Below are 142,596 nucleotides of genomic sequence, written 5' to 3'. Positions count from 1 at the left end.
ATAAATTGGACTTAAACAAATTTAACACTTTTGTGTTTCAAAGGATGCCGTCAAGAAAGGCAACCCATGGAATGGGAGAAGATATTTGCAAATTATATATTTGATAAGGGACTAGTGTCTGGAGTATGTATATATGTGTGTATGTGTGTGTGTGTGTATATATATATATATATCTTACAACTCAACAATAAAAAGACAAATAACCCCATTTTTAAATGGGCAAAGGGGAAACAAGAGGCTGAAAATGAGCTCGAATTTATTTATTGTTTTCAGACAGGGTCTTTCTCTGTCATCCAAGGCTGGAGTACAGTAGCACAATCATGGCTCACTACAGCCTCAACCTCCCAGGCTAAAGTGATCCTCCCACCTCAGCCTCCCAAGTAGCTGGAACTACAGGTGTGTGCCACTATATCTGGTATTCCTGGGCTCAAGCAGTCCTCCTGCTTCAGCCTTCCAAAGTGCTGAAGGATTATAGGCATAAGCCACTGCACCTGGTTTTAAACGTATGAAAGAAGATGAGTAAAAAACAGTAAAGTCCTGGGTTGTGAAGATGTAATAATACAAAAAGTAGAAGGCAGGATATTTGACTCCCGACTGTTCCATCAAGGACTGTAGTCTGGAAAATAAGTATTTTGAAGGTGAAAAATTAAAGCTCATATTAGGATAAAAGACTATCAGAGAGCACTGAGTTGTCTGAAATTAAGTCAAGCCTCCTAACCCGGATAAAACACATCATAGTGCCAAATAAAGTTAAAAATCCAGCCAGGCGTGGTGGCTCATGCCTGTAATCCTAGCACTTTGGGAGGCCGAGGCGGGTGGATCTCTTTGAGCTCAAGAGTTCAAGACCGGCCTGGGCAGCATGGTGAAATTCCATCTCTACAAAAAATACCAAAATGAGCTGGGTGTGGTGGCTCATACCTGTGGTTCCAGCCTGTAATCCCAGCTAGTCGGGAGGCTGAGGCTGGAGGGTTGCTTGAAATGGGTGGCGGAGGTTGCAGTGAGCTGAGACACATCACTGCGCCCCAGCCTGGGCAACAGAGTGAGACATTGTCTGAAAAACAAATACATACATAAATATATAAATAAAATAAAAATCTGAAAAAATAAAATGGGTAAATTATTTCCATCAGTATTTCTCTAAGGAATATATACAAGTGGCCAATATGCACATGAAAATATTCTCAACATCATTAGTCATCGAAGAAATGCAAATCAAACCAATGATGTGATACTGCTGCTTCTCAACTGCTAAGATGGCTAACATTAAAAAGACAGATAAATGTTGGCAAGGATGTGGAAAATTAAAACCTTCATATATTCTTGATGGGAATGTAAAATAGAGCAACTACTTTGGAAAACAGTTTGGCAGTTTTGACACTTCCTCAAAAAGTCAAACACAGAGTTACCATAAGCCATTCCTAGATACCAACCCAAGAGAATTGAAAATGTATGTTCACACAAAAACTTCTACACAAATGTTCATTATAGCATTATTATTTTTACTATTTTGAAATGGAGTTTTGCTCTTGTCACCCAGGCTGGAGTGCAATGGCACGATCTCGGCTCACTGCAACCTCCGCCTCCCAGGTTCAAGCGATTCTTCTGCCTCAGCCTCCCGACTAGCTTGGATTACAGGCACCCGCCACCATGCCCAGCTAATCTTTGTATTTTTAGTAGAGATGGGATTTCATCATGTTGGCTGGGCTGGTCTCAAACTCCTGACCTCAGGTGATCCACCAACCTGAGCCTCCCAAAGTGCTGGGATTACAGGTGTGAGCCACTGCACCCAGCTTTTTTAATTACACACTTTAAATGGGTTAATTTTATAGTATGTGCATTATATCTCAATACATTTGCTATTTTAAAAAGAGGGGCCAACCACAGGGGCTCCAACTGTAATCCCAACACTTTGGAAGGTGAGGTGGAGGATCGCTTGAGCCCAGGAGTTTGAGACTAGCCTGGGCAACACAGGGAGACCTCATCTCTACCTAAATAAATAAATAAATAAATAAATAAATAAATAAAGGAGGAAAGATATGTATCACTTTTAAGTTTTCAACTAGCAGCATACTGAGTTCAGGTTTATATATACAATTTTTAATTAAGCTAGCTTCTACCTTTTCACTGCATTAAAAAAAATCCCTATCATTCATCCAATAAAGTGATTTATTGGCTGGGTGAGGTGGTTCGTACCTGTAATCCCAGCACTTTGGGAGGCTGATGCAGGCGGATCATTTGAGGCCAGGAGCTGGAGACCAGCCTGGCCAACATTGCAAAACCCGTCTTTACTAAAAACACAAGAAAATTAGCCAGGTGAGGTGGCACACACCTGTAATCCCAGCTACTGGGGAGGTTAAGGTATGAGAATTGCTTAAACTCAGGAGGCAGAGGTTGCAGTGAGCCAACATCATGCCATTGCACTCCAGTCTGGGTGACAGAGCAAGACACTATCTCAAAATAAATACATACATACATATATATAATCTATCTATATATATATGAGACTATATATGACTGTATGCCAAGCACTATTACAGATACATGCTATGGGATAAGTAAGGTTTCTGCCAGCCTCATGGGGCTTGCAGTCAGTGACAAGAAGTGGGAGAGAGGAGATTTCAGATGCTTCAACAAGAGAAGTAACTTGCCCAAAGTCACACAGTATGTAGTAGTCATTATGGAAAGCAAGATCAATCCCATGGGACCCTAGTGGTCATTTAACCTAATGCCCTCTTTTCACATAAGAATCTGAGGCTCGGGGAGGCTAAATTGCTCAGTGACACCTGGCTTGTTACACACTGCCACAAATATACAAGCGTCTGAAGTGTGGGAGCGCAAGGGGATCCTAGGTTCTCAGGGTCAATCCTCTAAGACCTCTTTCAACTAGCCTAATGGGCCTTGGCAGCTTAAGGTGCTCTCAGAAATATTAAAAGACCTCCAAGATGCATTAACAACTGTTTGTCGCTCTTTGCCACCTGCTAGGCATTGTGCCGTGCACTGAGAACCCGGCAATTACCAAGACAGTTGCAGTTCATGCCCCGTGGGTGCATGGAATCTGGTCATGCACAAGTGCAGGTTTGATAGCTATTCCAGTGGCTACCTGAGACTCATCTTTGGAGACAAAGATACCTACAGATTTCTGGGCTGCTCCACACTGCTGTGATTTTGTTGATCTGGAGTCAGCCTGGAATCTGTGATTATTCCAGTTTGTGAATTATCCAGGACTTTTGCTCCCCTAGAAACTCTTTGCAGGTGTTTCTAGTGTACCAGTGATTTGAGGAACCACTGACCTGCTATACCCCACAACTTGGCTTTATTTTTTTTCTTTTTATTATTTATTTAAATATTTATTTATTTTCACAACTTGACTTTTAGAACTGAGAGACTTACGCAATCCCACAACCAGATCAAATATGTTTAATGCCCAAACCCCAGGGCAAAGCATTCATTCATTCACTGAACAAACATTGAGCTCCTACCATGTACCATGCAGTATGTTGGGCGCTAGAACCACAACAAAGAATAAGAGCACAGGTCCTGCTCTCATGGGGCTTCCATTTGGTGGGGGTGGGAGTAGGAGGCAGAGAGAAAGACAGAAAAGAAAAAAACTCTTATTCTAGTGATGGAAAGTACTACAAAATGAGACTGAGCGCTGAGTCAGGAGAAGGTATACTAGGTTGAACCTCATAAAATAGCCAGTATTTCACCATTTTTGATCTACAGAAACAACAATTTCTTGTGGTTCAGCTTTATAAATAGGAGTTCAAAGGAGATTGAGTCCTTTCTCTCCAGGATAAAAAGGGAAGGTGGCTGGCCAGACACAGTGGCTCATGCCTGTAATCCCAACACTTTGGGAGGCTGAGGCTGCAGATCACTTTGAGTTCGGACATTCGAGACCAGCCTGGCCAACATGGCGAAACCCCGTCTCTAATAAAAATACAAAAATTAGCCAGGCATGGTGACACATGCCTATAATCCCAGCTACTCGGGAGGCTGATGCAGGAGAATCCCTTGAACCCAGGAGGTGGAGTTTGCAGTGAACCGAAATCGTGCTACTGCACTCCAGCCTGGGCGACAGAGCGAGACCCTGTCTCAAAAAAAAAGCGGGGGGGGAAGGTGGCCTCACAAGATGGATATGATTTGAACATGTGAAGGATAAATAAAAGCCTAGAGGAAGGATGTGGTTAGAGCAGTGTCTCTGAGGAGAAATTGTGGACAAGAAATGGGAAAGCAGGACAGAATGAGACATTGATTCCATGGATATAGAGGGAATACTGTGCTGGGAGCTGCACAGCTCATGAAAGAAGTATAATGCATACTTGCTGTTCTTAACAAGCCTACGAGACTGGGCTCAGTGGCTTATGCCTGTAATCCCAACACTTTGGAAGACCGAGGCAGGCGGATCACCTGAGGTCGGGAGTTTCAGACCAGCCTGACCAACATGGAGAATCCCTGTCTCTACTAAAAATACAAAATTAGCCGGGTGTGGTGGCAGATGCCTGTAATCCCAGCTACTCGGGAGACTGAGGCAGGAGAATCGCTTGAACCCAGGAGGCTGAGGTTGCAGTGAGATCGCGCCATTACACTACAGTCTGGGCAACAAGAGTGAAACTCCTGTCTCCAAAAAAAAAAAAAAAAAAAAAGCCTACACTTCGGTTAAAGACATGGTAAAACCCATGAATAATAAAAAATCAAATACCCACTTCCACACAAAGATTCATGCCCTAAACACCCTTCCTGCCATTGGTCGGTCGCCCTGCCGAAAGCTACCTGTCTGCACTCCCTGACCCCAATGCTACTTCCTCTATGATGTTATTCTCTTCTCCACAGTTAGGAGAGATGGCTCCCACCCCTGATTCCATGGCTCACTCTTTCTAGTTCTTCTCTTTTTCTTTATTATTATTATTATTATTTTCTGTTGAGACAGGGTCTTGCTCTGCTGCTCATACTAGAGTGCAGCAGCACAATCACGGCTCACTGCAGCCTTAACTGTCTGAGCTCAAGTGATCCTCCTGTCTCAGCCCCCTGAGTAGCTGGGACTACAGTTTGGCGCCACCATGTTGGCTAATTTTTTTTTTTTTTTTTTTTTTTTTTGAGATAGAGTCTTGCTCTGTCACCCAGGCTGGAGTGCAGTGGCATGATCTTGGCTCAGTGCAACCTCCGCCTCCCGGGTTCAAGCGATTCTCCTGCCTCAACCTCCCAAGTAGCTGGGATTACAGGTGCCTGCCACCATGCCTGGCTAATGTTTTTTATATTTTTACTAGAGATTGGGTTTCGCCATGTTGCCCAGGCTGGTCTCGAACTCCTTATCTTCAGTAACCCACCCGCCTCTGCCTCCTAAAGTGTGGGATTATAGGCATGAGCCACCACGCCCAGCCTAATTATTTTTTTTTTATTTTTTGTAGAGACAGAGTCTTGTTATGTTGCCCTGACTGGTCTCGAACCCCTAGCCTCAAGCCATCCCCCTGCCTTGGCCTTCCATTCCTCTACTTTATACCACAGTTATTCACTAAGCTTGTCTTTGTTCAGTGTACTTCCTCATGGAAAAACTGAGGTGATATTCATCCTGGTTTTTCTACCAGTGTGTAAGTGTCACTAGCCCAGAAGATAAGAAATGAATGAATGAGTAATGACTATCACTATGTTGCCCAGGCTGGGCTTGAACCCCTGGCCTCCAGTGATCCTCTCACCTCAGCCTCCCAAGTAGTTGGGATTATAGAAGTGCCCCACCATGCCTAGTTCAGAATTTTGCTGTATATTTAGGGTTATGTAAGGCTGTAGTAAATTGTTATAAGGAACAAATTTAGTAATTAAAGTACAGTTTAGTTCTGGGGTGAGCTACCTGCCAAAGTAAGGTCCCTGTCCTGGGGCATCTTTTAGCTCCATCTCACAAAGACAAAACTTTCACTGTGAGGGGCCAGCCTGTTTATTCAACATGACCAAACTCCGTGCTGCTGTCTCCCCTGCTCTGCTCCGCCTGCCGGGGGCTCTCAGCTGAGTACATGACCAGCTCATAGCAGCTCTAGAGCCAGCTTTGGCCTGCTTCATTGCTGTATGGTACAGAAAACTCCCACTCTGTCCATCCAAACAAATCCTCACCAGACACCTGTCAGCCCCTTCTCTTTGGAAATGGTGCGCATCTGCTGGCCACATTTCCCAAGGCTGCCTGTGTGTACCTGGAAAGCGCGGGTTCCTTCTCATCTATCTTTTCTGTAGAAGAAACAGCCCCTTCAACTTTTCCTGCTAGGCCTCATTTTCCAGCCACTGCAGTTGCTACCAGAGCTCTACATTGGACCCAGGTTGGCTGAGTCTATATGATTCAGGAGTTGATTATTCCAGTGTGTGAATTATCCAGGCCTTTTGCTCCCCAACCTCCGCCACGCCTCTCCCCCCACCCGCCCCCACCAATTCTCTCTACTTCTGCTGTTTACGTGTCAGGAAATTTTAGTGCTCAGTAACATCTCCCTCAGTGTCTGGGAAGAATACCAATACTTACATTTGTTTGGTGCTTTGCAGTCTACAAAATGACATTTCATGCACAAGCTTACTTTAGCCTCCTAAAAGTCCTGCAGAGTAGATTGCATTATTCTCTTCTCCAGCTAAGCAGTGATAAATGACTTGTCTGTGACCACACAATCAGAAAGTACAATTGGGCCTTGAACTCAGCTCACAATTCTCTATCCAGTGTTGTCACTATCAAACCCACAGGGAATGCAAATTTTCCAATTTTGCTATCCATTAGAAGTCATGGAAAGAGCTGCTTGGGAGACAGATTTCCTGATACTTACAATGAGGTTGATTTAATTCTGACTGCCTCAGTGGCTGGAACATTTCGCTTTGGCAGCCAGGCTGGAGTGCAGTGGACCCCTTGAGGGGTCCACAGATTCAACAACCATATGCACCGACCCTAAATGGATACACTTTCTGAGAAGTGTATTTTTTAAAATTGTCACTCTTGGGGTAATAGTGTGTATCCGTTGGCATTCTGTCCACTGGATCATGTAATAATCATCCAAACAAACAAAAATCAACATCTACATCATGTTTTACAACTTCTGAAGCATTCTGCAATAACTCTCTAATCTATACATGGAAGGAAAATAACTGTATGAATATCCCCACTTTACAGATGAGAAAAATAAGTCTGAGAGAGCAACTCTGAGTAACTTTCCCAAGGTCACACAATTAGGGACCATTGGGGAAGAGTGGATATTTGACTCCTAATCTTTGGACTAGTTATCCATAATATCTATATTCCATATACTGATGCTAATTAACATGTGTATAGGCCTTTAAAGTTTGTGGGTTTTTTTGTTTTTTGTTTTTTGTTTTGAGACAGAGGGGTCTTTTGCCAGGCTGGAGCGCAGTGCACAATCTCGGCTCACTACAACTTCTGTTCCGCCTTCTCTGTTCAAGCAATTCTCCTGCCTCAGCCTCCCAAGTAGCTAGGACTACAGGCACGCGCCAGCACGCCCAGCTAGTTTTTGTATTTTTAGTAGAGACGGGGTTTCACCATGTTGGCCAGGATGGTCTCGATCTCTTGACTTCACGATCCACTCACCTTGGCCTCCCAAAGTGCTGGGATTACAGGCATGAGCCACTGCACCCGGCCAGGGCTCTAAAGTTTTACTGGACATTTTCACAATATTAGTCCATTCCATCTTCAGCAACACCTGTGAGTAGATACTGTTATTAATTATCCCAATAGTGTATTTATTTATTTATTTATTTATTTATTTATTTATTTATTTCGAGACGGAGTTTCGCTCTTATTGCCCAGGCTGGAGTGCAGTGGTGCAATCTCAGCTCACCACACCTCCTCCTCCGGGTTGAAGCAATTCTCCTGCCACAGCCTCTCGAGTAGCTGGGTTTACAGGCATGCGCCACCACGCCCAGCTAATTTTGTATTTTTAGTAGAGACGGGGTTTCACCATGTTGGTCAGGCTGGACTCAACTCCTGACCTCAAGTGATCCTCCCGCCTCAGCCTCCCAACGTGCTGGAATTACATGCGTGAGCCACCACACCGGTCCCAATATTGCTTTTAAATTCTGTCAGATTATCACTATACCCTTTCACCTTGGTGTAGGAAAGACAATTCTCAAAAACATGTATTTATTCATTCAGCAGATGTTTTGAGTACCTCATATGTAAAACTCTACACTCACTACTTTGGTCAGAGCCTATGACTTCTGTATTCCTGATTTTCCTTGGTATTTAGCAGAATCAGAACATCATACTTGTGATTAGCTAGAAACAAGGGCAGACAGACTAACCTAGTATTTTGTAATCAGAAATAGATGATGAGTTTTGCAGAAGGGAAGTGACTAGGCAAAATAGGCGGGTGCACAAATGGCACCAGATGCTTTAATGAGTGGTTGTTTCCACAGACTAGAAATCGGTTTTATGACCGGGCGTAGTGGTTCATGCCTGTAATCCCAGCACTTTGGGAGGCCGAGGTGGACGGATCACGAGGTCAGGAGATCAAGACCATCCTGGCCAACATGGTGAAACCCCGTCTCTACTAAAAATATAAAAATTAGCTGGGTGTGGTGGCATGTGCCTGTAATCCCAGCTACTAGGGAGACTGAGGCAGGAGAATCGCTTGAACCAGGGAGTCAGAAGTTGCAGTGAGCCGAGATCACACCACTGTACTCCAGCCTGGCGACAGAGTGAGACTCCATCTCAAAAAAAAAAAAAAAAAAAATTTGGTTTTATATGTGCAGTCTATACAGGACCATTAGCCTAGCCTTGGTCTTTCAGCCATGTTCACGCAGAGATACCAATCATTATGAGTAATGTCATTGTCAAATGTTGAGAATAATATTACAGAACATGGTTATTGAATCAACCAATGATTAAAGGTTGGCTCTGGCACCTACCTTGAACTAGCTCAAGTTCTGGAGTTCCCATGCATAGGGAAATCAGTGGTGTATTATTTCAGTGATTAAGAGAAGAGGAAAAGGTCACACACCTTTTCTTTATCTTTTATTCACTTCTTCCTTCTCTTTCTCTTTTTACCCTCTTTTCTCTATAGCTACCCAATGAGGGAAGGTCAGTGATTAAATGGAGACCCAGGATTGGAAGAAGGTTATCAAAAGACAAAGTTACAACAAATGTAGTTTTAGATTTTTTTTTTTTTTTTTTTGAGACAGTTTTGGTCTTGTCACCCAGGCTGGAGTGCAATGGTGCAATCTCAGCTCACTGCAACCTCCACCTTCTGGGTTCAAGCGATTCTCCTGTCTCAGCCTCCCAAGTAGCTGGGACTACAGACGCCCACCACCACGCCTGGCTAATTTTTGTATTTTTAGTAGACACAGGGTTTCACCATATTGGCCAGGCTGTCTCAGACTCCGACCTTGTGATTCGCCCACCTCGGCATCCCAAAGTCCCAAAGTGCTGGGATTACAGGTGCGAGCTACCACGACTGGCCTCAGTTGCCTCTTTTTTTTTTTTTTTTTTTTTTTGAGATGGAGTTTCGCTCTTGTTGCCCAGGCTGGAGTGCAATGGTGTGATCTTGGCTCACCGCAACCTCCACCTCCCGAGTTCCAGTGATTCTCCTGCCTCAGCCTCCTGGAATTACAGGCATGCGCCACCATGCCCAGCCAATTTTATATTTTTAGTAGAGACAGGGTTTCTTCACGTTGGTCAACCTGGTCTCAAACTCCTGAACTCAAGCAATCCACCCGCCTCGACCTCCCCAAGTGCTGGGATTATGGGCGTGAGCCACCACGCCCAGCCCAGATGGCACTCTTAAAAGAGGTAACTGAGCCAGGTGCCATGGCTCATGCCTGTAATCCCAGAACTTTGGGAGGCCAAGGTGGGCAGATTGTCTGAGCTCAGGAGTTCGCGACCAGCCTGGGCAACACGGTGAAACCCCATCTCTACTACAATACAAAAAATTAGCCAGGCATGGCAGCGGGCACCTGTATTCCCGACTACTTGGAGGCCGAGGCAGGAGAACTGCTTTAACCCGGGAGGTGGAGGCTGCAGTGAGCCGAGATCGTGCCACTGCACTCCAGCCTGGGTGACAGAGTGGAATGAGACTCCATGTCAAAAATGTGTGCCATGATTCCAGGCAGGTCCCTAACTTTTTTTTTTTTTTTTTTTGAGACAGAGTCTCACTCTGTGGCCCAGGCTGGACTGCATGATCTTGGCTCACTGCAACCCCTGCCTCCCAGGTTCAAGCAATTCTCCTGCCTCAGCCTCCCAAGTAGCTGGGACTACGGGCGTGCAGCATCATGACCAACTAATTTTTGTATTTCTAGTAGAGACAGGGTTTCCTTATGTTTGCCAGGCTGGTCTCAAACTCCTGACTTCAGGTGATCCTCTCACCTCAGCCTCCCAAAGTGCTGGGATTATAGGCATGAGCCACTGTGCCCTACCAGGTCCCTAACTCTTATACATCCCAAAGCTTCAACCTGTCTGTGTCCACCTTCCGCCCCTTTCCTGAGATCCTCTCTCATTTTCCTCCTGCTTTCCTCTGTTTCTCATTTTACAAAAATCAAAGCTCATCTTTTTCCTTGTCAGTTCCTTTAGCACTAAGCTGGGTCATTTCAGTTGATCTATACTAAATGAAGGCAATGTTTCTTGACCCTAACAACAAGAAAATCCCCTTTAACAGAATTATCAGGCCCACTTTTGAAGTGAATTTCATCCAAAACAAATGTAAAGCAAATCAAATCAATACGTTAAAGGCAGCCTTGTAAAGTAGGCCCTCCTCTCATTTTAATAAGCCCAATAAAAGGGGTTGTCTCCCCCAGTGCCTGGGAATCTCTAAAATATGGGTGAGATTTCATGTCAATAAGGGTCATTTGCATTAGGTCTTGCTCTGTTGCTCAGGGTGGAGTGCAATGATGCGATCCCGGGTCACTGCAGCCTCAACCTCCTGGATTTAAGTGATTCTCCCACCTCAGCCCCCTGGATAGCTGGGACCACAGGTGGGCACCACCACACACAGCTAATCTTGTTTTTTTGTTTTTTTTGTTTTTTTTTTAATAGAAATGAGGTCTCACGATAATGCCCAGGCTGGTCTCAAACTCCTGGGCTCAAGTGATCCTCCTGCCTCAGCCTTTCAGGATGTTGGAATTACAGGCATGAGTCACCACCTGGCTGAAATTGTTTTTTAAATTCTAAATGAACTTGCAAAAGTGAGAATAAAAGGAGACTTTGAAGCTGTCCTCACCGGATTAACAAAAATTCTGTGACTCACGCCTGTAATCCTAGCACTTTGGGAGGCTGAGGCAGGCGAATTGCTTGAGTCCAGGAAATCGAGACCAGCCTGGGCAACATGGTGAAACCCCATCTCCACAAAAATATACAAAAATTAGCTGGGCATGGTGGCACACGCCTGTAGTTCCAGCTACTCAGGAGGCTGAGACGGGAGGATTGCTTGTGCCTGAGAGGATGAGGTTGCAGTGAGCCGAGACTGTGCCACTGCACTGCAACCTGGGCAACAGAGACAGTCCTTGTCTCAAAAAAATAGAATAAAATAAACACACACGCACACGCGCGCACACACACACACACACACACACACAAACCTCTCGATATAATTAAGCATGAATCAGGGTGCACTAATACTGCGCATTTGCATCCTGATTGTTCCTACGCATAGTATCTCTGACCTTAGAATCATAAGGCTTTAAATAATTGCTTAAGATGTTTTTCAGATCCTGAATTCCAGCCAAACAACTGACATCAACCAGTTTGAAGACCCCCATAGAAGAATGAAATCAGCATGAGAACACAGTTTCTTCATCCCTGTCCCATGACTTCACCTTGCCCTCTTTGGCCCACTCCCAAACTCTTAAAAACTCTAGCACCAAACGCTCGGGCCTGGTGGCTCACACCTGTAATCCCAGCACTTTGAGAGGATGAGGTGGGCAGATCACAAGGTCAGGAGATCGAGACCATCCTGACTAACACAGTGAAACCCCGTCTTTACTAAAAACACAAAAAATTAGCCAGGCGTGGTGGCACGTGCCAGTAGTCCAGCTACATGGGAGGCTGAGGCAGGAGAATGGCATGAACCCGGGAGGCGGATCTTGCAGTGAGCCGAGATCACGCCACTGCACACCAGCCTGGGTGACAGAGCGAGACTCCGTCTGAAAAACAAAAAAAACTCTAGCCCCAAACTTCTTGGGGAGATGGATTTGAGGTTTCCCCTTGTTGCCTTGTTCGGTGGCCCTATGATGAACCCTCTTTCTCTGCGTGTAACATGGTGTCTCCACGTATTGACATGTTGAGTGCATCCGGCAATAGACCTATTATGGTTGCATTTTGGGGTGTTTTCCCTGGAATGTATTCCCTGGGGTGACTTCTGGTACTTTACAATTAACAGTAAGTGGAAGAAAGTATTTAATCCAGGAGATCTGTGATGAGATTTATTGTGTAGGAAGGATGCCAACCAAATTTGGAACTCTTATCCATATTCTAGACAGGGGAGTCTTTGTTCTGAAAAATTCAAAGACTCCCGCATCTTGAATATGGAGAAATACAAAAAAAAAAAGAAGAAGAAGAAGAAGAAGGAAGACTAGAACTGCATGAATTTCCATTTCTAGAACTACTAGGGGGATAACATAAAAATCTTGCAGCCAAACATGGTGGCTCAGGCCTATAATCCAAGCGATTGGGAGGCCAAGCGGGTGGATCACTTGAGGTCAGGAGTTGGAGACCAACTTGGCCAACATGGGCGTGGTGGGCGTGGCGGTGGGTGCCTGTAATCCCAGCTACTTAGGAGGCTGAGGCAGAAGAATCACTTGGACCTGGGAGGTGGAGGTTGCAGTGAGCCAAGATCGCGCCACTGCACTCCAGCCTGGGCGACAGGGTGAGACTCCATCTCAAAAAAAAAAAAAAAAATCTTCCTGCTACAAACTTCTTTAAATGCTGGATAAAACACAACAAACATCCCTTTAAATGTGTAGCTGAGCCCCTGAGAAAGCAAGGGAAATCTCCAAAGGCCAAAATCAAAGCTGAAACTGGAAACTAGAGAGAAGGGCTAAGGCTGCCGCTGCAGCAGCTTGGCTGCGGGTATTGGCCTCCATCTAGGTCATCAGGGCACTTGGTTTTTCATGACCACAAGGGGACAGTAGAGTAGGCATAGAGTTGGAACTGAGACCCCTGCTTGTAGCTAAAAACTTTGAATGGTTATGCCCTTAGGGAAGGGAAGAACTAGAAAACATCCACTCACTAACACAGGGAAATAATAAGGAAGCTTGTCTGTTTCAGCTTAGACTTTAAATAGGGATTAAAAAAAAGTCACGTCTGATCATTTCACACTATGGCTTGCCCTAACATGAGTTTGGGGCTCGGTTTATTCCACTTCCGTGATTCGCACATCTTCAAGCTATGACATTAATATAGAATGTGGAGCTGAGCGTGGTGGGTGTGCACTTGTAATCCCAGCTATACAAGAGGCTCAGGCAGGAGAATCATTTGAGCCTAGGAGTTCGAGACAAGCCACCAGCAGCCTGGGCAACACAGGAAATTCATGATTCAAACAAAACAAAGCAGGACTCTGGCAGAAGCAAACACACACACACACACACACACACACTTCTGAAAAACAAACCTTCAACTCAGGTTGCACAGAGGCTGTCCTGGTAAAAGCCTGCTTAAGCTGAAGATGAAATTACAATAGAAATTTAGTATTCACACAAAGTTCCAAGCAGAATACATTTTTTTTTTCTTCTGAGATGGAGTCTCACTCTGTTGCCCAGGCTGGAGTGCAGTGGTGCAATCTTGACTCACTAAAACCTCCACCTCCCGGACTCAAGCAATTCTCCTGCCGCAGACTCCTGAGTAGCTGGGGTTACAGGTGCATAGAGATGGGGTTTCACCATGTTAGCCAGGCTGGTCTCGAACTTCCGACCTCGAATAATCCACCTGCTTCAGCCTCCCAAAGTGTTGGGATTACAGGTGTGAGCCACTGTGCCCGGCCCATAATAAATAAAATTAACTCTACACCTTGACATGTTGTAGAAAATTTCAAAACATCAAAAAGTATGAGCTGGAGAACAATTTACCTACAGAGGCTGACAAGAAAAGCAACAATAAAAACCAAAAACTAATGGAATAATATCTTCAAAGTGCTGAGAAAAAATAACTGCCATCCTAGTTTACCTATCATGGTGGAGAAATAGTGAAGTATAGACATTTCAAGCATATGAGAGCGTTCACCATCAAGAGAACCTCACCGTAGGGACTACTCACAGAGATATATTCAGAAGAAGGACACTGAACTCAGGAGAGAGCAACACTCAAGAATCAGTGATGAACAAACAAATCAGGAAACACCTGGGCAAATTCAACAAGTGTTGATTATAGGAAAAACAGTGAAAACAACGTAACAAGAAAAAGCGAGACTAAACTATGAAACAATATGGAAGTGAGGGGGAATAATCCAAGTGAAGTCACTCTACAGTCTAGTATAGTTTCAGAGAGGAGGAAAGCTATGGCAATGATGATTAACTTAGACATTGTCAAGTTACATGTGCTTACTTAAAAATTTAAGGGTAACCACAAAAGTAATAGAAATTCAGTGAATGGCTTCTAAACCAGAAGAGATGAAAATAGATGGTGGTTTCAAAGAGGAGTAAAAGAATTTTACCAGAATAGTTGGGAAGGAATTTTCCACACCCAGACTGGCCAGTGCACGTGGAGGAGTCCAGGCTGTGAAGAGGGGAAACTCATTCTTAAATGACAATGAATCCAGATTGGGTCTTCCAAGAGACCAGTCAATGGAATTCCAGGAAAGTCAAGAAGCCTCAGTAGGGACACAAATGTCAAAGCTCAGGAGTTAAGCATGGGATGAATGAACACTTAGTGGCTAAGGTTGTCCAGGAAAGCTGTTCATCCAAGCTGTTTGCAGACCAGTTAGTGTTTGAAATGTATGTGCTATCTACTATTTTCTATTACACTTCAAAAGTAGCATTTAATTCTGACTTTAAAATAATATATATCAAATGTCGAACATTCTAGACATTCAGAAAGTATAAAGAATAATTCAACTTCTAAATGCAACTATATGGTTAGAGCATCTCTACTATATTTTAAGTGTTACACCAACTCAGCAATATGTCCTGAAAACTACCTCCTGTGGAACTTTGCATTCAAATGCAGTGAGAGAGGAAATTCCTGCAGTAACTCCACCTTATCCCAGGAGGTGCCTCCCAATCTCCATTGTGAGTAGAAAAGCAGAAAAACAAAGGGTCAAAACTCAGACGAAGAGCTTAGCCATCTCAGTAAAATCTGAGGGTTTTGAACTGGAAATCAAGTTCACAAATGCAGAGACCCTTTCCACGTCTAAATCACACAAGGAAAATAAAAATAATGTAAAAAATAATGTAAATAAAATTTACATTACATTGTTCATGTAGTCTTCTCTCAGTGTGTGTTCTCTTAAATACAGTATTCTGCTTTCATACTGATTTTTCCGCCTATTATAGTTAACAGATCTGTGCTAGGTCATTTGTGGTCCATTTATCACTTGATTTGTTTAATTGTCTTATGAGACATTTTGCTACCTGTAGAAGTGATTATCAATGCTATCCTAACCTCTCTAAGCTGCAGTTTCCTCATTGTGTTATAGACATGGTTGTACCTAGTACACTGAGTTACTTGAAATATAAATAAACTTATTTTATGTATATAACCTGGCATTTAATTAATGTAAATGTCATCCTTCTTCTGGTAATCTAGAGATGATCGGCAAGCTGAATCCAGGCAGTATAGGTTTTGCTGGATTCACGGGTTTTTTTTTTTTTTCGTTTATTTATTTAATTTAATATTTATTTATTTAGTTAGTTAGTTAGAGACAGAGTCGTGCTCTGTCACCTAGGCTGGAATGCAGGGGCACAATCTCAGGTCACTGCGACCTCCACCTCCTGGGTTCAAGAGATTCTTCTGCCTCAGTCTCCTGAGTAGCTGGGATTATAGGAGCCCGCCACCACACCCAGCTAATTTTTGTATTTTTTAGTAGAGACAGGGTTTCACCATATTGGCCAGGCTGGTCTGGAACTCCTGACCTTGTGATCCTCCTGCCTCAGGCTTCCAAAGTGCTGGGATTGCAGGTGTGAGTCACTGCGCCCAGCCAGCTAATTTTATTTTTTAACTCCACAAGTGCTAACTGCCAGGTTTTGTTTTGTTTTGTTTTGTTTCTTTGAGACAGAGTTTCACTCTGTCACCTAGGCTGGAGTGCAATGGCGTGATCTTGGCTAACTGCAGCCTCCACCTCCTGGGTTCAAGCAATTCTCCTGCCTCAGCCTCCCAAGTAGCTAGGATTACAGGCACACACCACCACGCCCGGTCAATTTTTTATATTTTTAGTAGAGATGGGTTTCACCATGTTGGCCAGGCTGGTCTCGAATTCCTGACCTCAAGTGATCCACTCTCCTCGGCCTCCCAAAGTGTTGGAATTACAGGCGTGAGCCACCACGCCTGGCAAGTTTTTGCTTTAAATTGAAATATTTGCTAAATTAAAAATCAGGAGATGCCACACAAAAATCCCTATATCCAAAATCACTTAAAATTTTTGGAGATCATGTCACCCACCTTCCCATCTGTCAACAGCTGTCCCTTTCTAATCAAATTTACACTCCCAGTTGGTCCCTGTCTCTGTGCTCTCATACCAGGCCACCCTCATTTACTGTGTCCTGTACCTGGCCATTGTGGTCATATGACTTTGACACTAATCTTGTATTTCCTGTCCTGGATTATTGCCTAAAATAATCACTCAAAAACTCAATATTTATGGCAAAACAGTCTTCTTTAAGTACACATAAGTTATAAAATGTCAAAAACTAAAGTCCCCTACTATGTGTTACATTTCAATTTATCTAGTTACTTAAGGTTACAATATAAAATATTTTTACCTTTAATATTAACAACCCATTAATTATACAAGTTGTAACTGATTTGCAGTTATTCTAAGTTTTATATCTAGATGCTGCTGCCTGTTTCCTATTAGTGACAAACCGCCTCCTAATCACGTCCTGCTTCAAACAAGGTAACATCACAAAGCAGCCTCCGAAATTGTAACTGTTTGAATATCCTTAATCTTCAGCAACTTCAATAACTCCCCAAAACATACGTAATCAGAGAATTAACTTTTACACCTTTTGGTTATTGTTTGCTTGAACCATAAAACAGAGCTCTTTCTGGGTGTTTGGTTCTGATGCGTTTTAGTTAGTTTTTAATTTCTTATTACTACAACTCTAATTTTCTTACACAATTATCTACTTCTAATAGGTTTCATTAAAAAAGGCATGTAACTGATGCCTAATTTTATACTGCTTGTCTATTTGTTTTGTTTTAGCCAGAGTTTGGCAGACTTTGTAGACAAAATGAAACCTTTGTCTAAAACTTTTAACACTTAAATAATCATAATACACTCAATTTTTGCTCTGCCGAAAATCTTCACACTAATGCTCTAATGCAATTGAGTGGTGGAAAACAATAGACACAGTTTTTTCTCAAAGGGATTTGGAAGTCACTCAAAATTAATTCCTCACTGATGAGCAGAGAAGAATCTCTCAAGAAGAATTTCTCAAAAGCACGTGGAAAATTTCCATGACCTCTGCAGCGTATAAGACAGTATTTAAAAAGTCACTGAGGGCCGGGTGTGGTGGCTCACACCTGTAATCCTGGCAATTTGGGAGGCCAAGGCAGGCGCATTACTTGAGGTCACAAGCTCGAGACCAGCCTGGCCAACATGGTGAAACCCCATCTCTACTAAAAAATTTAGCTGGGCATGGTGGTGGGTACCTGTAATCTCAGCTACTCAGGAGGTTTAGGTAGGAGAATCGCTTGAACCTGGGGGGTGGAGGTTGCAGTGAACCGAGATGACGGCACTGCACTCCAGCCTGGGCAACAGAGCAAGACTCCATCTGAAAAAAAAAAAAAAAAAGTAATTGAATGTCATTGAACTTACTTTGAAACAGACTGTGTACCCATAATCTAGAAAACTACATTTTCTGAGTCACAAAGGCCGTGTTTGTACTGCCTCTCAAAATTTTTATTTTGCTCTTCTTTATTTTTCAGTTCTGTCTTCTTCAACTTCCCAATTTCTTTTTCCTTTTTTGAGAGAGTCTCTCTCTGTTGCCAAGGCTGGAGTACAGTGTTGCAATCTTGGCTCACTGCAACCACCACCTCCCAGGCTTAAGCAGTTCTCCTACCTCAGCCTCCCCAGTAGCTGGGATTACATGCGCCCACCACCACACCCAGCTAAATTTTGTATTTTTAGTAAGACAGGGTTTCACCATGTTGGCCAGGCTGGTCTCAAACTCCTGACCTCAGGTGATCTGCACGCCTCGGCCTTCCAAAATCCTGGGATTACAGGCATAAGCCACTGCACCCAGGCCCTTTGTCCTGCTTTTCTCATGTGGGTTACCTACTTTGCCCCTAAAGCATTTCAGTTTCCAGCCCCTGAAACAGTAACAACCTGAGACGCTGCAGACAGGAATGTATCAGCTCAGTAATTCAGGGACTTCTATGCAGTGGGGAGACTGTTTCAGATCCTACCCCACCTGGAAGTGCAAAATTTCTGTGAAAATTCATGGCAACTGCCAGGGCACGGTGGCTCACGCCTGTAATCCCAGCACTTTGGGAGGCCGAGGCGGGCAGATCACCTGAGGTCCGGAGTTCAAGACCAGTCTGGCTAACATCGTGAAACCCCGTCTCCACTAAAAATACAAAAATTAGCCGGGTGTGGTGGTGCATGCCTGTAATTCCAACTACTCGAGAGGCTGAGGCAGGAGAATTACTTGAACCTGGGAGGCGGAGGTTGCAGTGAGCCGAGATCATGCCACTGCAATCCAGCCTGGGTTACAGAGCGAGACTCTGCCTCAAAAAAACAAAAAACAAAAAACAAAAAACAAAAAAAAACATCGTGGCAACCAATTACACCTCCTCACAGGTATAACATAGAGAGCTATAACTGGAGAGCTGCAGGTCAGCATGGTAAGGAAAGCTCCCCCACCATGATAGGCACCTTTCCACTGAGTGCACAAAGTGAAAGACCCCACTCTCGCAAGCCTGAGACAACAGGCGTTTAGAGGTTTTGAAAAGCATTTGATGATTCACTATTTTACGGGAAAAGCTCTCTTTCCAGAGGCAATCAAGATGGATAGTTTGCCTGATAATCAAAAGACTTGCTTACAAAATCAAGTTTTTTGGGGAAAAAAAAACAAAAACAAAAGACACATAGATACATTTTATTTTAATTCAAAACATAAAAGCATGTGTAACATATAAACACCAGTCTTTAAATGTAGAGCGAAATCTTTTCTTTTAGCATGGATCAATAGGTTGCAATTCTGAGTTGTCTTTCCTGCGTAAGCCAGACCCATGATGCCCTTGATAAGGCAATCAGATGGCAGGCATTCCTCTTCCTCAACCTTTTTGTTCTATTCAGGCCATCAACTGATTGGATGAGACTCACACATACTGGGGAGGGTAATCGGCTTTACCCAGTCTACCAACTCAAATGTCAATCTCCACCAGAAACATCCTCACAGACATACCCAGAATGATGTTTGATCAAATATCTAAACACCCTATGTCCAAGTCAACTGGCACATGAAATTAACCGTCACAGTTACTCATTAAAAACAGAGACACCTATGTTGAATTCAAAGAAAGATGTTTATATAAAAGATGCATTTAAAACAGAAAGAGAAGTTAGAAATAGAAAGATAAAAACAGATACATACCAGGCAATCATAAGAAATTAAGTGGCCGGGCATGGTGGCTCACGCCTGTTATCCCACCCCTTTGGGAGGCTGAGGCGGGCGGATCACGAGGTTAGGAGATCAAGACCACCCTGGCTAACACGGTGAAACCCCTTCTCTACTAAAAAATGCAAAAACATTAGCTGGGCGTGGTGGTGGGCGCCTGTTGTCCCAGCTACTCGGGAGGCTGAGGCAGGAGAATCCCTTCAACCCAGGAGGCTGAGATCATGCCACTGAACTCTGGCCTGGGCGACAGAGTGAGACTCTGTCTCAAAAAAAAAGAAAAGAAAATAAATTAAAAGAAAGCCAAGGGAGCAATCTCTTTTTTTGTTGTTGTTGTTTTTTTTTTGAGATGGAGTCTCACTGTGTTGCCCAGGCTCGTGTGATCTTGGCACACTGCAACCTCCACCTCCTGGGTTCCAGTGATTCTCCTGCCTCAGCCTCACAAGTAGCTGTCCGCCCCCACACCTGGCTAATTTGTTGTATTTTTAGTAGAGACAAGGTTTCACCACGTTGGCCAGGCTGGTCTCAAACTCCTGACCTCAAGTGATCCACCCACCCCAGCCTCCCAATGTACTGGGATTACAGGCTTGAGCCACTACGCCTGGCCTGGGAGCAATCTTAATATCTGACAAAATATAATTTAAGTAAAAAATAGCATAAGAGTTAGTACAGGATAGTCTATGTTAATAAATACAAGATGGTATAACCACCATGTACATATAAGCAATAAATCAGCTTCAAATACATATTAAATGAAGAATGATAGAAATAGATGAATCAACAATTATAGTTGGATTTTTAAAAATTTTTTAAGAGAAAGGGTCTCACTATGTTGCCCAGGCTGGAATGCAGTGAGCTAGTCACAGGCATGATCATAGCTCACTGCAGCCTTGAACTCCTGGGCTCAAGCAATCCTCCAGCCTCAGCTTCCCAAATAGCTGAGACTACAAGTACACACCTTTTTTTTTAGTTGTAGTAATGGAAGTGTCCCTATGTTCCCCAGGCTTGTCTTGAACTCCTGGGCTCAATGATCCTCCCACCTCAGCCTCCCAGAGTGTTGGGATTATAGGTGTGAGCTACTGTGCATGAGCTGCTACTGTGCATGAGCTACTACTGTGCCCGGCCTGAAAAATGTAATTAATAAGCTTGAGCTGATTGAAAAAAAAATAAAAAGGTGACTAAGATCTTTAGCACAATTTCATTTGTGTAGATTAAAAATAAGTTTACAAAGAATAATGATGCCTGTTTTATTTGGATGCATACAAACAGACAAATTTAAAAAAATGAAAGGCTTTGGATGAACCCATAATTACAGAAATAATAACTCAGGTCTTAGAAAATAATGATAGAGGCTGGGTGCAGTGGCTCATGCCTGTAATCCCAACAATCTGGGAGGCTGAGGAGGGTGGATCACCTGAGGTTGGGAGTTCGAGACCAGCCTGACCGACATGAAGAAACCCCACCCCTACTAAAAATATGAAAATTAGCCAGGTGTGGTGGTGCATTCCTGTAAACCCAGCTACTAGTGAGGCTGAGGCAGGAGAATCACATGAACCTGGGAGGTGGAGGTTGTGGTGAGCCAAGATTGTGCCATTGTACTCCAGCCTGGGCAACAAGAGTAAAACTCCATCTCAAAAGATAAATAGGCCAGGCGCAGTGGCTCACGCCTGTAATCCCAGCATTTTGGAAGACAGAGGTGGGTGGATCACCTGAGGTCGGGAGTTCAAGACCAGCCTGACCAACATGGAGGAACTCCGTATCTACTAAAAATAAAAAATTAGCCGGGCGTGGTGGCGCATGCTTGTAATCCCAGCTACCTGGGAGGCTGAGGCAGGAGAATTGCTTGAACCCGGAAGGCAGAGGTTGTGGTGAGCTGAGATCATGCCATTGCACTCCAGCCTGGGCAACAAGAGTGAAACTCTATCTCAAAAAAAAAAAAAAAAAAAAGATAAATAAATAAATAAAATAATGACAGCAACACCTCCCTGTCCATAACTCTTCTTATCCCCTCCCAAAAGAGATATTCCTCTGTATGAAGAGTAAATCTCAAATAATGTTAAACATGAGTTGAGGCTGGGCACAGTAGCTTACCCCTGTAATACCACAGTATTTTAGGAGACTGAAGCAGAAGGGTTGCTTGAGGCCAGGAGTTCGAGACCAGTCTGGGCAACATAGTGAGACCCTGTCTCTACAAAAAAATTAGCTGGGCATAGTGGTGCACACCTGTAGTTCCAGCTGCTCGGGAGGCTGAGACGGGAGGATCATTTGAGCTTGGGAGGTTGAGACTGCAGTGAGCCATGATTGTGCCACTGCACTCCAGCCTGGGTGACAGTGAGCTGATGAGAGAGGTCATCCATGTTTCTGGAGACAGAAAGCAGAAAATGGAGCGGTAGCTGACAAAGCACAGGGCTGGAAACTGTATCGTGAATATTTCAGGTGTGGTTTTCACTGAGGAAGGGGCTGATTTCCCTGTGGAAACTCAGAGACATTCAAGACTCAAAGACCCAAAAATGGCAAGTATAACAGAGGGCAGATGTGAAGTGTGAAACAGACTCCTGAAAACAGGAGTCTGCCTGTGGAGCAGTTGCCTTTCCTTCCCCTGCTTACAGAATGTCAGGCTGCCTAGTGTTTACCCTTGAGGCTAAAATAAATAGGAAGATCTTTCTCTAAGAAAACTGACCAGCCTGTCTGGAGAGAACTAGATGACAGTGTAGGAACTCTGCATTTTAGTATTTTGGGGTCCCAAAGCAAATTGGCTGACTCCCAACTACTCATCTGTGATCAAAGCCTTCCATTCCGGCCGGGTGCAGTGGCTCAGGCCTGTAATCCCAGCACTTTGGGAGGCTGAGACGGGCGGATCACGAGGTCGGGAGATCGAGACCACGCTGGCTAACACGGTGAAATCCCGTCTCTACTAAAAAAATCCAAAAAAAAAAAAACTAGCCGGGCAAGGTGGCGGGTGCCTGTAGTCCCAGCTACTCGGCTGAGGCAGGAGAATGGCGTAAACCCGGGAGGCGGAGCTTGCAGTGAGCCGAGATCCAGCCGCTGCACTCCAGCCTGGGCGACAGAGCGAGACTCCGTCTCAAAAAAAAAAAAAAAAGCCTTCCATTCCACAAGCTCATCCACATAGTCAAGTTCCCAATAAATAAGCTTTCCAATTGCTTCATTTTTAATATCAATGAGCAACCCAGGATCACTAGACAGTCAAGAAAAGGCTGCAGCAAGAAAGAGAAAAACCAAATTAAACAGAGAAATCGGCCCTAGAAGAGACAAATGATTCAGAGAACGTTGGATAACTTAAAAATAATACCCTATTATATATTCAGAAACAGTTGGGAAATAAAAATTGCACCCTAAAAACTAGAAAAATATAAAAACCATTGAATCAGAGAACAAGAGAGAAATTTAGGGAATTTTATTTTTATTTATTTTTGAGATGGAGTCTCACTCTGCCACCTAAGCTGAAGTGCAGTGGCATGATCTCGGCTCACTGCAACCTCCATTGCCTGGGTTCAAGTGATTCTCCTGCCTCATCCTCTCAAGTAGCTGGGATTACAGGTGCCCACCACCATGCCAGTCTAATTTTTTTATATTTAGTAGAGACAGGTTTTGACCATGTTGGCCAGGCTGGTCTTGAACTCCTGACCTCAAGTGATCCACCTGCCTTGGCTTTAAATGATTGTTAAATTTTAAGAGTTTAATAGAAGGCTTGGGAGATAAAGTTGAAGAAATCTCTTAGAAAGTAGAACAAATAAACAGAGGAAGGAAATGTGAGAGTACGGTAATGAAGTCTTTCTCTCATTAATTAGAATTACAGGAAAGAGAACAGAAACAAAGGGGTAGAAATAAAGTCATGCAGAAGAATTGATTTTTGCCAACTCCTTGTATCCTCAGACAACCTAAGGTTGCAACTAATTCCAAATTAAATATTTGTTTTTTCTTTTCTTTTTTTTTTTTTTTTTTTTTGAGATGGAGTCTCGCTCTGTCGCCCAGGCTGGAGTGCAGTGGCACCATCTCTGCTCACTGCAAGCTCCGCCTCCCAGGTTCACGCCATTCTCCTGCCTCAGCCTCCTGAGTAGCTGGGACTACAGGCACCCGCCACCACGCCCGGCTAATTTTTTGTATTTTTAGTACAGGCGGGGTTTCACCGTGGTCTCGATCTCCTGACCTCGTGATCCGCCTGCCTCGGCCTCCCAAAGTGCTGAGATTACAGGCATGAGCCACCGCGCCTGGCCCCACTGCCCCCTTTTCTCAACTATAGGATAATAAAATACTTTAGCTTTTAGAAAAATATCATATGCTAAAAACCAGGCTTATGCCTAAGTGGTTATTTGGTTTCTGGAAGAACTGTATGGTGTCAATGTAGGGAGGGGCATGAGCTAGTGGTAGAGATTGGGGAGGCATTGCCATGGGCCTGCTATGCATCCCAGAAGCATAACAATAATTATACCTCTCAAACAAGCTATGCAAATTATAAAATATAAGTCATGGTTCTCTTTGCCTTGAGAAAACATAAAAATATCCCATTTTTCATCTAGACAAAATTTTAAAACAAAGTAAAACTAGGGACATTACTGAGCATCTCACCTAAAATGATAGCGAACCTGGCATTGTTCTACAGTTGGTGTTTTGCCTGCTCCCCACGTGGTCTAATTTGTTTTTGCCAACAACTGCACAGTTTTGCAAGGCTTGGTGCACACAGGTTTTTGTTATTGTTCTCCTTTTGTGTCTGATTTTTCTCAGCTGTTGTCAGTTGTGTATACCTATGTGAGTTTTGTTTGTTTTGGAACTGTCACTATTTTAAAACATTGTCAAAACAAAAGTCTTTTATTATCTTTTACAAAATGTGCTAATATTTCATTGTATATCAAGGAATGATGCCAATGATGGTAATGTGCAGTGAAGAGCTTTATCATTATTAATAATTAATCAGAGTTCATCTATTGGCCAGAGAATGATTCAGCTTCCACTAGAATGATTCAGCTTCCACTTGGGAAGTTATAGAAAGCTTGAAGTTCATAAAATTATGTGATAGGCAGTATCAATGCAAACTTACCTGCAAATTACAAAACATCTTAGGTAAATTGCAAAGCTTTAAGGATACAATTTTGGTGGGATATGGACTTCAAAGAATGCAATATTCTGTTACTTATTGTTCTCTCCCACTTAAAAAAAAAATCAGTCATGAAGAACTTCTGATGGAAAATTGCTTTGACAATTTTTAGGAAGCATTGAAATTTTTCAGAAAGCATGAAACAGTTGAAGTTTATTTTAAAACATTGCAACTTGAGAGTACACACTTATTTATTATTTTATTATTATTATTTTTTGAGATAGAGTCTTGCTCTGTTGCCAGGCTGGAGTAGAGTGGCACGATCTCGGCTCACTGCAACCTCCGCTTCCCGGGTTCAAGTGATTCTCCTGCCTCAGTCTCCCGAGTAGCTGGGACTCGGGAGAGCTCCACTATGCTTAGCTAATTTTTGTATTTTTAGTAGAGACAGGGTTTCACCATGTTGGTCAGGTTGGTCTCAATCTCTTGACCTCATGATCCACCCACCTCGGCCTTTCAAAGTGCTGGGATTACAGGTGTGAGTCACCATGCCCTGCCTGATATTTGTGGTAAAACCACTGCAAATAGATTACCTTTACTCATTCCAGACAAGTTGAAAAGAGTAAGACATTCTTAGGTGAAAATATTTCATGTTTCTTGGAAAACAGTTTTTTTTTTTTTTTTTTTTTTAAACAGGGTCTCTCTCTTTTGCCCAGGCTGGAGTGCAGTGGCACAATCTTAGCTCACTACACTCTCAACCTCCTGGCTCAAGAGATCCTCCCTCCTCAGCCTCTTGAGTAGCTGGGACTACAGGTGCACACCACCACACCTGGCTAATTTTTAAATATTTTTTTGTAGAGACAGGTTTTCACTATGTTGCTCAGGCTGGTCTGGAACTCCTGGGCTCAAGTGATCTACCCACCTCAGCCTCCCAAAGTGCTGGGATTGCAAGTGTGAGCCACCGTGGCCAGCCAGCACTTGCTTTTAAGAGTTTATTTCATCTGATAATAAAAATTATTTTTTGGTGTCCATGAATTGATTTCTATAAATATATAAATTCACAATCATTGAAATGATAAAGACAGGATAGTTGCAGGACATCATATATATGATTATTTTTCTCAGCATATTCAATACTGTATTATAAGACTGATAGTACAAAGAAAAAACTATTGGTTTATGCAAGATGACCACAGAAAATATCAAAGACTACTTTTTTTTGAGAGGTTACAAGATGTTTTCTTATCATGTAATCTAATCGATACTGACATCAATGCTACAAGATAGGTCGGGCAAGCATTTAGCATCCTTCATTATTTCGTTTTCCTTTTAGTTGATACATAATAACTGTACAAATTTATGGGTTCAGAGTAATATTGCGATACATGTATATAATGTGTAACAATCAAATCAGGGGAATTAGCATATAGATCACCTCAGATATTTATCATTTGTTTGTGTTGGGAATATTCAAAATCTTCTCTTCTAGCTTTTTGAACATATACATGAAATTATTGTTAACCAGCCAGGTGTGGTGGTGCGTGCCATAGTTCTAGCTACTCAGGAGGCTGAGGCGGAAGACTAGCTTCAGCCCAAGAGTTGCTGGGCAACACAGAGCATCTCCCTTTAAAGAAAAAAAATTGGCAGGTTGTGGTAGTTCATGCCCGTAATCCCAGTACTTTGGGAGGCTGAGGCTGGTGTATGGCTTGAGCTCAGGAGTTCGAGACCAGCCTGGACAACATGGTGAAACCCTGTTTCTACAAAAAATACAAAAAAAAAAAAAAAATTAGCTGGGCATATCTGTGAGTGCCTGTAGTCCCAGCACTCAGGAGGCTGAGGCAAGAGGATCACTTGAGTCCAGGAGGTTGGTGCTGCAATAAGCCATGATCGCGCCACTGCACTCCAGCCTAGGTGACCGAACGAGACCCTGTCTCAAACAAAATAAAATAAAATAAATTTTTTTTTAATTTAAATTATTGGAGATCTCTACTTGCAGGGCAATGTGAGAGCAGAGTACTATCGGTGGCAGCGGGAGCACTTAGAAGTTCTTTCCACTCTTTAACAAAGTATTGGTTGAAAGAAGTGTCACTGAAGCTGTAACCAAAGGGGGCATTGTGCTTCCAGAAAAATCTCAAGGAAAGGTATGGCAGTGGTTGTTGGATCAGGCTCTAAAGGAAAGGGCGAAGAAATTCAACCAGTTAGTGTGAAAGTTGAAGATAAAGTTCTCCCACAATATGAAGGCACCGAAGTAGTTCTAGATGACAAGGATTTTTCCTTCCTTCCTTCCTTCCTTCCTCCCTCCCTCCCTCCCTCCCTCCCTCCCTCCCTCCCTCCCTCCCTCCCTTCCTTCCTTCCTTCCTTCCTTCCTTCCTTCCTTCCTTCCTTCCTTCCTTCCTTCCTTCCTGGCAGGGTCTCACTGTGTCACCCAGGCAGGAAGGAGTACAGTGGCACAATCACAGCTCACTGCAGCCTCAACCTCTCAGGCTTAAGCAATCCTCCCACCTCAGCCTCTCGAGCAGCTGGAACTACAGGTGCACGCCACCACACCCAGCAGATTTTTGTATTTTTTGTAGAGATGGGGTTTCACCATGTTGCCCAGGCTGGTCTTGAACTCCTGGGCTCAAGCCACCCCCTTGGCTTCCCAGAGTGCTGGGATTATAGGTATCAGCCACCATGCTGGACCCTGCCAGGAATTATTTCTTATTCAGAGATGGTGACATTCTTGGAAAATATGTAGACTGAAATAAATCACTATTAAAATGCATCAACATGAAGCTGCCCATTCCACTGAACTTCTGAAACCTTTCATCACGTAAGTAGTTTCCATGTCTCTCTTTTATAATAAACTAATGATAGCTAATGTGAATAAATAAAATAAATTCTTGTTAACCATACTCACCCTACAATGCTATAGATCACTAGAACTTACTCCTTCTCTTTATCTGGAATTTTGTACTTGTTAACCAATCTCTCCCTACCTTACCCTCCCCTTTACCCTTCCCATCCTCTAAGAACAACAGTTCTGCTCTCTATTTCTATGGGCTCTTTTATTTTTTTTTAACTCTCACATATGAGTGAGAATGCATGGTATTTATCTTTCTGTGTCTGACTTATTTCACTTAACATAGTGTCCTCCAGGCTCATCCATGTTGTTGCAAATGACAGAATTTCTTTCTTTCTTTCTTTCTTTCTTTCTTTCTTTCTTTCTTTCTTTCTTTCTTTCTTTCTTTCTTTCTTTCTTTCTTTCTCTTTCTCTTCTCTCTCTCTCTCTCTCTCTCTCTCTCTCTCTCTCTCTCTCTCTCTCTCTCTCTCTCTCTCTCTCTCTCTCTCTCTCTCTTTCTTTCTTTCTTTCTTTCTTTCTTTCTTTCTTTCTTTCTTTCTTTCTTTCTTTCTTTCTTTCTTTCTTTCTTTCTTTCTTTCTTTCTTTCTTTCTTTCTTTCTTTCTTTCTTTCTTTCTTTCTTTCTTTCTTTCTTTCTTTCTTTCTTGAGATGGAGTCACGTTCTGTTGCCCAGGCTGGAGTGCACAGGCGCGATCTCTGCTCACTGCAACCTCTGCCTCCTAGGTTCAAGCAATTCTCCTGCCTCAGCCTCCTGAGTAGCTGAGATTACAGGCACGCACCACCACGCCTGGCTAAGTTTTGTATTTTTAGTAGAGATGGGGTTTCATCATGTGGGTCAGGCTGGTCTTGAACTCCTGACTGCATGATCCGCCCGCCTCAGCCTCCCAAAGTGCTGGGATTACAGGCATGAACCACTGCGCCTGGCCAAATTTCATTCTTTTTTTTATGGCTGAATGGTATTCCATTGTGTATATATGCCACATTTTCTTTATCCATTTATCTGTTGATGGACATTTTTAGGTGGATTCCATATCTTGGCTATTGCGATAATGCTGCAATAAACATGGGGGTGGATGGTGCAGATATCTCTTCAATAAACTGATATCTCTTCAATAAACTGATTTCCTTTCCTCAAAGAGTTTTTTGTTTTTTTTTTTTTTGAGACAGGGTATTGCTCTGTTGCCTAGGCTGGAGTGCAGTGGTGTGATCTCAGCTTACTGCAGCCTTGACCTCCTGGGCTTAAGGGGTTGTCCTGCCTTAGCCTCCTGAGTAGCTGGGACCACAGGTATGTACCAACACACCTGGTTAATTTTTGTATTTTTAGTAGAGACTGGGTTTTATTATGTTGCCCAGGCTGGTCTTGAATTCCTGGGCTCAAGCTATTTACCCACCTCGGTCTCCCGAAGTCCTGGGATTACAGGCATGAGCCACCACACCTGACCAAGACACTCTTTGAATGTAGTCTTTTGCTGGGTATAGTGGTTCACGCCTGAAATTCTAGCACTTCAGGAGGCTGAGGTTCGCAGATCACTTGAAGTCAGAAGTTCAAGACCAGCCTGACCAACAGGGTGAAACCCTGTCTCTACTAAAAATACAAAAATTAGACAGGTGTTGTGGTGTGTGCCTGTAATCGCAGCTACTTGGGAGGCTGAGGCAGGAGAATCACTTGAACGTGGGAGGCAGAGGTGAGTGAATATCAATATCAGTGAGCCAATATCATGCCACTGCACTCCAGCCTGGGGGACAGAGTGAGACTCTGTCTCAAACAAAAAAAAAAGAAGGCCGGGCGCGGTGGCTCAAGCCTGTAATCCCAGCACTTAGGGAGGCCGAGACGGGCGGATCACAAGGTCAGGAGATCGAGACCATCCTGGCTAACACGGTGAAACCCCGTCTCTACTAAAAAAAAATACAAAAACCTAGCCGGGCGAGGTGGCGGGCGCCTGTAGTCCCAGCTACTCAGGAGGCTGAGGCAGGAGAATGGCGTGAACCCGGGAGGCGGAGCTTGCAGTGAGCTGAGATCCGGCCACTGCACTCCAGGCTGGGCAACAAAGCAAGACTCTGTCTCAACAAAAAAAAAAAAAAAAAAAAAAAAAAAGGAAAGAAAAACAGAAAAAAAGAGAGTGTCTTATTGATGATGAAGACATGGCCAAGACTAGCTCTCCAGGGTTATATAATTATTTGCAGGAAATCAGAGTCAATATGAATAAGACACAAGATTATGCCTAAGATACTGCTGCTAACATGAGTGAAAAGTTAACAGAGTGTTGTAGTCAAGTGTATGTAAGAAAAGTCAAGACTGTTATTCCAGGTGGTCTTGTCACACTCATCCTCTAAATTAGTCATATGAGGTCTAGAAGGAAATGAAAGAACATCACAATTTTCTAGTTTCAATTTTTTATATTCTACTTCTCCTGTATCTGTGAAGATACTGGCAGCATAAAATAGTTTATAAGCCTGGGCGAGATGGTGAAACCCCGTCTCTACAAAACCTTTAAAAAAATTAGCTGCAGTGGTGGTATGCACCTGTAGTCCCAGACATTCAGGAGGCTGAGGCAAGAGGATAGCTTGAGCCTGGAAGGTGGAGGCTGCAGTGAGCTGAGACTGCACCACTGCACTCCAGTCTGGGCAACAGAGCAAGACTCTGTCTCAAAAAATAAAATAAAATAGAATAGAATAAAATAGTTTATAAATGTAGTTGAAAGTGTAACATGCTAGACGATGTGTAATTCTTTCTAAACCTATAGAATTGGTCATCATAGTTCATTATATAGTTCACTACTGTGGGGAACTTCTAGAGATTATTCAAAGACTTCCAAGCTGTTGCAATCAGCTCTTTAATTACACAGGTAACTAGTGAATTGAGCAGTTTGCTGGAATAGATTTTCAAATTTGACTTTCTGCTTGCTTCAATTGTCTTTATCACATGAAAAGTAAGTATGTGGTTGGATAATACACAATTGTTACTGTTGCTACTTTAAGACTTCTGAAATAGTTTACCATTGATGAAAATGAAATAAAGTATACCCTATTATTTTGAATAAAAATGTCTGTCTTTGCTTTTGTTGGGTCTAACTTAATTTTTAAAATGTTGAAAAAAAAAGAAAGTACAGTGTGGCTAAATTTTCATGCCCCGTGATCTTTCATTGCTAATGCAATCTGATACCAACTCTCGGTGCTTCTAATGAGGGAAGATTGTGCCAATGAGAACCTGACTCCGACAAAGCTGAAAAAACAGCTGACATCTCCATATCCTGAAATATATCTCGGAAAGTGTGGATTCATGAGAAGGATCCTGTCTGGGGAAGACTAGAATCTTGTCAAATGGATTCATCTCAAATTAAGAACCTTATTTGGAAGCATCTTATAAGATTTTTTTTTTTTTTTTTTTTTGAGAAGAGTTTTTCTCTTATCACTCAGGCTGGAGTGTCACTCAGGCAATGGCGTGATCTCGGCTTAGTGCAACCTCCACCTCCAGGGTTCAAGCAATTCTCCTACCTCAGCCTCCTGAGCAGCTGGGACTACAGGCACACGCCACCACACCCTGCTAATTTTGTATTTTTAGCAGAGACCAGGTTTCGCCATGTTGGCCAGGCTAGTCTCAAACTCCTGACCTCAGATGATCCGCCTGCCTTGGCTTCCCAAAGTGCTGGGATTACAGGCATGAACCACCACGCCCAGCTGCAACTTTTTTTTGAGACGGGGTCTAGCTCCATCCCCAGGCTGGAGTGCAGTGGTGCGATCTTGGCTCACTGCAAACACCGCCTCCCAGGTTCACGCCATCTCCTGCCTCAGCCTCCTGAGTAGGTGGGACTACAGGCGCCCACCACCACGCCCGGCTAATTTTTTTTTTTTTTTTTTTGTATTTTTAATAGAGACGGGGTTTCACCATGTTAGCCAGGATGGTCTTGATCTCCTGACCTTGTGATCCTCCCGCCTCAGCCTCCCAAAGTGCTAGGATTACAGGCGTGAGCCACCGCACCCGGCCTCCGGCTGCATCTTGTAAGATTTCTTATCCCATTACCAAGCCAAACAATCTTTGTGTGATTGGAGAGATGTTGGTGAAGGCACATGTCTTGAAATTGGTCTCTTTGAGGGCTTGAAGCTGAGGCAGAATATTTCCATTGGTGTCACCCACTCCAAAATGTGTAATATTCCTTTCTTACATTTTATATGTATAATATTTCTTATGTTTTAAAGCAGATCTTTGAATAATTGAAAGTGATACTCTTTCTCTGCAGCATGGAAAAGAACAAAACTACAAACATTTGTTTATGACTTTCTGGGTCTTGTGCATTATTTGTATACTGACCAATGCCTTCTAAACAAAAACAAAAATGAAAACAAAAACCATGTTTTCCAGGCCGTTTTGGAAAATATAGATACTACTAACTTCTTCAAAACTGTGAAAAGCCTTCGCCAAGTACACATTGATGGAAAGAAAACTCCAGCTCGGGTCCTGGGAGGGACCCTTTTGAGGTGTGGCAGCCCATCCAGTCACACTGCCTTTTTATTTTTATTTTATTTATTTATTTATTTATTTATTTATTGAGACAAAGCCTAGCTCTGCCACCCAGGCTGGAGTGTAGTGGCGTGATCTCAGCTCACTGCAACCTCCGCCTCCCTGGTTCAAGTGATTCTCCTGCCTCAACCTCCCGAGTAACTGGGATTACAGGTATGTGCCACCATGCCCGGCTAATTTTTTTTTGTATTTTTAGTAGAGACAGAGTTTCACCATGTTGGCCAGGCTGGTCTCAAACTCCTGGCCTCAAGTGATCCACCCACCACAGCCTTTCAAAGTGCTGGGATTACAGGCGTGAACCACCACGCCAGGCCTCACACTGCCTTTTAGAGGAAAGCAGCTCTGCATGTTGGTCAGCGAGCATTGGTGTCAAAGACCCTGTCAACAGCCTCAACCACATTGTCTACTGCTGTGGATATCTTCAACTTCCTCCAAGCCAAATCCCCAAATCACCATCTTTTCAAGAGGTTTTGTCAAGTAATAGTAGCACAATATCATCAACCACAGGTGCTGAAGTAAGGGTAAGGCAGGTGATGAAGTCCTTATTGAACTTGAAGAGAAGCTCGTGTGTGTACTTAAGAAAAAAAAAGGAACGCCAATTTTCCAAACAATTCTACAGGGAGGAGTTCACTTACCGCTTGGCTTGTTAGTCAGATAGTTTGGTTGTACTGAAAGAAGAAAATCTTCCAGTTCAGGTCCTGGAATCACAAACATATTTCTGGTGGAAAAAAAACACAAAAAAAAACAAAAAAACAGAACTACAGGCTTTTGGCCAAGCCTATATAGTTGGAAGAATAACTTGGAAGGACAAAGCTTCAAACTTTTCATCACTGAAGCAGATTCTTCCGCAGGCTGGAATTGAGTGTGACAAAGACACTTTCTTGATTTCTCTGCAGTCAGGAAACTGTGGTAACCTGAAAACCCTCAGAACACTTTGGAGTGTTACTTCTGTTTCAACAATCTTCAAGTGGAAAGTGAATCCGTAATCCCTTCCCTGCTGACAAAGACAGCAGTAATGAGGCCAGTACTGCCAAAAATGACTTCATTGACTTGAGAACAAAGGAAATGAAATAACAGGAATTGAACTCAAAGAGTTGTAGAGGATCCTGGTGTTCTAATTTTTTTTTTTTTTTTTTTTTGAGACGGAGTCTCGCTGTGTCACCCAGCCTGGAGTGCAGTGACGTGATCTCGTGATCTCATGATCTCGGCTCACTGCAACCTCCACCTCCCAGGTTCAAGCAATTCTCCTGTCTCAGCTTCCCACGTAACTGGGATTACAGCCTCACGCCACCACACCCGGCTAATTTTCATATTTTTAGTAAAGATGGGGGTTTCACCATATTGGTCACGCTGATCTCAAATACACCTGCCTTGTGATACACCTGCCTCAGCCTTGACCTCGTGATACACCTGCCTCAGCCTCCAAAGTGCTGGGATTACAGGCATGAGCCACCGCGCCCAGCCTTTTCTTTCTTTTCTTTTTTTTGAGACGGAGTCTCGCTCTTGTTGCCCAGGCTGGAGTGCAGTGGTACGATCTCAGCTCACTGCAATCTCTGCCTCCCAGGTTCAAGTGATTCTCTTGCCTCAGCTTCCTAAGCAGCTGGGATTACAGACACCCACCACCATGCCCAGCTAATTTTTGTACTTTTAGTACAAAATTGGCCAGGCTGGTCTTGAACTCCTGACCTCAGGTGATCTGCCCGCCTTGGCCTCCCAAAGTGCTGGGATTACAGGCGTGAACCACTGCACCCAGCCTCCTGGCCTTTTCTTTTTTTTTTTTTTTTTGAGATGGAGTCTTGCTCTGTCACCCAGGCTGGAGTGCAGTGGTGCCATCTCGTCTTGCTGCAACCTCCACCTCCCCGGTTCAAGCAGTTCTCCCACTTAGCCTCCTGAGTAGCCGGGATTACAGGTGCCTGTCACCACGCCCTGCTAAGTTTTGTATTTTTTAGTAGAGATGGGTTTTTACCATGTTGGCCAGGCTGGTCTTGAACTTCTGACCTCAGGTGATCTGCCTGCCTCGGTCTCTCAAAGTGTTGGGATTACAGGCGTGAGCCACCATGCCTGGCCAATCCTGGTGTTCTTGATCCCAGCCCATCCTCAACTGGTCACTGGACCACGGATTCCATTTACTAACACAGACCTTCATGAGGCAGGGTTTCAACACTCATTTCCATCAAAGCAAGACTTAAAGTCAATTCTATGGTAATGAACATATTTGTCTTTTTTTTTTTTTTTTTTTTTTTGCGACGGAGTCTTGCTTTGTCACCCAGGCTAGAGTGCAGTGGCCGGATCTCAGCTCACTGCAAGCTCCGCCTCCCAGGTTCACGCCATTCTCCTGGCTCAGCCTCCCGCGTAGCTGGGACTACAGGCGCCCGCCACCTCGCCCGGCTAGTTTTTTGTATGTTTTAGTAGAGACGGCGTTTCACCATGTTAGCCAGGATGGTCTCGATCTCCTGACCTCGTGATCCGCCCGTCTTGGCCTCCCAAAGTGCTGGGATTACAGGCTTGAGCCACCGCGCCCGGCCATTTGTCTTATTTTTTAAAAGATCACACAACTTATTAAGCCAAAGGGGCAGCATTGTTTTTGTTGAAATTTCTTTTGAGCAGAATTAAAATTTACTTTTTGTTCTGTTTTTCTCTATGTGCACAACTTGTATTTATTTTAATTTAATTAATATTAAAATTAATGTATTTTACTTTATTTACATTCATTTAATTTTTAAATTTATTTTAATTTTCAAAAAGTGGTCATTAGTTTTTACTTGAAAAACCAAATTAGAAAAGCAAAACTTTTTAAATAATTTTCTAAGAGAAGGAAAAACATTTCCAAGGCAATACAATTAATTATATGCGAAGTTTTATGTGTGTATTTATATGCGTTTTTCTGGGAGTAAAATCTATAGCTTTCATTAGACTCTCAGAGTGGTTTATAACTCAAGAAATGTTCATAACTCAAGAACCACAGACATAATTGGAAATTACATCTTAGTTTTCATAATGTAAGTAAGAATCAAGATTGATGTTTGGAAATCTTTGGGTGTGAACACATGCACCCATTGATATCTACTATCACCAATGCCAAACATCCTTCATTTCCTCTCCTACCGTCTAGGTTTTAGTACGTTTGATTTTGTTTTTTATTAGTGATTAGGGAATTTAAGCCCGTTTTGTTTAGATGATCTTAGGTTGCTTTCATGTTTTTTAATTTAAATGAGTGAGTAGCAGTAAGGATAACTTTTAGGCCGGCTCATGCCTGCAATCCCAGCACTTTGGGAAGCCAAGGTGGGAGGATTACTTGAGCCCAGGAGTTCAAGACTAGTCTGGGCAACACAGTGTGATCTCTCTTAAAAAAAAAAAAAACACAAGCCAAGCATGGTGGTGTGTGCCTTTAGTAGTAGAGGCCTAGGTGGGAGGATCTCTCTTTTTTTTTTTTTTGAGACAGAGTCTCACTCTGTCGCCAGGCTGGAATGCAGTGGCACGATCTCGGCTCACTGCAACCTCAGCTTCCCAGATTCTCCTGCCTCAGTCTCCTGAGTAGCTGGGATTATAGGCGTGCACCACCAGGCCCAGCTAATTTTTGTATTTTTAGTAGAGACGGGGTTTCATCATGTTGGCCAGGATGGTCTAATTCCTGACCTCGTGATCTGCCCACCTCTGCCTTCCAAAATGCTGGAATTACAGGTGTGAGCCACCGCGCCTGGCTTGAGGTGGGAGGATCTCTTGAGCCAGGAGTTCAAGGCTGCTGTGAGCTGTTTGCACCACAGCACTCCAGCCTGGGTGACAGAGCTATTTCCTGTCTCTAAATAAACAAATAAAAATGAAATATAAATTTTTTGAAGACCCTGTCTTATTAAAAACAAAAAGATAAGTGGAAGCAAAACACAGATATGATGTCCAGTTCTATTCATTTTGTGATGTATTTTTAATGGAGAGTGATGGACAGAGAGACTTCCAAAAAAGCATACGGTAAAGCTTATTCATTATACAGAAAATGACCAAACAATTTTGAAGCAAGCTCAATAAAAAATTACTTGACTCATCTATTAAAAACAACTTTATTATACAAAACAGTCTTTCATAGATGAAGGCACCACTACCCACGTACTATCAAGACATGTGCTTTGAGATATTATTTTAATTGTAGGAGAGACTATTTAGTGCTGATCTAGCAACAGCTATCAGTCTGTGGTCTGCATAGGCAGCATTTATCCTTGGCTTAAAATACGAAAACCCACTGGTGCACATGAAGATTTCATCCACAATCACAGCATTATTAGCATAGCCTTGTCCAACTGAGAAAAAGAATTAGAAACTACTATTAATGACAATAATAAGATTTAATGTTTTTCTTATTTATTTATTTATTTATTTGAGACAGAGTCTTGCTCTTGTCACCCAGGCTGGAGTGCAGTGGCATAATCTTGGCTCACTGCAACCTCCGCCTCCCGGGTTCAAGCGATTCTCCTGCCTCAGTCTCCTGAGTAACTGGGATTACAAGTGCCCAACACCATGCCCAGCTAATTTTTATATTTTTAGTAGAGATGGGGTTTTGCCATGTTGGCCAGGCTGGTCTCAAACTCCTGACTTCAGATGATCTGCCCACCTCGGCCTCCCAAAGTGCTGGGATTGCAGGCATGAGCCACCATGCCCAGCCAAAATGTAATGTTTCTAATTCTCCGATTTCCTTAGTTGTCTGTCCCCAGCAGCCTATCTCTGACACCACTTTTTATAACATTGCATTTCACAGACATATCACTTCCAACAAGGAAGACTTCAAGGCTCCTTCTGTCTTGTGGTTCTGCTGCCTTTTAGAGCCTGGGAGAGCTCCACTGCACTGTTTGCATCTGGTGGCAGGAGATGATTGCACCAGAGGTTTTAGGGGTCATGCCTGATATAGTTAGGATATTTATTCCCTCCAAATCTTATGTTGAAATTTGATCCTCAAGGTTGGAGCTAGGGCTTGGCAGGAAGTGTTTGGGTCATTGGGCAGATCCCTCATAAATAACTTGGTGCTGTCCTCGAGATAATGAGTGAGTCCTTGCTTTATTCGTTCACAGGAGATCTGGTTGTTAAAAAGAGTCTGGGGGTCGGGCGCGGTGGCTCACGCCTGTAATCCTAGCACTTTGGGAGGCAGAGACGGGCGGATCACGAGGTCAGGAGATCGAGACCACCCTGGCTAACACGGTGAAACCCCGTCTCTACTAAAAATACAAAAAACTAGCCAGGCGAGGTGGTGGGCGCCTGTAGTCCCAGCTACTCCGGAGGCTGAGGCAGGAGAATGGCGTAAACCCGGAAGGCAGAGCTTGCAGTGAGCTGAGATCGGGCCACTGCACTCCAGCCCGGGCGACAGAGCAAGATTCCATCTCAAAAAACAAAAAACAAAAAACAAAAATTAGCCCTGCGTGGTGGTGGGCACCTGTAGTCCCGGCTACTCGGGAGGCTGAGGCAGGAGAATGGCGTGAACCTGGGAGGCGGAGCTTGCAGTGAGTGGAGATTGCGCCACTGCACTCCAGCCTGGGCGACAGAGCGAGACTCCATCTCAAAAAAAAAAAAAAAAAAAAAGAGTCTGGGGCCAGGCATGGTGGCTCATGACTGTAATCCCAGCACTTTGGGAGGCCAAGGCGCAGGAGGATCAGAGCCCAGGAATTCGAGACTAGCCTAGGCAACGTAGTGCGACCCATCGAGACTAGCCTAGGCAAGGTAGTTCGACCCATCTCATATATATTATATGTATTATGTATATATAGGCCCGGTGCGGTGGCTCACGCCTATAATTCCAGCACTTTGGGAGGCCAAGGCGGGTAGATCACCTGAGGTCAGGAGTTTGAGACCAACCTGGCCAACAGAGTGAAATCCCGTCTCTACTGAAAATACAAAAACTTAGCTGAGCGTGGTGACATATGCCTGTAATCCCAGCTACAGGGATTGGGAGGCTGAGGCAGGAGAATTGCTTGAACCCGGGAGGCGGAGGTTTCAGTGAGCCAAGACTGCACCACTGCACTCCAGCCCGAGTGACAGAGTGAGACTCTGCCTCAAAAAAACAAACATATATATGTGTGTGTGTGTATGTAGCCAGGTGTGGTGACATGCACCTGTAGATCCAATTACTTGGGAGGCTGGGATGGGAGGATTGCTTGACCCCAGAAGGTGGAGGCTGAAGTGAGCCATGATTGTGCCATTGCACTCTAGCCAGGATGACAAAGCGAGGCTCTGTCTCTAACAAACAAAATAAAACAAAAAAGAGTCTGGGACCTCCTTCCCATTGCTCTTTCTCCCTCTCTTGCCATGTGACCCACCTATTCCTCCTTTGCCTTCCACTATGATTGAAAGCTTCTTGAGGCCCTTGCCAGAAGTTGATGCTGGTGCCATGCTGCTTGTATAGACTGCAGAACCATGAGTCAAATAATCCTTCTTTCTTTATAAACTGCCAAGCCTCGGATATTCCTTTATAGCAATGCAAAATGGACTAACACAAGGCCTAAAGTTGCATACTATTCTGTTGGACAGCATACATTCTACTGGACAGGACACAGTCACATTGCTCCACTTGGATGCAAAGGAACAAGGAAACATGGCCTACTGGTGTGCCAAGGAAGTGAAAGCATAGGTGTTGGGGAACAGCCAATATTTGCTTCTGCTAACCAAATATTTGTTTCATCTTTCCTTCTACACATAGAATACTGCCCCTTCCACCTGCGAAGATGAACAGTTCAAAGTCCCAGCCAGTTACTACCTTCAGCTCAAAAAGGGAGACCTACAAGGTAGGTGTTGATGTGCGTCACCTACTGTCAGGTGTGGATGTGGCTCCTTCTGTGCCAAATCAGCACTTACACCAGCCTGAGAATGAACACCCCCTTACATTTTGTGCCCGAGCCATCTCACTTGCCTCGTTCTAGTACTGGCCCTGCCTCTTGCCATGCTAATATAAAATGATGGAACACAGAATTGCTGCCTTTATCACTCACGTTTGGAAGAGAAAATAGAAGACACACAGCAGTCATTGGTCAAGAGAAAATGTGAAATCCTCTAGGTGTTCATGCCTTCAATTAGGTTCTAATTTTTCTCTCTGGGAGGAACTTTCTATTGCTTTCTGTGGCTCCTGCAGCCACCCTCTAGCTTGGTTTTCATTCATTGCACATCATCTTCCCCCGCCACAACTGAAGTGTATATCTGGGGAATGCCCTTCTTGAGCAAGATTGGGGGCTTAAAACTTTGAACAGTCAAAAGCAAAAAACTTGGGATCCTGGATTCAAAAACTTTGTAGGCTTCCCATCTCTTTACCTCCAGTCAGTTCCATGTGCCAGTAACCCAAAGTTTCTTCCTAGACATAGTTTTTAAGCCTGCCTTATTTTCTTTAGTTCCCTTCTGCCTCCCTCTTCCCCCACACCTCTTCCAACTTAATGGTTGCCACCTCACACTACCATACCTGGCTTAGAAGGCCACTCCCTTAATTTGATCTTTGGCACAAAGCTCATCCACTTTGTTCAACTCATAAATTTTCTTGGAACTTTGTTACTCAAAGCCTTGTTTGTTCTCATATCTTCCAGTTCAGAGTCTAAAAAATGTTGGGGTTTCCAACTCAGCAGGACACTGAATTTCTGGACTCTATTCCTTTTTTACTTCTGCTTGTAAATTGGCCAGTTTTTCTGGTGATCATCACTTTCTTGTAATAGTCTGTCCAGTGCAGTCAAAACAACCAACACACAGTACTAATGTGCTGTTTTCTAATTTCTTCCTACAGAGCTACAGGTTCAATAGGCACAGGTGACAATTTTATCAAATTTTTTGCCAGTCTTTTTTTTTAATATTTATTTTTATTTTTGACACAGAGTCTCACTTTGTCAACTAGGCTGGAGTGCCATGGCACGATCTCAGCTCACTGCAACCTCCGCCTCCCAGGCTCAAACAATTCTCCTGCCTCAGCCTCTTGGGTAGCTGGGATTACAGGCGCCCACCACCATGCCCAGCTAATTTTTTGCATTTTTCTTTTTTTTTTTTTTTTGAGATGGAGTCCCACTCTGTCACCCAGGCTAGAAGGCAGTGGTGCGATCTCGGCTTACTGCAACCTCCGTCTCCCGGGTTCAAGCATTTCTTCTGCCTCAACCTCCCGAGTAGCTGGGATTACAAGTGCACGCCACCATGCCCGGCTAATTTTTTGTATTTTTAGTAGAGATGGGGTTTCACCATGCTGGCCAGGCTGGTCTTGAATTCCTGACCTTGTGATCCACCCACCTCGACCTCCTAAAGTGCTGGGATTACAGGCGTGAGCCACCGCACCTGGCCTTTTGTTTTTGAAAGAGAGTCTCACTCCTTCACCCAGGCTGCAGTACAGTTGCATGATCTCTGCTCACTGCAACCTCCACCTCCTGGTGCAAGCAATTCTCATGTCTCACCCTCCCAAGTATCTGGGATTACAGATGTGTGCCACCACACCCGGCTAATTTTTTATTTTAGTAGAGACGGGGGTCTCACCATGTTGGCCAGGCTGGTCTCAAACTCCTGACCTCAGATCATCCACCCACCTCGGCCTCCCAAAGTGCTGGGATTACAGGAGTGAGGTACCGCCCACAGCTTGCCACTTTATAAAACAGATCTCCAGTCATCCACTCTGCCAAATCTGTTCCCTTGCTGCCTACTAACTGAGGCACAAGTGTGTGTGTGTGTGTGTGTGTGTGTATGTGTTTTAACAGCACTTTTGGTACTAATTTCTGTATAAGTTGGGATGAGGAATTCTGGCTACTGTTTCAAACAACCCTGAAACCTCTCTACTTTAACCCAACAAAGTATTTCTTGCTGGCTTCACAGTCCAGGCTGGGGCTGCAGAAGTGCTCTGGCCGGGCGCGGTGGCTCACGCCTGTAATCCCAGCACTTTGGGAGGCTGAGGCGGGCGGATCACGAGGTCAGGAGATCGAGACCATCCTGGCTAACACGGTGAAACCCCGTCTCTACTAAAAATACAAAAAATTAGCCGGGCATGGCAGCGGGCGCCTGTAGTCCCAGCTACTCCGGAGGCTGAGGCAGGAGAATGGTGTGAACCCGGGAGGCGGAGCTTGCAGTGAGCTGAGATCGCGCCACTGCACTCCAGCCTGGGCGACAGAGCGAGACTCCGTCTCAAAAAATAAAAAAAAGAAGAAGTGCTCTGCACCCCGCCCCGCAGTCACTCAGGGACCAGCCTGCTATCTGGGCCTCCGGTATGTTCCAGGGCTTCAGACTCCATCTCAGAATCCTCTGGATTTGGGGACATGTGAGAGAGACAGAATGAAGTATTTTACAAGAAATTTTAAAGACCGTATCTGAATGCGGCACATTTTGTCTACATTCTGTTGGCCAGAATCCTAATACGCTTGGAAATTGGAAGCTGGGTAACATGCTTATAGAACTGTGTGCAGTACAAGATTACATGGGCTGTGAGTCAGGATCCAGTGGGTATGCTTGGCTTCTTTAGGGAAAAAATGCACAGATGCTTATAAAATCACAGGCATCCCTCAGAGATATTGCAGGTTCAGTTCCGGACCACCACAATAAAGCAAATATTGTAGTAAAGTGAGTCATACAAATTTTTTTGTTTCCGAGTGCATATAAAAGTTATGTTTACGCTATACTGTAACCTATTAAATGTGCAATAGCATTATGTTTAAAAAACAGGCCAAGCGTGATGGCTCATGCCTGTAATTCCAGCACTTTGGGAGGCTGAAGTAGGTGGATTGCTTGAGCTCAAGACTTTGAGACCAACCTGGGCAACATGGTGATACCCAAAATACGAAAATTAGCTGAGCATGGTGGCATGCGTCTGTGGTCCCAGCTACTCAAGAAGCTGAAATGGGAGGATCATCGGAGCCAGGGAAGTCGAGGTTGCAGTGAACTGTGATCACACCACTGCCCTCCAGCCTGGGTGACAGAATGAGACCCTGTCTCAAAAAAATAAAAATAAAAATAAACAGAAAATTTAAAAATGCTGTATTTAAAAAACTCCAATGTACATAATTTAAAATATTTTATTTTATTTTTTTGAGACAAAGTCTCACTCTTGTTCCCCAGGCTGGAGTGCAATGGTGCGATCTCGGCTCACTGCAACCTCCACCTCCCGGGGTTCAAGCGATTCTCCTGCCTCAGCCCTACAGAGTAGCTGGGATTACGGGCGCCTGCCACCATGCCCGGCTAATTTTTGTATTTTTAGGAGAGACAGGGTTTCACCATGTTGGCCAGGCTGGTCTCGAACTCCTGACCTCAGGTGATCCACCCAATTACAGGTGTGAGCCACTGCACCCAGCCTAAAATATTTTATTGTTAAAAATGCTAATGATCATCTGAGCCTTCAGTGAGTTGCAATCTTTTCGTTGGTGAAGGGTCTTGCCTTGATGTTGATGGCTGCTGACAGATTAGGGTGGTGGTTGCTGAAGTTTGGGGTGGCTGGGGCAATTTCTTAAAATAAGACAATAATGAAGTCTGCCACATTGACTCTTCCTTTCACAAAGGATTTCTCTGTATCATGCAACACTGTTAGATAGCATTTTACCCACAGTAGAACTTCTTTCAAAATTGGAGTCAGTTGACTCTGGGCACACTGCCTGGGAGTTAGCCGTGCTCTGTAAGGAGCAGCCAAAAAAGAAAAATAAAAAAAATGGAAGCAATCCTCTCAAACCCTGCCCGTCCTTTATCAGCTCAGAAGATGGAATATTCTAAATCCTTTGTTGCTATTTCAACAATGTTCATAGCATCTTCACACCAGGAGTAGCTTCCATCTCAAGAAACCATTTTTTTTTTTTTCCTTTTGAGACAGACTCTTGCTCTGTCGCCCAGGCTGGAGCTCAGTGGCGCGATCTCGGCTCACTGCAAGCTCCGCCTCCCGGGTTCACGCCATTCTCCTGCCTCAGCTTCCTGAGTAGCCGGGACTACAGACGCCCACCACCATGCCCGGCTAATTTTTTGTATTTTTAGTAGAGACGGGGTTTCGCCGTGTTAGCCAGGATGGTCTCGATCTCCCAACCTTGTGATCCACCCGCCTCGGCCTCCCAAAGTGCTGGGATTACAGGCGTGAGCCACGGCGCCTGGCCCCGTTTCAGAAGGTTTTCAATTTACTTTCCCAGAGGAATCACTCTATGGCAACTATAGCCTTATGAAATGTATTCCTTAAAGAGTAAGACTTGAAAGTCAAAATTACTCCTTGACCCATGGACTCTCAGAATGGACGTTATGCTAGCAGGCATGGAGACAACATTGATTTCCTTGTACATCTTCACTAGAGTTCTTGAGCAGCAACATTTTGAAAGGAATTTTTTTTTTTTCCCCTGAACAGTACGTCTCAACAGTGGGCTTAAAATATTCAATAAACCATGCTGTAAACAGATATGCCGTCATGCAGGTTTTGTTGTTCCATTTATACAGCATAAGCAAAGTAGATTTAGCATAATTCTGAGGGGCCCTGGGATTTTTAGAACAGTCAATGAGCACCAGCTTCAAATTAAAGTCACCAGTGGCATTAGCCCTTAATAAGAGAGTAAACCTGTCCTTTGAAGCTTTGAAGCCAGGCATTGCCTACTCTTCTCTAGCTATGAAAGTCCTAGATTGCCTCTTCTTCTAATAGAAGGCTGTTTTGCCTGCACTGAAAATCTGTTGTTTAGTGTAGCCATCTTCATTAATGAGCTTAGCTAGATCTTCTGGATAACTTGCTGCAGTTTCTCCATCAGCACTTGCTGCTTCACCTTGTACTTTTAGGTTATGGAGATGGCTTCTTTCTTTAAACCTCAAGGACCAACCTCTGCTAGCTTCAAACATTTCTTTTACAGAGTCCTCACCTCTCAGCCTTCATAGGACTGAAGTGAGTTAAGGCCTTTATCCGGATTAGGTTTTGGCTTAAGGGAGTGTTGTGGCAAATTTGATCTTTTTTTTTTATTTTTGAGACAGTTTCACTCTGTCACCCAGGCTGGAGTGCAGTGGCACTATCTTGGCTCACTGCAGCTTCTACCTCCCGGGTTGAAGTGATTCTCCTGTCTCAGCCTCCTGAATAGCTGGGATTACAGGCATGAGCCACTGTGCCTGGCTAGTTTTTTTATTTTTAGTAGAGACAGGGTTTTACCATGTTGGCCAGGCTTGTCTCGAACTCCTGATCTCAAGTGATCTACCTGCCTCAGCCTCCCAAAGTACTGGGATTATAGGCATGAGACACTGCACCCGGCCTGGATTTGTTCTTCCATTCAGACCACTCTTTCTCCATATCAGCAATAAGTCTGTTTAGTTTTCATGCCACTCATGTGTTCACTGGAGTAGCACTTTTAATTTCCTTCAAGAACTTTGCCTGTGCATTCACAACTTGGTCAACTGTTTGGTATAAGAGACTCGGCTTTCATCCTACCTCGGCTTTCAACGTGGCTTCTTCACTAAGCCTAATCATTTCCAGCTTTTGATTTAAAATGAGAGATATGCAATTCTTCCTTTTACTTCAACACTTACAGGCCATTGTAGGATTATTCATTGACCTAATTTCAATATTGCTTTGTCTCAGTGAATAGGGAAGCCTAAGAAAAAAGACAGAGGTGGGGAATGGCAGGTCAGTGGAGCAGTCAGAACACACATGTTATTAAGTTTTTCATCTTATATGGGCACAGTTTGTAGTGCCCCAAAACAATTATTTAGGTTGGTGAAAAAATAATTGCAGTTCTTGCTATTACTTTTAATGTCAAAAACTGCAATTACTTTTGCACCAACCTAATACAATTGTAACATTAAAGATCACTGATCCCAAATCACCATAACAGATATAATAATGAGAAAATCTGAAATATGAGAATTGCCAAAATGTGACACAGACATGAAGTGAGCACTTCTTGTTGGACAAATGGCGCTGATAGACGTGCTTAAAGCAGGTTGGGAGGCTAAGGTGGGCAGATCACCAGACGTCAGGAGTTCGAGACTAGTCTGGCCAACATGGTGAAATCCCGTCTCTACAAAACATGAACAAACATTAGCCAGGCGACGTGGTGTGCACCTGTAATCCCAGCTACTCGTGAGAAGTGCAGTAAAGTGGCATGCAATAAAATGATTTTCTCATAGACATGTGTGGTTCAGTTTTTTTTTCTTAGCTGTGTTCCTGAGCAGCTGCAGATTGCTGAGCCTAGAGAAGTGAGAGGTTGCGAACTGGTAAACTTTTACTTTATTTTATTTTGAGACAGGTTCTTGCTCTTTTGCCCAGGCTGAAGTTCAGTGGTGCAATCATAGCTTACTGCAACCTCAAACTCCTGGGCTCAAGAGACCCTTCGGCCTCAGCCTCTGGAGTAGCTGGCTTTACAGGTGTGTGCCACCACACCTGGATAATATTTTTAAAATCTTTTTTAGCGATGGGGTCTTGCTAGATTGCCCAGGCTGGAGTAAACTTTTATTTTAAAGCAGAGAAGCCTCAGCAGACAATTTTTTATTTTGGTAAACTTAAGAGACAGCTACTTAGTTCTTAGTCCCTGGTGCCATGGCAAGTGGGTATTTGAAAATTCTGAACCTTTTAATGTTGTTTTTTTCAGGTGGGTTATCACATTGTATGCTTACAACTGACCCAGACTTTTTTTTTTTGAGACAGAGTCTTGCTCTGTCGCCCAGGCTGGAGTGCAGTGGTGCTATCTTGGCTCACTGTAACCTCCACCTCTCGGGTTCAAGTGATCCTTGTGCCTCAGCCTCCTGAGTAGCTGGGATCACAGGTGTGTACCACCATCCCTGTATAATTATTTGTATTTTTAGTAGAGACAGGGTTTCACTATGTTGGCCAGGCTGGTCTCAAACTCCTGACCTCAAGTGATCAGCCTGCCTTGGCCTCCCAAAGTGCTGGGATAACAGGATTGAGCCACTGTGCCTGGCCCTGACTTAGATTTAAAATAAATCATCCTGTATTCATGGATTTATTTTTCCAATTTTGGAGGGAAATTATAAGAAGGGTGGATTAGTCACTCAAATCTCTGCTAAATTCAAGGAGACTGGAGCTTCCTACAGTTTAGATCTGGCTCCCTGGCAGATTGCCTGTGATTTGCTTTAACATTTATATTTCTCCTGCCAAGGGCATGCTATTTTCCTGGAATTGTGGTCTCTTTGCCATGATATTTATTCTGTATTTATCCCACAGACTCCATGGCCGAGTTAATCACTGATGTAGCCTGAACTGAACCCAAAGCCTGCCAGTGATTCTGATCACACACTTGAAGCCGCTAGAGAAGAAAAGCCATCCTTATGGGCTCTACTCTTATAGACAGATACAGTCATCAAATGGAAAAATCCTCAATGTCCTTGTTAACGGCAGCATGTGAAGGTAAATCAGGGGTTGGTCACCCATAGACTTCATTATGAATTCTTATTATTGTTAATCTCTGAGACAGAAATTATTTGCCTCCAGGCCAAGCACAGTGGCTCATGCCTGTAATCCCAGCATTTTGGGAGGCCAAAGTGGGAGGATTGCTTCAGGCCAGGAGTTCAAAATCAGCCTGGGCAATATAGTGAGAGCCTATTTCTACAAAATAATTTTTAAAATTAAAAAAAAAAAAAAAAAAAAAAAAGGCCAGGTGCAGTGACTCACTCCTGTAATCCCAGCACTTTGGGAGGCCAAGGTGGGTGGATCACCTGAGTTCAGGAGTTCGAAACCAGCCTGGGCACATGGTGAAACCCCATCTCTACTAAAAATTAAAAAAAATTTAGCTGGGCATGGTGACACATGTCTGTGATCCCAGCTACTTGGGAGGCTAAAAGCAAGAAATTTGGAAGGGGTCTGGGTCCCCGATGAATCCAGAGCTCCCATTCCAGTTCTGGACTGCCCTTCCAGATTTTTATGTAATAGAGAAATGAATTACTATCCTGTTTAAGCCATCCTGTTTAAGCCACTGTCACTGTGATCTTCCTGTCACTTGCAGCTGAGTGGAATCCTAAATGACAAAGGCCTCCATCTTTAGAATGAATATTCTGGATCAAGTAATCTTTTCTCTTTCTCTTCGCTTCTTTTCTTTGTCTTTCTAAGTCTGAATGCACATGTGATTGGAATGAGGAGGTCAGGTCTTTCGATTGCTGACCTTTTGCTGGCTGAGATCTCCTTAAAACTCTGACTTCTTCTCTCACCACTTAGCCATTGTTGAGAATCAAAAATCAGTTCTACCCGTAAAATGTCCTGGCAAACCTGGTAGACATTCTCCAAATATCTGTGTGGACAAAGCTTGAGGATGTGACTAAAATACCATCAAAATTAAAGTTAATTATACATTTCCCATCACCTAAGAAAAGTAGGAATTATAAATCCCAGTTGGTGGATGTGAATTTGGCTGCTAGCAATAGTGATGAGTGTAGATTCTGGGGATAGTTAGTGAAGACATAAAACTTGGCAACTAAAGTCGTGGAGACAAAGCTCCTGCTTGAGACATGGGCGACCCGCACTGTTCAAAACAACAGCGACCACTCAGATCTTCCTCTGACTGGAAACTGGTAATTATCCCTTATTTTAAATAGTTGATTTAAAAAACATCAAGCAGCCAGGCGTGGTGGCTCACGCCTGTAATCCCAGCACTTTGGGAGGCCAATGCAGGTGGATCCCTTGAGGTCAGGAGTTCAAGACCAGCCTGGCCAACATGGTGAAACCCTGTCTCTACTAAAATACAAAAATTAGCCAGGCATGGTATTGCATGCCTGTAATCTCAGCTACTTGGGAGGCCGAGGCAGGAGAATCGCTTGAACCTGGGACGCGGAGGTTACAGTGAGCCAAGATCATGCCACTGCACGCCAGCTTGGGTGACAGAGCGAGACTTCATCTCAAATAAATAAATAAATTAATTAAATTAAATAAAAAACATCAGACCAAATAAATGGCTGCAGGAGATTCCTGGCCCCCAGAATTACCAAGAGTAACACCCGGAAGAGTCAGCTCAAATGCTCAGCAACCTTGGATGGTTCTCTCTGGTTTGCCCCAGAGTATGGGTTTTGTCTGTTTTTCAAGATGGCCAACTACGGACATCTGGTTCTGGGAAGATGAAATACACATATTTCTCCCAGTTTTCCCACTGAGTATAACTAAAAACCCTGAAAATTATATAAAAACAAACATAAGAAACCTGGAGAGATGGAGAGAAGAAAACAGATCAACTAAGGACATTGAGTCCCAGGGAACAGCATGGTGGTGAATCCCTGGGTTTTCCTTTTGACTCTGGTCCTCACCCCTGCAAATGCTACCAAATGTTGAGTAGGAGGCTAGATGTCCCATCTCATGAGGCTGTAATGTAAACTGTGAATGTAAAATGCATATGTAGAACCTACTGCCAGGGTGGCATGAGAGACGGCAGAATAGAGGGCCAAGAATTTCATCCCTAATAGGAGATAATGACCCCCACCCCCACAACCCCACTTTATGGAATCGATGGAGACCACGTGAGGGTCCTGGACTTCTACCCCTAACTCACAGTAATGACCCCCCCGCAACAGCCTTTCCACTGGAGTGGTGGCAGAAGAGCCCTAGCGGAGGATCAGGACTTTCACCATTGCCTAGCAATAACAAGGTCACTCTGCACCTTGTGGCCTCAGTGGCCACACGTAGTGTAGTACCCAGGTATCCCTACCTCTACCAGCCAGGAAAGTATCAGTGCAAGCCTATTGGAAGGCTGGAACTCTCATTCCCACCTAGCAATAATAATAAGCACCCTTTCCTCTATCAGATATAAACAGAGCTGACTGAGAGACCTGGATTTCTACCTCCATTTAGCAGTAACAAGGCAGCACTCCTTCTTCCCTTGCCAGAATAATGTCACAGAAAGCCACTAGAAACAGAAGGTATTGATAAGATCCAAAGTCTCATAACTCCCCCAAATTCCAAGTTTAAATAAAAAATCGTTCATTATGAATGATACCAAAACCATGAAGATCTCAAATTGAATGGAAAAAAAAATCAGTGGATGCCAACACCAAGATGACAGAGATGTTAGAATGACCTTGCAAGGATTTTAAAGTAGCCATTATAAAAATACCTCAATGAGCAATTAAGAACAAGCTTGAAACAAACAAATAAGCAAACAAAAGCACTCAGCAAAGAAATAGGAAGCCTCAGCAAAGAAGTGGAAGGTATAAAGTAGAACCAAATTAAAACTTTAGATGTGAAAAATACAATAACAGAAATTGTAAACTCAATGAATGAGCTCATCAGCAAAATAGAAGGCACAGAGGAACAAATCAGTAAACTTGACGATGGAATGATAGACATTACCCAATCTGAACAGAGAGATAACAGACTTTAAAAAAAATGAACAGAATTGCAAGGACTTGTGGGACTATAACGAAAGGGCTAATATTTGTGTCACTGAATTCCTGGAAGAAGAAGCAAAGAAAGAGGGCAATGCTGAAAAGTATTGGAAGAAATAATGGTGAAAACTTTCCAAGTTTGGCAGAAGACATAAGCTACAGATTCCAGAAGATGAGTAAAACCCAAACAGAATAAAACAACAACAACAAAAAATCCAGGCCAACACTCTTCATAATCAAATTTCTAAAAACTGAAGATGAAGAAAAAAATCTTGAAAGCAGCAAGAAAAGAACAACATCTCACTTACAGAGGGAAAGAAATCAATGTTAATGACAGTGGATTTTTCATCAGAAACCATAGATGCTGGAAGGAAGTGGCACAACATTTTTCTAGTGCTGAAAGAAAAGAACTGCCAACCAAGAATCTTGTACACAGTGAAAATATCCTTCAGGAAACAAGGGGAAGTCAAGGCATCCTCAAATAAAGGAAAACTAAAACCGTGTCATCAACAGACATGTTTTAAATAAGGAAAGGGAGTTCTTGAAAAAAAAAGAAAACGATAAAAGAAGTAATCTTAGAATATCTGGGAAGAAGAAAACACATGGTAATCAAAAATATGGGTAAATATAATAGACTTTCCTTTCCTAAATTGTGTTTGATGGTTGAAGCAGAAATTATAACACTGTTTGATGAGGTTCTAAATGTATGTACAGGAAAAACTTAAGACAATTATATTAGAAATAGGGAAAAGTAAAGGAGCATAAAAGGAGGTAAAGTTTCTACCCTTCATTCAAACTGGCAAAATGAAAACTGTAAGAAGTTATGTATATATAATAAAGAGCAACCGCTGAAAAAAGATTTGCAAAGAGATAGACTAGAAAACACTGGAAATAGGCTGGATGTGGTGGCTCATGCCTGTGATCCCAGCACTTTGAGAGGCCAGGGTGAGAGGATCACCTGAGGCCAGGAGCTTGAGACAAGCCTGGGCAACACAGTGAGACTCCATATCTAAAAAAAAAAAAAAAAAAAATTAGCTCGGTTTGGTGGTTTGCACTTGTAGTCCCAGCTATTCCGGAGGCTGAGGCAGGAGGATCACCAGAGCCAAATGAGAGAAGTTGAAGGTTACAGTGAGCCATGATCACACCACTGCACTCTAGTCTGGGTGACAGAGTGAGACCTCTTTTCTAAAACAAACAAACAAACAAACAAGATAAATCAAAATGGAATTCTAGTAAATAAGTAACGCACAAGAAAGTAGGAAAAGGAAAACAGAGAAATAAATTTTAAAAAACCAGAAAGAACAAACAGAAAACAAAAAGTAAAATGGCAAACTTAGGCCGGGTATGATGGCTCATGCCTGTAATCCCAGCACTTTGGGAGGCAGAGGTAGGTGGATTGCTTGAAAGAGTGAGACCTCTTTTCTAAAACAAACAAACAAACAAGATAAATCAAAATGGAATTCTAGTAAATAAGTAACGCACAAGAAAGTAGGAAAAGGAAAACAGAGAAATAAATTTTAAAAAACCAGAAAGAACAAACAGAAAACAAAAAGTAAAATGGCAAACTTAGGCCGGGTATGATGGCTCATGCCTGTAATCCCAGCACTTTGGGAGGCAGAGGTAGGTGGATTGCTTGACATCAAGAGTTCAAGATCAGCCTTGCCAACATGATCTCTACTAAAAATACAAAAATTAGCCAGGCATGATGGTGCATGCCTGTAGTCCCAGCTACTCAGGAGGCTGAGGCAGGAGAATCGGCTGAACCCAGGAGGCGGAGGTTGCAGTGAACTGAGATTACGTCACTGTACTCCAGCCTGGGCAACAGGGTGAGACTCCATCTCAAAAATAAATAAATAATAAAAATAGAAGAACAAAAACATGACCCAACTATATGCTGTATACAAGAACCTCTCTTCAAATATAACAACACAGGCAGGTGGAAAGTAAAAGGATGAAATATCAAAAAGACTAATCAAAGGAAAGCAGAAATGGCTATATTAATATTAGATAAAGTAGACTTTAGAGAAAAGAAAATTACTAGGGACATAGAAGGACATTATATAATAAAAGATTTAATCCTCCAGTAACACACAGCAGTGTGTATGCACCAAACAACTGAGCTGCAAAAATATATGAGGCAAAAACTAATAGAACTGTGCTACGCTTTGAATGTTTGTTCCTTACAAATCTCATGTTCATATTTAATCCCCATTGTTGGAGGTGGGACCTGGTGGGAGGTGTTTGATCATAGGGTAGGATTCCTCATGAATAGCTTAGCAGCATCCCCTTGGTGATGAGTGAGTTCTCGCTCTGAGTTCATGCAAGATCTGGTGTTTAAAAGTGTGTGGCACCTTCCTCCCCATCTCTCTCTCCTGCTTCGTCTCTCACCATGTGATATGCCTGCTCCCTCTTGGCCTTCTACCATGACTGTAAGCCTCCTGAAGCCCTCACCAGAGGCAGATGTTGGCAGCATGCTACCTATACAGCCTACAGAATTATGAGCCAACTAAACTTCTTTTCTTTATAAATTACCCAGTCTCAGATACTCCTTATAGCAATGCAAAAACAGCCTAACACAACTGAAAAGAGAAACAGACAAATCTACAATTATGGCTGGAATTTTCTACACCTCTCTCTCAATAATTGCTTAGAACGAGTGGACAGAAAATCAGAAGATTGTAAGAAGGCTTAACATCATCATCAACCAACAGATTCTAATTAAACTTTATAGAGCACTCCACCTAACAGCAGCAGAACACACATTCTTTTCAAGTACCCATGGGACACATACCAAGATAGATTACATCCTGGGCCATGAAACAAACTTCAGAAAATTTTAAATCATTGAAAACATAAAGTGTGTTCTCTGACCAGTGGAATCAAATTAGAAATCAATAAAAGAAAGATGATGAGTACAACTACAAACACTTGAAAAATAAACAACACACTTTGAAGTAATCTATGAGGAAGTCTCAAGGGGAATGAAAAATGCGTTGAACTGAATGAAAATAAAATGGCAGCCTATCAAAATTTGTGGGACACAGCTAAAGCAGTGCCAAGAAGGAAATCTAGAATTTTGGGGCTCAAGCGATCCTCTTGCTTCACCCTCCAGAGTAACTGGGACTATGTATGCCACCAAGCCAGCAGTTTGGCAGTTAAAACAAACAAACAAACAAACAAACAAACAACCATGCAGCTACCACGTGATGTAGCAATTGCACTTGTGGGCATTTAACTCAGAGAAATGGAAATTTATGTTGACAGAAAACTAACTATACATAAATATTTATAGAAGCTTTGTTCATTACTGCTAAAAATTGGAAACAACCTAGATGTCCTTCTATAGATGAATGATTAAACTTTGGTACATCTGTAGCATGGAATACTACTCAGCAATAAAAGGAAGCCAACTACTGATACACATATTGATGATGTGTGTGAAGCTCTAGAGGATTATGCTGAGTGAAAAAAGTCAATCCACAAAGGTTACATACTATATAATTCCATTTAGATAGCATTCCCCCCACATTTTTTTTTTTCTTTTGACATGGAATTTCACTTTTATCGTCCAGGCTGGAGTACAATGGCATGATCTCGGCTCACCACAACCTCCGCCTCCTGGGTTCAGGCAATTCTCCTGCCTTAGCCTGCCTTGGCAGGCTGGTCTTGAACTCCCAACTCCCAATCTCAGGTGATCCTCCCACTTCAGCCTCCCAAAGTGCTGGGATTACAGGTGTGAGCCACTGTGCCTGGCCTTTTTTTTTTTTCCCCCCAAAATGGCGTCTTGCTGTCGCCCAGGCTGGAGTACAGTGGCCTCTCAGCTCACTGCAACCTCCGCCTCCAGGGTTCAAGCAAGTCTTGTGTGTGCTTCAGCCACCAAGTAGCTGGGACGACAGGTACACCACCACGCCGGGCTAATTTTTGTATTTTTAGTAGAGACAAGGTTTTGCCGTGTTGGCCAGGCTGGTCTCGAACCCCTGGCCTCAAGTGATCCACCCACCTCGGCCTCCCAAAGTGCTGGGATTACAGCAGTGAGCCACCATTTCTGGTATACTCTTGAAATGACAAAGTTATAGAAACGGAGAATAGATTAGTGGTTGCCAGGGATTACAGAATGATAGGAAGAAAGGCCCATGGCTATGAAAGGGCTTCATGATAATCCTTGTGATGGAAATGTTCTGTATCTTGACTGTATCAATGTCAATATCCTGGTTGTGATCCAGTTTTGCAACATGTTACCACTGAGGGAAACTGGATAAAAGATACACAGGATTTCTCTATCCTTCCTTCCCTCCTTCCTTTTTTCCACACCCAGGAAAGACCTGAGCATCTATTTCTTTCTTTCTTTTTTTTTTTTTTTTTTGAGTCAGGGTCTCGCTGGGTTGCCCAGCCTGGAGTGCAGTGGTGCTGGTGCAGTCTTGGCTCACTACAGCCTCCCCACTTCTGGGCTCAAATGATTCTCCTACCTCAACCTCAGGAGTACTTGGAATTACAGGTATGCGCCACCACATCCGGCTTACTTTTTTGTTTTTAATTTTCTTTCAGCTTAGTTTTGTATTTTTTGTAGAGACAGGGTTTCGCCATGTTGCCCAGGCTGGTCTCAGACTTCTGAGCTCAAGCCATCTGCCTGCCTCACCTCCCAAAGTATTGGGATTATAGGCATGAGCCACCGCACCTGGCCTGAGAATATATTTCTTTTAATTGCATATGAGTCTACAGTTATCCCAAAACAAAATTATTTATTTATATATTTTTTACTTTTTTTGAGATGGAGTCTTGCTCTGTCACCCAGGCTAGAGTATAGTGGGGTGATCTCAGCTCACTGCAACCTCTGCCTCCTGGGTTCAAGTGATTCTCCTGCCTCAACCTCCCGAGTAGCTGGGAATACAGCTGCACGCCATCACGCCTGGCTAATTTTTGTATTTTTAGTAGAGACCAGGTTTCACCATGTTGGCCAGGCTGGTCTTGAACTTCTGACCTTAGGTGATCCACCCTCCTCGGCCTCCCAAAGTGCTAGGATTATAGGCATGAGTCACTGTGTCCAGCCCAAAACATATTTTTTTTTTCTTTTTAGATGGAGTCTCTATCACCCAGGCTGGAGTGCAGTGGCACGATCTCGGCTTACCGCAACCTCCGCCTGCCAGGTTCAGGTGATTCTCCTGTCTTAGCGTCCGGAGTAGCTGGGACTACAGGCATATGCCGCCACACCCAGCTAATTTTTGTATTTTTAGCAGAGATGAGATTTCTCCATGTTGGCCAGGCTCGTCTTGATCTCCAATCTCAGGTAATCGGCTCTTCTTGGCCTCTCAAAGTGCTAGGATTACAGGCTTGAGCCACCACTCCTGGCCCAAAACATAAATTTAATTAAGCACAGTGGCTCACGCCTGTAATCCCAGCACTTTGGGAGACCAAGGCAGGCGGATCACCTGAGGTCGGGAGTTCGAGACCAGCCTGGCCAACATGGAGAAACCCCATCTCTACTAAAAATACAAAATTAGCCAGGTATGGTGGTGCATGCCTGTAATCCCAGATACTCGGAAGGCTGAGGCAGAAGAATCACTTGAAATCAGGAGGAGAGGTTGCGGGGAGCCGAGATTATACCATTGCACTCCAGCCTGGGCTACAAGGGTGAAACTCCGTCTCAAACAAAAAAGAAAAAACAAACCAAAAAACACCTGAAAACTTGAGGCCGGGTGCAGTGGATCAAACCTGTAATCCCAGCACTGTGGGAGGCCAAGGTGGGTGGATCACCTGAGGTCAGGAATTTGAGACCAGCCTGGCCAACATGGTGAAACCCCGTCTCTACTAAAAATACAAAAATTAGCCAGCCGTGGTGCTGCACGCCTGTCGTCCCAGCTACTTGGGAGACTGAGTCAGGAGAATCGCTTGAATCTGGGAGGCAGAGGTTGCAGTGAGCCGAGATCGCACCATTGAACTCCAGCTTGGGTGACAGAACGAGACTCTACCTCAAAAAAAGAATTAAAAAAAAAAACAAAAAAAAAAACCCTGAAAACTTGGACCAGCCCAATTGCTCACACCTATAATCCCAGCATTTTAGGAAGCGGAGGCAGGAAGATCCCTTGAGCCCAAGAGTTTGAGACCAGCCTGGGCAACATACAGAGACCTTGTCTCAACAAAAAATGAACAAAATTAGCCAGACTTGGTGGTATGTGCCTGTAGTCCCAGCTACTCAGGAGGCTGAGGTGGGAGGATGGCTTAAGCCCGGGAGACAGAGGTTGCAGTGAGCCAAGATGGTGCCACTGCACTCCAGCTTAGGTGACAGAGGGAGACCCTGTCTCAAAAACGACAACAACAACAAATAAAACAACAACAGCAACAAAACAAAACAAAAAACCCAGGAAAGTCCTTATCTGATTACAGATGTATTAATTTATTAGATGTTCCATGCAAAAGGCAGCCAGGTTTTACTTAGATTTATAAAAAAATCGAAGTCTGGGGTTTTCAGGTCAGTACTTAATATGAGGAACCAGAGGTCTTAGGTATAACTATTTCACTATAAGCCACTCCATACACACATAAAGTGGTGGTCTTAAAAGCTTTTTCTTGGGCCGTGACTCAATTAGGTCCAAGTTAAGTTGCATGAGCCCAGACGAGTTATTCTCATAAGCACTAACACCATAACCCACCTTGAGAGGCGGGGGGGTTCTCTTCAGAATTTGTTAATAATATCTAGTCAGCAAAAAATGGTTTTGTTTTGGCCTCCCCTCCTTTAGCTTAGACTTAGAGCATAATGTTATCTTTCTTATTCTGGCTCAGCTAGATGCAGAACTTTCTAGTGTGAAAGAATGAAAAGATAAGCATTGTTTTCTATGCACACTACACATGAAGGTTTGTTACCATATAGGAGTAGCCATAACAGGCATTTTTATGACCCAAAAGAACAACTTCAGGTCAACTATTCAAAAGCCAAGTTCACTGTTTTTGTTTTGCTTTGTTTTTGTTTTTGTTTTGAGACTGAGTCTCACTCTGTCGCCCAGGCTGGAGTGCATTGGCATGATCTTGGCTCACTGCGACCTCTACCTCCTGGGTTCAAGCGATTCTCTTGCCTCACCGCCTGAGTAGCTGGGATTACAGGGACCTGCCACCATGCCTGGCTAATTTTTTATGTTTTTGGTAGAGATGGGGTTTCACCATGTTGGCCAGGCTGGTCTCAAACTCCTGACCTCAAGTGATCTGCTCACCTCAGCCTCCCAAAGTGCTGAGATTATAGGTGTGAGTCACTGCATCCAGCTGCAGGTTCACTGTTTTGAGCAGATATCCCATAATATTTTCCTAGTTTGCCCCAAATAAGCCCCTAAGACCAGTAAGCTCACTCATGGTCTGTGACTTGGGTAGAAAATGAAGAGGGGCATGCACTGTCCACCCGGAGACAAGGGGGTGTGCCTCTCCAGGGAAGGCAGGCAGACTGGTTCTCAGGGGGCCTCAGGCGGCACCTGTCACCTTCAGCAATTTTCCATCGTCCGCTGGGTGGTCTTTGGTCTTATAGGCTAAAAAACCTAGTTTTGCCAGTTATACTCACCAGGCATGTGAGATTAGATAGAAAAGCAAAACTCGATACATTAATTTAATGAGAGGCACTTCCCATATTTGCTTTCATCAATGCTTTGAGACTGCAAAGAAGTCTCTAAGAACCAGAAAATGAGGTTGCCCACTGAGACTTAAGCTACAAAATCAAAACATAATGGATGCCATAGACTGAAATACCTGCATGGCCACAGGCAGCCCATTCTCTCCCTGTAGTCAAGTTGCGTGGGAAGCAAAATCATAAACTGAATAACAATTAAATTCATTTACAATGTCAAAGATAATTGTTATGAAGATGGGAATACATGGCGTCCATATTCTCCATACAGAATTTCTCTGCAGGGACACTGACATGAGGAGCCAGAGTAATCAGGAGATTGCTTATCAACAGGGAATGAAAACAAGAAAAGTCAGATTAATTGAATTTTTTTTTTTTTTTTTGGCAGTGAGTTGTTACACACTTGTTAGCAGACTGCCACCATCCTGCTAGATTAATTGAATCTGTAATGGTATCAGGCACACATAGTGTGATACACACTGCTCACATTAGGGAAGGTCTTGTCTATGGGATCTAAACATTAATATTCCCTTGGTTACAATCTCCTATTTCTAGCCCCACATTGGGAATGGCCTTTCTAGGCAAAAAAACAGTCAAGATTCAAAAGCTGTTGGCTGAAATTTCTGCTCCCCTAGGCAGTGCTTGGCTGTGCTTTGCACAGTTTTCCTCCAGGCTTTTTCTAGGTAGCCAAGTCCTGCCTGGGTGTCATTCTCTCTCTTTAAAGGCGATTTTGCATGTTTGTACTTTAACCCACTGTGGGTTTTTGTTTGTTTTTTGAGAAGGGGTCTCACTCTGTCACATCGGCTGGAGTGCAGTGGCGCGATCTTGGCTCAATGTAATCTCCACCTCCCCAGCTCATGCACTCTTCCCACTCAGCCTCCAGAGTAGACGAGACTACAGGCATGCACCATCGTGCCCAGCTAGTTTTTGTATTTTTTGTAGAGATGGGGTTTTGCCATGTTGGCCAGGCTGGTCTTGAACTTCTGGGCTTAAAGTGATTCGCCTGTCTTGGCCTCCCAAATTGCTGGGATTATAGGCCACTGCGCCTGGCCAACCCATTATTTTTGATTTTATAGTTTAGTTCTCAGAGGATCATCTCATTCCAATCTCTTGGGATGCTACTTGGTAGCCTACAAACAATGACAAGCAAATATCTTGCAACTTATTTATCTTGGAAGCCGGCCCAAGAAGCTGTGCAGCTGAAATCAATAAAGATTTTTTCTTTTATTGACCCACGTGGTCATTGGTATACCTGCTCTAAAACCTTCAAGGTCAAAATGACTTCTGTATTGTTACAGGGGTGGAGGCTTTGGGCTTTCTTCCATAGTCCATGTCAGATGAGGCTCCTACTCTCAGTACGGTGTAAATAAACAAAATAACACAACATTGAGCCTGCACATGTCAGTAGCTCACTAAACTGAATGTTACTTCAAACAGATTGATATGTAGTATTTATTTATTTATTTAGAGACAGGATCTTGCTGTGTCACTCAGGCTAGAGTGTAGTGGCACAAACATGGCTTACTGCAGCCTCAACCTCCTGGGTTCAAGCAATCCTTCAGCTGTAGCCTCCCAAGGTGCTGAGACTACAGGTATGTACCACCACACCTGGCTAGTTTTTATTTTATAAGAACTGATATATGTATATGAAAATAGTTTTTATTTGCCCCTTTGAAGAATCTGTATTTGTCTCTTTTCTACCAGTTGATTTTGAATGTTATACTTTTGCCATAGGGTGACATGGGGTGACAAACATTCATCTACCAGAAAGAAGTATGAACTCCTTTCTTGTGGCTTGGTTCATAAGCGTAATCTGTTTATGCTGCTGACAAGAATTCCCCTTTTTAGCTTTGACATTGCTAGGGAAAAGTGCCTACATTTACTATGGAATTTTAAGCACTAAAGCATTAAACCTCTCTAAGTGGAATGATGATGGATCTTTGCTTGTTTTACATCTTTAGTGAGCAGACAGCCTTGTACAGGGGCTTATCTTTGGTGGTGATAAGGATGTACACTGGTTTCTTCACCTGGGTTCCCTAGTTCGAGTCAGATTGAATGATGACTTACATTTGCTGCCACACCCTTTATTAGTTGTCATCAGATGAAGGAATCTGAACCAGGAATTCAAGTCTAGGCACCTTCATTGCCAGCAGGAAGGCGAGCCTGGAACTGAAGTAGGGAGAGCCTCAGAGCAAGTGTTTCCCGAACAGGACTGGCCTCCTGGAACACAACCATTTTGAGAGCATGGAGTCCTGAACTGTATACATTTACAACATACACATGCCAGGCAGAGACCCCTGCTGCAAATAAAATCCAAGGCTTTGATATATGCAACACCATTCCCACTCACCCACTCCCATCCCTCCCAGATGCTTTTTTTTTTCTTTCTTTCTTTTTTAGGGTCTCACTCTGTTGCCCAGGCTGGAGTGCAGCCTTGAACTCCTGGGCTCAGGATCCTCCTGCTTTAGCCCCTTGTGTAGCTGGGACTACAAGTGTCAGCCACCGCACCTGGCTAATTTTTTTATCTTGAATTTTTTTAGAGACAGGGTTTTGTTCTGTTGCCCAGGCTGGCCTTGAACTCCTAGGCTAAAACAATCCTCCTGCCTCAGCCTCCCAGAGTGCTGGGATTCCAGGTATGACCCACTGTGCCCAGCCTCCCAGATTCTCATTTATGGGTCTCTGCTGAGACAACAGACTGTTAATGTTACAATATATTGTAAAGGCAATGCATATAGAATTTCTTATCTCGTTATGACCTTTATATATTTCTTTGAAATTCATCAATCTAAAAATCACTGCATTTCCTGGAAAGTTATCTCTTGGAAAGTTACCTCACTATAGTAGCCAATGAATTGTCAGTTTAACTAATATATTAGACCAGTTGGCTCTCAGTAGAAAGGTATCAATGCAGTTATGATGTCTTTCTTTTCAACTATCACTAATCTATCTCATGGCCTTGCAAAAATAATTCGGCTTTTTTGTTCTGAGGAATTTCCCTCCTGCCTACATCACTGCATGATGTGGAGTTATGATAAAAGTAATACCAACAGCCATCATCATCACCACAATCATAGTTGATGTTTAATTTTATGTGTCAACTTGACTGGGCTGAGGAGTACCCAGACTGCTAGTAAAACATGATTTCTATCGGGCGCTGTGGCTCATGCCTGTAATCCCAGTACTTTGGGAGGCCGAGGCAGGTGGATCACCTGAGGTTGGGAGTTTGAGACAAGCCTGGCCAACATGGAGAAACCTCGTCTCTACTAAAAATACAAAATTAGCCGGGCGTGGTGGTGCATGCCTGTAATCCCAGCTACTCAGGAGGTTGAGGCGGGAGAATCGCTTGAACCTGGGAGGCAGAGGTTGTGGTGAGCCGAGATCGCACCATTGCACTCCAGCCTGGGCAACAAGAGCAAAACTCTGTCTCAAAAACAAACAAACAAACAAAAACCATGATTTCTGAACATGTCTATGAGGGTGTTTCCAGAAGAGATTAGCATTTGAATTGGTGGCCTGAGTAAAGATCTGCCCTCCCGAATTGGGTGAGCATCATCCAATTCATTGAGGACCTGAATAGAATAAAAAGGCAGAGGAAGGGTGAATATGCCCTCTGTTTGATCTGGGATTTCAGTCCTCCTGGTTTTGGGGCCTTTGGACTCAGACCAATACTTAAACCATCCCTGGGCTCAAGCCTTCTGATTGGTTTTCCTGGTTCTCCAACTTGCAGATGGCAGATTGTGGGACTTCATTCTATAATTCTGTGAGCCAATTCCTGTAATTAATCTCTCTCTCTCTCTCTCTTTCTCCCTCCACATACATATATATCTCCTGGAAAATTATATCACTGAGTCATTTTTACTTCTGGGCTTTTAGCTGTAGTAGCCAACTAATTGTCAGTTACATATATGGTCAGATATCTATTTATCACCTATCAATATTCTATTGATTCTATTTCCCTGTAAAACTCTAATACAAATAGCACTAAGCATTTCATTGTTTTAAGCACTGTTCTAAGTACTTTACATATATTAATACATTTAATCCTCACAGTCTCATGAAGTAGAAACTATTGTTATCTCCATTTTATAATGAGGAAACTGAGGGACAGAGAGGTTAGCTAACTTGCCTAAGGTTATACGTGTATCAAAAGATAGGTATATAACTGCTTTTAAAAAATAGTTTGTTTTTAGACTATAAAAATGATACATATAGTTTTTATAGAGTTCTTATTATACAGATAATTATAATTCTTCCAAACATCTCTTTATGTATCTAGGGATATGTTGATTCATTATTATCACTTAACATAAATGAAATTAAGCACACAATACTTTTCTATAATCTGCCTTTCTCTCTTTTCTTTCTTTCTCTCTCTCCTCCCTCCTTTCCTTCCTTCTTTCCTTCCTTTTGACTTTGTTTTCTAAGCCGATCTCTTTTCTTTTCTTTTTTTCTTTTTTCTTTTTTAAGATGGAGTCTTGCTCTGTTGCCCAGGCTGGAGTACAGTGGTGCAATCTCGGCTCATTGCAACCTCCACCTCCTGGGTTCAAACAATTCTCCTGCCTTGGCCTCCTGAGTACCTGGGATTACAGGTGCATGGCACCACACTCAGCTAAGTTTTGTATTTTTAGTAGAGATGGGGTTTCACCATGTTGGCCAGACTGGTCTTGAACTCCTGACCTCAAGTGATCCACCTGTATTGGCCTCCCAAAATGCTGGGATTATAGGCGTGAACCACTGTGCCTGGCCCAGGCTGGTCTTGAACTCCTGGCATTACACAATCTTCCCACCTCAGTTTCCCAAAGTGCTAGGATTACTGGCATGAGCCACAATGTCCAGCCTGCAATCTACTTTTTCTCCTCCATTAGATGATCCAGTATAGGTAGACATCAACAGCCCTTTTAACACTCTCTGGTTATTAGAATGACTAGGGCTGAGGGGAACCTCCCAGCTGCATCAGAAGGGTGGACTTGAGATCAGTGTTTCTAGTCCATGACGGATTCTTTATAGCAAGTTTTATTTTAGTCTGATTTTTAATGTAGCTCTCCTTGAGAATGCCACAAAAATCTTTTCTGGAATGCAAGCCAGGAAAGGCTGCTGGTCACCGATTCTGAACTGAGAGCCTGATCTTCTTCTCCAGCTCTCTGGAGAACTGGCACCAAGCTCTGGGCTGACCACTGGTTTGGTGACATCTGAGGTCATGTGCTAGCTGGCACCAGGGAAACCCAGCATGCAGACGTATACCCTCAGAGGTGAAGCTGAGCCAAGAGCTATCCCTGGGCTGTTATTTCAGCAGTACCATGGCATGTGATGAGCTAGTGAGGAAAGAAGTTGAAACCACTCCAGGAAACCAGATAAGTTTTGTGATGAGGGCTCCTATGCACCACACTAGGCAACACTACTCACACCACTGTCTATATGGATGATACCTCTGAGTTGTGCAGTACACAGCATGAGTAGTCCTAAGTGATGTGCCCATGGTGGATCAGCTGAGGCTGGGCCTGCAGGGCAGAGTTACATCCTGTGGCCAGTTGATAGAAGATAAATAATGCTCATAATAATGACTATGAGTAGCAACAGAACCTCCAATGTGCCACGCACTCTATTTTTCAGAGATGGGGTCTTACTCTGTTGCCCAGGTTGGTCTTAGACTCAAGCCTTGAATTCGAGCAATCCTCCTGCCTCAGCCTCCTGGGTAGTTGGGATTACAGGCATGCACTACCATGCCCAGCTGAAACATTCTACACCTCTAGGTGTTTGATATGTATCATCTCATTGGAGTTTTCCAGCAGCCTATGAGGGAAGTATTAGTATTATTATCTCATCATCCCATTTTACAGATTAGAAGCAGCCAACAGAAAATGTCATTAACTTGTTCAAAGTTTCAGAGATAGTAACTGGCAGAGCAAGGGCCCGCACCCCGGCACTCTGAGTTGAAGTTCTGTATGTCTACCCACTTTCCATGCTGCCTCCAGGGAAATGAGGCAGATATTTAAGACTCCCAACATGTATCTTATCTTTTCTGGTGAAATCCTCCTGGCTCATTCAAGCTAAGGAAAATGGTAGAGTGTAGAGGTTCAGACCCAGATATGTCCCTTGAAAATGGTGTGGCTGCAGCAAGTAACTTACCTTACCTGAGCCCTGGTTCCCTCCTCTGTCTCATGAAGCTAGTGCTTCTTCCCTCATGGTGTGTGGTGAGGAGTTACAGTGGGCTGGCACGCACATAGGAAACACTCAATATGTGGTAGTTATGGAGAGGCATAAGGGTAGGGCTATAAACCCTAAGGGGCCAATCGGTTTTCAACAGCAGTCTCTTACTGGGGCAAAAACAACTATGGACTGAACCACACTTTTTTTTTCTTTTTTCTTTTCTTCTTTTTTTTTTGAGACCAAGTTTCACTCTTGCTACCCAGGCTGGAGTGCAATAGTGTGATCTCGGCTCACTGCAACCTCCGCCTCCTGGGTTCAAGAGATTCTCCTGCCTCAGCCTCCCGCATAGCTGGGATTACAGGCACGCACCACTGCACCCGGCTAATTTTTGTATTTTTAGTAGAGAAGATGTTTCGCCATGTTGGCCAGCCTCGTCTCAAACTCCTGACCTCAAGTGATCTGCCTGCCTCAGCCTCCCAAAGTGCTGGGATTACAGGCATGAGCCACCGTGCCCAGCCTTAACCACACTTTAATCCCTGAAGTGTAACAGTTACAGGAAACCAAAAAGCAGCTAAGCCATAGAAAGAGGAGGGAATAAAGACATTAAAATTGAATAACAGCTCTTAATGTTTGTTTTTGTTTTGTTTTGTTTTGTTTTGAGACAGGGTCTCGCTCCATCTCACTCCTGGGTAGCTGGGATTACATTCAGGCGTACGCCTGTAAAGATGGGTCTTCATCTTTAAAATGAGGACCCTGATTTTTTTTTTTTTTTTTTGAGATGGAGTTTCGCTCTTGTTGCCCGGGCTGGAGTGGAATGGCACAATCTCGGCTCACCGCAACCTCCACCTCGTGGATTCAAGCCATTCTCCTGCCTCAGCCTCCCGAGTAGCTGGGATTACAGGCATGCACCACCACACCCATCTAATTTTGTATTTTTAGTAGAGATGGGCTTTCTCCATGTTGGTCAGGCTGGTCTCAAACTCCTGACCTCAGGTGATCCACCCACCTTGGCCTCCCAAAGTGCTGAGATTATAGGTGTGAGCCACCACACCCGGCCGAGGACCCTGATTTTAAGAGGGTCAGCAGCAGATCAGCTCCACCAGGAAGAGAAGGAATGGGGACTAGCACCTATTGAGCCACTGATATGTCCCACACTCTTTTTTAAAAAAATGTAATGTAATTTTTTTTAGAGGATAATTTTGTTTTTAGTTGCCCAGGCTGTAGTGCGGTGGCACAATCACAGTTTACTGCAGCCTTGACCTCCTGTGCTCAAGCGATCCTCCCACCTCAGCCTACTGAGTAACTGGGACTACTGGCATGCACCACCATACCAGGCTAATTTTTTGATGTTTTGTAGAGACAGTGTCTCACTATGATGCCCAGGCTTGTCTCAAACTCCTGGGCTTAAGCAATCCTCCCACTTTGGCCTCCCAAAGTGCTAGGATTACAGGCATGAGCCACCACACCAGGCTCTTAAGGTTTCTAACCAAAGTGTACCTGTAACTGGTACACTTCAGAGATTAAGAGCATGGCTTTGACCAACAAATCCTGTTGTCTGTGACATGCCTCCCGCGGGCCCCGTCAGCCCGGGCATCTGGTTCGGGCTGCCTGTGCTCCTTACCTGTGTAGGTACTCTGGCTCCAGCCTGCAAGCTACTTCTAGGGCCTTACCCCAGCCTGGGGTGCTGGCCTCAACCCTGGTGTGTGGCTCCAGCTTGGCATTCTTGAAGCTGAGCAGGACCTGACTTCAGTAATCCAGTGGCTGAGCTTAGCAAACAGGCTCTAGGTCTCTGCTCTCCTCGAACCTCCAGCTTCTGCGTATTCCTGGATCTGGATCGGCCCTTCCACTTGCTTTCTCATTTAATTGTTAGTCTTTGCCTTGGTTGAAGCCTGGTCTTGCTCCCTAGTCCTGAAGGAGCTCTTTTCTAGGGCACCTGTGGTAGCCTGAGTTCTCTAGAAAAAAGCAGAGGTAAAACTTACGCACGAATTCTTTATTGAGGGACATAATCCTAGGGCAGCAGGAACAAGCAGAGGGACTTGAGGCCAGGAAGGAAGGAAAGCAAGCACAGAGTAGGGTATTTCTTTTTCTTTTAAACTTTTTTTTGTTTTTTAGATGGAATTTTTGCTCTATTGCCCAGGCTAGAGTGTAATGGTGCCGTCTCAGCTTACTGTAACCTCTGCCTCCTGGGTTCAAGTGATTCTCCTGCCTCAGCCTCCCGAGTAGCTGGAATTACAGGCGTCTGCCACCACACCTGGCTAATTTTTGTATTTTGGGTAGAGACGAAGTTTCACCATGTTGCCCAGGCTGGTCTCGAACTCCTGACCTCAGGTGATCCACCTGCCTCAGCCTCCCAAAGTGCTAGGATTACAGATGTGAGCCACCACGCCCGGGGTTATTTAAAATTTTTTTTTTAGAGATGGGTTTCCCCCTGTCACCCAGGCTGGAGGGCAGTGGTGCAATCAGAGCTCACTGCAGCCTGGAACTCCTGGGCTCAAGTGATCCTCCCGCTTCAACCTTCTGAGTAGCTGAGACTACAGCCTTGGACTCAGGCCTTGGACTCAAGCAATCCTTCCAGGTTTAAAAACCACAACTGGCTTTTTAAAAAATTTTTGTAGCTGGGTATGGTGGCTCACACCTGTAATCCCAGCACTTTGGGAGGCTGAGGCGGGTGGATCACGAGGTCAGGAGTTCAAGACCAGCTTGGCCAAGATGGTGAAACTCTGTCTCTACTAAAAATACAAAAATTAGCTGGGCATGGTGGTGGCTGCTTGTAATCCCAGCTACTCGGGAGGCTGATAAGGAGAACTGTTTGAACCCAGGAGACGGAGGTTGCAGTGAGCCGAGATCAGGCCACTGCACTCCAGCCTGGGCGACAGAGTGAGACTCCATCTCAAAAAATAATAATAGTTTTTTTTTTTTTTGGTAGAGATGTGGTCTTGCTCTGTCGCCTAGGCTGGTCTCGAACTCCCAGCCTCAAGTGATCCTCCCACCTCAGCCTCCCAAAGCACTGGGATTACAGGCACAAGCCACTGCACCCTGCCAACCCTACCTTCCTGAGAAACCCAGCGAGCCATTTGGTCAGACAGGACATTCTGGGCCAAACTGTTGAAGGGAGAAATAAGAAGGAATGTTTCTGCCAGCTCTGTCTTGTCTCTTGGATCTCACTGGTTAAAATTCCCCCTCACCCTGGGTCAGGTCTCATGCCTCATAGGACTTCCTCTGAGTCCAGGTTTTAGGAGTTCAGGCCTGACAGAGGCAGCTCCGGAGCAAGCCCTCCCCTTAGGGAAGGCACAGACAGCTTGTGCATTCAGAGATGATGTGATGGTGGCAGCAGGCCAGACTGTCCACGCAGGAAGCAGCCCTGGGCCCAGGAGGCAGTTGGAGCTGGGAAGAATGGGAGAGGCCCATCAATCAGGTCTCTGACAGCCCCTACCTCCAACAACTCTGGCCTGAGCAATATGTCACATAAGCCTAAGCCTCAGATCTGGCCCTCCCAACTGTGCTAGGCTGACCAATGTCCCCCAAAGTTCACGTCCACCCAGAAACTCAGGATGTGACCTTATTTGGAAATAGGGTCTTTGTAGACATAGTTAGTTGAAAGGGGATTATACTAGATTAGGGTGGGCCCTATGTCCAATATGACTGGTGTCCTCATAAGAAGAGAGGACACAGGTTGGGCGTGGTGACTCATGCCTGTAATCCCAGCACTTTGGGAGGCCGAGTGGGGCGGATCATGAGGTCAGGAGATCGAGACCATCCTGGCTAATGTAGTGAAACCCCATCTCCACTAAAAATACAAAAACAAAATTAGCTGGGCGTGGTGGCAGGCGCCTGTAGTCCCAGCTACTTGGGAGGCTGAGGTGAGAGAATAGCATGAACCCAGGAAGCAGAGCTTGCAGTGAGCTGAGATTGCACCACTGCACTTCAGCCTGGGTGACAGTGACACTCCGTCTCAAGAAAAAAAAAAAGACAGAGAGAGACACACAAACACACACACATAGACACATACACAGACACAATCACACACACAGATACACAAACACACACAGGGAAGATAGCCATATGATGATGGAGGGGGAATTTGGAGTGATGTATCTACAAGCTAAGGAATGCCAGCGATTTCCAGGAGCCACCAGAAGTTGGAGGAGGCAAGGCAGGCTTCTTCCTTAGAACTTTCAGAGGGAGCATGGACCTGCCGATACTTTGATCTTAGACTTCTGGCCTCCGGAATTATGAAGGAATCGACTTCTGTTACTTTAAGCCACCCAGTTTGTGGTAGTTTGTTACAGCAGTCCAAGCAAACGAATGCTTTTCCAAATATAAAAGCTGATCCCTTGCAGAAAACTTGTAGCTCTTAGTATCATGGCTGATAATAACAGTAAGAGCACTGGTTGAGTGCTTACACAGCAGCCACTGTTCTTAGTATTTACAGGTAGCAACTGATCCTGTCCTTACAGTAACACCCCAGGGTCCTCATTGTAAAGATAAAGACTCGGAGGGATGGTGTGTAAAACCACGCCAGCTGACTCCACCAAGAAGGGAAAGGATGGGGACTAAAGTTTATTGACTTGCTATGTCCCAGCCTCTCTTCTTTTTAAAATTTAATTTAATATAAATTAATTTTCTTTTTTTTTTTTTATGCTCAGGGTCTCATTCTGTCACCCACGCTGAAGTGCGGTGGTGAAATTATGGTTCATCGTAACCCTGAACTCTGGGGCTCAAGTGATCCTCTCGCTTCAGCCTCCCAAGTAGCTAGGGCTACAGGTGGGCACCACCATGCCCAGCTAATTTATTTTTATTTTTTTGTAGAGATGGGGGAGTACTGCTATGTTGCCCAGGCTGGTCTTGAACTACTGGCCTCAAGTGATCCTCCTTTCTCAGCCTTCTGTGTAGCTGGGACTACAGGCACATACCACCATGCATGGCTAATTTTAAAACTGTTTCTTTGTAGAGATGGGGTCTTGCTATGTTGCCCAGTCTAGTCTCAAAGTCCTGGGGTCAAGCAATCCTCTTGCCTTGGCCTCCCAAAGCACTGGGATTACAGGTATAAGCCACTGTGCCCGGCCGCAGGCTCCTAACATTTCACTTACATTGATGGTAGGGAGAAAAAAGTTGTTTTACTGAAAGCTGGAGACAGAATTCCTCTTGGGGAGATGTTATATTGGGATTGGGCCTTTGGGAAGAAAGGTGCAGCTCCTCTTCTCCCATCACTCCCCTTGCTTGAACAGCGGGAGGAGTGGATTTGGGTTGTGAGGGGCAGATGTCTTGACAGAGAAGGGATGGCAACTGAGAGGCAGAGGGAACTTGGCGGCTTGAGGGAAGGCTACTGTCCGCTTGAAGAGAAGGGTAGAATGTGCTGGCAATGACTGAGGAATTGTGAAGAACAAGGATATAACGTATTGATTCTGATTTTTCTCTTTGTGCTCCCCTGAATTATAATTTTCCTCCATAGTCCTGAACCCTCAGAAGACATCTGAGCCACCATGCCTGGCCTTTTTGGGGAGGGCAGGCATGGGACCACGGCCTCAGCAGGGCAGAGAGTTCTTGCAAGTGGGCAGCTCAGAGAAGATCTGAGATGAAAGCAGTGATCCCTGGAAGAATAGATGTTGTCAGAGGAGACAAGGAGAAATGGTGGCCTGTGAGAACCCTTAAGATAAGAGGAGGCTGCTGGATTTCTCCCTGCAAGAGGAATGGGAGTTTGCTTAACTTTTATTTAATGGTAAAGGACTGGGTGACCCTAGCAGCTTGGAGGATTTGGGGTTAAACAGACATCTGAATCAGATTAAGACATCTGATTCTTCAGTTACACATTTGCTCCTTTGATCTTTACAACAACCACATGAGAGAGGCCTCGCTCCCCACTCAGCACTCCGTGGGGACATGGTCTTTGTCTCTCTCATCACTGTTGTGTTCTCAGCACCTTGAACACGCCATGACTCAGAGAAGGTGCTCGGTAAATATTTGTTACATTAATGAAAGAATTATCCCTATTTTACAAATGAGGAAACTGAAGCATGGGAATGCAAATAACTTTCCCTTAGTCACACAGAGCAAGGTGGTTGTGACCTCGAAATGCACACTTTCTCCTACATAGGACCCCTTGTACCTCTGGGGTTCTCAACGGAAGTTTGAAAAATTTTGTTGATTCTTCAGCCAAATCTTGTTGAAGCATCAATTTAGGGAAAGTGGTAAAGAGTAGAAGTGCCTACATGAGAAAATGGATTTCTAGGCTGATTTTTTTTTTTTTGAAACGGAGTTTCATTTTTGTTGCCCAGTCTGGAGTGCAGTGGCGCAATCTCAGTTCACGGCAACTTCCGCCTCCCACATTCAAGTAATTCTCCTTCCTCAGCCTCCCAAGTAGCTGGGATTACAGGCATGCACCACCACACCCGGTTAGTTTTTGTAGTTTCAGTAGAGACAGGGTTTCGCTGTGTTGGTTAGGCTAGTCTCAAACTCCTGACCTCAGCTGATCCACCCACCTCGGCTTCCCAAAGTGTTGAGATTACAGGCGTGAGCCACCGCGTCCGGCCCTAGGCTGATTTTTGAAGGAGAAAAATCTCTGAGGCACACACACTCATTATGTGACTAAATGTCTTCTGGGTCTGTCAGTGTTTGTTAGTGTGGGTAAAACTCCAGCTCACCAGAAGCACTTCTAGCACATTTTAAGAAATGTTTTAAATGTCATCTTCTGACTTAAATTAACAAAAAGCACCCCCCCCCCATTATCCATCATTCTTTCCACCTTCACCCAAAATAATCATGGTTAATATTTAGGTACACTTTCTTATAGTTTTTTCTATTTAGTATTCTTTTAAGAGAATTGGTTATCTATATAGATAAGTTCACAATATTTATCATAAACATATTTCCCAGTATCATTAAAAAATTCTCAACAAATGTAAAGTTTAATGGCTTTATAATAGTTCACTATATGGTTCTTTCCGAAGTTATATAGTCACTGCTATGGTCTCAATGTCTGTGTGTCCCCAAAATTTATATATTTACACCTACTCTGCAATGCGATAGTATTAGAAGGTGGGGCCTTTGGGGGATAATTAGGTCGTGAGGGGGGAGCTCTCATGTACGGAATTTGTGCTCTCAGAGAGACTCCTTTCCCCTTCCACCACGTGAGGACACAGTGTAGAAGGCGTCATCTATGAACCAGAGAGTTAGCTCTTGCCAGATGCTCTGTCTGCCACGCCCTTGATCTTGGACTTCCCAGCCTTCAGAGCTGTGAGCAGTAGATTTCTATGGTTTATAAGCTACCCGGTTTGTGATATTTTTGCTATAGCAGCCTGAAAAGACTAAGCTATCACAATAGTCTCTTAAAGCAATTAAAGAGATTGTCTGGGACAGCCTGGGCAACATAGTGAAACCCCACCTTTACAAAAAATATTTTTAAAATAGCTGGGTATGGTAGGGTGGACCTGGAATCCCAGCTACTCTGCAGATTGAGGTGGGAGGATCACCTGAGCTCAGGAGGTCAAGGCTTTAGTGAGCCCTGATTGTGCCACTGCACTCCAGCCTGGGTGACGGAGTGAGACCCTGTCTTTAAAAAAATAGTTTGTCTGGGAACCAATGCTTAGATCATTCCCCCCAAAATAGATTTCTTCCAAAAGTTCAAGTAGCTCCTGTAGTATGGGGTGATGGCATTAATAAAAGGACATTCCTTTTTTTTTTTTTTTTTTTTTTTGAGATATGGGCCTCATTCTGTCACCTAGGCTGGAGTGCAGTGGCACAAGCATGGCTTACAGCAGCCTCGACCTCCCAGCATCAAGCAATCCTCCCACCTCAGCCCCCCAGTAACTGGGACTACAGGTATGCGCCACCAATCCTGGCTAATTCTGAATTTTTTTTTTGGTAGAGACAGGATCTCCCTATGTTGCCCAGGCTAGTCTTGAACTCCTGGGCTCCAGTGATCCTCCAGCCTCTGCCTCCCAAAGTGCTGGGATTATGGGTATGAGCTGCTGTACCCGGCCCAGAACATCCCTCTTGTTTTCATTTTAAATTTAACTATTTTAAATTAATTCCTGCCTTTGGAAACAAATAAACAAAACAACTAGCAAACTTCAAAGTATTAAAATATACATATACACACATATATATATACACATATACATATATATATATATGTGTAAAAGAAAAAGGTCATTCCTCTCTCCCCAAATTTCCCTCCCTAGAGGTGACACTACTGCCAGTTTCTTGGGCATTCTTCCAAAGATATTCTGTGCATATGCAAACATGTATGTCATAGTCATCCCCAGTTTCTTTTCACACAATGATACTGTACTCGGTACACTGCTTTCATCTTGCTTTGAGCACTTAATGGAGATAGATAGAGAGCGTGGTCTAGTAGTTAAGAGCACAAGGCTTGGGAACCAGACTTCCTGGGTTTAAATTCAAGTATCACTATTAACTAGCCATGCATTTATGGTCAAATGACCTCATTTCTTTGTGCTGCAATTTCCTTTTCTTGCATGATGTTATCTGTCTCCCAAAAAAGATATGTTAAAGTCCTTATCTTCTGTATCTTAGAAGGTGACTTTATTTGGAAATAGGGTCTTGGCAGAAGTAATCAAATTAAAATGAGGTCATTAGGATGAGCCCTAATCCAATGTGACTGGTGTCCTTAGAAAAAGGGGAAATTTGTACCAGACACACAGACATGCACACTGGGAGAATACCATGTGAATGCTGGATTTATGCTGCCACAAGACAAGGAACGCCTGCGGCTACTCGAAGCTAGAGGAAGCAAGAAAGGATCCTTTGCCTACAGGTTGGAGTGGGCGTGAGCCTGCCAACACCTTCATTTCTGACTGTAGCCTGTAGAACGGTGAGACAATACCATTCTGTTGTTCTAAGCCACCCAGTTACCCAGTTTATTGTACTTTGTGACAGCAATCCTAGGAAACCAATATACACACATTAAATGAACTAGAATAGGCCCAGAATCTAAGACTATGCCCGATAGTCATGAAATACTATGTAAGTGTTAGCTGTTATTATTACATAGATATACATAATCCTTTTTTTTTTTTTTTTTTTTTTTTTTGAGATAGGGTCTTGCTTTGTCACCCAGGCTGCAGGGCAGTGATGTGATCTCAGTTCACTGCAACTTCCACCTCGTGAGTTCCAGCAATCCTCCCATCTCAGCTTCCTGATTAGCTGGGGCTACAGGTGTGAGCCATCATGCCTGGCTAATTTTTCTATTTTTTGTAGAGAGGGGGTTTGCCACATTGCCCGGGCTGGTCTCGAACTCCTGGGCTCAGGTGATCTGCTTGCCTCAGGCTCCCAAAGTGCTGGTATTACAGGCATGAGCCACTGCGCTGGACCTGCCTCATTCTCTGTAACAACTACATAATATTTTCTTCGTGGCTTTGGCAAAATTTATCACTTAGTTTTATTATCAAAATACATTGTTAAAAAATTTAATACTACTAAAAGGCTTGCAATGAAAAATAGCAGCATCTTCCCCCATTCTTGTTCAACCCCCTAGTCTCACTTCCCAAAGGCAAATGTTTTCAGTTACTCAGGTCCTCCTTCTGCTATTTGTCTCTATCTTTCTAAATGCTGTACTTATGCTGCCACGTCCTGATTTATCAGTTTCACAAACTCTCTTCTCTCTCCCTATTATGATAGATGAGGATTTTGGTTTATGACACCCCACATCCTGCACACACACACAGACACACACACCCTTTTGTCATCTTCACAGTATGATTATATAACCATTTTTAGTTATGTAATAGGTTGTTAAAATAGAATTTTAAGTCTTTGAGATCCAACTGAGACTCTAAAGCTGAGAACAATAGGTGCAAAGGGCCCTACATTCTACACAGAAATTCTAGACAATCCAGGCAGGGCTTGCAAATGAGGTGTCCCCAGAGTGGCTCTTCCAGCCTTGGCCACTGACTACCTCTAGTCTATAAAAAAGAAGGCCAAGAATTAAGCAGGGGGCTGAAGGGCCAGATCGGGGGACTGCTCTGGAGAGAGTTATCAGAGTACTGCGTTTCCTACCCCATCCTCAACATGCAGTGAGAGAAAGACTCCTCACATTCATCCTAAACTAGCGGGGGTTTAGGGAGCTTTCAAGAGCATCCTCAGAGAGTCAGATAGGCATTTCCTGAAATTTGGGAAGACTCAATATACTCAGTGACTGACTCACACATGAAAACAAAATGGTGTGTGAAGGCCAGGAGCTGGCTGGAGCAGACCGCCTCACAGCAGAACAGAGAGTCAAGGTTGACCAGCTTTTCCAGGGGCTGCCAGGGTTTTCTATGGGTCAGATTGGATTCTGTGGAAAAGAGCTGCTAATGGGTTGCTTTTGAAATTCTCCACTAGGCCAGGCGGGTTCCGTGGCTCACGCCTGTAATCCCAGCACTTTCGGAGGTCAAGTGGATGACTTGAGGTCAGGAGTTCGAGAGCAGCCTGGCCAACATGATGAAACCCCATCTCTACTAAAAATACAAAAATTAGGCTGGGGGCGGTGGCTCGCACCTGTAATCCCAGCACTTTGGGAGGCTGAGGCGGGTGGATCACAAGGTGAAGAGATCAAGACCCTCCTGGCCAACATGGTGAAGCCCCGTCTCTACTAAAAATACAAAAATTAGCTGGTGCTAATTACAGGGGCTTGGTGGCACGCCCCTATGGTCCCAGCTACTCTGGAGGCTGAAGCAGGAGAATCACTTGAACCTGGAAGGCAGAGGTTGCAGTGAGCTGAGATGGTGCCACTGCACTCCAGCCTGGTGACAAAGCAAGACTCCATCTCAAAAACCAAACAAACGAACAAACAAAAACAAAAATTAGCTGGGCGTGGTGGCACATGCCTGTAATCCCAGCTACTCAGGAGGCTGAGGCAAGAGAATCGCTTGAACCTCAGACACAGAGGTTGCAGTGAGCCAAGATTGCGCCACTGCACCCCAGCCTGGGTACACAGAGAGACCCTGTCTCAAACAACGACAACAACAACGACAACAACAAAAACCCACCCGACTGTACCATCTGGAAGGGCGGAAAGTGACCCCAACCAAGAGTGAGCCACCAGAAGCCAGGTGCCAAGGGGGCAGTTGTCAGTGGCCAGCCCAATGAGGCATCTCCCAGGTCAAGGGAAGTACATCTAAAACATCCCCAGTGACGGGGCTGGTCCCATGACTCACCCTTGAACAGCTGATACACCAAGAGGGCACACATGCAGATGACAACCATGCAGGCCAAGAGCTCTCCTTCTCCTCACGGCTATCTTTTCCATGTCTGCCTCTAACCCTAGAGGAGCCAGAGGCAACACAGTGAGCAAGATGGGACATAGTGACATTGGCCCTGAACCGAGGGTTGCCAGATTTAGCACATAAAAATAACTCGATGCCCAGTTGAATTTGAATTTTAGATAAACAATAAATGCTTTTTGAGTATAAGTATATCCCATGCCATATTTGGGACATAATTATATTAAAAGTACTTGTTGCTTTCTTGAATTCAGGTTTAACTGAGCATCCTACATTTTACTTGGCTGCCCTACTCATTCTTCTTGCCCACTGCAAACTTCAAGCCTGTGTCAGGCCCAAGCTGCAGGAGAAAGCTATACATTGGATAAGAGCTTAGTATGCCGATATTAGACTAAATTGGACTTTGGGTTACCTTGGGGGAAAAAGAGACTATTCATTAATAACCCAAGAGTACTCAGAAAAGCTACAAAGATTGCTGTTTCATCCATGGAGCTGAAAAGGTGAGATGAAAAGGTTTGTGCTGGAACATCTCAAGTCCATTGTGTTCAGAAAGCCAGTGATAGGTATATTAAGTTCAGCACTTAGGGTATTAATATCACATAAATATTATTTGTTGCTGAGCCAAGTTGGGAATCAGATTGCATTCCTTATACAACTTTTTATTTTTTCTGAGTTAACAATCGCCTGGTTTAAGCATTTTCCATTTTTAAAAGCCATTTGTGTTTCTTTTTCTGTGAACTGCTTATTCATGTCCTCTGTGGGGTTGTGGAACTTTCTCTTACTAATTTATAAAAGTTTATTTATACACTAAAAATTAATGTAAAAGAAAGCTCTTTTATTAGGGAACTGGAAATTGCAAGTAAGAGAGGATAAGTGGATCTTTTCTGACATTTGTGTTGGGAAACTTAGATTTCACTGTGCCCAGCTGTTAATATCTAGAACTGCTCTTCCAAAACAAACTTTCTCAAATCAATAGTTTCTTTAAATATTCCTTTAATGCTTATATGCTCATTTCTTGGTTAAAAATTTCCCAAGAAGAATGTGTACAATTAAGACACAGCTCATCAGCATTTTTCTCATTTGAGCATGATCATTCATCGTTGGGACTTATTTCCATGAAATTAACCCATACCAGGAAAATAGCTGCAATTATCACCTCACTGATATTGTGAGAAATTTCTCTTGAGAAACTACTGCTATGTGGTAATAATATTGTTACAGCAAGGGTCACAAAGATTAAAATCATGAATCTTTTTTCTTACTCTGTTCGTGGTTTTGTAATTCTGATCTAATAACAAATGTTATTGTAATGTTCCGGCTCTGATTAGAATATCAGGACCTTTTAATTGTTGGTGAGATTTAGTCTCCAAGGTTTCTCTGAAGTAACGGGAATCATATGGTAAGGTAAATGTAACGTTTTGGATTACTGCCACTGCATGTAAATTTTCATTGTAAACGACGGCAAACCACTCAACTAATTTTTGCATATAATTCCTTTTAAAGAATCCCTTCATTCTGAAGGGAAATAAAATATTCCCAAAACAAATACACTAAAATATGAATTCAGAAATGAATTGAGAGAACAATAGACAGGAAAATTGCATTTCAGATGAGCTGTCAGTCAAATCTCATATTTGTTGATAATTTCTCAGAAGAGTCCAGGGTGGGCTTCATTTCTAATTTTTATTTATAAATTCAGTTTTAAGATTGCAACGAGGCATGGTGATTCTCCTGTTTCATTATCTAATTATTTTTCTAGAATGAACAACATGTAGGAAGGGCTGGATTCCAGAATCCCATAGCCCTGGAATAAAAAATCTTTGCATGTCTTGCAGATGCCAGCTCTGTTTAGTCTTGGCGAAATCACCCTCAGCATATGTAACATCTTGCACTCCTGTTCTCCTTTTATCTCTATTCAGTGGGAAACTAGCTTTTTGGGCACCTCTGTCTTGAAAATTGACAAATGTTTCCTCCCTTTATTCCTCTGCAGGACACAAGTTTATCTATCAGGCCCGGCGTTTCTTTAGCAGAGTGGTGGTAAGATAAAAATCTGATCAGTATACCAATCAGTCAATCAATCAAATGTACTCCAGGATATCCAAGGCATTGTGGAGGGAGAATGTGGCTGTTTACTGAGGGACAGTCATATTCCTGGCACAATGTTAGGTGTTTTCACTGTGCAGTTTATTGTTTTAGCGATGGGGTCTCACTCTGTCACCGAGGCTGGAGTGCAGGGGCACAAGCATAATAGTTCACTGAAAGCTAGAACCCCTGGGCTCAAGTGATCCACCTGCTCCAGGCTTCTGAGTAGCTGGGACTATGGGTGTGCACCACCACACCTGGCTAATTAAAAACAAATTTTTAAAAGAGATAAGGTCTCTCTATGTTGCCCAGGCTGGTCTCTAATACATGGCCTCAAGTGATTCTCCCACTTCAGCCTCCAAGTCGCTGGGATTATAGATACAAGCCACTGCACTGGCCATGTGTGCAGTTTACTTGAACTCTTGCAATAATTTCCTCAAGGTAGATGAGGAATCTGAAGGTCAGAAAGTTGGAGTTACTTTGTGAAGGCCTCTAGCTGGTAAATGTCAGCATTTGTCCACTGCCCCCTGCCTCACACTCTCATACTCAGCTGCAGGCAGTTCTTCAGCTGGTTTCATCCAAGTGTCTCTGGTTAGTTTGAGACACAAAAGTAATCATACTTTGAATAACCTTTGTGCAAGTTTCGTGGAGCTGATGAAAGTAATGTCGTAGAATTGCTAGAATCATAAGCAAACATGGAGTTAATCAGACAACAATTAAAGAGGAAGAAATTGACAAGAATGAGAACATAATAGGATCTTCAAAAGAGAAGCATTTGACAACTGTAGGTTAAGGGAGGTCATTGAGAAAAAACTAAGTACTTCAACATATTTGTCAAATGTGCTACTGGACAAGTTTTTAGAAAAAGTAGACCTCAAATCCTAAATCAACACTAATTTTGGTTTTTGTTCTAAACATTAAAGCAGACTTACAATTGCAACCTAAATTTTATTGTATATATAACAACATAGAATGTTGTTATTATTATTATTGAGATGGAGTCTTGCTCTGTTGCCCAGGTTGGAGTGCAGTGGCACTATCTCGGCTCACTGCAACCTCTGCCTACCGGGTTCAAGTGATTCTGGTGCCTCAGTCTCCTGAGTAACTGGGACTAAAGGCGCCTGCCACCACGCCCAGCTAATTTTTGTATTTTTAGTAGAGACAAAGTTTCACCATTTTGGCCAGGCTGGTCTGGAACTTGTGACCTCAAGTGATCTGCCTGCCTCGGCCTCCCAAAGTGGTGGGATTACAGGCATGAGCCACCAAGCCCAGCCTACATAGAATATTATTCTGATCAATTTTTTCCCTATCTTATATGAAATTTTTGTGTGAGAATCTCTTTGTCTGTTTGTGAAGTCAAACAGTGACCGAGAGAACTCGTATTCTTTGTCATGCTGTTTTGTGCTTCTGAACCTGTGTCCGTGGCGTTCCGATTGCCTGCAGGAACTTCTCTCGTTCTGCAGGAAAACACCTCTTGGCTGCTCTCAGCCTTCAATATCACCTCTTACATGAGAGTTTCCTTCAACCTTTCCTGCCCATTAGCTGTTCTCCTACTGTGTTCCTGTAACACTTGGCACACATCTCCGTAGCTGCTCCCCGCTGCATGTAATGATTAGTTGACATGCATCTTTCCCTCTGGGCTGTAACTACCTCTTCAAAAGCAAGCTCATCTCTCATCCACTCTGTCACCCAGGCTGAGTTCAGTGGTGCAATCACGGCTCACTGCAGCCATGACCCCCAGACTTAAGCCATCCTCCCACCTTAGCCTCCTCAGTAGCTGGGACTACCGGTGTGCCACCATGCCTGCCTTATTTTTTGTACTTTTTGTAAAGATGGTGTTCTGCCATGTTGCCCAGGCTTGTCTAAAACATCTGGACTCAAGAAATCCACCCACCTCAGCTTCTTTGCTGAAATTACAGGAGTGAGACACTGTACCCAGGCTGTTTTTATTTTTTAAATTAAAAAAAAAATTTTTTTAGAGACAGGGTCTCACTCTGTCACTCAGATTAGACTGCAGTGGCACAATCATGGCTTATCACAAAACCTTGAACTCCTGGGCTCAATTTATAACAATAATTATATTATTGTTTAATAATCTTTTAAGTTCCAATGGAAGTGGTACATATTCCACCCAGCCTTCCCATTTTCCTGAAGCTGCAACAAATCACTCAGAACGCTCAACCTTCATGTCTCAGGACCTTTTTTTTTTTTTTTTTGACAGAGGGTCTTGCTCTGTTGCCAAGTACATTTTATTGATTGAATGACTGGTACACTGATCAGATTTTTATCTTATCAAAGCTCTATGTTGGAGTGCAGTGGCACAATCTCGGCTCACTGCAGCCTCCACCTTCCAGGATCAAGAGATCCTCCCACTTCAGCCTCCTGAGTAGCTGGGACCACAGGCATGCACCACCACACCTGGCTAATTTTTTGTATTTTTTTTTTTTTGTAGAGATGGGGGTCTGATGGGGTGGGGGTTTCACTTTGTTGCCTGGGCTGGTGTCGAACCCCTGGGCTCAAGGGATCCTCCCACCTCAGCTTCCCAAAGTGCTGAGATTACAGGTGTGAGCCTCTGCACCCAGCCAGCTTCTCATGCCTTTTAACTGTGGTTTTTGCCTCCTGTCTAGATGACTGCTTCTTGAGTTCAGAGACATATTTTGTTCATCTTTATGCCTTTCAGTGCCTTGTGTGTAGAAAGTGCTCAAGAGACTTAACACATTGTTGGTCAGCTTTGGTTGTCTTAATGACCAATCCATCACCTTACAATTTACTGCCAAAGTTATATGTTTGATTCTGACATCTCTGATTTGGTTGGAGTTTCCAGTGCCACAGCTTCTGCTTTTTTCACTGCAATGTCTGTGCATGCTGATGACAGATTAATAAAATTGGATGTCCCAGCCATTGAAATTCCCTTTTGCCTCCCTCCCAACCCTCTTCCAGAGTCTTATTCCCAGTCTCATGACAGAATTTCACAGGTAACTGCTGTCTGCAGCTCAAAGAAGCCACTCTTAGTGACAATGAGCTGACCATTAAAATGGGTTGCAATTCAGAAAGGATTGCACAGCTATCCCAATTGCTGAGGATGTTAGAATTCTGCTTAGGTTATTGATAGGTTTATGTCCAAATGCACTCTAATTGAGGAATCTCTGATGAATTCATTCAACATTCTTTTAGCAAATATTTAGCACCTAGTGTCTGCCACCTGCCATGCCACAAGCTAGAGATGGACCAGGAGACGGGACAGACACAGTTCCTGTCATCTTAAAGCTTAGTTTAGTGGGGATGAGAAGATGCAGAATGTAGGTGCTGGGAGTTATAACCGAAAAGGGCAGGGTGCTCTGGGAGGATGTTGGAGGGGTCCTTACCAGTGACAGAGGCGAGATAAGGAAATGATCGTGAAGCTAAGGTAGAGTAGGAATTAACTAGCTGTGTGTGTTTGGGGCATGGGGCTGGGGACTGGTTTGACAAGAGAGTCCCAGGAAGAGTGACCGTGAGTGGGGATAACATGAAGGGGGACACAGGATGCTCCGGAAGAAGTACACCATGCCCTGAGATGGCTCTAATTCTGCAAAGAAATTCATGATTATTTGCATTGCACCTGTATGGAAAAACAAAAGAATATAATCTAAATGTGAATTAAGCATCAGAGGAAATAACCTCTTCTGATTATACTAGGTCAGGATAATGAGAAGAGATGATGTATCCACAGGTTTCCTATTCATTTCTTATTTTCAGTATTTATTCATTTCACACTTATCACATGTCAAGTGGTGGTAAGAATTCTATTAAGAAACCCATTGAGTGCCCCAAATAGACTAGAGATGGTACATAATGAATGGAAGTTCATGATCTTTCTATCTTCAGAAGATGTTTGTTCCAACAGAACTCACATCTTATTGATAGACATAGTAATTATGAGTAGAGTATCAGATTTTGGTTTCCAGGGCAGTGTGTCCAAAATGTGACATTTCAGAAGCCCTAGTAGTTCGTATTAAAAATGTATATCCATTACCCGCCTTCAGCTACCCAGTTGTGGGAGGCGAAGACTTGGGTGCATTTAAGATTCTGCTGCCGTGGCTGAGGGAGACATTGCTGTTGGAGGCGTCATGGGCATTAATACTGCTTTACAAGAGGTGCTGACCACTCTCATCACAATGGCCTAGCACATGTAATTCTGAAAGCTGCCAGTCTTAGACAAGTGCCACGTCCACCTCTGTGTGCTTGCATCCCACCGTGATGGCCTGTGGATGTCAAGTTGGTGGAAGCCCTCCGTGCTGAACACCAAATCCACCTAAATAAGCTGGTGACATCAAGAAACTGAGACTGGGTAGGCCTTGGTGAAATTGACAGAGAGGGAAAGCCCAGTAATGTGGTTGGTTGCAGTTCTGCGGTAGTTAAGGACTATGGCAAAGAATCTAAGGCCAAGAATGTCATCAAGGAGTACTGTACTTCCAAGGCAAGAGATGAACAAATAAAAAACTCGGCTCTTGTTTTTTTTTTTTTAAAAAAAGCAGGCTGGGCGCAAGTGGTTCACCCCTATAACCCTAGCACTTTGGGAAGGCCAGGTGGGCAGATCACTTGAGTCTAGGAGTTGGAAACCAGCCTGACCAACACGGTGAAACCCCATCTTTACAAAAAAAGTACAAAAAGAATTAGTCGGGCATGGTGGTGTGTGCCCGTAGTCCTAGCTACTTGGGAGGCTGAGGTGGGAGGAGAGATTGAGCCCGGGAGGCGAAGGATGCAGTGAGCTGAGATTGTGCCACTGCATTCCAGGCTGGGTGACAGAATGAGACCTTGTCTTTAAAATAATAGTAATAATAAAGCATATTCACAAGCCTGCCATGGACCTACTTAATCAGAATGCCCACCATGGGATCTACAGGACTAGCAACTCTCTGGGGGTTCTATTGCACACTTAACTTTGAGAACCTCCATCCTATTGAAGGGCCTCTGAGTGCTTCATGGCAGCCTGGAGCCAAGCTGGCTACATAAGAACTGCCTGGAGTTTTGTTTCTAATTATTAACTAAACTTTACACTTTATTTGGGTTTCACTAGTTTTTCTACTAATATTCTTTTCTTGTTCCAGTGTCCCATCTGGAGTACCATAACACATTTAGTCATCATGTCCCTTTGGTCTCCTCTGATCTGTGACAGTTTCATGGATTTTTTTTGTTTTTCATAACCTTGATAGTTTTTGTTTTGTTTTGTTTTTTGAGATGGAGTTTCACTCTTGTCACCCAAGCTGAAGTACAATGGAGCGATCTTGGTTCATTGCAATCTCTGCCTCCCAGGTTCAAGCGATTCTCCTGCCTCAGCCTTCTCAGTAGCTGGGACTACAGGCATGTGCCACCATGCCCAGCTAATTTTTTGTATTTTTAGTAGAGATGGGGTTTTGCCATGTTGACCAGGCTGGTCTCGAACTCCCGACCTCCGGTGATGCACCTGCTTTGGCCTCCCAAAGTGCTGGGATTACAGGCGTGAGCCACTGTACCTGGCCCTTGATAGTTTTGAAAAGTACTTTTTGACCCAGGCGCAGTGGCTCACGCCTGTAATCCCAGCACTTTGGGAGGCCAAGGCGGGCGGACCACCTGAGGTTGGGAGTTCGAGACCACCCTGACCAACATGGAAAAGCCCTGTCTCTACTAAAAATACAAAATTAGCCAGGTGTGGTGGCACATGCCTGTAATCCCAGCTGCTCGGGAGGCTGAGGCAGGAGAACTGCTTGAACCCAGGAGGCGGAGGCCTTGCTGTGAGCTGGATAGTGCGCCACTGCACTCCAGCCTGGGCAACAAGAGCAAAACTCTGTCTCGAAAAATAAAAATAAAAAAAAGAAAAAGAAAAGTACTTTTTGGGTATCTTGTACAATGTCCTTCCACTTGAGTTTATCTGATGTCTTTCTCATGATCAGACTGAGGTTATGGATTTAGGGAAGAATACTGCAGAGGTGGAGGTGAAGTAGCCTTCTTATCACATCATATCAAAGGTAGACACTATCAACATAACTTATCAACTTTGATTGCCAGTCTTTGGCTAACTGGCCAGGGAAAGGATTGCCAGTTTTCTCCATTCTAAAATTATTCCCCCAGCAATCCGCTCCCACAACACTGTATTCTTTGGAAGAGAGTCACAGAGTGAAACCCACAGTCAAGGTGGAGGTGGGAATTAAGCCTTCCTTTCTGGAGAAGGGAATATCTACATAAAGTGTTTGGAATTCTTGGAATTCTTCTGTAAGGGAGATGTGCCCCTTCTTCCCCCTTTATTTATTCAATGATTTATGTATACCAATATGGGCTTACAGATATTTATTTTATATTCTGGGTTATAATTCACCACTATATTATTTTATTGCTCAAAATGTCCAGCTTTGGCCATGGAAAGCTCTTTCAGATTGGCTCCTGTGTCCCTCGCACATGCCCCGTCCTTTTGGTTTTGTGATGCTTCATTCTTTTTGGCACTGTAAGATGCTCCGGGATCAACTTGTATATTCCCTTCCCAGTCCTAGAATCAACCATTTCCCCAAGTGGAGTTTTTTGTGTTTTTTTAACAAACATATATTTTTGCCTCCTACTCCCAAATGGTCTAGAAAAATCCAAGAATATGATTTTTAAATTATTATTATTCAATGAAATAACACATGCTCATGGTAAAAATAAATTCAAACAATGCAAAGGGACTCTCGATGCTAAAAGTAAGAGCGTGTCAGTCTTCCTGCTCAAAGGCAACCTATTGCCATAAATGGTCTAAACATATTTCTGAATACATATATATGTACATATGTCCATATCACCCATATTTTCACAGAAATGAAAGTACACTACCAACACTGTATTGAACCTTATTTTCACTTAACAACACATCTTGGAGATTGTTACATGATCACAGATCAACATTGTCTTCGTCTGTTTGTGCTGCTATAACAAAATACTCAAGACTGTGTAATTTTTGTTTTGGTTTTTTTTTTTTTTTTTTTTGAGATGGAGTCTCACTCTGTTGCCCAGGTTGGAGTGCAGTGTCATGATCTTGGCTCACTGCAGCCTCTGCCTCCCGGGGTTCAAGTGATTCTCCTGCCTCAGCCTCCCGAGTAGCTGGGACTATAGGCATGCACCACCACACCCAGCTAATTTTTGTATTTTTAGTAGAGATGGGGTTTCACCATGTTGGCCAGGATGGTCTCGATTTCTCGACCTTGTGATCCACCCACCTCAGCCTCCCAAAGTACTGGGACTACAGGCATGAGCCACCGTGCCCATCCAGACTGGGTAATTTATGAAGAACAGACATTTATTTTATCACGGTTCTGGAAACTGAGAAGTCCAAGATCAAAGCACCAGCAGGCTCAGTGTCTGGTGAAGGCTGCTCTCCACTTCCAAGATGGTGCCTTGTTGCTGTGTCCCAACATGGTGGAAGAGGGAAGAGCAGAAGAGAACAAATCCACTTTCCCAAGCCCTTCTACAAGGGCCCGAGTCCCATCTATGAGAGGTCTCTGTTCTCATGACCTCCTAGAGGCCCCCCCTTTTTTTTCTTTTTTAGATGGAGTCTCGCTCTGTCACCAGGCTGGAGTGCAGTGTCATGATCTTGGCTCACTGCAACCTCTGCCTCCCAGGTTCAAGCGATTCTCCTGTCTCAGCGTCCTGAGTAGCTGGGACTACATGCATGCACCACCACGCTCAGCTAATTTTTGTATTTTTAGTAGAGACGGGGTTTCACCATGTTGGCCAGGATGGCCATGATCTCTTGACTTCGTGACCCACCTGCCTTAGCCTCCAAAAGTGCTAGGATTACAGGCATGAGCCACCACACCCGGCCATGGCCCCACTTCTTAATACTATTACATGAGCCCTTAAATTTCAACACATGAATTTTAGGGAATACATTTAGACCATAGCAGACATCATCCTTTTCTGCAGTGGCATAGAGATTCAGTGGCTAGCCATGGTGTAGTTTATTTCACCCCTTGCTTATTGATACACATTTAGGTTGCCTATGGGTTGTGCCATTATGAGCAATGCTGCTATGAACTTCCTGTAGATGCATTTTTATACATGCATTAGGATATCACGGCAGTGAACTCAGATCAGCGAAATTATTGGGTCAAATGGAATATGTCTGCAGCATTTTTTGTGTTTTATTGTTTTTAGTCCTTTAGCTTTCTCTGACCAAGGAATATGCCTGTAGTACTTTTTGTTTTGTTTTGTTGCTTTTATTTCTTTAGCTATCTCTGACCAAGGAAGATGCCTGTAGCATTTTGATAGATATTGATGCACTGCCATGGAAAAAGGTTATGTCAACATCTACTCCCACGTGAAGCGTGTCCTTTCTCCACATTCTTCACAACACAGTGCATAGCTGAATTTTTTTTAACTTTTGTCTGAGAGGTGAAAAATGGTACCTCAACATTTTAAATGTCTGTGACTTTAATGATGAGTGATAACTATTATATTTTTATCTGTTTATGAATATTTTGAACTTTTATGAGTATGTAAACTGCCTATTCATACCTTTTGTCCTTTTTCTTTATTGGATTAACAGACTTTTCTTGTGGATTTTATAAGCACTCTTTATGTATTAAGGAAACATATATACCCTTGCCTTCTGCGTTGTACATATTTTTTCAGAATATGCATTTTATAAATGCTTCTCATAGAGAGTGAAATAATAGACATTGGAGACTTGAAAAGTTGGGAATGGGGGGGCAGAATGAGAAATTATATAATGGACACAATGTACATTATTAGGGTGATGGTTACACAAAAGCCCAGACTTCACCACTATGCAATATATCCATGTCACAAAACTCATGCCCCCTAAATCTATTTTAAAAAATAAATACATTTTTAAAAGTGTTTCTCAGGTGACTCTAATGACAGCCAGGCTGAGGAACCACTGCTAGGGAATTGCATGTTAATCAGGGTTAATATGTCCCATGTGTGGGCCACCTCCAGGTAAAGGGAACAGCTACTGAGCAGGTGTGGTCTGAAGATTACAAAACTCCCTGTCCGAAATCTTCACAGCTACTCGAGTAGAGATTCCCAGCATTAAACCCACCTTTGAGGGGTGAGGCAGTGCTACCAGAGAGGTTAGTAGCACTAACCCATGATTGTGCAGTGGCAGGACTGCCTCTTCTCCCATGTCCTTGAGTTTAGGTACAGAAGACTAGGATGACAGAGGGAGACTTTTGGCATAATACCATAAGACATAGCCACAGCCTTGTTAATGAGGCTGAGCGAAAGTTCCGATTCTCTTGTAAGCACCACATCCTTAGGGCAGACAAGGCAGAGGCCTCTCTTCCCCTTCTCTGTCTTTCACACCCCAGGTCCTGAAGCTTCATACTATCAAGATGGAAAGGAACAATGCACAGCTCAGCAGAAGACAGGAACCAAAAGAGAGGCTGTGTGGGGGAAAGGGACAGGACAGAATGTCCAGGGGAAAAGGCTCTTCCTCCAAAGGGAAGGAGCTGCCACCTGGATGCCAGAGGGTCACAGTGAAGCCCTTGTTAGTGAGAGAAACCCAAGAAGGGTAAGCTGCTGAGAGAGGAGCAGATGAGCAACTCCACACTCTTGGCCCCTTTGTGGTCTATCGGGTGGGAATATTCAACTGAACGTGAAAGGGCTGTTTTATACATAACTCTGGACTCCATGTATGTTTCACTGGCTAACTATAGGACCATCTGCTCCATCCCCTTCCTCCCATGATGATTGTGTAGAGAGGGTTGTGTTTGAGCCTACATTCTGGGATCTGACCCAAACTGAGGAATGAGGACATTTTAGATGAAATGCATAGACCAGTGGTTCTCCAAGTGTGGTCTTAGGACCAGCAGCATCAGCATCACCTGGGAACTCATTAGAGATGCAAATTCTGGGCCCTCACACCAGAGTGACAGAATTAGAAACTCAGGATGGGGGTGCTAGCAGTCCAGGTTTTAATAAACCCTCCAGGTGATTCTAAAGCTCAAGTTTGAGAACCACAGCTCTAGAAAGGAGTCACTGATGTCTGCCATGGCTTCCAAATGTAACAGAATGGAGCCTGTAAGCAAAATGAAGGCAAGAGGAGCATAACCACTCCGGATAGTCTCTTTGGGCTAGAGATGTTTTCACCAGAGAGCTGGCACCCAAGTGCTGTGTGCATTTGCCGCAAAGGTTTCCGAACAAGAACTCCTGCAGGAGATTCCAGGGGAGGCCCAGGAGCCAAAGCCTGTCTACAGACAAGAAATTTTTAAAGATCCACCCCCATCTGCAGAGGTGGAATTTTTAAAGAGAGTTACATTGCTATAGGAATGGAGGCGTTAATTTTTCTTATTTTGCCTGGCGCAGTGGCTCGTGCTTATAATCTCAGCATTTTGTGAGGCTGAGGTGGGAGGATTGCTTGAGCCCAGGAGTTTGAGACCAGCCTGGGCAACATAGCGAGATCCCATCTCTACAAAAAAAAAAAAAAAAAAAAAAACATTAGCAGGGCATGGTGGTGCACACCTGCAGTCCCAGTTACTTGGGAGGCTGAGGTGGCAGGATTGCTTGAGCCTGGGAGTTCTGGGCCACAGTGAGCTGTGATTGCGCCAGTACATTTGAGACTGGTTGACAAAGCAAGACTCTGTCTCAAAAAAATTTTTTTAAATTGTTTCAACATAAGTGGAGTGAGGGCCCTGTGTTAGTGTCCCATGGCCCCTCACTTCTCTGGATTTGAATTGAGCTCATTGTGCTTTAACGCCCCTCTGGTTACCCAATCCCCACACAATTCCCCCTGGCAAAGTTTAACAGGTTAAAAACAACAACAACAATAATTATCTATATCTATATCTTGACAACTGGATCATTATTTCAACTTTAATGAGTCAGCAAGTAACCTTAATGAGTACCATGCTGTGATTTATTGCCAAGTCACTTTTTTTCAAATATTTTTTGTATAAAATATTTTATATTGTATAAATATTATATAAATCTTGTATTATATTGTATAAATATTGTATAAAACATCTAAGGCTACATCTGACTTTGGGTCTTTGGAAGTGATTAAGTTTCCTCTAAATGTCAAATGCATCCCCTAGTGTTTTGGCCACAGCCCTGACAACAAGCATGCTTGACGAGAAGCTCAGTGCTCTGGGGATGCTGGCAGTTCATCACTCCAACTCAACAGATTTTTGCATCAACTAGAAAAGATGCAGCAGACCTAAATATTATCAGAATTGTTTTAAAATTTAAAATTAAGGCCAGGCACTGTGACTCATGCCTGTAATCCCAGCGCTTTGGGAGGCCGAGATGGGCGGATCATCTAGGTCAGGAGTTCAAGACCAGTCTGGTCAACATAGTAAAACCCCTTCTCTACTAAAAATACAAAAATTAGCTTGGCGTGGTGGCGTGCAACTGTAATCTCAGCTGCTTCGGAGGCTGAGGTAAGAGAATTGCTTAAACCCAGGAGGTGGAGGTTGCAGTGAGTTGAGATTGTGCCACTGCACTCCAGCCTGGGCCACAGAGTGAGACTCCATATAAAAAAAATTAAATGTTCTCTATTTTTCTTTATTTGACAGAAAGAAATTAGCAAACTCCAAATACCAAAATGTTTTTTCAAATGACGTATCCTGTCTCCAGACCAAAATGATTAAAAAAAAAGAAGTTTAGAGCCAGGAACGCTGGCTCACACCTGTAATCTCAGCATTTTGGGAGGCTGAGGTGGGAGGATTGCTTGAGGTTAGGAGTTTGAGACCAGTCTGGCCAACATAGTGACACGCCCCTTTTTTTTTTTTGAGACTGTGTCTGGCTCTGTTGCCCAGGTTGGAGTGCAGTGGCGACATCTCGGCTCACTGCAACCTCTTCCTCCCAGGTTCAAGCGATTCTCCTGCCTCAGCCTCCCAAGTAGCTGGGATTACAGGCACCGCCCACCAGGCCCAGATAATTTTTGTATTTTTAGGAGAGACAGGGTTTCACCATGTTGGCCAGGCTGGTCTCGAACTTCTGTCCTCAGGTGATCTGCCCGCCTCGGCCTCCCAAAGTGCTGGGATTACAGGTGTGAGTCACCACGCCTGGCCAAGACCCTCATCTTTACAAAAAAAAATGATCCGGGTATGGTGGTGCATGCCTGTAGTGCTAGCTACTGGGGAGACTTAGGCAGGAGGATTGCTTGAGTCAAGGAGTTTGAGGTTGCAGTGAGCTATAATTATACTACTGTACTCCAGCCTGGCTGACAGAGTGAGACACTGTCTCTAAATAAATAAATAAATAAATAAATAAATAAGTGAAATTTAGTTTAAAAAACTATCTTAATCCCAGCCTAAGGTTGGCAGGGAAAAGAGGACTGCTTGGGCGCTGGATGGGAAGACTCTGTCCCCATTAGGGGGGTTGGGTGAATCCCCAAGGCCTTCCAGCAAGGAATGTTGGAGGCTGGCCGTGCCCTGAACAAGCTGCTCATCCTGACCAAAGTCTGCCCACCGCATGGTCCCTGCAGGGAGAGCAAACAGAGCAGTCCTTCTGCAAGACCAAACATGTTTCTCTAAATTTCCTGCTCCAGGCTGAGGGAAGCTCATTCCAAGGACCCGAATGCTGGCATTTACACTGGCAGAAGCTGGGCTTCCTAAGTCTCAAGTTTCCCAGAATGATCTGACTTGTTTACATTACAGTTCAGGAGGCAAACTGAGAGCTCGTGAGAAGCTGTGCTTATTTTTTTAGGGCTTCAGCAGTTACACACACACATGCGTGCGTGCGCGCGCACGCGCGCACACACACACACACACACACAGATTGAGAGTCCGAACCTTCTTTCTTCCAAGATAATGTTGTATTTATATTTTATTTTAACAAGTCTTCTTGGTCTCTCAGTTATGCATTTCTACTTAACTGTTCTAAAGGTCAGAACAAGCCAACCACATGATATTCTGCAGCAATGCAGACTCTTCACCTAAGGGCTACAACACCCCTGAAATTATATGCCAAACTGTGTATGTGCATTTTCCCCCCTAGAGTCGAGAGGACACAGCTTCCATCAAAGGGTCAAAAAGGACTGTAGGTGTTTAAAAGCCTCAGCCAACTGTTGGAATTTCAATGCCACGGCAATGATTAATTTCTGTTGTCAGCCAGAGGATGTTGCTAAAGGATCACAGCCAAAGCTTTTCACCAGTCCCTTCCTGCCCAGCACAACATACACATGTATCCCAAACCAGATCACAGAAGCCATATTTTTGTTTTCCGAGAAAAATCTACTTTTTAAGATAGAAAAGTGTCCTTATACCCCAACCATCATCCTGAATTCAATTATTAATGTATGTCCTTCAAAACTCTAAACTTGTTTGTATTTGAAAGAAAGAAAAATTACAGATAAAATTTAAGTCCTCTTGGTTCCCAAATTCCCCTTCCCAAAAGTAACTGCAATGAATTTAGCATGTATCCCTTCAGCCCGTTGTTCAAAACTTGTACAGACATGTAGTTCTGAATAATATTACAGTATTGCTTTTACATCTTATTTATTTTTGAGATAGAGTCTTGCTCTGTCGCCCAGGCTGGAGTGCAGTGGCATGATATCGGCTCACTGTAGCCTCTGTTTGCTTGGTTCAAGTGATTCTTCTGCCTCAGTCTCCCAAGTAGCTGGGACTACAGGTATGTACCACCATGCCCGGTTAATTTTTGTATTTTCAGTAGAGACGAGGTTTCACCACGTTGGCCAGGCTGGTCTCAAACTCCTGATCTCAAGTGATCCACCCACCTCGGCCTCCCTAAGTGCTCAAATTATAGGCGTGAGCCACTGTGTCCTGTCGCTTTTATATCTTTAAATGGTATCATATTGATTGCATTTTTCTTCATTCAATATTATACTTTTGAAATCTGTCCATATTGATACACAAAAATCTTGCTCATGCCTTTGCATTTGCCAATTTGCATTTTAACATTTTAAATGCATCAAATTTTATTTATTCACCATTAATGGATACTCAGGTTGCTTTAATTTCTTGATTTTGTAAATAATGCAGCAATGCATTTCTTTGGACATATCTCCTTGTGAGACACAAGGAGACACATCTCCTTGTCCAGAGTAGAGACCTAGAGGTGCTGGGCCACAGGGCATATACACCTTCTGCCAAATGGGTCTCCAAGGTAGACTGTAGCAATTTTCACTCCTTCAGCATCACATGGAATTCTGTCCAATCAGGCTAAGATGGGAAATAACCTAGTCCGAGACCTCCTGCCTCCTTCCACCTTTCTGTGTTCAGGAGCCTACTTCTCTGAACGTAGAGATGAGAGCTCTCCAAATAAAAGCTTTTGTGGGGAATCTAAACTGGGTTTGATCCATGAAACATGCTCGCTTGCTGTGGTCTGCACCGTGGGGTTGTGCCGCAGCCCAACCCTTAAGCCTCTTAGCTTCTGTTTTCTCCTGACTTGATAAAGCAAGTGGAAACGCTTCACCCGCTCATACCTGTGTCCTAAGCTAACCCCTGAGCAGGGGGCCCAGTATTACATTGGTTTGATTTTAGATTCCCTAAGGTCGATGTTGCTGCTTGGTTTGGCTTGTCCGTTTATTACTTGAGTATTTATTGAGCACCTGGGTGAGGGGTTCAAAGGCGAACAAAACAATACTCATGGAGTCGTTACCATCTGTAGAGGCGGGCACTGGCAGCTGATCTCAACCAGTCCTTCCAACCTGCCTACAAAATAGGTACCATTATTAGCCCCATTTTACAGAGAGGGACACTGAGGCTTTGAGTTCAGGAAGATCTCACTCGCCTAGGCTTAGCTAGGATTCTAGCCCACATCTGTCCACAGATGCAGTCTGAGTAACTACCTTATTCTGCCACATTGTGTTAGAAGTTAGCTGGGGTGACAGGTCACTTTGGTTAAGAGGATCAAAGGAGAAAGGAAGGGATATTTGAAATGGGCCTAGAAGGCCGTTTTCCATTTTAAGGGAAATGAGGATGAGAAGACAGAAGATGCACATGGGCATCAGGTCGGAAAGAGCAGAATACATTTGGGGAGTGGTCGGGGAATGGATGGAGTTGAGAAAATTGTAGAAGTGGAGTAGGACATACACCAGAAAAACAAACTGGGGTCTAATCACAGAGGGCCTTGAATGACAGATAGGGGAATGGTGAGTTATCTGAGGCTTTTGAGCTGGGGAGTGATGTGATTAGAGTCAGCAGCAAGAAAGAGAATGGAATTGTCGGGGAGAGCAGGGAAGCTGAGAGGCAGGGCTGGGAGGGGAGGGAGACGTGGAGGCCAGGCATGCTCAGCATCCATTCCAGCCTATGCTAGTAGCGTCAGAAACCTGAAGACTGCAGTTCATACATTTCTTTGTAGCTAGAGTTCTGGACAAGGATTCATGTAGCCCGCATGGGTGATACAGAGGCTGCTTGGTGCTGGGGTCATTTGCTTCTTCATTCAAGGACTTCCGCATGGCAATGGTGGCTTTCCAGTTTTGTTTTGTGTCTTACAGAGGTAATAGGATTCCAAGAGTTAGGTGTTGTTCCTGGAAGCTCTGCTTCAAATATCTTCCCCAGATTTTTCAACAATGTGTTAGTTACCTGAACCTGAGTTCTCCTGAAACTAGCTTGAGTGGCTGTTTCTGCAAATGAACTGAGACCATTGCAACAGAACTAGTAAGGACTTCAACTTGGATGAAAAGCATCAGGGCTGGAAAACAGGAGGAATGGAAGAGCACATTTTGGAGGTAGAAATGGGCAGGTTGAGGTAGATCTTTGAATGTGGGATGGAGGAAATCATCAGAGATGATGCTGAGGCTTTACCCAGGGACAATGCAAGGAGCGACAGAGTCATTAATGGGTACAAACAGTAGATTTTGAGAAGCTGCCCTTAATCTAAAGCTCTGGGGAATCAATTGCCTGCCCAGAAGCCTCTGTGTCCTGGAAGCTAAAGCTCTATGAGGACAGCTCTTTGCCAGCTTATTCACCATCATAATCACTTTGGCTTGTGCTTGTCATGTGGTAGACACTCAAGACATATTTGTTGAGGAATGAAGTTAGGGTCCAACATGCAAAAGGAATTATGGAAGCAAAATATTTTTAGAGCAAGGGGATAGGAAATTGTGTAGGAAGGATAAAAGGGGTTGACAAGTCAGGAAAAGACTACTAGAGGCCAGGCATGGTGGCTCATGCCTGTAATCCCAGCACTTTGGGAGGCTGAAGTGGGAGGATCGCTTGAGGCCAGGAGTTCAAGACCAACCTGGGCAACACAGTGTGACCCCATCTCTACAAAATGTATTAATACAAATGTTTTTCCAATTTTTTAAAAAGAAAAAGATGACAAGATATAACACTTAGTGACAGATAAAACAGAACTTTCTTCTTGAGACAGAGTATTACTCTATCGCCCAGGCTGGAGTGCAGTGGCATAATCTCGGCTTTCTGCAACCTCTACCTCATGGGTTCAAGCAATTCTCCTGCCTCAGCATCCCAAGTACCTGGGACTACAGGCGTGCGCCACCACACCTGGCTAATTTTTGGATTTTCAGTAGACATGGGGTTTCAACATGTTAGCCAGGCTGGTGTCGAACTCCTGACCTCAAGTGATCTGCCCACATCAGCCTCCCAAAGTGCTGGGGTTACAGGTGTGAGCCACTGTCCTTGGCAAGACAGAACATTTTAAATGCTTTTCTAAAAATAACTTTTTAAAAACAGTTGAAGTAAACATACATACAGAAAGCATATATCATACATGTATAGCATAAAGAATTATCACAGTCAAGTAACCACCTTTCTGATTAAAGAAACCAGAATATCCCTAGCATAGCTGGAACCTCTCGAATAACCCCTCTTAGCCATTAACTACCACCACCTAAAAGAAACCACTGTCCTGCTTCTAACAGCATAGATTAGTTTTGCCCATTTTGAACTTTATATAGTTATATAGCACGTATTCATCTATATCTGACTTCTTTTACTCAAAATTATGCTTGTGAAATTCATCCATGTTGTTGCATGTAGCAGTAATTTATTCATTTTTCATTGCTGTATAGCATTCTGTAGTATGAAAGTACCAGATTTATTTATCTGTTCTACTGTTGATGGACATTTAGCTTGCTTCCTGGCTTTGACTTTAATAAAGTTGCCATGGGCCAGGTGTGGTGACTCATGCCTGTAATGCCAGCACTTTGGGAGGCCAAGGAAGACGGATCACCTGAGGTCAGGAATTCAAGACCAGCTTGGCCAACATGGCAAAACCCCATCTCTACTAAAAATCCAAAATTAGCCAGGCGTGGTGGCGCATGCCTGTAATCCCAGCTACTCAGGAGACTGAGGCAGGAGAATCGCTTGAACCCAGGAGGCAGAGGTTGCAGTGAGCCAAGATTGCACCACTGCACTCCAGCCTGCACTCCATTTCAAAATAATAATAATAAAGCTGCCATGAACATTTTTATTCAAGTGTTTGGTGTACCTATGTACACATTTATATTGGGTACATATCTAGAAGTGAAATAGCTGGAATATAAGGTATGGAAATATTCAACTTTAGTAAATACTGTCACACTTTTCCAAAGTAGTTGAATTAATTTATATTCCACTCAACAAACATTTTACAATTATCGTACATCTTCTACAAAAAGGCTTAGTGGTTTCTGTATTCTGTTTAGCAAACCTTATCAAACCTTAAAGTCATGGAGATCATGTCACATTTTATCTTTTAAAAGATTTATTGTTTTATTTTTCACATTTGGGTCTATAATGTCCATGATGTTCATGTTTATATATATTGTGGGGTAGGGTTCATGTTTATATATGTTGTGAGGTAGGGTTCATGTTTATATATGTTGTAATTAGTGTATGTTCCATTTGTACATCCAGTTAGGTCAGCCACTGTTTATTTGAAATAACTTTTCTTTCTCCATTGTTCAGCAGAACCATTTCTAATATATATTACGTATCCTCATAAATGTGAATCTGATTATAGACTCTCTATTCTGAAATATTGACCCTACCATTTACCCAGATCCTATAACTTTTCCCTCTTAATATTCTTTATTCGTTGTTTTAAGAAATAGATATTAATGATCAGTCATTTATACAATGTGCAATGAATACTGAGATTTATAATGAATGTCATGCTGGATTATTCCATTGGGAACTATGTTTCCTAGAATTTCTTTCTCTATATGATTCTGGGTCGAGTTGGCAAAAAGTGAAGTTGTGTGAGATTTAGGAAGCAGAGATGAAGCAGGCACCATTGCGATCTAAAGATTGATATTGATGAGAGGTGGTGAGACACAGACACAGACATGCCAGCAGCTTCGTTTACCCTGGTTCTTCCCACTCTGGGTCCAACTGTCCTTTCTCCCTGCTAGCTCTGCTAACAGCAGCAACCCCAGGACTATCAGCAGATGCTGTGCTGTGAACTCAGAGGCTGCAGTCATGAAGCGCCAATAGCCTTTTGTATACTGAAGTTTGAAGCATGGGTTCCAGGCTTCCCTGAAAGCTGGGGTTAATAAGTAACTTTTCTCAAATTCTTCATCTCCTCTTTCCAGACCTTTACCTCCCAGTTCCTCCCCAAATTGTGCAAAGTCCACTTCCTATAATAAATTCCTTATTTCATAACATATAGTGGTCCTGCTTCCCTGAATGAACCCTGACTGATACACTCATGCTGAAATGAAATAGTCAACAAATGTAAAAGTGGCAAGCCCTAAAACTGCATATGGTAAAATCTGCAATTGATGAAAAATTGACAGAAGAACTGCATATGGATATTCTTGGCTGACAACATTGGCAACATCATCACGTTGTTGTTTTGAATTTAAGATCTTGAAGCTGGCTAATTTGCTTCTGTTCTAGGATCCTTCCTCTACCCCATCCCTAGCTTCCTGGGATCTTTACCTTGTCTCTACCCCCTTGTGTATATTTCCCTCCAGGTTAGGGGTTTGTCTTGTCCTATTTGTCTTTGCACTCTTTGCCAGAAGGGAAGTAAACCCTGTGCTGTAAGTATTCAAGGAAGGAGTGATTAGTTCTGGTCAGGAGAGTTCCCAAACGTCTCCATGGGGGTGCTGACATGTGACCTGGGCCTAAGTGGGCAGGAAGAGGGAAGAAGTAAGAGTAGGTAACATTTATCTCTGCGTTGTGTGTCAAGTACAGTGCTAAGGGCTTTACACATTAACTTATTATCACATCAATTATGTGAAGCAAGCACTATTATATCCTCATTTTATATATGGGGAAACTGGGAATCAGAGTAATTAGAAAACTAAACCATCATCACATTCCCCTACTAATATGCAAGCAAAGTCCAGGGGTGGGGGTTGGTTTGTCCTGGAATTTAACAGCCCTTTCTTAAGAGTGGTACTTTCAAAACTGCAATACAGGGAACTAAGCTATGAGGATACAAAGGCATAAGAATGATACAACGGACTTTAGGCACTGGGGGAAAGGGTGGGAATGGGGTGAAGGATAAAAGACTACACACTGAGTACAGTGTACACTGCTTGGGTGATGGGTACACCGGAATCTCAGAAATCACCACTAAAGAACTTACCCATGTAACCAAACACCATCTGTTCCCCAAAAACCTATTGAAAAATAAATAAATAAATAAATAAATAAATAAATAAATAAATAAATAAATGAAGGCCAGTTTGGTGGCTCATGCCTGTAATCCCAGCACTTTGGGAGGCTGAGGTGGGCAGATCACTTGAGGTCAGGAGTTCGAGGCCAGCGTGGCCAACATGGTGAAACCCCGTCTCTACTGAAAATACAAAAATTAGCTGGGCATGGGGGCAGATACCTGTAATCTCAGCTATTTGGGAGGCTGAGGCAGGAGGATTGCTTGAACCCGGGAGGCGAGGTTGCAGTAAGCTGAGATTGCACCACTGCACTCTAGCCTGGATGACAGACTGAGGCTCCATCTCAAAACAAAAAACCAAACAAACAAAAAAGTAAAAAACAAACAAAAACAAAGATGTTTTCTCAGACATGAAAAACAAACAAACAAACTGCAATATAGTCCTTGAATATGTAAGGGATGCCTGGAAAATGGGAGGAGAGTGTGTGTGTGTGTGTGTGTGTGTGTGTGTGTGTCGGTGGTGGTACTGATGTTTTGTGTTGTTTTCTCCTGGGAGAACGGAAAAGAGGTAAGAAGAGAAAAGGAAAAAATAGGCGATTTTGTAACCTCATAAAAGGTGGTAGAAACGGCTGAGGGATGTTTTTAAGAACACGACCAAGGAGATTATAAAGTATGACTAATGTTCACTTTTAAATTGCCTGACTTTTGCTGGGTGTGGTAGCTCATGCTTATAGTGCCAGCTACTGGAGCGGCTGAGGTGGGAAGATCACTTGAGACCAGGAGTTTCAGATCAGCCTGGGCAACATAGCAAAACTGTCTCTAAAAAGCTGCCTGATTTTCTGCAGTGTAAAGCCCTCCATCTTCCTGAATTTTTAGTAAAAATAGAGTCTGCTGCACACGCAAAGACATGTCAGTGTGAATTTATGGAAAACGAGGAAATGGCTGAGGCTTGCATTTGAGTTATACAAAATAGCAAGATGAGCCCTACGCTGAACTAATTCACAGAAGCAGAAGGTCAGAACGAGAGGCAACCAGACCTCAGGTCTCCTGGGAACTTGCAGAAGTCTTACAGGAGGCACTGGGCTTTCTAGTCTGTAGAATGCTGTACTCCAGAAAATCTTCTCTGGATCTTAAGGGGCAAGAAGGCTCCAGCTGACTCTTACATTATTTAAGAAACTGGGTGTGTGTACCCAGCCTGGAGGCAGGATCTGTGAGCTTGGAGACAGGCTAGTAGCAGATGTGACTAGAGGGTGGGGGCCAAAATAGAGTGCTGTGGGGAGTTGAGAGGGGACAGATGTAGCCCTTATGCTCATGGAATTCAACAACTATTAGGAGACTCAAAAATATACAGATGAAAGGATGGGAAAGCAATGCAAGAAGGTATCTAGCTCAGCGAGGTGGCTCACACCTGTAATCCCAACACTCTGGGAAGCCGAGGTAGGAGAATTGCTTGAGCCCAGGAGTATGAGACCATCAGGGCAATATAGCGAGATCCTATCTCTAAAAAAAAAAAATAGCCAGGTGTAGTGGCACACCTGTAGTCCCAGCTACATGGCAGAGTGAGGTGGGAGGATCACTTGAGCCCAGGAGGCTGAGGCTGCAGTAAGCCGTGATTGCACCACTGCACTCCAGCCTGGGTGAAAAAGCAAGACACTGTCTTAGGAAAAAAAAAAAAAAAAGGTATTTAATTCAACATCAAAGGGAAAGATTCATGTGGCCTCCCACTTTTGTTTTTATTTTTTAAATAAAAAAAATTTTTTAGAGACAGAGTCTTACTCTGTTGCCCAGGCTGGAGTGTAGTGGTGCAATCATAGCTCACTTCAGCCTAGAACTCTCAGACTCAGGCAATCCTCCCACCTGAGCCTCCTGAGGAGCTGTGGTATGCCACTACAATGGGTTTTTTTGTTTGTTTTCAATAGAGTCAGAGTAGAGTCTCTCTATGTTGCCCAGGCTTAAACTCCTAACCTCAAGCAATCCTCCTGCTTTGGCCTCCCAAAGTGCTGGGATTACAGGTGTGAGCCACCTCACCCAGCCTGGATTCCTTCCAAAATCGACTCAACATTTAGTTATTTCAAATGGCCTTTGGGAATGAAAGCTTTTGACAATAGTCAACAGGCTGCCTAAAAACACCAACCTTCCAAGATCAGATGATATTGGGCGCATTCAGGGTTGTACAGTGTAGACTAAAAACACCAGCCTTAACATGCATATACAGCATGGACAAATACACCAGCCACCTGCCATCTTCCCCCACATCCCCCCAAACCCTGCCCTGGGAACTTCCCTCTTTCAAATCCTGATCAAAATTAGTAAGGAACAAGGAAATTCAGGCCCTTTTGATCAGGAACTTCATTGTGATTTCCAAAATGTTTTGACCTTTGGAAATATTCTAGAACAAGATCCTAACCTCTCTCTCAGTGTTAATGGTCTCCTATGAACGCCCAAGTCGACAAATGTTTATTGAGCACAGACCATGTCAGGCACTGGGAGTTACAGACAGAACCAAGACCCAGCCCCACCCTTGAAGAGCACAATGACTTACTAAAATCCAGAAAAGACTTTTAAATACAATGACCTGGACTCTAAACAGTCTTGAAGAAACATTCAACATTTAAGCTTTAAAATACTCTTTCTGGCCAGGTGTGGTGGTTCATGCCTGTAATCCCAGCACTTTGGGAGGCAGAGACGGGCAGATCACCTGAGGTCAGGAGTTTGAGACCAGCCTGGCCAACATGGTGAAATCCCATCTCTACTAAAATACAAAAATTAGCTGGGCGTGATGGTGGGCACCTGTAATCCCAGCTACTTGGGAGGCTGAGTCAGGAGAATCGTTTGAACCCGGGAGGCAGAGGTTGCAGTGAGCCGAGATTGCACCATTGCACTCCAGCCTGGGAAACAGTGAGACTCTGTCTCAAAAGAGAAAAGAAGAGAAGAGAAGAGAAGAGAAGAGAAGAGAAGAGAAGAGAAGAGAAGAGAAGAGAAGGGAAGAGACTCTTCCCAGACTTAACCTTCTTTCTTTTAGTACCTTACCTTGCCAAAAGTGGGTTTTTTTTTGTTGTTGTTGTTGTTGTTGTGTTGTTAAATATGAAAATGTCAGGGATGTTCTTTCTTTTAAGAGATTGCTCAACAGGGCCTCATGTTTCTCAAAAGAGCACTTATGTACAAATTCAGTAACTTCGTGGAATAGAATGAGAGGGACTATCAAGCAGGCTTGAAGTTTACTGACGTTAAATCTACTTTTCAGACTTAATTAAGCCTGAAGCCCACAAATACCCTTACTCCCAAACCACCGTTTATTATGGAAGATAAAAGCAAATGACTTGAAATAAAGAAGAAAACCTGCAAAACAACATCTTAGCGTTTTCTCAGAAAACACAGAGTCCTCCAAGGACAATTAACAACAGAATTAATGCCAAAGAGCTAATACTCACCCCCTGCACTGCCGTAGAATAGCTAATCACAATTTCCTCTTGCCTGAAGGCTGTTTCTGGAAAGAACAACAGGCCCTGCCCTTCCCAGGTGAGCACTCTCAGGTGGGTTGGGACTGCTGCTAGGCCACTGTTTCTTAAGATTGCCTCCTTTTCCAGGCTCAGGGAAACACCATTGCCTTTTCCTAGATTGCTGAGAATTTCCAGGGGCCTCAGGGCCAAAGCATCTTCTTCTGTGGCATAGGTAAGTTCACGGATCGCTTGCTGCCCTCAAGTGTGGTCGCTGCTCAGCACTCTGTGAACCCAGAACTAAACCTTAGCTCCTTAGAGTGACCATTAAAAGCCTCTCGCACAAGGAATCTGTGTATCTCTGTGTATGTGTGTGTAGAGAGAGGGAGAGAGAGCATGTGTAGCAAGCTTGATTGATGGTTTCATAAAATGGAGGAGTCTTATATTCCAGCAACACAACAGTAAATGTTTTAGCAAGCCCTGTTGTTACAAATCTTTCTGCCACCCCACTTGTGGCCAGAAAGGTGTGCTCCTACTCTCCCTCCTTGAAACTGCCTTTGCAAAAGGCAGTGAGAAACAACAGTGAGAAAATTATGACAGTGAAAGAGATCTGATCTAACCAACTCCCTCTTGCCACTAACCCTCAAACCGCACTTCGTCATTCCTGTGTGTGGCCCAAGCTAACTTTGGGAGAAATTTAATTTATAGCCTAAATAATAGTCCTTCCTAAAACTAAACTGCCTTTGTAAAAGTAATGAAAGACTACTAGGTTTGGAGGATGAGAGGGGTCTGAATTCTGCTGAAATGTAGGCACAGTTCAACAATTACCAGCCATTGTTCTGGAGGTCATAATATTTGTGACTTCCTCAATTACTTCTGTAAATAACATTACTATTGTAGAACTTAAGATTGACCTTTTGAGATGTCTTTTCAGACTTTTGCATTTCTGATGACCAGGTGACTCCACTGGGACCAGAGACTCAACCCTCAACAGGTCCTGTGGTCCCCACCTAGAACTGGACTCAGCGTACAAGGACCATTTCCACACCCCTATGACTGCATCCCCAACCAGTCAGGAGCAGCCACTCCCTAGCCCCTCATGCCAAACTATCTTTAGAAAATTCTAGCCTCCAGTTTTTGGGGAGACCAATTTGAGTAACAATAAAATTCCAGTCTCCTGTCTAGCCAGCTTTACGTGCATTAAACTCTTTCTCTATTACAATTCTCCTGTCTTGATCGACTGGCTGTATCTGGGCAGCAGGCAAAATGAACCAATCATGCAGTTGCATCCTCTCTCCTCACTCCCCTTTTTATCTTCTTCTCTTCTTTTGACCTCAAATTCAAATTCTTCCCATTGAATTGCAACACCTTGGAACAATTTAGCACTCCTCAGCCCCTGCTCCTAAACCCAGCTCCAGCCTCCCTCTGCACCACTCATAGTGGCTTGGCTAAAGAGCCTGATTCTGTTCCTGGACAAAGGCCATCTCTCCCCCATGGGTAGTGTGGTAGTTTTTAAATATGTCTACAGATTCTTTGATACTTCTTTCAAAGGGTGACACCTATGTCTCCTCCCCTTTAGTAGGGGCTATCCTTACTGACTAAATTCCAATCAATAAAGGGCCACAGAAGTGACATGTGACTTTCCAGATGAGGGCAACAAAGACATTGTGACTCCCTCCTTAGATCACTCACCCTGGGGCAAGTCAGCTGCCTTCACAAGGACTCAGAGAAACTTCTCTCTCTCTTCCTATCCTCCATTGCTAATTCTTCCCAATAAACACCACCACACATAACTCTGGGCCAATGTGCAAAATGTGGAAGGGGTAGAGGGTGAGGTGCTGGGTCACAGCAGAGAAGTATAGAGATGAGTCCAAGGCAATTGAGTGCAGCAGAGCAGTGCATGGGCTCCAAGCCACAACAACCTGTGTTGGAGCCCCAGTTCTGGCACAGATAGGCTTGGTATGAGGCTTGGCCCAATGTAAGTATTCTTGTGGTGATAGCAGTTATGGTGATTATTATTGGTTAAGCACATACGGTGTATCAAGCTCTATGCTAGCTGCATTACACATATTACCATATTATTTTCTTTCTTTCTTTTTTTCTTTTTGAGAAGTATTCTCACCCTGTTGCCCAGGCTGGAGTGCAGTGGTACAATCTTGGCTCACTGCAACCTCTGGCTACCAGGTTCAAGCAATTCTCCTTCCTCAGCCTTCTGAGTAGCTGGGATTACAGGCACCTGCCACCACGCCCAGCTAATTTTTGTACTCTTAGTAGAGACAGGGTTTCACCATGTTGGCCAGGCTGGTCTTGAACTCCTGACCTCAGGTGATCCACCCGCCTTGGCCTCCCTAAGTGTTGGGATGACAGGAGTAAGCCACCGAGCCGGCTGGATGGCTTTCTTTCTTTCTCTTTCTTTCCCTTCCTTTCTTCCCTCTTTCCCTCCTTCCCTCCCTCCTTCCTTTTGAGACAGAGTATCGCTGTGTTGCCCAGGCTGGAGTGCAGTGGTGCGATCTCGGCTCACTGCAAGTTCCGCCTCCTGGGTTCACACCATTCTCCTGCCTCAGCCTCCCGAGTAGCTGGGACTACAGGCACCCACCACCACGCCCAGCTAATTTTTTTGTATTTTTAGTAGAGGTGGGCTTTCACCATGTTAGCCAGGATAGTCTTGATCTCCTGACCTCATGATCCACCCACCTTGGCCTCCCAAAGTGCTGGGATTACAGGCGTGAGCCACAGCCACAGCGCCCAGCCTCTTTAAAAAAGAAAAAAAAAAAGAGACAGGGTCTTGCTCTGTCACTTAGGCTGGAATGCAGTGGTACAATCATAGCTCACTGCAGCCTTGATCTCTCAGGCTCAAGTGATCCTCTCGACAGCCTCCCAAGTAGCTGGGACTATGGGCATGCACTACCATGCACAGCTAATTAAAAAAAAAATTTTGTAGAGATGGGGTTTCACTATGTTACCCAGGCTGGTTTCAAACTCCTGCCCTCAAGCAGTCCTTCCACCTTGGCCTCCCAAAGCACTGGGATTGCAGGTATTGTCCACCATGACCGGCCTGGCATTTCATGTTAATATTCACAGAGCAACTCAATAAGATTCATATGTTGTAGTGATAGAATAGTGTTTCCCCAAAATATATGTCCAAATTGTGACTCTAGATACCTGTGAATGTGACCTTATTTGAAAATAGGGTCTTTGCAGATATAACTGAGTTATTGATTTGGGGATGAAATTATCCTGGATTTACAGTAAATCTAATGGCTGGTATCCTTACAAGACAGAGGAAAAAAAGATCTGAGACAGGAGAGACACAGGAAAGAAGGCCACGTGAGGATAGAAGCAGAAGGTGAGATCTTTGTTGACACAAGCTAGAGAAGGCCAGAGCTGGAAGGATCTTCCCCTTCCAGGAATCTCTTTGGAGGGAGCTTGACCTTGCTGACATCTCAGTTCTGAGCTTCTGGCCTCCAAAACTATGAGAGAATACATTTCTATCGTTTTAAGCCACCCAGTTTGAGGTCATTTGATACAGCATCCCAGGAAACAAATACGTACACATGTATATTTTTTTAGATGGCGTCTCACTCTATTGCCCAGGCTGGAGTGCACTGCTGCAATCTCGGCTCACCCACTGTATTCAGGTGATTCTCCTGCTTCAGCCTGGGCCTACAGGCATGCGCTACCACACCTGGCTAATTTGTGTGTTTTTAGTAGAGATAGGGTTTCGCCATGTCGGTCAGGTTGGTCTCAAACTCCTGACCTCAAGTGATCCACCCGCCTTGGCCTCCTCAGGTGTTGGGATTATAGGCATGAGCCACTACATCTGGCCTGAATACGTATGTTTTTGTCCCCACTTTACAGATGAGGAAATGAAGGCTCAGAAAGACAAATTTGCCGAGTATGTTTTTATGCAAAGAGTCAATTTATGCTAGATACACATGAAGCTACAGAGTGCTCATAAGATAAATGATCAGGAACCCAAACAGGAAAATTAGGACAAATGTGTAGCTCTAGGTCTCCACTGAAGAAAGGAAAATAGGTTCACATCATTTCAATGGGCAAATTCACGCAAATACCAGAACTCATTTAATTAGGTCAGGAGAAACCCTCTTGGAAGGAGAAAACTAGCAAAATAGAAGATAGAGGTAACATGTAAAACATCTCAGCAAAACTGTCTATGGAGGAGACCAGTCCAGACCAGACAGTCAGCCCCAAAGGCTGATGACCTAGACTCTTGGGAGACTTTGAGCAGATTAAATTAATAGAGCAATTAGGGGCAGAAGCAAGCTAAGCCTCTTAAAATCTGGGAATCCAAGGGGAAATTTTCAGAACAATTTGGCTTGTAGGAAGGAATCAAGTCATGCACTTTTAATTTCTCTTTGTTTGGTTTCTTTTCAACATGCTGAAATGGCAAGTCTGAAGAGCAATAAATAAACACAGGTTTCTTCTGAGATGCGAACAGCAGGGAATCATTCATTTTTAAGGTCCACCCGTTTCCCAAGGAGCCCTGCCTGGTGTTTGAGCTTTAATCAACTCACGGGAACAAGTTTCTCCTAACCTACACCATTATCATCCCAGGAGGCTTCTCTTGCCTTTTGGGGGGAAGGAAAATGGGCATTTTCCATAGTTGCAAAAATAACAAATGCTCAATATACAAAATTTGGAAAATTTGAAAGGGCACAAAGAAAAGAAAAGAAAAAAATAAGCACCATAATCCCATCTCCTACTTTTGTTTTCTTTGAGACAGGGTCTCACTCTGTCCCACAGGCTGAAGTGCGACCACGCAATCACAGCTCACTGCAGATCCTCCCATCTCAGCCTCCTGAGTAGCTGGGTGCACACCACCATGTGCGGCTAATTATTTTTTGTATTTTTTGTAGAGACAGGGTTTCACCATGTTTCCTAGCCTGGTGTTGAACTCCTGGACTCAAGTGATCCACCCCCCTCAGCCTCCCAAAGTGCTGGGATTACAGGTGTGAGAGCCACCTCGCCCAGCCCTATCTCCTACATTTTGAAATACATTCTTCTGGTAGTTTAGATACAAGGATAAACATGTAATTCAAAACCAAACTGCCTTTAGCTGCTCCTGCATGTTCATGGGAGGGCTGGTGAAACGGCCTTTGTAAAATCATGACTGAGACAGTGGAAGAGATCGTACTTAACTGACTCCATCTTGCTTCTAACCCCCAAGCTGTCCTTGTTCATTCCTGGGCATAGGCTGAACTAACTTTGGGAGATACTTAGTTTTTCTAATTTAAATAAAGACAGTAACAGCACTTTCCCAAAGCAGACCTCCTTCTTGCCTGGGGAGTAGATTGCCTTTGTAGGACTAACATTAGCCACAAGATTAGAAATTATGGTTTAAGAGTCATGCAGCTGGAGGCTACAGGATTCTGACCCTCCCTGAACTGCTCCTAAGAGCAGTGCTTGAGATATTTTGCAGACCCTGCACTTGATGGATCAGCTGGTGCCACCCAGATCAATAAACTGGCTCATCTGATCTTGTACCCCTGGCCCCCCAGGAACTGACTCAGCACAAGACAACAGCTTCGACTTCCTATGATTTCATCCTTGACCAATCGGCACTCCTGGCTCACTGGCTTCCCCCCACCCACCAAGTTATCCTTAAAAACTCGGCTCCCTGAATGCTTGGGGAGACCGATTTGAGTAACAACAACAACAAAAAATTCCGGTCTCCTGCACAGTCGGCTCTGCGTAAATTACTCTTTCTCTATTGCAATTCCCCTGTCTTGATGAATCTGCTCAGTCTAGGCAGCAGCAAGGTGAACCCCTTGGGTGGTTACAGTGGCTGAGGACATAATTCATATTTGTGGAGAAAAACATAACATTGAATATTATTTACTATGTACCAAACACTAAGCACTTCATACATATTAACTCTAAGAAACTTCTCTACTGCCTGCAAAGTTCAAGATATTCTTCTATATTTAACTCATTTAATTTTCAGCAACCCTACTAAATATTAGTGCTATCCCATTCTGTAGATAAATAAACTAAGGCAGGGAAAGAACTGTGCCCCAAATCGCACAGCTGGTAAGTGGTGGAGTCAGGACTTTCTTCAGAATCTGCTTCAGAAGCCTGCGCTGTGCTGTGCTCTCCGTGCGCTGTGTGCTTCGTGCGCTGTGTGCTCAGTGCGCACTGTGTGCTGTGCACGCTCTGTGCTCCGTGCGCACTGTGTGCTGTGCTGTGCGCTGTGTGCTCTGTGCAGTGTGCGCTGCGTGCTATGCGCTGTGTGCTCTGTGCAGTGTGCGCTGCGTGCTATGCGCTGTGTGCTCTGTGCTGTGCACGCTGTGTACTGTTCTGTGCGCTGTGTGCTGTGCGTGTGTGTTCTGTGCTGTGCTCCGTGCGCTGTGTGCTTTGTTGTGTGCTGTGCTCTACGTGCTCTGTGCTGTGCGCTGTGCTGTGTGCTGAGCTGTGCTGGCATCGTTCTCACTCCTCCTGGTGGCTGTGGGAGGATGGACTGGTAAGGCTTTCTCCTTGTTATCTTCTATCCCAGACCCGGACGTCTGTCACAGTCATCAGGGGGTCTTGTCTGTAATGCCAGGAGGTGTAGCACAAGATGGGAAGGTGGGGGACACACTGAAGTGAGGAAATCCTAGAGGGAAGGCCAGCCTGGAGGGGCTCAAACACCGCCGCCCCCAGGCCCCGCCCCACCCCGGCAGCCAGAGCCCTGCAAGCAGCCGGGGCCTTCTACGCAAGAGGCATCCACGCTGTGCTGCTCTGAACATTGAGAGAACGCTAGGCTGGGCGTGGTGCAGGCTCACGCCTGTAATCCCAGCACTTTGGGAGGCCAAGGTGGGAGGATTGCTTGAGTCCAGGAGTTCAAGACCAGCCTGGGCAAGAGAACCAGATCCGATCTCTAAAAAGAAAAAAAGGAAGAAAGAAAACATATGCCACATGGTCATTTTCCTTGCAAAGGTGGTTTTGGAGGAATCCAGAGAAATGGCTGAATCCCACCTCTGAGCTGGGGCAGAGAAGGAAAAAAGAAGTCTGGTTGGTCTGAGAATAAACCCCATAGTCCAGAGGCAGCAGTGAGCCCCTGGGAATCTGGATAAACTTGAGGACACTGTTCATTGTACTTTACACCAACGTGAACTGGAGGATACAACCCGTTTTATTTCAGTCCCAGAAGACTGAGTGACCTCGGATGACACGTGGGAGAGCGCTGTACATTCATGCATGTATATACGTGTATGTGATTTGTAGCATGTATATTATGTGGTTTATATAAGCAGATACATGACATAAACATGTACCAGTAGAGATGTAGAGAATTCTTTATAAAAAGTGACATAATATAATGAATCAATAAATCTATATATATTATGCATTGTATATAAAATATAAATGTAATATGGTATATTATAAAACTTATATATAAAACAAACATAACACATATACTGTTTTATATATAAGATATGTAAGCACATATTTATATACTCTTTATTAAAATGTAACATTATATGATTTAATGTTTTTCCCATTAAATTTTTTTAACAAAATGGGACATTATTATATACACAATTTTGTGTGTTTTTAATTTAGGAATATAGTGTGTATGCTTCATCTTTTCAGTAATATTCTTTAAGAAGATGATTGTTAATATATTTTTATATTATTTTGTTTTTGAGGCGGGGGTCTTACCATGTTTTTCAGACTAGCCTTGAACTCCTGGGTTCAAGTGATCCTCCTGCCTCAGCCTCCCAAGTAGTTAGGATTACAGGCACACGCCACTGCACCCATCTATCTTTTTATATTCTATGTGGAGGTATCATAATTTGCTTAATCAGTCTCTTATTTTGGTTATTTGTTTCTGTTTTGTTTTTGCTATTATAGGTAATGCTGCTAATGAACTTTCTTATAAATAGAACTTAGATTCTGATTTCATACATCTTGCCAACATCAGTCAGGGCCTGACAGGAAACAGGTGGCATGCTAAACCTGGGCAATTGAGGGACATCTAATAAAAGAAAAGGTACAAAGGTGTAGGCTGAGTTTAGGGAAACCAACCAGGGATGGTGCAGTGCCTCTGGGATATTACCTCCTCTAGAATATTTTGTTATTGCTTCATTTTTCATTCCTTTTATTACTCGTGAGGTCAAGCACTTTTTATATGTTTAATTTTCTTTTGTGAGTTGCTTTTGCCCATCAGGGAGTTCATTTATTCTGCTTAGTTTGTGGAGTGTTTTACATTAACTATTGGTTTGTTTCCTCAAATATTTCAGTTGGTTTGTTATTTTTTATATGTGGTTACTGTTGTTTTGATACACAGGAGTTTAAAATTTTTACCTTGTCAAACTATTAATCTTTGCTTATGTTTTAGAATGATGCCAATTTAATAAGACTCTGTAAATGGAAATTATAGTCTATTTTATAGTTTCTTTTTAACCTCTAATTCTTATCTTCTTAACCAGAGCTATAACTTTCCTTATCAAGTAACCATTTATGCTAAACCTGAAAAAACTGAATATGATTCTTCCCCCTAAAAATTCTTTACAAACATAGGTATTAACATGAATCATCATATTTCCTGACCTTGTGTTCTTCCATCACGGTTTCAAAGCAGAGAAGAGTAACTCTGCTTTTTTTCTTTTTTTTTTTTTAAGCAAATTCATCTTCTAGGTGCTGCAAATATGATAAACTGCTCTTTTAAGGAGAATGCTTGCCTGAGCCTTAGCAGACATGCCCTGACTTAACACATCTAAGTGAAACTAGAGTATTTTTTCAAGAATCATCTTTATGATGTTCAAGATCAATTAAATGGAGGAAAAGTAGGTTTTAAAAATAAAATTAGGCTGGGCCCAGTGGCTGGCCGGGCGTGGTGGCTCACGCCTGTAATCCCAACACTTTGGGAGGCTGAGGCAGATGGATCACTTGAGGTCAGGAGTTCAAGACCAACCTGACCAAATGGTGAAACCCCATCTTTACTAAAAATATAAAGATTAGTTGGGCATGGTGGTGCATACCTGTAGTCCCAGCTACTTGGGAGGCTGAGGCAGGAGAATTGCTTGAACCTGGGAGGCAGAGATTGCAGTGAGCTGAGATCATACCATTGAACTTCAACCTGGGTGACAGAACAATATTCCATTTCAAAAAAATATAAATAAATAAAAATAAAATTAGGCCAGGTGTGATGGCTCACGCCTGTAATCCCAGCACTTTGGGAGGCTGAGGTGGGCAGATCACTTGAGGTCAGGAGTTCGAGACCAGCATGGCCAACATGGTGAAACCCCATCTCTACTAAAAATACAAAAAAATTAGCCAGTATGGTGGCGGGCGCCTGTAATCCCAGCTACTCGGGAGGCTAAGGCGGGAGAATTGCTTGAACCCAGGAAGGGGAGGTTGCAGTGAGCCGAGATTGCACCACTGTACTCCAGCTTGGGTGACAAAGCGAGACTCCATCTAAAAAAAAAATAAAGTAAAATAAAATAAAAAATAAAAATAAAATCAGTTCGTAGACTATGATACAAATATAAAAGATAATATTAAGCATAGGCTTGGGGCCAGTCATTCTGTGTTGCAATCCAGCTTTACTACTTACAAACTGAATAGGAAAGAAACTTTGTCCTCTCTGTACTCACACTCACTCTCGTACTTCACTTCTGATACCAAACGTGTGGGGTTGTTTTCCTCCCACACATCCATTCTCCAGTGGACACCAGCTTGTCCTAAATTTCCATCAATTCTGACACCATCTACCTGGAGTTAGCATCAGAACTAACAAGTTAAGGGCTCAGTCCTGCAAGACCGGCTCCTACTTCAGGTCCCAGTCACAAGTACAGGCCTCCTGTGCTTCTGACCAAGGCTATAAATCAGAGGTTTCCATAAGCCCCTTCTAGGGTTTGATCATTCATTAGAATGGCTCATAGAGTTCAGGGAAACACTTGAGTTTACCAGTTTGTTATAAAGGATATTACAAAGGATACAGAAGAACAACCGGAGGAGATTCTCTAAATGCCTTCCCAGCAATAAATATGCTCAACTAAAATTATATGCTCATAAATTGCTATCAGTATTTGGTAGTACCTGTCTAAAAAGACATTTTCACAGTTGAAATACATAACATTTCATCACACATTAGTATTAACAGATGAACATTTGCAATAGATTTTGATGATAGGGAACACCAATTTTGAAACTCAATCAAAATGTTACCCTCTCTCAATGAAATTTTTGTTTTTTTTTTTTAAGACAAGGTCTCACTCTGTCTCCCAGGCTGGAATGTAGCAGCACAATCACAGCTCACTATAACCTCTACCTTCTGGGCTCAAGCAATCCTCCCTCCTCAGCCTCCTGAGTAGCTGGGACTACAGGCACACACTGCCATGCTTGGTTAATTTTTAAATTTTTTTGTAGAAATTCCTGGATTCAAGCAATCCTCCTGCCTCCACCTCCCAAAGTACTGGAGTCCAGGCATGAGCCACTGAGTCTGGCCTAAAAATAAAGAAGTTAGGCCGGGCGCGGTGGCTCACGCCTGTAATCCCAGCACTTTGGGAGGCCAAGGTGGGCGGATCACAAGGTCAGGAGATCGAGACCACGGTGAAACCCCGTCTCTACTAAAAATACAAAAAATTAGCCGGGCGTGGTGGCGGGCGCCTGTAGTCCCAGCTACTCAGGAGGCTGAGGCAGGAGAATGGTGTAAACCCAGGAGGCGGAGTTTGCAGTGAGCCGAGATGGCGCCACTGCACTCCAGCCTGGGCGACAGAGCGAGACTCCGTCTCAAAAAAAAAAAAAAAAAAACAAAACTTAAATGAGGTTTAATTGGGCCTCAGCATCAAGTATTTCCTCCTGTCTGATGGTTCTGTTGCATGGAATCAATAAAACCCTGATTCCCACCTATGTGTGATTGCAAGTGGTCACAGCCTTTAACAACGTGCTGGGACTCTCAGGATATCCTTCAATTAAACTAATCTAAATGCTTGAAAAGACAGATTTTTGTTGAAAAATTGAATCTACTGCCAACGTGTCTTGTCACGAATACAAGTCCACTGAGTAGCATCCAAATCATAATAAACATTCAGATGATTAATATGTTCTGTTTACCACCCAGTGCCCTCACTCGCCAGTTACTGCACAGCTCACTATTATGCTGGGTTTGATTTTAAGTGAATGGATAAATACAGCCTGCATTTTTTTTTTCCACTTCTTTTTTATATGGAACATTTCATGAATTTTCATGTCATCCTTGGGCAGCAGCCATGCTAATCTGTGTATCATTCCAACTTTAGGATGTTTGCTGCCAAAGCGAGAACCAGATCTGAGTATTTTTAAGAAATGAGGGTAGAAGCCGGGCACAGTGGCTCATGTTTGTAATCCCAGCACTTTGGGAGGCTGAGGCGGGTGGATTACTTGAGGTCAGGAGTTCGAGACCAACCTGACAAACCTGACCAACATAGTGAAACTCTGTCTCTACTAAAAATACAAAATTAGCTGGGCATGGTGGTGCTCACCTGTAATCCCACCTACTTAGGAGGCTGAGGCAGGAGATTCGCTTGAACCCAGGAGGCGGAGGTTGTAGTGAGCAACAAATGACCTGGTTTGTAGGATTTGCCAATTACCATGGTGCAAATACTTCCACTACAGCCAATTTCAAGTTATTAGTGTGATATTTCTGAATATCAGGTTAAGAAGAGATGTGTATCATTGGATGAATGAGTATTTCTGAGTATCAGGTTAAGAGATGTGTACCGTTGGTAGTGAGCTGAGATTGTGCCATTGCACTCTAGCCTGAACAACAAGAGTGAAACTCCATCTCAAAACAAAACAAAACAAAAAAGAAATGAGAGTAGAGCTATGATCTTTCTCATCCATATAGTTATAGGAAGGTCTTGGAAGCATATAATACATACTCAATAAACAGTTGTTCATTGAATGAATAGATGAATGAGGGTTTTTTTTTTCCTCTAAAAAGGTTAGTCTGGTGGCACTAGTTTGTGATGTGGTGGTCTCCACCAAGTCACAGTCTGATATGGAATATCTGAATGTGCATGTTTGTATTTGCATGCATTTGTTACAGTTTTTAGAGACAGCATGTGAAATAGTGACCAAGAAAGGCTCTGGAGTCAGATTCCTTGGGTTTGAACCTCAGCTCTGCCATTTACTAGCTTCACAGCCTTGGAAAAACTGCTTAATTCTCTGTGCCTTAGTTTGCTCATCTGTAAAAGGAGGATAACAATAGCACTTACTTTATAGGATAATTGTAAAGATTAAAAGAGCTATTCATGCAAATAACATCATAAATTTGCTTAATATAGTTCCTGCTGAGGCATCTATTTTTAGGCCTGACATAAGTTATTTGAAACCTAGTCATACCTCATGACCTTTGGCGTCTGGTTACATCTTCCCCTTCCAGTGTGATTATTTGTGCTATAGCCCCATTGTTCTACCCACTGATACAAAGCTCAACATAGCCCAGAACTGCTGGCCATAATAAACCTAATGGTCAATGCCAGAGTCATGGCTGTGGTGGCATGCACCTGTAGTCCCAACTGCTCAGGAGGATGAGGCAGGAGAATCACTTGAGCCTGGGAGGTTGAGGCTGCAGAGAGCCATGATCGCACCACTGCACGTCAGCCTGGGTGACAGAACTGTGTGTTTTTTTGGTCTCAACAAACACTCAAAGTCTCAAACCCCTTGCTTCATCAGATGGCCGTGCTCACCGCCACCTACAGACTTCCTGTTGGCCTCCCATTGGGACCCCTAACCCTTCTGGGACCTTGTAAGTAATATGTATCGTGAATTTTGGTTTCATTTCCCCATTGTGGCCTATCTGATGCACACACCTGAACCTAATTTCACCATCACCCACCCACACACCCCCATCCCCAACTCCTACCCCAGTGCTCTCCCACAGAGTGGCTAGCTTGGCATATGGCCACTCTCGAGAGAGAGACCCGAAGACCAAATTAGAAAAAATTACAACCTAACTTGATAAAGGTTTGCCATTTAAAGCTGGTAAAATATAAAAAAGAAATGTAAATTGAAAGCAAGCTTACAAAATTCTCCAAGGAATCCTCAGATTGCAGAGGACATAGTCTGAAAAATACCAGTTTAAGAGAAAATGAATGAGAGGGTTTGTGCAGCTCAAAGCAAAATGATCTCCTTCTTTGATTTGCTTGCTCAATTAGTCTCAGAGGATGAGTGTCCGACATATACGGAAAGATGTTTTTAATTGGAGAATAACCTGGAAACTTCATACTACTGAGCTACGTGTCAGAAACAGTAACAAAAAGCACCGAGGACTTACTCTGTGCCAGACCCTGAGACAAAGTATGTACTTAAATTTTCTCATTTAGTTCTCAGAAAATGCCCAATGAAATTGGTATTTTAACCCCATTTCCAGATGAAAAAGTCAAGGCCGATGGCCCAGTTGAAACTCTTTTGAATGAAGTGGAGGAGGCAGGATCTGTGTGATTTGAGAGTCCAGGCTCTGAGTCAGGACTGCCTCCTGGCAACACACAGCAGCAACAAAGTGCAAGTTTGGGGGAATGCCAAGACCTTCACCTTGAGGGTCTGCATGCCCTGCTCTCCAGAACCGAGGAGGAGCCTTACCCCACCCACGGGTACTATAGCACTAGCTCATCCGCCCGGGGTCTCTTCCCAGCGGTATCAGGTGGCTGTTCTCCTTGAATGTCAAAACACACAGCCCTTGGTTTCTGCATTTCCTTTGTCTTTGCCACCCACACCCACCATCTCGCCTTGTACTTATTAACACCACAGGCTTACCCAGCACCTTTTATTTTTAGCATCTCAAAATGTTCGAACAAGACATTTTTCTTACTTTCATGTGCCTCTGCCTGGGAAAATCAGAATCACAAAGACTATTACCATCATAATGACTCCGATGGTTATGCAACAAACAATTCAAGATAAAAGGAGGGGAGAGGTCCTTCCAGGTTCTGGGGTTTGGGGGATGGATCCGGTTCAGAACACAGCTGCATCTCTGCTACCAAACCTGCTGACCTGGCCCTGGGACTCGGGACTTGCTGATCCGTGTGAAACAGCTTCTTCCTACCAGGGGTGTTATTGACAGGAGGGGAGGCCAGACAGCTGGGCTGCCTTGAAGTGATGCTCGCCCGTGTTAGCCATTTTAACAGTCATTTAAAATTCACTTCAAATACTAGGGATAGCAGTTTGTCACTTTCCCTGTTGTTTTTTCCCCACACACATATTAATATGGATGTGGCCAGCAGGTTCCAAGCTCTGAATTGTACTCATTAAGTCACAGCTGGCTGGGAATACGTGTCAATCCCAGACCTTTATTTCTCAAGCCGGTTTTATAATGAAATTAAAAATGGACTCCTCCAGACACCCCCTTCCCTGGAAGCAAAGCATTTGCCCCTCTGGGGAGTGGATAGTGTTCTGATATGCTCTTTTTCTCAAAAGAAATGCGTAAGTAATTTCAGTAATTAAAACATTTAATTTGATGATTACCCTCACAAAAAGAAACTGCACAAATTAACCCTGGTAGGGGAACATTCCCTCCAGCTCTTTCGACGAGGCCTTTTTTGCCCTCATCCGTGCCCTCCTTCCCTTTGAGGGAGCAGCCCACCTGTTTGGGATGCTCCCCCGTCACTCACCATATCCCAGTGTTCCCAGTGGAAGTGTGGCTGGCCAGATGGCCCCTGCTATTAGTCACTTTCCTCCGCTGAATTGCACTGCTTGACGTCTGAAACTCAGTATTTATTTGTAAAAGAAGCTAAGGAAAAAGCTGACTCATTGTTACTCCAGAGGAATTCCTTCAGGGAATATAATACCCTTAAGAAGACCAGACGTCATGAAAGACATTTTGGCTTAAGCAGAACTAGCTGCGTAAGTGAACTCACCTGGGGAGCTTGTTAAACGAAGTGGTTCCTGGACCCCACCCTGAACCTACTGAAACAGGAAGGTCCCAGGAATTTGAATTTTAACAAGCTCCCAGGTGATTAATTTGCAACCTGGATTTTGGGAGCCACTGAGATGGGAGACACCCACTCATCATCAGCGTGGGGGTGGGGTGTAACTGTGAGTCACTCAGGGAATGATGGGGGGGGGGTCTGACCTTTGATTGGGTGCAGCTGAGCTCACCTGACAGGCTGTGCTTCATTTGGAAATGACAAATTAGAAAACGATGTGCAATTAAGCTTTTCAAGAGGCAATTAATCAGTTCACCCCCTCTTGTACCTCAGAGCCAGCCTTTGCATCCCTGGGTAATCAGGAAAGTCACTGACACTCCCCATGTCATGGGGGCTGAAGGATGACAGAGCCGAAGCCCTCAGATGTTGTCTGTCTGCCCTGAACAGGAGAACAGGCTGGGTGAGTCCTGCAGCCTCAGCCAGGCTGGGTCCTAACTCTCAGGAGCTGCTGAAGAAGACCGCAACGTACTCATTTGCAGATGGTTTTGCTGTGGTTTCCAAATGCCATCCCAACCGTAGGCCTGGAGCTAGGCTGGCATACCAGAGCCACCTGGGGAGCAAACCAAAAACATAGATTCCTGTGCCACTGATTGGCTTGGAGGCTGGGCCCTGAAATCTGTATTGGTAGCGATCCTCCCTGGGATTTGGGAACCACTGTGAACAGACAGGACTGCCTGTTGGATCATGAAGTGATTAGAAATAAACCCACAGAGAAGTCGATGTAAAGAAAAGCAAAACTCCGATGGCAGGAGCTTTGAGTGATCCTGCAGCCCGTGGAGAACACCAGAGGGCCTAACAAGGGGAGGACAGTCAATGAGGACTGAAAAGAAGGACGCACCTTCAAAAGAAGCTATGTGATTCACAATTGCTTGGCTCCCATTTAGCACCGGGGAGCTTCCAGAAAATGATGGGGAGGGTGAGATGGAGAAGATTCTAATTGCACAGGCTGCTGTCTCTTGTGAGGGATTTTTAAAAAGGGGGTATTTCCAGTGCCGTGTAGTAAGTGGATGCGCCAGGGTGTGGTGAGGGGGCGGCGGACGCCCTGGTTTGTAATATTTGCTGATTTCCTTGCCACCAGCATCACTTCACTGAACGTGGAGTTGGGAGGAGACCTGCGCAATCGGCTCTTTGTGTTGGCAGGCGCCTCCCCCAGCACACCTCTGGATGGTTCCCGTCTTCAAAGACGAGCTTCCTGCAATTATCCCGCAGTATCTGCAGTAATATCACCAAAATGTGGCCATACGGGAATCCCTGAGGCGGAGTAGCTGGACCCGAGCGCTCACTGATTGTGCGGTTGGGAGCAGGCTTCTAGCAGGCTTGCAGAGATCCGCTTTTGTTGCGCCAAGAGCTGATGCTTCATGGCCAAGCCTGCCTGAGGCAGAGCCCAGTTTCCTAAGGAAGTGGGGAGGAGCAGAGGAAGCAGGAGCTAAGAATTTCAGGTGGGGAACGGGGCTCCTTTTGGATTCAGCTAGGAATCGCTCATAAAGACGAAGAGTTCACAATAAAGGAAATGGAGATGCTGCTGGCCGCCCCCGTACACTGACAAGCAGATTCTTCACAGTTAGCTGCAGCCAGAGGCAGAGGGCAGGCTCTGCACAACCTGAGCTGGAGTGGAATGGAAAATATCCAATTAATCATTCAAATTTGTGTCTAAGGAACCATGATGCTCAGTTATGAATTTCAAGCACTTTTAAAAACTGCTCTTGGGAGAGATATAAAACCCGTCATGGAAATAAAATTAGCAAATATTTCCCCAAGTAAGTTAAAATGTGTCAGGTAAATAATGGGAAGGAAAGAAGAGGTTTCTGGGAAATACCTCATTTGTGTAACTGAAGAAACATTGTAGGAGGTGATGGGGGAACAACACGCACAAAAATGCAGAGCCCGGCTTTGAGGGAAATATCTTTCCCCTTTTTCTTGGCCCTCATGGAGAGCGGCTTGGCTCTGAAATGGAAACCAGCCACTTTGTACAACTCAGTTCCTATGTCACGTTAATGTGCTGAGCACATTAGGTGTGAAAAGCAAGGAGTGGAAAGAGCAGAAAACATGGACTGCCGTATTATCAAGTCCCTTTCTGTCTTGAGAACCCCTGCCCAGGGTGTGTGAGTGCTTTTGGGGTGGCGGTGAAGGCATGCTAGGAAAATACCATTTTATTTTTAAAAACAAGCAAACAAGATCCTGCCATATAATGTGCTACTAAGAATATTTGCTCCTGGCATTGACTGTCAAGCAGTGGCATGCTGCAGCCAGCTTGCGTTGGCTCACAAAAGCCAACGGTACACATCTCTTCTTAACCTGATATGCAGAAATATCACACTGATAACTTGAAATTGGCCGTAGTGGAAGTATTTACACCATGGTAATTGGCAAATCCTACAAACCAGGTCATTTGTCCTTGGAGAACTGGTTGTTAAAGATCTGTCATCACACAGCTGCTGGCAGGTTATCCTACTGAGAGACTGGATCGTAACCATGTGTCTTAGTCAGCTTGGGCTGCCATAACAAAATGTCACAGCCTGGGTGGCTGAAACAACAGCCATTTATTTCTCACAGTTCTGGAGGCTGAAAGTCCAAGAGTAAGGTGTCAGGGAGTTTGGTGTCTCCTGAGGTGAGGCCTCTTTCTTTGGCTTGCAGGCAATTGTATTTTGTTTTTTTTCTTTTTTTTTTTTTTTTGAGACAGTGTCTCACTTTGTCATCCAGGCTGGAGTGCAGTGGTGTAATCTTGACTCATTGCAACCTCCGCTTCCTGGGTTCAAGCAATTCTTGTGCCTTAGCCTCTGAAGTAGCTGGGATCACAGATTACAGGCACCTGCCACCATGCCTGGCTAATTTTTTTTTTTTTTTTTTTGATATGAAGTCTTGCTCTGTTGCCCAGGCCAGAGTGCAGAGCGATTCTCTTGCCTTAGCCTCCCAAGTAGCTGGGATTACAGGCTCACCCACCATGTCCAGTTAATTTTTGTACTCCCAAAATGCTGGGATTACAGACATGAGCCACTGTGCCCGGCCTAATTTTTGTATTTTTTAGTAGAGATGGGGTTTCACCATGTTGGCCAGGCTGGTCTCGAACTCCTGACCTTAGGTGATCTGCCCACCTTGGCCTCCCAAAGTGCTAGGATTGCAGGCGTGAGCCACCATGCCCAGCCGTGGTTGTCTTCTTGATGTGTCCTGGTGTGGCCTTTCTCTGTTCACACACATCCCTGGCGTCTCCTCCTCTTCTTTTTTTTTTTTTTTTTTTTCCTTGAGACAGAGTCTCGCTCTGTTGCCCAGGTTGGAGTGCAGTGGCATGATCTCGGCTCACTGCAACCTCCACCTTCCTGGTTCAAGTTATTCTCCTGCCTCAGCCTCCTTCGTAGCTGGGATTACAGGCATGCACCATCATTCCTGGCTAATTTTTGTATTTGTAGTAGAGACGAGGTTGCACCATGTTGGTCAGGCTGGTCTTGAACTCCTTACTTCAAGTGATCCACCTGCCTCGGCCTCCCAAAGTGCTGGGATTATAGGCATGAGCTACTGCACCTGGCCTCTTCCTTTTATAATGACAGCAGGCATGTTGGATTAGGGCCCTACCCTTATGACCTTATTTAACCTTAATACCTCTTTAAAAGTCTCATCTCCAAATACAGTTACATTAGGGGTTAGGACTTCAACACATTAATTTTGAGGGGACATAATTTAGTCCACAACACTATGTGACAGGCACTTGGGGAAGATGCATTTTATTTTCAGGGAAGTGGTATTTCAACTTCATAGGGAGAGAATTTCGAGGCATTTCAAGCCCTCTAGCATGGTGGAGCAGGAAGGGGGAGCTTTCTGTGAAGTAAAGGAGTGTTCTTGCTGGCAATGGTACTGTTAGCCACGTAGCTGTTAGGCAACAGTTGTCTGCTCCCAGGGAGCCCTGGAAACCCCTGATGCCAGGTCCTGACTCTGGCAGGGAGAAAGGCAGTGGCCATTAGACTTGTTCCCAAAGATAGAACCATGAGGAAACACAGACTCTGAAATTTTCCATTTAAGTATGGGTAAATAAATTAGTAAAGACCCACTGAGCACCATAATGATAGCAATGACCTTTCCTAGCAGTAAGGAGTGAGCATGCGCAGGGTTGCAATCAGAATGAAGCTCAGGACTGTCTGATGGTTGTGGAGTGGACAGTCTCTCATCAGCTGTAACTCAGGAAGCAAGTAGCCTTGGTTGTTGGTATCAGCTGTCTATGAGCAGGAGGGAAGCAAGCCTGAGAATGAATCCAACAGAGGAGGGTAGAGAAATGAGCTAGAGTCTCAATTAAATAATGCCTGCCTCCCTGATATACAGACAAGTGGATTTTGTTGGTTAATTATGTAAGTTAATATGTTCCTTTTATTGTCTAGTCCATTTTTCATGGAGTTTTCTGTTCCTTACAATAAAAAAGGTCTCAAGGGTGATAATCTAGGAGTGCTCTGTGTGTGTGTGTGGGAGGAGGGTGGTTTATGTAACCTGAGTGCACTGGTTCAGTGTGTCAGCGACATTATCATACATCTATTGAAATCACTCATTCTTTATCCAGCCCATCTAACAGCTCACACATCAGCATGAATAGAGAAGTAGGACTGAATGCAAGCACTGACCTAGGTCCTACCTAGGACAGGGGTTGTCAGGCCCCTTGCGCTGTCTTCTTGAAGGTACTAGCAGTAGGAGAATCCTTGGAAACCTCCAAAAGGGTACATCCTGGCTCAGAGTCAGGAGAGCCAGGAGGGAAGCTGGTCTCATTCTGTGCAGAGCTTTGACAACTCCTGGCTCGCCAGGAGGGAACTGATGGGACAGGAGGAGGGACGGGTTCCCAGCAGAGCCCTCAGGAGCATGAGCCTTCCTTTCTGATCCTGATGGATCCTGCTGCTTGCCCTAGCTCTGCACCACCCCTCTTTGCTTCTCCCCATCAGCACAGCCTCTGACCTGTTCCCTATCAATCCATTCATCCACCCTCACTGAGCCACAGACACTATGCTGGGTACTACGGATGTGGATGTGCAGAGCAGGTCTAGGAACTGGCCAGGAGTGAGTCAGACATGTAAGTCTGAGGCCTGCTATGAGACAAAGGCCCGGGCACTTGGGGCACATTACAGGTGAACAGAAGAGGCCAACCCCAGGGAAGTGGTATTCAAGTTGAGATCTGAATGGTGAGTAGGGTTAGCTGAGTGGAGAGGGCTCAAAGTGTGGGGGATGGCAGAGAAACAGCTTTGCCAAGGCACTGAGGTGGAAAGGGCAAGGTGCATCCCACCTCTACCATCAGTACTCACTTTCCCCTTGGGAACTTCTCCCACTGTCCCCAGCCCCATCACACCCACCCTGAATCTGAATGAGCCATGAAGCCGTGGCCTGGTGGGAGGGGATGAGGAGTGAGGAAGAGCTCATAGGCTGGGAGAAGGTGAACAGGAAGTGTTAGGAGAACAGGAAGTGTTAGAAGTCCTCCCCAAGGTTTAAAAAAAAAAAATTTCAGCGTGTTATCAAGGGAATGAGGGGGTTAGAGAGTAGCAGATTGTGATCAGAGAGTAGAATTTCCAAATTTCCAAATTTAAGATTTGGGCCAGGTGCAGTGGCTCACACCTATAATCCCAGCACTTCAGGAGGATGAGACGGGTCAGGGGTTTGAGACTAACTTGGCCAACATGTGGAAACCCCGTCTCTACTAAAAACACAAAAAAATTAGCTGGGTGTGGTGGCATGCGCCTGTAGTCCCAGCTAGTTGGGAGGCTGAAGCAGGGGAATTGCTTGAACCCAGGAGGCAGAGGTTGTAGTAAGCCGAGATTGCGCCGCAGCACTCCAGCCAGGCAACAGAGTGAGACTCCATCTCAAAAAAAAAAACAAAAACAAAAACAAAACAAAACAAAAAAAAAATTTAGGAGGTGAACTGTTCCAGGAGATGATAGAAGCTGATGAGATCTGGGAGGGAGGTGCTGAGGTGACAGTAATTGAAGGCATGTAAATTAAAAAGCTGAGAACCTACCTAGATGCCAGCCTGGTAGCCGGCAGGAGTTGGTGGGGAGACAGAGAATGATCTGCAGAGGAGAGGGTAGGATAGTTGGATGGAAAGGCCCCATCCGCCACCACAGCCCCTCCTGCCCTGGTCGTGACCATAGAAATCCACGGGAAAGCCAGGGGAGGCTTGTGCAGGCTCTGGACACGGTCCTTCCTCCTTCCCTGCGTCTGATGGTGCAGGGGGACAGAACTTTGAGAAACACAAGGAAAACAACACTCCAGTTTTATTTACATAAGAGATCAACATTTGTTTGTAAGACTAAGGGTAAAGGAAATTTTAACAGAGAAAGACAAACTCAGGCATTAGTAGTGGTCTGACTATACCCCTGAAGGAGTAACTTGAACAGTATTGAGCACCTTTCTTTGGGTGGTGTCCACCATGGTTAAGCCCTGCAGCCTTCTGTTGGCCTCCCCAGTTATTTCTGGGAGCTCTGTGGGATGTCTCTAGAAGCTTACAACAGCCCTCGCCAGCCCTGCTAGGAGTCCATCAGTTTGCCCATCTCCTCCTCTGGCTTACTTTGTGGAGGTTCCTGGTCCTCTAGCCTAGAAATCATCCATGGATTTTTGGCCACATTCCCAGGGCAGTTCCAAGGTCTCTGACATCATTGCCGAGGGTGCCATGTCCCGGGGCTTCCAGCAGGGTTGCTGCCTCTAGCAGCTTCTCCAGAGCAGCAGTGCTCCCAGATGCCTCTGTTAGCACAACTGGGACCTCTCCCAGGTCGGCTCTGGGCAACCAGGGCCACTGCTAATGTGCCAGAGCCTTGCTCTGATCTCTGGAGCCTCCAAAGCATCAGAGCCATCCCATGTTTCATGTCAACGTGAGAAGACTGCTTCCCTCCTCATTGTGTGTGATTCAGCAGTTAGCTGGGGCGCCTCTGGCCCTGGCAACTGATAAACTAGGCCCCATTGCGGGATCTCAAGGCAGTCGCTGAGATCTGTAGAGACTGGCATCTCACAGCCACCTCTCAGCCTGAGCTGCTGGTCACAGTTAGCTCTGCTCATGGCCCCTCCCCATCTCCCATGTGCAATCTTCTCTTCCATACCAGCTTGACGCCACCTTGAACCTTAACTCATGCTTTGATTTTTCTTGGAGAAAACTCCACTTATACAAGTGGTCTGTGAAATACGCTAGATGTTACTGAACATTTAGGAGCCAGACCTAACAAAATCCTTAAACAAACCATAACTTGGCTGAAGACAGGATCCCGCTACATACGATTTTTTCCATTTCTTTTCTTTTTTTGTGACAAAGTCTTGCTGTGTTGCCCAGACTGGTGGCTGGTCTGGACCTCTTGGGGCTCAGGTGATCCTTTTACCTCACCCTTCCAAGTAGCTGAGACTACAGGTGTGCACCACTATACTCCAGGTACATACAGTTCCTCCTCTTGTTCTTTCCTCCTCCTCCTCCTCCTCCTCCTCCTCCTTCTCCTTCTTCTTCTTCATCGTCATCGTCATCATTGTCATTGTCGTCATCTTGTTTTGTCACCCAGGCTAAAGTGAAGAAGCATGACCACAGTTCACTGTAACCTCCATCTCATGGCCTCAGGTGATCTTCCCACTTCAGCCTCTCAAGTATCTGGGCCTACAGGCGTGTGCTACCATGCCCAGCTAATTTTTTAATTTTTTGTAGAGGCAGGGGTCTCCCCATGTTGCCCAGGCTGGTCTCCAACTCTTGGGCTCAAGTGATCCCTCTGCCTCAGCCTCCCAAAGTGCTGGGATTACAAGCATGAGCCACTATGCCTGGCCCAGTTTTGAAATTTCACTTATAACTGGGAAACTTCTCTCCTCCTTTTTAAATTTTTATTTATTTTTATTTAGAGATGGGGTTATGCCATGTTGCCCAGGCTAGTTTTGAGCTCCTGAGCTACAGTGATCTCCCTGCCTTCGCCTCCCAAAGGGCTGGGATTAGAGGCATGAGCCACTGCACCCGGCCCCTCCTTCTTTCTTTTACACACTAACATGTGCGTGCACACACATTATTCACAACTGGATTTTGAACTTTTAATTTTGACTTCCTACTCTTTTCAGATCCACAGTTGCTAATGACCTTTGAGGTATTTACTGTAAGAATGAATGAATGGAATAATAAATTAGTGAATGGTGAAAACAGGAGCACCCTCATTGGAGAGCAGGTCCCAGAAGCTGTGAAGAGCCCAGGGCTCCACAGTTACAGACGGTGGTCCACAACGGCAGCCTTGCTTTCTGTGTTCAAGCCCCCTTGGCCCATGTCCCCCAGTGCCAGGTTCCTAGAAGAGAGGACTTGGTTGGCCCAGCTGTTGTTGGGTTCTCTCTTGGTGCAGAAACTTGCACCCAGGGCAGGGGCAGGTCATGTTTCAGAAGGATTCCTGTCAGAGTTCCTCCCAACCTTCCCCATGGGTAGGGGTTTAGTTTTTAAAGACGGGAATTGCTGGGTGGACAGATTTCCCAAAAGGTCTGTAACAAAGTTCTGCAATGTGAGACTGAATTGCTTTAGGAAAAGCAAAGTGATGGTGGCTTTGAGGTACTGTGCAGTTAGAACTCTGAATTAAAGCTGCAAGTCTCAACATGTGATCCCCAAAACCCTTTCAGGGGTCTGAGAGGTCCTTCCTTCATCAATTGCACATCTGTGTAAGGCTGGATTTTCTTCTGTATTTAAACCAAAAAAAATATTGCAACAGATTGAAGGCAGAAGATATTTCAGCTGCTCTCTGTGAAACCAGGCATTAGAAAATGTTGTAAAAATGTAAAACAATGCCCCGTTCTCAGTTTTTTTAAAAACACGATTCCCATAAAAAATGTTATTTGTGCTAACATGTAATGGATTCACTGTTATTGATTTTTAAATGAATACATATTTTGTATATTTCTCAGTTTTAATTCCTAATATGATCCATATTGATAGATAAAACCTACGTAACAAAAAGCTCTTTGGGATCCTCGATAGTTGTTGAGGATGTCAAGTGGTCCTGACACCAAGAAATTTGAGACATTAAATGAGATGAAGAAGACAGGTTTCACACTCCCCTGTCTTCTTTTCTGTCCCCTCCTCCTCCTCGGGCCATCCAGTCCCACCACTCATAGAGACACTGGATCTTGTCCTCTCTCCAGCTTTTAGCACCAGGAGCCCCACCTTGTTCCCCTGCTGGGCTCCTGCGGGGAGTTGAGAAGGAGTCAGTGAGCAGAATGTACCGCAGCCCCTGGGAGCTTTACCTAGAAAGCTGAGTCAGACAGAACAGTAGGTAAAAAGAGGGCTTTGGACTCCATGTTCTCTGCTTAAAAGCAACCCCAGCTGGAGGTAGAAAATTCGGGTGGAAAATCCATTCCGCATGCGGAGAACCCCTGGCAGAATGGCTCTCCTCTGTGAGGATGTTTTGTTCTGAAATGTTGGTATGCATCGACAAAGACAGTTGATGCTCCTCTACAAAAGAAGCATCCACGCCACGCAAGGGAAAGCATTCTTGGCGAGAAATGTTCCTTTGGAAGAGAGGAAAACGTCTACTGCCAAGAGGAGAGAGGAGCTGTGAATCACTAGCCGGGCAGGTAGGAAGCAGCCCCACCCATCACCAGGTGGCTGCAGGCAGGACGCAAGAGTGTCATGGAGCAGAAAAGCACTTTACTCCATCTGAACAAAAATGTGCAGCAAGTCCAGCTCTACGTTTGCAGATAATGATCGAAGCAGGGAAACCAAAATCCTAATGTTTGAGTTCAATTTCTTTTTCATCTTTAAGGTCAAAGTCAAGAGAAATTTTCTTCTCACGGATCATTACTCTTCCAAGACAAAGCGCTGACTGCCCACGAAGAGCCCTGGCTCTGCCACTTCCTGTGTGAATGTTCTGCCTTAATGTTCTTGGCTACAAAATGGGGATAATAACTGGCCGGGTGTGGTGGCTCAAGCTTGTAGTCCCAGCACTTTGGGAGGCCGAGGCAGGCAGATCACAAGGTCAGGAGTTTGAGACCAGCCTGGCCAACATTGTGAAACCCTGTCTCTACTAAAAATACAAAAATTAGCCGGGCTTGGTGGTGGGCGCCTGTAATCCCAGCTATTTGGGAGGCTGAGGCAGGAGAATTGCTTGAACCTGGGAGGCGGGGGTTGCAGTGAGCCGTGATTGCACCACTGCACTCCAGCCTGGGCGACAGAGTGAGACTCCATCTCAAAAAAGAAAAAAACAAAAAGGGATAATAATTGTCCTACTTCATGAGGTCATTGTGAGGATTAGCCTGGCACAGACTCAAGCACTCATTAAATGTGAAATATCATTATTAGTCAACTAAGCATCTATTAAGAGATAGATAGTTGTAGTGGTGGTAGTGGTAAGAATGTAATATTTTTTCAACTCCCTCAAGCTAATCAGGCCACCAGCTGCGAAAGAAGCAAGCCCTTCTGTTCCTAAGTAGACATGAAAATGTGCTCTTATGTTTGAATGACTCCAGTGTGAAGTTGAAAAAAAAATTTGGGGTCTCTGTTGTCATCAAGAACAATATAGACAGCCGCTAATGATTTTTCTTGGAGAATTCGTGAGACTGAAAGCAAGGAGAGGGAAACACACAAGTGCAGGTGAGAGGGCAAGAGAGAGAAGGAGCTATAGTTGTCACAAAGAATTCAGAACTTCTAATAAGACTTCCGGCCAGGCACAGTGGCTCACACCTATAATCCCAGCACTTTGGGATGCCAAGGTGGGAATATCACTTGAGGCTAGGAGTTCGAGGCCACCCTGTGCAACATAGCGAGATCCTGTTTCTAAAAAAAACAAAACAAAACATACTCCTTACTACCCTTAGAGGTTGTAAGGAAGGAATGCGAGTTTGCATCCCAGATATGGGTTCAGTCCTGGGCAAATCAGAGTGGTTGGTCAACCTAACACCCCCATCTACTCTTCAAATCTTTTTGTTTTGTTTTGCTTTTGAGGCAGAGTTTTGCTCTTGCCACCTAGGCAGGAGTGCTGTGGCGTGTTCTCGGCTCATTGCAACCTTGGCCTCCCAGGTTCAAGCAATTCTCCTGCCTCAGCCTCCAAAGTAGCTGGGATTACAGGCATGCGCCACCATACCAGACTAATTTTTGTATTTTTAGTGGAGATGGGGTTTCACCATGTTGGCTAGTCTGGTCTCAAACTCCTGACCTCAGGCAATCTGCCTGCCTTGGCCTCCCAAAGTGCTGGGATTACAGGCATGAGCCACCATGCCTGATGAGGGACTTATTCATGTATTTATTTGGTATGTAAAATTCACATGATTCTTTCTCAATATCTGAATGATCTGCTGCAGGCAAAAGGAAAGCACACTCTGAACTGCTCTAGAGCTTTTAGACCCCACCAGGCAAACGCAGCCTTTCCTCTGTAGCAACGTGGACCCTCAGGTTCACTTCTGTTGGGTGCAGCTGTAAGAGAATATATGAACACCCTCCTCCTCCTCATCCCTCACCGTACTTAGCAGGAAGATATTTGTTAAAGACTTTGTGGGCCGGGGAGAAAAGAGGGAGAAAAAATTACACTAATTGGTGTGGTTGGTCATAGGCATATTGGCTATCCACACCAATAAGAGGGCATCTCAACCCATACACAAGCCTTCATTTCTTCCATACTTATCTGCCTGGGGTGCTATAGCAGAGAATTTCTACTTGAGTAGGAAGTTGTCTGGATGACTTGGGTTTTCCGAAGCTAAAGTTCTGAGATTCTGGCACCAGCGAAGCCTCTCTGACTCCAGGGGCAGTGTTCATGTAAGGGTCTTCCTGGGGATTTCCAGCCATTTTCCCTAGTGTGGGTCTCTGTCATTGATCCATACCCACAGGGCCTTCAGGATGGTCGCTGCCCTGATGCAGCTGGATCTGGGTTAACAGGGAGGAGCTGGAATTGCTTGGGACAATATCCACTGGAGCCACAGCTGACTTGCAAGGTCAGCCTGGAATGGCCGTCTGTGGGTAGATCCAGGGGACAAACTGTCATCTCAGTTGGGTTCTTTAAATACGAGAAACAGAAACTAACTGGATAACTGACTGGGAGCTTATTGGAAAGATGTGCAGGAGATCTTAGGCCGAAAGAAAAGCCAGGGACCAACTTGAAAATGATGGAACAGGGCAGTAACTAAGGTGTAGTCTCCTAGGGTGCACTGTCAGAATGAATCAGCTCCAACCGTCTTCAGGCTTTAGGTCTCTCTGCTAAAGATCAAATTCCCAGAAGAGAGTCGGATCGGCCAGCTTTGGTTTCATGCCTGCCCTTTGGCAAGGCAACTTTACTGGTAGCACTTAAGGGTAGAGGGTGGGAGTGGGGAGTGGAGAAAGTTATTTTATCAAAAGAAGTGCATGGATGATGGACAGACTAAATTCCAGATGTCCATTCCAGGGAGACTTCCCCAATGGCCTGCTTAGGGGGATGGCAGGGGCCAAAGGTAGGCTCAGCAACTCAGTACACAGCTGATTTCTAGAGAGTTCAGTATCAGAAAGTGTTTCATTATAAAACTGGTGATATCCTCATTGAAGAAATTTGGAAATCACAGAGAAGTCTAGAAAAAATATTTTTTAAAAGGCATCTATGATTCTATTAGCCAGAGTTAACCGCAGCTAATTTTTCAGGGTGTGTCTCTCCTTTTTTTTTTGAGACAGGATCTCACCCTGTTGCCCAGGCTGGAGTGCAGAGGTGCAATCATAACTCAATGTAGCCTAGAGCCTCTGGGCTCAAGTGATCCTCCCTCCTCAGTCTCCTCAGTAGCTGGGACCATAGGCTTGTGCCACCATACCTGGCTAATTTTTAAATATTTTTGTAGAAGATAGGGTCTCACTGTGTTGCCCAGGCTGGTCTCAAACTCCTGACCTCAAGCGATTCTATCCACCTCGGCCTCCCAAAGTGCTGAAATTACAGGTGTGAGCCACCACACCTAGCCTATGGATTCTTTTTTACAGAGTTGAGGCTACACTGTGTGCATATTTCATATTAAGCACTGTGTATTGACCTAACTGTTAGAAAAGTGTCTTTGTAACATTGGTCTAGAGACTAGACTTGAGCTGTGGCTGTGCTACCTGCTGGAAGAGGCAGAGGGGACCTTCTTTGGCTCATTATTTCACCAACACTGGGGACCAAGCAAGTGTTGCCCAACTTGGGAAAGTGCCAAGGCCTGCCTTTCATCCAGAGGAAGTTCTATCTGGACATCAGCCAAGGTGAATGGGAGCTTCCATGGACATAGTGCTGCATACGGAAGGCCCTAGTTCCATATTAGAATCCATATTAGAGTCCTTCTGATATGAATAGATCACATTTCCATCTCATTATTAAAGAAGACACTACCTTTATTTAGTCACTTAAAATGATAAGAATATACTTCATGATGAAGAGTAAAATCACTAGGAAGGGCCAGGAGTAGTGACTCACGCCTGTAATCCCAGCACTTTGGGAGGCCAAGGTGAGCAGATGGCTTGAGCCCAGGAGCTTGAGACCAGCCTGGGCAACATGGTGAGACCCCATTTCTACAAAAAATACAAAAGTTAGGCAGGCATGTTGGTGCATGGCTGTAGCCCCAGCCCTGGGGAGGCTGAGGTGGGAGACTCACCTAAGCTCAGGAGGTCAAGGCTGCAGAGAGCACACACCACTGCAGTCCAGCCTGGGTGACAGAGTAAGACCCCATCTCAAAAAAAAAAAAAAAAAAAATTCACTAGGAAGGTGGGATAATGGGAGAATCCTAGTTGAAATATAGCTATACCTATCTTAATAATGTGCCATGTATACACAGATGTGTGTATTTAGACACCTGAACTTGTGTATTTAATAATATTAAACTGAGAGCTTGCCTGCTTCAATCTTTGCTGACATTTGCTAAGGGATATAATTCAAGGTGATATAAGAATTCTCTGTCACCTGGAGCTAGAGAAATCTGTACAACTCCTGCAATTAAATCTCAGGAAAGAGTAGGCCATGTTCCTATTAATAGGGTCCACCCCTCAGAATCGAATCACAGTGGGATCACTTTTGAAGAGGTCAGAATTTGTCCATAGAGGAGAATCATTCAACTTTGCTTTTTGACTCATTCCACGTGACTCAACTGGCCAGCCTCTCATTCTAATACCTCTAGGGACACTTGTTTGCTAAGACACATTATCTGCACAGAAAAGGTCCTCCTAAGTCAAGGCTGGGGAACATCGAGCCATTGGGAATGCCAGGCTTAGTCTAGTGACACCCAAGGGACTCCAGCTGAGGGGGCTCTCACCTCTCTATTACTCCTTCTATGAGCCTTTCATGGACTCCTTCACTCTCCTCATTTCTAGTTATTTTTCCCTGGGAGTCAGCTTCAGCCCTCTTTTTTCATTCTGAATTATCTGGCCTGCTTCCAGGGTTCCAACTACCTGTGGAATTGTGGCTTCCTAATTTATATCTCTAGCCCAGCCTTTCCTCAAATTCCAGACCCTCTTATCTACAGGATACCCCAGATTTCTACCTTAAAGTTGTCACTAGCACCACCTGCTCACCAAATCCCCAAACTTACTCTTCTCCCTGTGTTATTTTTATCTTGGTGGCACCAAGAGTCTGCCAAGCTTGAAAGCTGGAAGTCAGTACTGATTCCTCCCTCACTCCATCCTCACTCTGTTCACTAAATCCTGTTTAATTCACCCAGTTGGTCATTCAGTGAGTGTATTTCAAGCACCTGCTATGTGCCAGGCATTGTGTTAGGGATCTACTGTGAAGCAAAAATAGACAAGGTCCTTGCCCTCATGGCTTACAGTACAACTAGGGAAACAATGTCATGAAGGAAATGTGTCCTAAGTTATTAGTGTTTAGTCTGGGAGACAGGGAAGGCTTCCAGAAGAAAAGGGGAGATCTAAAGGGTGCCTTAAGAATTAAATGAATGAAAGTCATAGGTGGGGAGTTCAATTTCTAAGCAGACAGAACGTCCTGTGTATGAGCTCTGAATGAGGTGGAAGGAATGAGGCACGTCCTTCAAGGGACTAAGAAACGACCTCTGGAAAATGAGTGGTCTTCCAGGAAGGCCATCATGGCTGAGGGGTAATGAATTGCAGTAATACTGAGACGGGAGAGGAGAGTGGGGAAGTGGGAGAGGCCCCATTGCTCAGCACCTTGTAAAGATTTTGGTAATTTTTTTAAGAGGACAGAGGAGACTTTCAAGGTGGGTGGGATGCTGGGTGGGGAAGGTTGAGGAATGACAGATTTCTATATGAAAGTCACTCTGGCTACAATGTGGAAAGTGGATTAGATGGGGCCTGGGCAGAGGTAGGGGAAGGCGATCCCATTGGCTTCCTCCTTGCCATCCCCGTAGCCATGATCCCCAGTCCAGATTTTTGTTGTCTCTTCTTGCCTTGCAGCAGAAAACACCTCTACTCCTGTCCCTAGCAACTTACGTTCAGTGTGGCTGTCTCACTTCTGCCAATAGAAAAGAAAATCGACAATCCTTCTTTGGGCTCAAAATTAAGTTCAAACTCCTTAGTCTGGCTACAGGTCCCTTCAAACCCAGCCCTTGTCTCCCTCACCAGTGTCACATCCAACCACTTTTCACCGATACCCTGTGCTCTAGTCCATACAAGGGAGATGCGAGAGCTGTACTGTAGTTTGAGGTGGAAGGACCAGAGTAGAGGCACCGAGAGCCAAATCTGAGGCTCAGTCAGAGGTCTAGAATATTAACTGAATAGAAAGTAAAGGAAACCGGCCGAAGTGGGGGTTTCAGGCAGTTGGCTTCCAGCACCTTCAGGGAGTTGGCTACGAGAGCGTCAAAGACCAATATTTGGGAAGCACTCAGGGACAAGGCATCTGGAGGCTTGGATGCAAGACCAAAGGTGTAGTCGCTGGGAGGTAGTTCCCCAGGACAGGCCCCCGAGCACTGACAGATGGGAGCTTAAGGACAGGACCCCCAACCAGTAGAGAACTGAGGTTCCCAGACAGCCATGACCACAGCTGGCAAAGAATGGGCAGGACTCAGAGACCTGTAACTCAGAAGGTCAAGGGCAATGGCTGACTTGAGGATGACTTGGTAGGAGGAGAACGATGAGAACATTCTTTATATTCTACCTGTCTGGAGCCAGAATGAATTCTACAACAAAAAGAGCAAGGCCAAGCTTCCAGTCAAGGCTAGAGCTAGAAGTGCGTGGAGAAAGGAGTGGGCAGCTCCTGCCTTCGCCTGCACCAAGTTCAACAAACACACAGTCATAGCCATGGCTGGTCCCCAGAGCACACACAAGGCAAGGACGTTAGTGGCCGCCCCATGCACCCCGGTGAGCTGTGCTCACTTGGGAGAACCATCCTCCTTGAAGGTGAGTGAAATCTCCACATGAGTATGGTTCTGAGAGTAGCCCTGTAACTCTGAGGAGGGCCTCTGGAGACCATAACTGTGTACAGTTCACATGGTAACCAGAAGACTATGACATACTTCAGAAGGCGGTGAGGTCACAGAACACAAGCTTTAAAGTAAGTGAATCATGTGTGCCTCATTTATTTTTAAAAGCAACTTCTGAGAAGGGCTTAGAACAAATTTTTTCCCTGAGTGCCATTTCCCACAGGTACTCACAGAACAATAAGGTGTGACCATAATGGCTGCACTGAGTTGTCTCTTGGACAGTGTCAGAAGGGACATAAAGAAGGTGGACAGAGAACTAAGGCAACTGAGATGCATCGACGAATTTAGCACGCGGTGCCTGTGTGACTTGTATATGCACCCCTACTGCTGCTGTGACTTGCACCCATATCCGTACTGCTTGTGCTACTCCAAGCGATCACGCTCTTGCGGCCTGTGTGATCTCTACCCATGTTGCCTGTGTGATTACAAGCTTTACTGTCTGCGACCATCGCTCAGAAGTTTGGAGAGGAAAGCCATCAGAGCCATAGAAGATGAGAAGCGAGAGCTTGCCAAGTAAAATAACTTATTTTTAGATTTTTTTAGTCGGTATATTAGCCTTATAAGTTGGAATAAGGAAAAATATGTGACAATCAATACTTGAACAAAGATTAAAAGGGTTCAGGATAATGACCCTGGTGACTTAGGAAAGATTTAAGGAAAGAAGAGTAAATGAGTCCATGATGGGAATTGTTGGGTTCTCAAAAGACAATGTAATGATGTCGATTGGCAAGGTCGTTGGTGGTTTATAGCAAGAATGCCAGTATGATAAATAATGCGGCTTTAATGAAGGGAAGAAACGGGGTGTCATTAAAAAGCCATTGGAAGCAGCAAACTAAACATTTTTCCTGGTTATGAGTAAAGTGATTTGAGTATATTTGGACTTACAGAAATGACTATAGGAGAAGTAATAATAATTGATCAAATCCTTAATGTGTGCCAGAGGCTTTACAAGCAGGAGAGCAAATTGAACAATAGAGGCATTCCCTTGGTCTTGTGGGAATATCATTCTCCTATCCCCCCACTCCAGACAAAGACTTACCTTGTGTCTGGAATTAGGTCTATCATGTTGGTCTCCCCTCTCACTCTAGCAAAGGTCTTGCAAATAAACTATGGACTGAGTTGTAGCTTTCAGGATAGACTTGAAAGGCTTTTTAATTGAATTGGGTAATTAAAAAGAGTCAGTTTAAAAAAAATTTGTTTTAGATTATGTTTTCTTTTTACCTGGAGAAGCCTTTCCTTTTCTAAGTTTTTGCATATGCCATTTAGTCTGTTATTGTTGATGAAGAAGATGGTTCAAAGTGCTGTCCCTGGTTAAAGAAATAATACATTCATACACTGAAATAATAAGTAAACGTAGAAAGGATTGATGAAACATTTTACATATTGATGTATTAAGACAAACAAGCAAAGTGCAGAAAAACTGATAGAAGATAGATAGATAGATAGATAGATAGATAGATAGATAGATAGATACATAGAGTCTCTTGATAACAGTGACAGTGATGTTTCTTTGGAAAAAGCAATAGGAGGCCAGGTGCAGTGGCTCATGCCTGTAATCCCAGCACTTTGGGAGGCCGAGGCGGGCAGATCACCTGAGGCCAAGAGTTTGAGACCAGCCTGGCTAACATGGTGAAACCCCATCTCTACTAAATACAAAAAAAAAAAAAAATTAGCCAAGCATAGTAGCAGGTGCCTGTAATCCCAGCTACTTGTGAGGCTGAGGCAGGAGAATCGCTTGAACCCAGGAGGCAGAGGTTGCAGTGAGCCAAGATCGCGCCACTGCACTCCAGTCTGGGTGACAAAGCGAGACTCTGTTTCAAAAGAAAAAAAAAAAGGATAATTATTGTCTAGGTCACCAGCTACCAATGGTCATGAATGAACCTCCTTCATAGCCTGGGAGCTTTCACCTGTAAATTCATCTACACTCTTTGAACCAATGTTTGTTTTCATTTCTTAGGGTATCAAGTTACATAAATTGCTAACACTTGAGGCAGGGGCTCTTTTTAAAATATTTGGTCCAAGTTAAGGTTTCCTTGTGAGCAGATCAGTATCCAGTCTCCTCCTACTTTTGGATACTTGAATACCCTTGTCCAGGTCTTTCCAGCCTCTGTCTCCTGGCTGCTCTCCTATCCCCAGACTCTACCAATTAAAATGCCCTCTGTCCTGTGCCATCTACTCTCTTTATGCCTCTTTCAGGAGCCTTGTTTCTTGGCATGCAGTAGAAACAGCTTCAAGCTTAATCTCGGCAGTGTAGTTTAGGCAAGAGGTAATGCTTTCTCTTGTTTGTGATGCTCTTCCTGACAGCCTCTGGGTCTTTGCCTACTTTTTCTGTGCCTGCAGGCAGTATATGAAGCTGGTGATGTCTTTACATTAATTCCTGGATCTCGGAAATGATAACTCCAAGTCCATTTTAGAAATGACCTCAGGCTTGTCCTCTTTATCTCTTCCAATTCATACCACCTTGTGAAATGTCTATGCTCCATTTCTGACAACCTGACATTTCACTCTCCAAAAGGGCTTAGTGTCATTTGCAAACCTAAATATTCAATTTTCCTGAATATGGGTGAATATGGGTGAAAATGTTAAACCCTGATTCTAGCCTCAGTCCCAGAAGGCCCCCACTGTAGTATTTTTTCTTCTAGTGCAATGCCATTTATTCTTATCTCTAAGCTAGCGCCTGATCCATAACTAAATAGATATAGAAATACCGTGTTGATTCAATTTTTTAAAACAATCTTTGGTGTGAAAGCTTGCCCAAGGCTTTTCGAGTTTAGAATTCATATTCACATGACCTTCCTCCCTTTTAAAGAATGCAAGGGGGTTGGTTAGTTACGACATATCCTTTCAGATGGCAGGCTGTGTTGTCCAGAAGGTTCTTTGCCCAATGTGAAGTGAAGACTCTCTGGTCTGTAGTTGTGTTGGTCCCCTTGAAACTGTTTTTCTGGGTCAGAGTCAATCTGCTGTGTCTCTGGGTCCTCCTTTAATAACTGGTAAAAAGCCTCAGCCAACAGCTTCTTAATTCATCCCACAGATTACTTGAGCACTCCTGACTATAATAGTCAGTTATTTGATTGATGTATGTGTGGTGTTTTCTTAGACTGGGCATAGAAAATCCAATCTAAGCTGGGTGCACTGGTTCACACCTGTAATCCCAGCACTTTGGGAGGCTGTAATGGGAGAATTGCTAAAGTCTGGTAGTTCGAGACCAGCCTGAGCAACACAGGGAGACCCCATCTTTACAAAAAATAAAAATTAAAAAAATTAGCCAAGCGTGGTGGCACATGTTTGTGGTCCACAGTACTCAGGAGGCTGAGATGGGAGGATTGCTTGAGCCTGGGAGGTCAGGACTGCAGTCAGCCGTGATTATGGCACTGCACTCCAGCCTAGGCAATAGAAAGAGACCCTTTTTCAAAGAAAGAAAGAGAGAGAGCGAGAGAGAGAAAGAAAGAAAGAAAGAAAGAAAGAAAGAAAGAAAGAAAGAAAGAAAGAAAGAAAGAGAAAGAAAGAAAGAAAGAGAAAGAAAGCAAGAAAGAAGGAAGGAAGGAAAGAAAAAGAAAGAAAAAGAAAGAAAGAAAAGAAAGAAAGAAAGAAAAGAAAGAAAGAAAGAAAGAAAGAAAGAAAGAAAGAAAGAAAGAAAGAAAGAAAGAAAGAAAGAAAAAAGAAAGAAAGAAAGAAAGAAAGAAGAGAGGGAGGGAGGGAGGAAGGGAAGGGAAGGAAGGAAGGAAGGAAGGGAGGAAGGAAGGAAGGAAGGAAGGAAGGAAGGAAGGAAGGAAGGAAGGAAGGAAGGAAGGAAATCCAATCCATTTCCATCCTTTATTGGGCAGCTGCTCCAGAAGACACCATATTGGCAGTGTCTTCCTTAGTAGAGACCCAAGTAAGCACCTTTGTTTCTTTAGCTTCTTTGATATCCTCTTTTCCTCCCCTAGAGGCAGGCAGTGCCCCTGTCTCTTCCTCCCTCTTCCGGATTTAGAGGGGCTGAGGGGACTGCATTGGTTTCCTTTGTGGGAAGCCATGCCACCAGCCTGATTTAGGTTGTACCCGATTCACCACCACATTTCATGGGCTTCCCTACCCTCTGTCTTAAAGCTGGAGAAACAAAACCCAGGCCCTCCTCAATCCTGCCCTAGGAGTTTATTATCTAATTCATGGGTGCCCTGTGTGGCCAGGACACCAGGCAGTCCTCGGGAGCAAAAGAACCTTGATATACAGCTGTACTCTTTACCGGTACCTAGAAACGAATCCTGAGACCGTGTTTCTGTCCACGTACCCAAGTGTCTGTGGCTGGCACGAATCTCAGTGAAAAATTCCCTTGAAATCCCCACACCAGGGGCACTCTCAAAACTTCAGAAACCTGCCTCCTCATTTCTTGGTTCCCTCTTCATGCTCTGAGGATGAGGTTTTCACTGAATCCACTCTTGCTTGGTGAGACTGATGAGTCAGGCCTCATGGTGAGCTCTTTGTGGGTTTAGAGGTGTCTTGCCCAGGTCTAAGCCCTCAGAGAAAGCTTTCTAGTCTCCCTCATTCTCTAACCCAGAGGTCGAAGTATAAGTGAGCCCTATGGGGCTTTCTGGCTGGTGCAAGGCTGGCTCTTCCACTCCCACTGAGGGGAGCTCTCCCTTGTTTCCCTCTGTGTCCTCTGCAGAAGTGGAAGTGAGTTGGGCCTTTGCCTGCCTCTCATCATAGACTCTTCACATCCATACTTCTCACAGCTCAGTCACCCCTTGGCTGCAGGGGTAAAAGTCGCTTCCCATCTAGGCCAAATGCATTGCTATGATTTGGTTTGACCTTGTTGTTTAATGATATAAGACTTAAAGCTTCAGAGTTAGGGTAAGTCCATGTAAGGTGGGGCCTGGTGCAGCTTGATACAGAAGACTTACACTTTATTGAGTGAAACTGTTCCTAGCACTTCATGTTCATTTAAGCCTTGTAACATGGGTGACATATTGGGTGATATTATCTTGGTCATCTTACAGACAATGAAACAGATTCAGGGGCCATGTTCTTGATCACTAGGTGGTGGCAGAGCCAAGAGTTGAAGCTGTGTGTGCCTGAGTCTGGAATCTGTGAGCCTAATCTCTAGTCAGTGGTTCTCAATGTGTGGCCCCTGAAGCTGATTAGTAGCATTACCTGCAGCATGTTAGAAATGCAGATTCTCAGATCCACCCTAGACCTGCTAGTTCTGAAACCTCTGAAACTCTAGGGGTGGGATCCAGCCACCTGTGTTTTTTTGTTGCTATTGTTGTTTTGTTTTGTTTTTCTGAGATGGAGTCTTGCTCTGCCGCCCAGGCTGGAGTACAGTGGTGTGATCTCGGCTCACTGCAACTTCTGCCTCCTGGGTTCAAGCGATTCTCCTTTCTCGGCCTCCTGAGTAACTGGGACTAGAGGTGCGGACAACCACGCCCAGCTAATCAGCCACCTGTGTTTTAACAAACCCTGCAGGAGAGTCAGATGCACTTGTGCCATGCTGCCTGGCTCCCTGCTGAGTGACATTGTCCTCAGTATCAACCTGAAAGCCTGGAGAAGAGAGAAAAGGCTGGAAAATAAGAGAAAGGGGGAAGAAAGGAGAAGAGAAAGAAAAAGATGTGTTGGAAAGAGAAGGATCAAGTTTAAATGGGACTTTGGGATGGGGCTAAATTCAGGAGAAAAAGCAAAGTACTCCAACGAAGCCTAGAGGAAGGCCTGCCCCACCTGGTTCCCTGGTAGAGGTAGATATTTTTGATATCTTCATTACTTTACTCATGACCAGGCTGAATCTGATTTATATATTTGAGAAGATGGCTGGGTATGCAGCTGGTCATTGCTGTGGGCAGCATGTTTCATATTTGGGAGTCTGGTTGTACATCCAGGTGAAATTCAGCATTAGCAGGGAGGAAAGGAGGCCGCACAGAGCAGCAGACACAGGCACTGGCTGTCTGCTAGCTTTTCCCAGCCTTCCCAAGAGGCTTCTGCAAAGGAGCTGATTTCCCTACGTTTACTGAGGCTAAGCTTCGCCCCCATGACAACAAGTATAGGAGGCAAACTCCCTTTGCGCAGAACCCCATAGAGCCATGGAAAATTCCAGGTGGGGTGATGGGGACATCACCAGGCAGGAGTCAAATTGCAAGTTCAGAGTTGAGTCTGATGAGTAAAATGTGGCTTCTGCAAGTTTCCCCTAAACCAACACATCTTCCCTGATAACCACTGACTTAGAAGCAAGAAGAAAAGGAAGCATGATCTGGCCAAGACTTTTTGGGTGACTTCCTGAAGACATTTGTGAGACTCTTGTGCAGCTGTCGCAGAGCCACAGGAATCAACGTGACAAGAATAGAGGAAAAAAAGGAACCCAAGCAACAAAATACATGAAATTGTGCCCTGGGATCCAGGTTACTTAGAGGAGATGAATCTGGGCACTGACTTGGCTTATAGACTTATAGACCTGGCTCCCAGATCCAGCTTCTGTGGAGGTCAAGAGGGCTTTGCCAAAACCACCTATGGCCAGAGCCGGGGCCACTAGCAACGACTCCTAGCTGGGGTCCTTGGCCCTCCTTTAGGAGGCCTGGCTGCATCGTCCTGGTGGGATTTGATGTTTCTCGTCTCATATGAGAAGATCTGAGCTGAACAGAAGTTTGATTCTCAGACCATGCACACACCGTGGGAGAGTCTTGAAAGGCCCAGAGAGTGCCCGTCTTGCTCTGTGCTTCCCTTTGGCCTTGGCTGCTCTGGCTTTAAGCCTGTAATCCATGCAGAGAGGGTACCATGCCTGGAGTTTGGGTTGGTTCTCTGCATCTTTGTGGGCTATTTTCTGCCCATCCAGCAAGATAGAGTGCTTGTTCTCCTGCTTACCTCACAAAGATAGATTTCAAAGAGTCTAAAATTCTCCTACTTTCTCCTTAGTGTGGCATAGGGTACCCTGGCACACCTAGGGCAAGAAATATAATCATGCCTCATGCCACCCCCAGGTTCCATGGGGCAAGAGGTAGAAATGGGGCTGAGGTCGGATGTGGTGGCTCACACCTGTAATCCCAGCACTTTGGGAGGCTGAGGCAGGCAGATCACAAGGTCAGGAGATTGAGACCATCCTGGCTAACATGGTGAAACCCCCTTCTCTACTAAAAAAAAAAGAAGCCAGGCATGGTGGTGGGCACCTGTACTCCCAGCTACTCAGGAGGCTGAGGCAGGAGAATGGTGTGAACCCGGGAGGTGGAAGCTTGCAGCGAGTCAATATCACGCCACTGCACTCCAGTATGAGCAACAGAGCGAGACTCCATCTCAAAAAAAAAAGAAAAAAAAAAAAAAGAAAAGAAAAGAAATGGGACTGAATACAGTCCTCTGGCTGTATTACACAAGTTGTTTCTGTTTGCCTCAGTGTCTTCTGGGACTGAGTTCTACTTGACCATTTTATAATTAGCCACTAAGAGTCTTGATTTGTAACTTTCAGTACAAGGTAGTGAACACTCGAACTGCTAATCTAATGATGTTAGGGCTCAAGTGGAAAATACAGATGAAAATCAGTATGTATAGCATGATTTCATAAGAACACATACAAAACTCTCTCTTTCTGCATGTATATAGAACTACACACACACACACACACACACACAAAGTCAAACACCAAAATGCTAAGAGTTATATGAGATTATAGGTATTTTTAAAATAGTCCATATGTTTACTTATCTGTATCTTGAGTCTTCTACAATGAACTTGTATAACTTATGTAACAAAAAGAAGTAACTGCATAAACAAAATTTAACATACAAAAGTGATATGGTGATAATTACATCTGCATCACAGTTATTATTGTGAAGATTAAATGAAATATGCCTTTAACATGCTTAGCACTTTCCACAGCACACTAAAAAAAAAAAAAGACAAAAACTTAACATCCTATGTGCCAAGCATTATTGTAAATATTTTCTTGCATTAACTAATTTAAGCCTCACAGCAACCCAATGATGTAGACTATTTTTATTGCCCCAGTTTTACAGATGAGGAAACTGAGGCACAGAGAAGTAAGTTATCCACATGGCAGAGCCAAGCTTTAAACCTAGGTACACCAGTTCCAGAGTCTGTTCTTAGGCACTTTGCTTTACTACCTCTTGACGGATCATAACTGATCAATTAGTGTGAGCTGCTGTTACTGTTTTTATTAAGGATTTACACAATAGAACTACTGAATAGCAAAAGGTAGCTCTATAGGAGCCATGGTAGCTCTGCAGTGAGAACAGAGGAGAGCACTGATATGTAGCATTTTCCAATTTCCATGGTGTAAATATCCTCATCACTACTATGATTGATTTCAAGCTATCAGCGTGCAGTACTAAATGGGGAGTCGGGAAGAGATGTGCACTATGAGCTCTTGCTAGCTGATGCGATCCTGATTCAGGACACCACTGGCAGGCTGTTCTGTATCTGATCAACATGGCCCCACCCAGCTGACTGCATTTCTGCTGGTGCCAGCTGTCCAGAGCCTAGAGTGACTTCCCAGCCTGGAGGAGCCAGGCCCTGCTGGGCAGAGCCAGGCCAGGGCTCTCCTGCCATCCTTGTTTGATTGAGCTTTCAGGCTGTCTCTGTGCAATTGCCAGAGGTAGCACCTGTCCTATGAACCAGTAGGGCTGGGTTCTAAAGTTGACAGCCATCTCTAAAATGCAGATTTTAAATGGTATCTTAATAGTTACATCCCATTTTTAAATCTATATAAATACAAAATATAATTTATATATATAATTTAATTATAACTATATACACAATTTAATTATAGTAATAATGAGAGTGATAATAATTAAGCAGGATTTATAATGTACCAAGCACAGTGCTAAGTAAAATATCATAATCTCATCTAATCCTCCAATAGCCCTATATGATGCAGGCATTAATATAATTATTATCTCCATTTTGCAGATGAGGAAACTGAGGCACAGAGGGGTTAAGGAACCTACCCAAGGATGCATAACTAATAAAAGGAGGAGCTGGTATTTAAACACGAGAGAAAGATTTGGAAGGGCAGGCAGCATGCATTCATTGTGAATAGCGGTGTACTTGTGGGGCAGTGTGATTCACATGGGTGGACCACACTTTTTACTTCATGCATTTGTGTAAAGTTTATTTTCACAGTGGCTAGTATTAACTTTGGCTATTTCAAAAGCTAGAAATCAAAATATTGCTTCTCAAGCTGTGTCTGGATTCTGAGGTCTGAGCTCTCTCCCACCCTATTCCCTTTTCTCAATTCCAGACTGAGAAGAACAACAAATAGAATTCTGGCTTCCTCCTGCTGTAGCAGTAACATTTTAGGATCAGTGAATGTATGCGGTTTTGAACCTGATCAAGTCAAAGTTCGAGTGAAGGATGGAAAGGTATGTGTGTCGGCTGAGCGGGAGAACAGGTACGACTGCCTCGGATCGAAAAAGTACAGCTACATGAACATCTGCAAAGAGTTCAGCTTGCCGCCCTGTGTGGATGAGAAGGATGTAACATACTCCTACGGGCTCGGCAGTTGCGTCAAGATCGAGTCTCCTTGCTACCCTTGCACTTCTCCCTGCAACCCTTGCAACCCCTGCAACCCGTGCAGCCCCTGCAACCCCTGTAGCCCCTGCAGCCCCTGCAACCCATGTGACCCTTGCAACCCGTGTTATCCCTGTGGAAGCCGATTTTCCTGTAGGAAGATGATTTTGTAAAGTGCACATAGGAACCCATTACTTAATAGAAGTCAGCTACTCCACCCAGGCAGCTCTCTCAATGTTTCTCCTCTCCTTCCCGTGGCCCCTGTTGTTCAAGTAGGTAGGAAACTGAATACATAATTGCAATCTGCTGGTGTTGTGTGAAAGTCTTTTGGTTAAACCCACTGCAGGAGCCCTGCAGAGTTAGTGAACACTGGAATAATTAGTGGATGGGAATAGAACGATGATATATGGTGAGACCCACCCTCCCACTCCCTCCTCCATACCCAACTACCTCCAAACTCCAGGAGAAGACACTTTTCTGGTGGGCATCCCCAGACATTGTTTTCCAGATGATCCAGTGAAATGGCCTAGCCCAGAAACCAAATGGTCAAAGCAGAAACAGATTAACTAGAGTTGAAGGCAAGCACATTTTCAAAGCACTGCAGTAGGGAGTCCTGGAAAGAGACTCCTCAAGCACAATGGGGTTGTGGTTTTACTGGACAATGATCAGAATACAAAAAGTATGGGGTGGTAGGTGGGATGAGGGGCACGTTTGCTGGCCAAGGCGGGGTGGCCATACAGCTTGTCATTTTTCAACATTCCTGTGGTTTGGGGAATTGGCCAGCTCTGGTTAGCATATGCATGCTAAACAAAACGTTAAAAAAAAAAAAAAAAAAAAAAAGCAAAACTGAAACTAAACAAACCAGCTTTGCTTTGCAACCTGCTTGAGATTTATTACAACTATCTCTTTTTCTGTTTTTTTTTTCTTTTTCTTTTCTTTTTTTTTTTTTTTTTTTTTTTTTTTTTGACCGAGTCTTGCTCTGTCCTCCAGACTGGAGTGCAGTGGTACAATCTCAGCTCAATACAACTTCTGCCTCCCAGGTTCAAGCGATTATTCTGCCTCAGCCTCCTGAATAGCTGGGATTACAGGCGTGCAGCACCATGCTTGGCTAATTTTTTTGTATTTTTAGTAGAGACAGGGTTTCACACTGTTGGCCAGGCTGGTCTCGAACTCCTGACCTCAGGGGATCCACTGCTTTGGCCTCCCAAAGTGTTGGGATTACAGGCATGGGCCATCGTGCCCGGCCTCTTTTCTTTTCTTTTTTTTTTAGACAGGGTCTTGATCAGTCACGAAGTCTGGAGTGCAGTGGTACAATCATGGCTTACTGCAGCCTTGATCTCCTGGGCTCCAATGATCCTCCCACCTCAGCCTCCTGTGTAGTTGGGACTACAGGTGCATGTTACCAAGGCAGGCTAAGTTTTGTATTTTTGGTGGAGACAAGATTTTGCCCTGCTGCCCAAGCTGGTCTTAAACTCCTCAGCTCAAGAAATCCACTTGCTTCGGCCTCACAAAATGCTGGGATTACAGGTGTGAGTCACTGCACCTGGCCTGTCTCCTTTTCTTAATTTCTGAAACTGCTTTTAGACACAGAAGCTCAATTCAAAGGTCAGGAGTGGAAAAGTACAGCTTTCACAAAACGATAGCGTAAGTCACCTGAACTTGGATCTGCCTGGAGGACACAGTCCATAAGCCAGGGTTCTTTATTACCAGGATTGAAATAAGTGTAAAGAAAGTACGAGATGATGGGGAAGAATCAGAATGAGGATACTGGCTGGTTTCCAACCTGACTCTCAGAGGGAACATAAAACCCTCCAGTTTGCACAGTAAGTCTCTTCCGGAGTTTCAGCGGCATGTGGGTGACAGCAGTAGATCTCAGCATTGGCTCCACATGGGGATCACTTGGGGTGCTTTAAACATATGGATGCCAAGCAAAACATACAAAAAAAAAAAAAAAAAACTAAAACTAAAAACTAAAAAAGGCAAAAATTAAAACAAAAGGCAGATGTCTATGTCCTTTCTCCAGAGAACCTAATGTAATATAGGTGAGATGCAACCTGGGCATTGTGACTTTTAAAAGCTTCCCAGGTGATTTAAGAATGCAGCTAAGGTTGAGAAGCTCTGGATGGGATATTAAAGCTATCCCAGCCTTTTATTTTAAAAACTTCCTTTAGGCCAGGCACGGTGGCTCTCCTCTGTAATCCCAGCACTTTAGGAGGCTGAGGGGAGAAGATCGCTTGAGCCCAGGAGCTGGAGACCAATCTGGGGAACATAGCAAGACCTCTTCTCTACTAAAACTTTATTTATTTGTTTTTATTTTTTGAGACGGAGTCTTGCTCTGTTGCTCAAGCTGGAGTGCAGTAGTGCAGTCTCGGCTCACTGCAACCTCCGTTTCCCGGGTTCAAGCGATTCTCCTGCCTCAGCCTCCTGAGTAGCTGGGATTACAGGCATGCACCACCACGCCCAGCTAATTTTTTGTATTTTTAGTACAGATGGGGTTTCACCATGTTGGCCAGGCTGGTCGCTAACTCCTGACCTCATGATC

General features: G+C 44.1%; 1 protein-coding gene, 2 long non-coding RNA genes and 1 pseudogene across 6 annotated transcripts in view; 2 read left to right on the top strand and 2 right to left on the bottom strand.

The window, feature by feature from the left end:
* Positions 1-41,258: 41,258 nt before the first annotated feature.
* LOC105476034 (uncharacterized) lies at positions 41,259-114,095 on the bottom strand. 4 transcript variants are annotated; one of them, XR_983802.3, is made up of 4 exons: positions 74,291-74,576; positions 64,756-65,086; positions 59,055-59,207; positions 41,259-44,655 (listed from the first exon to the last, which is right to left on the bottom strand). It is a non-coding gene; the product is annotated as an uncharacterized lncRNA (long non-coding RNA). The 4 variants fall into 4 exon arrangements; XR_011606842.1 differs by lacking the exon at positions 59,055-59,207 and having other exon boundaries at positions 74,291-74,575; XR_011606841.1 differs by lacking the exons at positions 41,259-44,655; positions 74,291-74,576 and adding an exon at positions 113,949-114,095 and having other exon boundaries at positions 58,631-59,207.
* On the bottom strand, positions 110,518-110,617 carry LOC112425639 (U6 spliceosomal RNA; annotated as a pseudogene).
* A 16,535-nt stretch (positions 114,096-130,630) lies between the features above and the next one.
* LOC105476033 (outer dense fiber of sperm tails 1) lies at positions 130,631-140,361 on the top strand. Its single transcript, XM_011731649.2, has 2 exons — positions 130,631-131,090; positions 139,786-140,361. The coding sequence occupies exons 1-2, from the start codon at positions 130,771-130,773 to the stop codon at positions 140,225-140,227; spliced, it is 762 nt and encodes a 253-aa protein (XP_011729951.1). The 5' UTR covers positions 130,631-130,770; the 3' UTR covers positions 140,228-140,361.
* A 1,315-nt stretch (positions 140,362-141,676) lies between these two features.
* LOC139355659 (uncharacterized) overlaps positions 141,677-142,596 on the top strand; it is a 2,804-nt gene continuing 1,884 nt past the window's right edge. Inside the window, exon 1 of the long non-coding RNA XR_011606475.1 lies at positions 141,677-141,877. This is a non-coding gene — a long non-coding RNA (uncharacterized lncRNA). The remainder of the gene's footprint in view (positions 141,878-142,596) is intronic.

The sequence above is a fragment of the Macaca nemestrina genome, chromosome 8 (genome assembly GCF_043159975.1).
Source record: "Macaca nemestrina isolate mMacNem1 chromosome 8, mMacNem.hap1, whole genome shotgun sequence".
NCBI classification, from domain to species: Eukaryota; Metazoa; Chordata; class Mammalia; order Primates; family Cercopithecidae; genus Macaca; species Macaca nemestrina.
This window is presented reverse-complemented; position numbering and strand designations above follow the sequence as displayed.

Coding starts and splice junctions, on each gene's coding strand:
- LOC105476033 (XM_011731649.2), top strand. CDS start 130,771: ATGGCTGCACTGAGTTGTCTCTTGGACAGTGTCAGAAGGGACATAAAG. Junction 131,091..139,785: donor GAGAAGCGAGAGCTTGCCAA/GTAAAATAACTT, acceptor TCTCAATTCCAG/ACTGAGAAGAACAACAAATA.